Source organism: Paralichthys olivaceus, chromosome 1 (assembly GCF_024713975.1).
Source record: "Paralichthys olivaceus isolate ysfri-2021 chromosome 1, ASM2471397v2, whole genome shotgun sequence".
In the NCBI taxonomy this organism is placed as follows: domain Eukaryota; kingdom Metazoa; phylum Chordata; class Actinopteri; order Pleuronectiformes; family Paralichthyidae; genus Paralichthys; species Paralichthys olivaceus.
Genome location: NC_091093.1, coordinates 16,023,365 through 16,165,000, shown reverse-complemented (window position 1 = coordinate 16,165,000; position 141,636 = coordinate 16,023,365). Strand labels below are relative to the sequence as shown.

Below are 141,636 nucleotides of genomic sequence, written 5' to 3'. Positions count from 1 at the left end.
GACACACATGTACACACACACACAAACACACTCGCTCTCCCCCAACCCCCCCTTCCTGTGCCGACCTACTGGAGTCGGCTGTTGTTGTTGGCTGCCTGCCGCCTTCGGAAGAAGCGAGCCCTCAGCCTCTCCCTCCTTCCCCCTCCTTCCCTCTCTCTCTCTCTCTCTCTCTAACTGTTAGAGAGTTGCCAGGGAAATGTTGATGAAATGACATCTTCCGAGAGGTCCCTGGAAAAAGTAATGACCGCCCACCCATGTCCCTATCAAATAATCCCATTCCTTGTCCACAATCCCGCCTTCCTGTCCACTCACCACTCAATATCCAGCCTACCTCCCTCCCTCTTTCTCCGACCACCATCTCCCTCTATCACATTTCTGTCCATGCATGTGTTCATGAGTGGGTGTTCGTGCGTGCGTGTATTAGCAGCTAGATCACTTGTCCTTTGCCCCCAGAGAGGAGCCTTTATTCTCAAACCCTGGCAAATACATCTACACACATGCAGTCCCCAGCTGTCAAGACCCAGTGTTTTCTCAGATTCTGCCCTTTAACCCAAGTAATCGCGTGTGTGTGTGTGTGTGTGTGTGTGTGTGTGTGTGTGTGTGTGTGTGAGAGTGTTGTATTTGAGCCAGGTAGGAAAACCCCTCGTCTCCCGTTCATTTGGCTCCGGTGAACAGAGGTGATGTCTGATACATGAGGTGCCTGACACACACACAACTCGTGTAAAGAGTCTTAAAATCTCTGAACGCACACCCACCACGCGTTTTCCTCTCGTGGCTCGTCTGGACTCCTGGGGTGTGTTGGTCATGCAAAGGAGCGTTGTGAGTGCAGAGTGTGGGCCAGTAGTCAGAAGAGGAGGGAAAGTTCACAAGGGATGAAGGATGGAGGCAGACTGGGCTGCTGCGTTTGGGTCGGAGTCATCTTTACATTCAGCTCTTTGATTCACAGCTTTGTCTCTGATGCCAGAACTATTAAACCTAAATGAACATGGAATTTCCAGAGGATGACTTGGAAGACAGCAAGGAAAATAACTGGGTGTCTTTTTCACTCAGTGGAAGGAAGCACATCTTTATTGTGGAACCTTTTATGAACAAAAAAATTGCTTTAAATTGCCCAGATTTTGGTCATTTACAGGTTCGATATTTTTATTTGGTGATCTACTACGATAGGTTTACATGCTGTCATGTAAAATATAGATTCAAGAACTCAGTGCCTTCTTTCACTGGATATCAGAAAGGATCAGTTTTAGCTCTTAGTGGCCGTGAAGTGCAAAACACCACAACAAATTTAAATAGCAAATAGGGAAAGGATCAAATAGAAAACAATGACAGAATAGTATTCTTCTTACAGAAAAGGTAGATACTGCCTATCTTAAGCACTGTCCATCTTTTTAACAGGGAGGAAATGGTGACAATATATGGTTTGTGATGTGCCATCGTGTTTTCTTATTTGCCGTTGTGTCGTGTGATTTATCCTTTTGTTTGTTGATGTGTTCTTTTTTTCTGATTTGCACTTCAGGGCCACCATACACCGTCCAAACAGCTCAGACTGGGGTCCAAAAGTCCAAATAATCTTTTTCCTGACCACTATTCCTATACGTCACATCAAGGGAGGATATGAACATATTTGACATAATAGTTGAATCTTTATGTCACAGTAAAAACTGCATGCAGGCTGGAATATTAAATGTTACTTGGTGACATTGACACTGAATGCAGCAATGATTGCAAACAGGTTGTGGTGGTTTCAGGTACTTCAGGTGCAATGTTTTCTGTGTAGGTGACTTTGAAATTTACATCTACATGGACCTTTCTCAAAAAACAATCTGAGCCATTAAAGGAAAGGGAAAAGCCTGATATGGGCACTTTAATTTTTAATGTGATAAATGTCACAATGCTTTTTCCTTCTTTTTGTGTTACACATTCCCGAGATGACTGCATAGTTCTGTTACTTTGTATTTCTCTTTAAATGATAGAGATGATTTTCTATAAATGGCAGCGTGCAAGGTTACTTTGGTCTATCTCAGCAACCAGTGGGTGGATAATGAATCCTGATAACTTTGGTGATGCCATTATTTTTCCTCTAGCTCCATCTTGGGACTGAGATTTGTGTTTTTGAAATGTCTCAGCAGCTTTTGGACTCATGTTATATGGCACATACCTGAAATACCTGCAAAACAACTATTGATTTGTCATGTTGCTGTCTAGTCTTTTCCCCATTTCCTTAAGTTTTTCCCTTTTCTTATTTATTTAGTCATTTAGCAGACGCTCTTATCCAAAGCGACTTACAAGGAAGACATAACATTCAAGCTACATAGCAACAAAAATCTTAGTGTAACAATATATACTTCCCTACGTTTAAGGGCAGAGATTAGGTAATAATTTGCAGGAGATGGCGGTAGGGGAAAGGAAAGGAGAGACCAGTAGTGCTAGAAAGCAGAGGAGTGGTAGAAAGGGGAAGAGTGGTGTTAGGTTAGTGCTAGCTAGGGGAGAAGGTGTTCTCTGAGGAGTTCGGTCTTCAATAGCTTCTTGAAGACAGACAGGGACGCCCCTGCTCTGGTGGTTATTTTATTTTTTATTTTTTTCTCCTCTTTTTCTTTAAGTCTTACTATGTCAAGACTATGTGTCTCCTGAGAGCAAATCTGTTCCTCTCCCATCCTCTTCTCCTTTTCTCTATTCTCCAGATCTCCTCCTTGACAACCCCTTTCACAATCTCCCTTGCCGAGCCACGCTGGGCCGAGGGCCAAAGTGGTTCTCGAGAACAGAAGAGCTTCTTTTTGTTCTTTCTTTCTTTCTTTTTCTCTCTCAGGCAACACATTTCTGTTGCTTTGGAAATGCACCCTTCAGCAATTATAGGTGTTCTCTGTTCTCAAGGTGCTCTTTTTTAGTCAAGGATATTGATTAGACATTGTAGAAAAAGACGCTGTGACAGCACAGAAAGTTTTTTCAACCTTTGCTTTTGACAACAGCCAGTCACAGCATCATTACGGATTTAAACTTGCGTCTCAAAATATCCATCTCTCTCCTTTTTTCTGCCCTGGTCCTACACATATCTTCACACTTTAGCACTCTAGTCTCCTCCTGTGATATATACATGTGGTTGTTTAGTTTTAAATGTAATGACAAGTCAAATGCGGAGACGTCTCTCATTCACACCACTAGATGTCTCTCATTTTATGTAGCACAGTGTTCTGTGCTGGATCATGCTGTTACCAGGAGAGATCATCGATGTCTCCACCAGATCTCAGCAGATGAATCTAAATGGCTCATGATGGATAAAGTTTCTCTAGAGTCAGTGTTGAAATAGTGTTAGTGTAATGCAGTGATGTCGGCTCAGCCAAATCCAGTTTATAGGGTGTGTGTGTGTGTGTGTGTGTGTGTGTGTGTGTGTATGTGCAAGCAGTGTGATTTTTGGCGGATATGAATCATATGTGTGTTTGTGTCTGATAGTGCATCTATATCTGTATGCACAATGGAGTGTGTGTGTGTGTGTGTGTGTGTATGTGTGTGTATGTGCGTGAAATGGCTTACCCCCAGATGTGTGAAGCAGGTGGCCACATTATTCTCCCCTGAGCTAAACTGCAGGCGGCAGAGGCCACCTCACGACAGCTCGCTCACGTATTCTCATGTATCACCATTTACCTGATAACAGACGGAGAGCAGAATCAAGAAGCACAGCGGCCCCTGCAAATGCAATCAAGTTTCACCCTATACGTGCGTGTACGTCTGTGGGTTCTCATGCGTGTGAATGATTGAGCACATGTGTGTTTGTCATGATGCCTCACCTCAGCTCTCCCACAGCTTCCCGGCAGCTTCCCGACGATGAAAGCGAGTGAAACCCCAGACTAGTGGGGCTCCACAGCCAATTAGGATTGTTTATTTAGCCAGCCACGGCCGCCTCGCAGAACAGGAGCACACAGCCAGCCACACAGCCCTGCAGGGGAAACCTCTCCTCTCTCTCCCTCTCTTTTTCCACTCCTTTGGCTCCATCTCCCCTTTTGCCTCTCCACACACTTTGCCCCTCTTTGTCCAACTTCCATCACGCTCCATTCGGATGCAACCTTCCCAGGACTTCCCAGATAGGAAGTTTTTAGATAATAACAGTGATTAATTATTTGGAAATACTTTGCTTCGCTACATAGTTGTTGTTTAGGGATGCAATTGTTACTACTTGCATAATCAACCACTCACACAGAGAAACACTCACACAGACAAGTTATTTTCTCTCTCCAGCGCTTTGATATTCATCCTCCAGTAACATAATAGTCTCAGTGTGGTGAAGTCTGTCATACACTGTTGCATTTCCCAGCAGTCCAGCATCTGCATTCATCCAATCTTCCATTGTTGGGCTCAGATCATGACAGTGCTGTGGTTTCTCCCTGTCTGAGCTCCACTGATTTCTGACCAGTATAAATCCTCCGGCTTTTTGTCTCTTCTTCACTGGAGAAAACCAAACAGGATTTCTCGGGCATTTTGGCACTAACCAAGACAGGGCTTATACTCATAGGGGAAAAAACTAAACTTGCAAAAGAGGTCCCTACCCTGCAGACATGTACACTCACTTATCCCAGCGTCAACCATCATCCTCTCCGCGATCCATCACTGTGATCAAGGCTCTACATCTACTCCCACTTCCCTTCTTTTCCCTTGACCCCACAGCCCCTCTCCCTCCAAACATTGCATTTCTTCCCCCTTCCTCTTCTCATCAGCACAAGCTTCCCGTGATGTATTGGCTAACTGAGTGATTTCTGGGGGGTGGGGGGGGTGTGCACTGGAGTGTGTGCGTGTGTTGGTACAGGAAAGAGACGGGGTGAAGAGGAGACATGATATCCCAGTGAGATGTGTGTAACCTGTGTGGATGGCTTCACAGGGGGATGATGAGTCTGTATTGAATTAACTACTCCAATCACACCTCATATATTCTTTAACACACATATACACATTAACAGAGTGATTGGATTTGAGGCGGAGAGGTGTTCTGGAAAAAATCACCCACATACAGTTTTACATGCATGTGTAAACATGAGCGTGCACACGCGTACAGGGTGCCTGTGACTTGTGCCCTGAGTAAAGTGGAAATTGTAAAAGGATCTTTGTGTGCCTCTGCAAAAGCCTGCTGTGCCAGAGCTGCCAGATAGGTGAGCAGGTACCTGTTGACGCCGACTCACACACTCCGTAACCCAATCAGTGTGTCGGACAGGCACTGAAGGGCCAAATGGGCCGTCTGTCCCCGGCAGGCGACAAGCCAAGTTGACAGAGTTCACTCCAAGGTCACAGAGCAGATTAAAAAAAAACTCTTCAGGTAAACAGGTCAGCATACAAACAATAGAAACTAACCCAGACACGTTCGATGAATAGAATGACTCAATGAGTGAGTAAAATGAAGTTGTAGAGAGAGTAACCTGGTTCACTCAGAGCTGCTCAGTGCAGGAATAAAGGACTGTTCACTCACTCGCTCCACATGGTTGCCTGTGGTTTGGGCCTGTGGTGACCACAGCGTGCGTGTGTGTGTTCAACCCTTCCTGCACCATCACTCAACAACATGCACATACAGGACTGCAGAGTCCCAACGATCATGGAAACCAAACGCTGAATGACATCATTTTACAAGACCTAACAAAACTTCGATGAGTAAACGGCCAGCGATGAAAAATTAGTTAAAGACAGCATTGACTAATTTCTTTGCATTCCTTGTGTGGGTGTACTGTGTCCACCTGAACAGTCATCAGCCAGAAATACTTCTACGTCTGAACTATTAAGAAAATGCATAAACTGAGAAATCAAAATGTGCAATGCTTAAAACTGTGACATCGAAAGAATTATACTTCTAGAACAATTATGAGGGCACATGCCTTCAACAGTGCCCTCAAATTCAATCAAGCTGCACCAAATCACACACACTCACAGATATCATTTGCCTAAATATGCCACTTTAAAAATCTAGATCTGCGAATTATTCCTTGGAAAATTGGTGAAAAAAAAAGAATGCCCCTTTTGTTAAAGTAAGTGAAAAAGTGATATCACATTCTTCCAGGAATCTGATAATGAACAGATTAATGCTCTGAATTTGAGAAAGGTACAGAAAAATAATCTCTTTTTTTCTTTTTAAAGATGACATGAGCTTGAAGGGTCTCTTTTATCTTGATTGATTGCAGTGTTTCAATCTTTTAGTTCTATTCTCTGGTATTGGAGTTGGAATTTCAGGAACCATTAATGTGCAAGGAGTAACTGATATAATGCATTTACCATTTACATCCTAAGTAAAAAGGATCCAATACTTTTTACGGGGGGAAAAAAAGCATCCTTATTAAGTATGAGTGAAATCACAGCTCAGCTCTAAAATCATTTTGGAGTCATCAGGATATAATATTTCTCTTTTCGTCAGAGTCCTCAGGGGTCAGATGGAGCCCAAGAAAAAAAGGACTTTATTAGTTGCACTTACACCATTAAAAAGCCCAGCTAGTGTAAATTCAACCATTTCCAGTGAGTCTTGTTACCTGTCGGGTGAAACGCTCACGCACATAAAAGGCTCAGTGTAAAAGATACAGGTTTCCATCAACAGCATTTTAGATGCCCCATAAGGCCTCATCTCTGTTTCCTCTGGCCTGGCTGGATAGATTATATAGATGGTCATGCACAATCAATCTCCCCCATTCTCACCTCCCTCCCCCCTGTGGAAACGCCATCAAAAAGAAGCGAGAAAGCCACTGTCTGGACTGTGTTTGGTACATCGCAGTCTTTCTCTCCCAGTCTCTGTCTCCCTGGCTTACCGTCAGGTTGGCAGAGCCGTCGCTGGCCTGCAGACTGGCACGGCCATTGTTTTCATTTCCCTTCCATTAAACACAGCCTTGGGAGAGAAGAGAGGGAAAGCAGGAGAGAAGAGAGGAGAGGAGGGGTGGGGAACCATCTTGGGAGGATCTGTTGCTACTAGACAGCGTGTTTATCATAACAGCTGCTGTCCACAGGGGAAACTTGGCAGGTTGCATCAAAGACTCATTCACAGCCCACCTCAACCATCTGACACACATAACACAACCACGCACACAGGCGTACACATACTCCCTCGCAGGAGGAGGTGTTATCCTCCCATTCAACGTGCAAAAAAATATATCAAAAGACAAAAAATACCCATGAAAGGTTAATTCTCAGGTTAAAGGAAGTTATGTTGCAGCCTTTATTACCTCAGACGTTAGCTCTCGGCTGCAGAGTCTGTTTTTACGATTGTTCTGGTTTTGGTGTAAATAAATTAAAGTTCCATTTGAGTGGCGCCCCTTGTATATGCCAACACATTCTTCAGATTGAGAGCTGAGCTGGCCTTGCTTCAACACATCTCTCTCACAGACTCTCATTAATAGGCAGCAGTCCTCGCAATTCATCCCCTCAAGACAGAGAGCAGGAGCAAGACAGGGGGAGAGAGGGGGGAGGGTAGGGGGGAGCCAATGAGAGATTTTATACAGCAATTTAGCAGAATCCTCAAAGGCTCAGAGGATGAGGTTACATTTTATTTCCTTGTTAAGTTTCCCCCATGCGCTGTGGAGAGAATCAATTCATGGCACTCTGCTGCCACCGTGAGGCCGAGAACAGCAACCACCAACTACCTTTCCACAAATGAGATCTTAACAGTGCAGTAAAGAAGTCTGAATGGAAACGTTTGACTGTCAGTGAATTTGGTGAAAGAGTCCCACAAACTCATGGATACTCTTCTATAATTCATTCTGAATATCGGTTAAACAGAGACATCAGCTAAATTCATATATGATGTTGAATCAAGTTCCATGTCTGCAGGTACAGACTGTATGTGTGGTAAATGGACTGTATTGGACAATTTGTCTCAAAGGGATTAACAAGGTTCAGCATCCTCTGTCCTCAACTCTCAATGAGAGTCACAAAAAACTACCCAAAAGAATTAACAGGGGAAAGAAAAGGCAGAAACCTCAGAAATTAACTATATAGCACATTTCCTAGTGTTATCGAACACTCAAAACATTATTAACCACATTCACACAACACTACTATATGCTGCACCTCTTTTGGCAATTTGGCATCAGTGTCTTGCCCATGGACACTTTAGAATGCAGACTGGGGAAACCAGGGATTGAACCACCGACCCTTTTGGTTGGTGCACATGCCGCTCCATCTCATGAGTCACAGCCATCCCAATATGTAGTAAATGTATAACTGAACTACATAATGCAATTCACATATTAAAGCAGCCAATATCAGTTTTGCAAAGAAAAGGAAGATATGTCTCTTGCACACATGCATAGCACTTGTTCACATGTGCATTGTAATTTCAATGTAAGTACTTGAATTATTTATTTGTATTTGTGCTGAAATTCTATAGGAAACTAAACACAAAAACATCAGAGTCATTCAAACTCGACTAATATATTAATTAATATATAATTAAAAGTCAGCAGAAGATAAACGAAACAATTAAAAAAAAGATGTCTTCATTATTTTGATTTCCTAATGCAGCCATGTGATTTTAGACAAATAAAAACTTTCCCAATGAAGCTTTTCCGTTATCTCTTAAGTAGGTTTGATCAGAAGATACTATCATCACTGTTTGTACACAATGAAACATAAAGCTCACAACGTAATTGTTATGTTCATGAATAACAGAAGAATAATGTCATGATATCATAGTAATTATATTTATCATATGGAGGGAATCTCTATAAATTAAATGCAACTAATAGTTTTCATGTGTGGAGCTTTGAGCAGAATGGTGAATCAGGTGGAGAATAAGTGGAGGTTATCTTGCCTGCTGGTAAGTCACAGAGCTCATGATGTTTCTGTTTCTCTTGTATTTCATTGCATTTCACCTTCCCACAGAGACTACAGATAATGTTGTTGCTTGAGATGAATGGTTTGTGGCAATGGCCCCTGACAAACACATTTAAAATGAGGAGGTAGAGAGATGACATCTGTAATTCTCAGATGTCTTCACCCGACACTGAATCTGTAATGAATGAACCCATTTTCTGCAGGTGAGTTATTGAATATAACTGTTCTCAAGATGGGGCTTAGTTTTTGCAGGAATAACATGGAAGTTTCAGTTGCTCTGGGAGGAACATGGTGATTACTGTAAAATATTGGTTCTTATTACAGAACAGACATGATAATAAAATGTTCACATTGGAATATAAACACTTCCCTTTACTACCATGCATCAATGAAACTGGACTCTTTTCCTCACTGACCTGTGAATGTAGCTCCAAAATACCAACTCCTCATTAATTAAGAACAAACCGCTGATTTTAGCTTTGAGACAACTGTTTATACTTCAAATTACCAAATAATCATTTAATGAAGTATTTGGCTCCAGGAAAGAACAATGTCTTCACTCGATCAAAGAGCTCTTATTCCCTGATTTCTAAAAAAATATGTATTTGTCTTATGTGTGACAGCTGCTGCACCTTTAAGGTGATGTTTTCATTCTTACTTAATGTTAAAACACAGTTACTTTGCTTTAGCCCACTTTACTTTTCTAAATTTGAGTGCACGCAATTAGTTGAATTTAGCGAGGCAAAAAAAATGTGTTTATTACTTTCAAGATCAGTGATAATGAACACACACACTGTGTTCTATCTTTTTCTCATTTAATCTTCACAGAACAAAAATGACAAAATATCAATCTAGTCCATTGCTGTGTCCTGACAAGAAACTGCAACCTTTTAAAAGCTGGATTTATGGTGCAGCTGTCAAATCTGTCTGTGCTTTGAAACAATGGCAATGATCTTTCAGTTTATATATCTTATAAACTTCTCTGTAACAGAAACTGGTAATATACAATTTCAGCCAGGCAGCTTATAAAAATGACATGAGGTCAACATTTAGTTGTATTATTATTATTATTATTTCACTGTATAAAATGATTTCCTGATTTTATTACAAAGGCTCTGTGACCGTAGGATAGAGATATTGTTCTGTATCTGTCCGTCTGACTCTGTCTGTGCTGTGTGTGACTGAAATCTCTCCCTCTGGATCTCACCCCACTGTCCCTGAGGCTACGCAGCTGAAACAACAGAGCGGAGGACACTGAAAAGCCTCGCTCTATCCACTCACACACACTTGCACAGCTCTGCCAGAATCATAAGCCCTCCACTCATCTCCTGCCAAAACCTCTTCCTCGTGGCACGGAAGTGTCAGCTATGTTTGACAGCTTCTGTGATGAATTATCTGAGATTTTTTTTTAACTCTGATGCTTGAGTCAACATATGCACTGTTTTCTGGGAGCAGAAAAAGAGGGGTCAGGAACATGAGTGTGGTTAATCTGCTGGTATGACCATCTATTCACCTGGCACAAGAACGGGAAGATTGGGGTCTCACCTATGATGAAGACCAGTCGCCATGGCAACAGTCTTTGGAGAGATGGAGGCAAATGAGAAAAAGGGGGAGAAGGAGAGAGATTGGCACACCCAGTGAGAGAAGAGAGGCGTGCACTCAATCATGTCTACATGACTGTGTGAACTGTCTGCGATCATGTTTCTATGACATGCAGGAGCAAGAGAAGTCCACATGAGCTCAGTGCTGACAGTCTGAGTGTGACTGGCCCTCACGTCATTGTGACACACACACATTCACACTCTCAGTCTCTCACACACACACACACACACACAAACACACACACACACACACACACACACACACACACACACACACACACACACGTACGAAAACAGGAGCGAAGACACCAGATGGAGTGTGAGAGGGTGAGAGAGGGTGCAGTCCTTCAGACAGATGGAGGCAGTGATGCTTTCTGACGACTGGGCCCCACAGACAGGGCCAATCGCCTGTGCCTCCTCTGCTGCCAGGGAGCTCATATTCTGGGCTTTTTGTTCCCTTTAATGTGATAACCTGTGGAGCATCCAGACAGATGACACACATTCAGAGGCTTGTGAGCAGGAACACAGGGCTTCAGATCGGGCGAGAACAAAGCCTGATTAATTTACCTGACTGAGACTGAGGATTTACACCACTCAGTGTGTGTGTGTGTGTGTGTGTGTGTGTGAACTGCAGTTCATTAATCAAATTTATCAACCAAATTTTATTTGTGTAGCCCATATTCACATATCACAGTTTGGCTTAACAAGGTGCAACATCCTCTGTCATAATATTTGTGCATAAAACAATGTCTGATAGAGATGAAGAAACATTAATGACAAGAGAATTGAGGAGATGTTTTTAGTAATGGTACAATATGTGAGTGGACGTATTTTATGTTAAGCAGTCTTGTAATCATAGTCCACGATCAGATGACACCATGATCCACAATCCATCGCCATGATCCACCACCACTATCAGGATCCACCATCATGATCCATGATCATCTACCAACATGATCATGATCCACAATCTGTCATCACGATCTCTGATTCAGATTCCACCAACTTTATCCACAATATTAACATAGTAACATGAGTCATTGTCAACCCCCAAGTCTGAAGATGTCTCCCACAGCATCCCAATTTATCTCCCTAATCGTCCGTCACCCATCCCAACAGCACATCTAAGAAAGAATTCATACCTAACCTCTATGTCTTGCCACTGATGTCATACGCAAAGGAATTTGAGTTGGTGCCTCTCTGTCTGGGCATCTGAATTAGATAAATCCATGAGCGTTGATTCTACAATGTACTGCTAGTTGGCCCTTTATCTATAACCTGACCTTGGGTACTGCTTGGAGAGAAGGGAGTATGTGTGGGATGTGTCAGGCTGTAGTCTCTTCATGGTGAACAGATTAAATGTATGAGGATTGTCAAAATGTCTCTCATACAGAGGGAAAAGTCCAGTCAGTAACATGTTTTGATGAGACATTAATGTGATAAACAGGGATAAGAGGAAAGAGAAGCCCCATGTGTCACGTGTCCCACGATATTCTAGACCTGTAGCAGTATAACTAACAGCTGATCTTTTCCATTTAAAATATGCTCGTCCTCGAAGGCAGGAGGTCTGGGCAAAGTGACTCTTGTAAACCTTTCTGTTAAATCTGTGAAAGCATCATATTGAGTCTCGTTTGCATGTTTGCAAATAAATTATTAAAACTTGTAAATTGAAGTTAAGTAGCAGGACTCTTTCATTTTTAAGTTCGTCATATGCAGGTTCTACATGAGATGATCATCTCACTTTTAACACAGGAATAAGAATCACGTGTCGAGGTAAAACCTATTAAGAATGGGTTTGACCTGTAACCCCCTTTTTCTAAATGTCCTATTGACCTATTCACCACATGTGGAGTGCAGGGATATATCTCCGCCTTACAGTCTGGCATCAAGAAAATAAATCTAGAGCTGTCAAGATTCACTGTTTGTATTTTATAACAAAGCAAACATAATAAGGACATACCATGCAAAAAGTTTTATGTCTGCTGATGAGAAGGATTTGGATGAGGCTGAGGTCAATGATGGTCTCTACTGTGCCAGCCTTCATCGTCATGCTCTGCAAACGTATAGATGAGTGCCCACCCTCACCCCCTGAGGAGGGAGGAGGGCACATGCTTTCAAACAGAATAAAAAAAATACAATCAATAATATGAATATAAACAAACCAAAACGTGGCTCCTACATATTGTGTTAACATTTTTGCACAAGAGAGGGCAGCAGAGAGTGGGTTTCATACCTTATGAGTAGAAGTCCCCATATGCAGAGTCTCAGTGCACACATGCATGAAGTGCACCCGTGTTGGTTCATCACACAGACGCACTTTCTCCTACACGTGTGCACGTGCTGCCAAAAAAAAACATGTCCAGCACACGATAAGAGAGAAAGTCTTTGGTGGAGCAGTGGGATTCTTACCTCAGCTGTGAGAGAAAAAGAGTAAACTGTAGATATGGTCAAATTAAGACAATCTAATATGCAAAGATCAGAGTCACACATGACGAATCAGCCTTTTTCTCGGTGACACCTACAATAAGTAGACTATCTATATATAATGTGCCTTTTCTGCTATGAGTACTTCAAAAATAAATATTTTCACAGTTTTCATTTCAATACACAACATGATGCGTCTGTATAAGGAAATATTGTAAAACAACAATAGTGAGAAAAAAATATATTAACATAAACTTAATAACATAAATTGATTAAATGTACCTAAAATGTGTGAGACTCTTGTGTGTGGATGGATGTATCAGCTGATGAGCGCAGGGTCACTGTCTGAAGAAGGTTATGGCACCTCCAGTCACACATTCACTCCATGTGACTCGCCCCTGTCTGTAAGAGCAAGTCAGGGAGACACAAGAGAGTGTTCTGGGCCAGGAGCCAGACACACACAGTGTGTGATGGTGCAGCAACATCACTATTTCATGAGACCTGTTGGGAGCGCCCTGCACCCAAAGGCAACAGAGCCGGTGGAGATGTAATGACCAGGGTGAAATGATTGGCTTCAGGTTACCATAGGGCAGACGCACAGGGATAGGACGACCTAAATATACACACACACATGACCACACATTCATGTCTGATGCATCTCACATCTCCAGGACCCATCTGTGCAGGGCCGCTAACAAGCTAACAGGCTAACATATATTAGTCCTGACAGCAGTCACGTTTTGCTGAATCACTCACGCACGCGGCCCTGCTCCCAAACATCAGACAGGGTTTTTTTTGGAAGTGATGGGAGGGGTGGGAGTCAATGACACCACTTCCTGTGACAAAGTGCCCGTGGCACCTCTGGGAGGTTGACAATGGTGAGGAAGGAGCAATGGGGTTTCTTACTCACTCCAACTAGAAACAAGCAAACATCTCTGGGTGCTGTTGCAGACACATTACAGAGACACAGGCTGATGTGACCTTTCTTAGCACTCGCTCAGTGTGGTCTCTCTCTCTGTGGTACATCCTTTACTTACAAAGACACAAGCACACAGTGAAATGCTTTTATAGCAGGTCAACCACACGTCATGCTCGTCAAACCAGGACAGAGCTTAACCATCTTGGACAGTTTAATATTCTAAAAAGCTCAGGAAAAGCTCAGTCAAGGTTGTTTAATTCACTCACCTTGATTTATTACATCTCAGCCACACGTCTTGGCTCCTGTCTATTCATGGACTTTCTTTATTCCCTCTATTAATTTAACATCTACATCTCCTGCCCGATTCACTTTGTCTGGCCAAGTAAGCTGCTCCTTTGACTTTTATCCAACATCCAACCACCACCTTACTATGGTTTAGCCCTTTGGCTCTAAGGGAAATCTTAATACTGTTGGATAGAAGTGCATTTTGGATGATTGTGCACATTGCAAAAACCCCATAAAATGCACAAAATCACAATTCATAAAGAAGTTATATTCTGAGTGTTGTGGCTGGATTTCCTGAGCTCTACAGAGACTTCACCTCAACTTCATCCAACACATGTGGGACAAACCGGACCAACATCAGTCAACATCTCTGATGCTCTGGTGGCTGACCACAAAGGTTTTCATTCTCTAGTACTTTTGGCCATGTAGCCTTTACTATTTTCATAGATGCTTGACATGAAATGATCCCTGTTTATTCTACAGGTGGATACTTTCAATTCCATATACCACTGTGGGTACATGGGGCTGTATATGCACTTCGACCACAATGGCACCTCTTGTGGTCACCATGACACAGTTTCTTACCACACAGAACACTAGCTGTGTGGTACTGACGAGAAAGTCCTTCCAATAATACAAACTTCAATAAATGAGCTGTTGACGATGACAGACAGGCCGGTTTTAGATGATCTCCTCTCACCGATGTCCATTCAGAGCTTTTATGTAAGTGCCTGTGAAGCTGTGTCTCTCTGTTTGTCAGCAGGATGGTTTCTGATTCTGTTTATCCAGGTTTCGCTCAGACAGATATGATGCAAAGCTGATGAGAGAGAATGGAAACAGTCTCGATGAGTAGATTATTTATGAGTGAGCCCAGAGTTCTTCCCTGGTACAAGAAAAGTAATGTGTCTGCAGTGGTTTGAAAGCTTATCACTGTGGAGAATGAAAGCAAAACAAAGGGATGAAAAATGTAAATGGCTGTGCCTTTTGTTTTATTCAGAGTAGTGAGATGCAATGATTCCTGCTGTGCTCATATGAAACAGAACCTGGTCTTTTTCTATAAGGTCCTGCAGACCTGCAGGTCTATAGAAGACAGTCAGCAGCATACTAAACAGCCACTAATGGTGGAAAGGGCTGCTCAGCTCTTTGGATTCACTCTCTGGAATGGATCCACACACAATAGACAAGACTACAACTTCTCAGGGTACACTGAAATCAGACATAATCCATTTACTGCATTAGTTACTGAATAGCCTGCCCATTGTTTAGCATGACTGCTCATCTGAACATCTGCTCCAGGACTGAGCAAGAACTGAATGATGAAATATTATCAAAATACTCAGTTAATTGTAGTTAATCTGAACATTTTGAACCATTTGACATTTAACAGTAGGTGAAATTGAAATTATCATCCAACCATCCAGATGAAGTTGCTTTACCAACTAGTCGCAGCAACCATAGCAACATAAACATCCTTCCATCATCTACAGTTTGAAAGGTGACGTACACCATGGACTGGTCACCAGCGTATCGCAGGGCCAACTTATGTAGTCAAATAACCAATCACAACACCTACAGGCAATTTAGCATGTCTTGAAAACTTCAAAACTATGCTTAAATCCCTGACCTGTATCTTGTATGGAGAGGGAAATTATTACCTTTATCTCTTCAGATCGTTAAACTGAGTTCTTCTCTTACCTGACATCAGCTCACATTGTGATCAATGAGGGCATGGACGATGTTATACTGTTCATATATCTCATTTTACTTTAAATAAGTCAAAACACAATTTCTGTGATCTGCATATTATTTCCATAAAAGAACTGCAGTGCTTCGTCTAGTTTCTGAGGCTTGCTGCTCCATTATGTTGGCATGAAATGCCCAAATAAATTATGTCAGTCAAGTCAAGACACCATTACCGGACAGTTGTTTTTGTTGTTTGTATGAAGGCTTCGTGTTCAGTCATGAATGAGCTTGTCTGCTGAAGTTGTGATGCTTGTTTATTGCACCTGGTCATTATATCGTTAGGAAAGTATTTCCTATGATATCTCTCTGACCTAGTTCCTGTATCATGTCCAAATATGGTGTGTGAGGAAACAAGTTATCTTACTTCTCATGAAAAACTTTTTCAAGATAGTTACCCACTGAGTAATCTACAAACATACAAGCTTCCATTGTATGATTTATTTTGTCTGGGCTGTGTCTGCGTGTGTATGTGCATGTACTACTTGGATTGTTTATCAAAGTCTACATAACAAAATAGTGATGCATGTGGTTGAGCTTGTTTCGACAAGTATGATTGTCAGTGAGGTGCTAAAAGTTAGTCCATAGACAAAGATGGATGACATGACTGCTTCCCAAACGTGAAGCCAAAGCGTTTCGACACCTGGTGACTAGCTGTACTATAAGTCATAAACCCTGCCTGCTCCACATTAATGCATGGGACATGGACTAACCTACAGCCAAAGTACACATTTAAATACATTTTTCTCGAAGATGCTTTTGACTGGTCAATGATTGGTCAGGTGCATGTATAGGCGGGACCTCCCTCCATCATCTGATCACTACTGCACAGACTCTGGATCCAAATGTGCAAGAAACTGTAACAGCGTTCATGTGGGTATTTTATTAGCTACAATTCTGGATAGTGGGAGATTTTTTTTAGACATTTCACTAGAAAAATTCACAATTGAATTTAGGAGATTTCCAATGTTTAAGTTATGCACTATTACAGTACATGAAAGAAAATACTTTACACTTTATGTTCAAAGGAACAAATGAAAAAACTAAGCAAAGCTACTGTATGTTATAGTGCTGACAACTACAAAGGTTTTCACATAATGAATAAGAAAGAAAGAAAGATGCGAGAAGGAAACAGGTTACCAAAAGCAAAGTGTTTGACAATCATTACATCTGACTCCTGCCACACCTGATTTGAACCTCTTAGTGGGTGAGTGTATGTGAAGAGTAAACTGTATGTGTAAAATTTGATCACGGAGCAGGCGAGTTTTTTCAGTTTGGGAGGTGTTTGGGGGAAAACAACTTGATGGATGATTCCCCTTAGACGTGTAGAGAAAAATATTGCAAAACAAACAGCTGGGGTCAAAGCAATAAGGACACATTCGTTGTAAACTGTGTGAGCAGACACTTCAAAACAACAGAATGAATTTTCCATAGTTGTAAAAGATCATTTAGCCAATTAATAATTCAGGTCCGGTGCTCACTGAGACAAAGTTATGACTGTTTCCCTGCTCTGCAGCTCTGAGTCAGGATTACTCTCATGGCACAACTTTTCTCTGAATGCGTCACATAAATTATTTAATCTGAAATCATGAAACCTATTTGTGGGCATTGGCCCGGCCATGTTATGATAGCTGGAGGATGTGCTCTGGATGAGGTGGGAGAGGCAGCGCAGGTGGGATGGAAATGGCCGTGGATCTGCGGCTGCTGTCTAATAACGCCAGATGCCCCGAGGGCGAAAACCATCAGAACGTCATCATTGCATGAACACAGCACAGCACGGTTATGTAAGCAGCTGTTGTTCCACAGCATGACAATGATGCCTGATTACCATCACGTGGTGATTACACAGACAAGGGTGCAACACACTTCACTGGTGCTAAAAGTGAGCTTTGTTGTGAGGTGATTGGCTGATGTAGATATAAAATAAAACCCAGACAAGACAAATGTGCCACTCTTCAGTTCAATAAAACTGCATGTCTTCATTTTCTGCTTCACCACTTACTGACATTGGTTATTTTTAATCTGCCTTTATGTGTATTCTGGGCAATGATGCGATTTTCCACTGGCTCGTATCATGAATTAAATTGGAGTTTCACAGCAGGTTTTCATTGTCTGTAGCATATGGGTTCACAGTGACTGGCTGCAGGAAGCATTAAAGGGGAAGTTCACCCAAAACTGAAAATTCACTTATTATCTCCTCATCACTATGCCAATGGAGGGGTGGGTGGAATGTTTGAGACCACAAAAGCTGAAGGAGTTTGAGGGGTAAACAGCATTGCAGCCAAATCCAATAAAATTTTAGTAACTGGGACCACTTCTTCAAATGTATACAAACAATAGAAAAAAACATAAAATGCCTCCATACTGCTTCTGTGGTGTCATCCAAGTGTCTGTAAGTCAAATTTGACTTTATTATACTAAACAAAACAAGAAACGGCTTCAGTTGCACCATGTTTTTATTATGAATGTCCTCTGATATCCTCCTCAGGAGCTGCGTTCGATCACAGCAGAAATTTAGGCTAAAAGGTTGGTGTAAATTACCTCTTTTAGAGTCAGCCTTGAATGTTGGGGCTTATAGACACTTGGATGACACCACAGAAGCAGTATTTTTACGTTTAACGGTGATTTCAACCCTGAAAGTATTTTGTGGACTCAAACACTTCACCCACCCCTCTGCTGGCATAGTGGTGAGTAGATGATGTGTACATTTTCATTTTTGTGTGAACTATCCCTTTAAGCCAGCATGCTGAGCAGCTACTCACTGTCAGGGCGCCTCCAGCACGGCTGTGAGTAAGAAAAGTTAAACGCTGTTCAATCATCACTGCCTCAGGGGTTTACAGGAAGATTAAGCAGGATCGTGTTCCAAATCTGACACTGAGGTCCCCCCATAGACCAGACACACATGTGCAATATATACCTGTCACACACACACACACACAGGTTTAATTTAGACACACTTAATTCATTCTATTCTGGAGTAAAATTTACCTCCAGTAAGTGTTCTATTGCAGCACCATTATCATCCATTTAGTGGCTGATAATGGCATCTGTGAATGGTCTCTCGACAGTGTGGATTTATTTAGATTAAATGCCGCTTTGCTGCTGTAAATGAATTACCAATGCTATTCAGAGAGAAACTGCTATCATTGTTCGAAGTAAAAAAACAAACATCTGAGGTGTCAGACTATGAGCCAGAGCTACGCCACCAACAAATGAAGAATCTTAGAGTACACTTTGTACAAACACTGTTTGCATAACATGTTGGGGTCGTCCACTACCCAGAAGGTCAGCGGTTCAATCTTACATTCCAAAGTGTCCTTGGGAAGATACTGAACCTCAAATTGACCCTGATGTGATTGATGGATGGTATGAATGTGTGGTGTGTGTGTGGTCTATGCATATAGAAGCAGTGTATGAATGTGTGCAACTTGTACTGTAAAGTGGTCAATAGGACTGGAGAAGCACTATGTAAATGTTAAACGGTCTGTATTCATAGAGCACTTCTCTAGTCTTGATGACCACTCACAGCTCTTCACAGAAAAGTTTTGCCATTCATCCATTCACACAGTAATAAGTGTGTCTATGTGCAGCATTTAAACACCTCTCACACACTGCCTGCACTGCCATTGCCCAAGGACACTTTGGCATGCTGACTGCAGCCTAGGATCGAACCATCAACCTGAACAACCCGCTCTACCTCCTGATGCACGGCTGCCCTCTGTCTTTTGTTTCAAAGAGGCCAATCATACAATCTATTTTATCATTAGATCTGACATGATCTTCTATTGTGTGATCATTTCACCTCTGTCCAGCTCTTGCTGCCCCCTTTTCCTGCTTCAAGCTGCAGCCCCTCCCTCTCATAAACACAGGGGGCGTGGCATGAGACTGTTATCGATTCAAGGACATGACTGCAGCCGTGTCCACAATGGGCGATGACAGCGGCCCACTGCAGCGTGTCGCTTTATGAGCAGCAGCTCTTTCATAGTTAGATGCTCAGCTGACCTAGAAGTCAGACACCTTGAGAACCCAAACATGCGCAGCTCTGCAGTCACACTCCCATTTTATGTTAGAATAATAAGCTGTGCAAGTTTGCTGGAGGCTCAGAGATGAGATTTAGGAAAAGTAGCTGTGATGGCACTAATATGCAACAGATTATATTTAATAATCCCAATTTTTGCAGAGAGAAACTGAATAAAGACTAAATATTGTGTAGGGTGATTGTGAATTTAAAGGGCTCACAGTGTGTTTGGTTATCATCACAAATGCCTTTATTTACCGTTGTTATAACAAAAATATAGGTTACATTAAAAAGAAGACATAAGAATAAAGTTATGGTGAAACATTCAGTGCAAAATAAGAAACAGACATCTCATAGTACAGATTAAAACAAAAAAGTGCTGCATAGAATTGACAGAAAACAATAAACACTGACTGATGAAGCAAACCCAGAACGAAAACTGTGTCATGTGGTTATGAATTAGATAGAGGTGATTCCCCAGTGAGAGAAAAGAGCAGTAAAATATGACAAAGGATGGAGAACATCTTGGTTAGTAGCTATTCACAAGAGAAGCTTTCAGTACATCTTTCTTTTTCCCACTCAAAGTGCATTAGACGTGCTCTGACTTGAGTCTGCTCAGTATCAGCTACAATCATTAGTCGCTCGTGCCAAACGTTTCTCAAACGCCACATTGCATTTCCCCTTTTTGTTTAGATGTGTTCCTCAACTCACACACTCTGCAATCACCTAATTTCTTCACAAGCACTTAGCACCTTCCTCCTCTTTCACACTCGTCTATGGGAAACTCATAATTCGGTAAGGCCGTGTACACTTGTAGTTGCGCACATATGGTTTCCAATATCTCATTTCATTCAGATACACTGCTCACATTTTGGTTGCAAATTTCAGGGAAGATTCTGCAACATCTTAATAGTTTATATAAAACATTTTGAGAGAAAATATCACCGCGGACGATATTCCAATTCTAGATTTGATTGGTAAGTGTGCTTTTAGGAACTGATTAAATTTAGGCTCATACTCTCTCTTCCAGCTTCACAACATCGCCAGGTAAACTTTCATCACGCACATCTCTCGAGTCCACTTTTCAAAATGCTTCAAAATACACGCAACAAGAAACAGTTAACAGGAAGACATTCAATATGAAACATTAACACATTTACATACATATTTATAGATCAGTGAGCTCTGATAAATGGTGATGTATACTTAGTTTTAGGTGAGAATCTGAACCAGAAGCCCTTCGTTTTCTCGTGGGTCGGGATGCACCAATAACAACAACAGCAGGAAGGGAGACGGCAGGATAAACCTGAGCAACTGATATCTGACAGTTTTCACACTTTTAACCAGAGTTACATGTTATGGAAAACGCAGAGAGAATCATAGTCAGACAGTCGAAAAGAATAATCAGATATCAGCCAGATGTTAAAATGTAAGAATCAAAGTCTCCATCAGTAGCAGATGACTGGTATTGTTGCATCCTGCCCACATCAGTGGTCTCAGCCTGAGTAATTAATGCTTTCTGGTTTAACACTGCATGGATGCTTAAACATAGTTAATAAAGACCGAAGCAGACAATATGTAAATACCCACTGATTTTACAACGCAACACACAGTAAGCTCTGCTACAGCCAGATCTTTTTTTTTTCTTTAATCCAGCTCTGTGCATGGTGAAGCGAACCTGCAAATATCTACTGACAGCAGTCCATTTCTCATCTCAGCAAAACTACTCTCACAACATCAGGGAGCCCCCAGCGCCACAATGACTCAAATCATGTCAGAGTTTTAGATAAACTTTACTGATGGATTCTCAGTGGAACTCCTCCAAAAACTAAGTGGTTACAGGAATAGTCTTTTATCCACATCCCCATTAATAGGAGAGCCTCCCTCTGATGCCGTGTTGATGTAAACAAAGGCCAAAGTGATGTTCAGATTACAGTCAGAGCACAGGAATTAAAAGCACCCTGTTTTGCTTACTGGACTGAAGTCTCACACAAAAAAATACTGATATAATATTAAAAAAAATAATAACTGCCACCAATCAAACTTCTACAACAAGCTCATCTATGCGAACCCAGCCCAGCATGATTTGGATCAGGTTTGGAAGACTACTGTGGAACATCAATCAAGGCATGTGGCATGGGAATGAGTTGATCAGACTATAGTTTGCAATTTAATGATGGAAATATTTGCTAATGAGGCAGATCAAACCATTGTATTAATGTGTGAGCCACACTGTTCCTGCACATGGTGACTATCATGCACCTTTAGAGCAGGAAAAGCTGGTTTAAGTCACGCAACAGCTACTGTGTCTTCAGACAACTCTGCTCTGAATAAACACAATGCAACAGAGAACATAAGAAATTAATATGCGTCATATTTCAAATTTACATTAATGCCTTTCTGTTTGAATGCATCCGTTAGAAAATTATTACAGAGAAAATAACATCTGTTTCATAATGATCAACCTGAAGAAGAAGAAGAAAAGAAGTCCACAATAATCTGAGGTAAATTTGACCTTGGAAGGCTACTGAATGTATTTTCTCTGGGAGAGTAACAGCCACACTGAAGGGGTTCATTCAGATAAAAGTTCAGGACAGGAATGTTGAAGCCCATTTTAATTAACACAGCCTAGAATTGATGGAATATGCATGATGAAGTTATAATTTGGGAAATTGTTTATCCAGAGAAAACTTTTTTGTGAGTTTGTCTGTTCTTTGGACTTAGTTTAGGCCTACTTGACCACTATTTTTTGAAATTATTGAAAATCTCTTATAAATGCAGGGAAAGATTTAGAACTGCCGTTGAACAGGTGCATTTACAGTAAATGGATAAAAGGCAGGTTTGTGGGCTAATGACACTGGATTGGAAGCCGACAGGTCATATGGGCACTAACTAAGTCCCTGTGCCTATAGGCCTTATCTTAAATGTTTAATGCCGATCAATGCATTTCCTCTCTCAAGAAATCACTGGATAACATTAAATGCACAACTTCCCACAGCATGGCTTAAAATAAGGCATTTTAAAGGCATGAGAGTGGGAAATTATACATTAAATTGGAATAATACGCACATAACTCTTAAAACTTTCCCCTTTCCATTTCAAAAAACATGCAAAACAAAATGATAATTCTGGTACCACCGTGCCATCAAATAAATGTACAGCATCTCCTGAAATGAACAGTGATGCGCCAAGTCGGCATTGCCCGGCACGTTATCCGTGTCACGTGTTCCAACATTACATAACACGAGCATGCCCTCCCAAAGGGCACCATGCTGTACAGATCCCTGACATCAAGGCAAATGTTCTAACCAAAACACCGGCCACCTACCAAAGGCTTATCCATCTTAGGCCTCCGTTTGTCACCACAGCACTGCAAATATTTCAAATGTTGTGGTCAATTCTTGTCCGTGCGGATGAAAGAAGCGGACAGTGGCAGGGGGAGGTCATTTCAACAGGCTACAGTCATAATTAAGGTGGCCGGAGAGGTTTTACGCGGAGATTTACGCACGCAGTGTGCAACCGCAGCTCAGATAAAGTGAATCCATCCATTCTCCCATTCCCGAGGTGGGGACATCTTGAACCGGTGACGCCGCACTTTGTAATTGTTGCCATTATTATTGTCCCAGAACACCTGCCCGCCGACACAGTATTTAATCGCGAACTGCAGCGTGCCTCCGGTGTCGAGGTAGGTGGGCGTGACGATTTTGAAACGAAATTTATCGGTGTCCCCTTCGCTTGACTCGGGGACATAGGACGCCAAGCTGTCCATGAAAGAGATCCAGTTGTTGAGAGAATAGCGCAAAGAGACGCTCTTTTCGAAAGCCAGATTTAACACGCGCACAAACCCGGAGAGGCTGAACTCATCTGCCTCGACGGTCTCCAGCAGGACTTTCACGTCCCTCACTTTGTGCTCGAAGCCGGGCAGTGTGCCCGGGTTGGTGAACTGCAGCTCCATGAACACTGACTGCGCAGGAGCGCGAGGGAACTTTGTGTCCAAATGGCTGAGCTGCAGGGGTCCTTTGTGGAGTTTGGCCAGAATGCGCTCCGGCACCTCTGGTTCATCTGTATCATCGAAATGCTTTACTGAAATCAGCTCCAGACCCAGGGAGTCGGCGAAGCGGACTTTCTTCTGGCTGGTGGGACTCCTGGTGCGGGAGATCTCCAACTTCGCTCTCTCGGTGGGCGTAGGCAGCGACTTGCATCTCCGCCGCAGGTTGGGACTTTGCTGGGGCTTCAGGAAGATCTCTCTGCCCCGCGGTCTCTCGTCCACCACGGGGCTCTCGATGGGCTCACAGGTGCCGTTCATCATGTCATAATCCTCCCCATCATCGAGTCGCGGGTTCGCCGCCGCCAGGCTCCCGAACAGCCCTGCTATGCAGCTGTAGTTCCTCGGGAGGCAGTTCTTGGGGGGCAGCATGACCGGGGCAGGACGAGTGCAGTCCGCTTCCATAAAACGCAGCAGTCCCCGCACTGCAGAACCGAAGTAGTCGTGATGGGGGGGAAAGACCGGCGGGTGGAGAGATGGAGCCGTCAGGTGTCAGTGTCCCCCTCTCGGATAGGTGCTCCGGCTGCGTCACAGGCTGACACTCTGCAGCTCTGGACCAATAAACCAAGGTGATGCTGTTCATCAGCAAAGTGCCAGCTCCCTCTGCTGAGGTCCACTTGAAATGTCAGTGAGACAGGAACATATATAGTCTGACCAGGCAATCAAAGACTGACATGAAAACCTCTCCCTCTCTCCCCGCGCAGCAACCATCACTGGATCAAGTGTTGGACCCACGCAGCTCCCCCCCCGCTGAGCTGCACATGTGCGGAACAGTTTGAGGTCTGCTGTCGCTCTACGTGCAGAACAGAACGTTCCTCCGGTTAACTTCCCTCATACGTCACACTGTGGCGTCACAGTAACCCAACGCCCCCAGAAAACAACTAAAGACTTACTTTTAAATTTGATTTTAATTTAACTTTTTAATGTGACGTAATCCGGATTGTTGCGTATGTAACATGTAAACAGATGTAACAAACTGACAGCAGATCAGCACGTTCAGGCATGCTGCGTTCATGTGTTGTGAGAATAATCGGACATAAAATGCATATTAACGCCTCCTCCAGACGAAACAACTGTTCCCAAAATAATCTGGTTCACGAGTCGCCGAGTTGCTGACGTCATCACGTACAAACTAGTTAACATAATTAACTATCAACTCTAAATAGTAGAGCGTGAACTCTGCCCCATGATTGACAGCTGAGGCTGATCAATGGTTGATTAAGTGAGTGTATCGATGGGACCTCCCTCCATCCATCAATCACTTCTCGAGTCTGGATGGAGCCACTGCAGCAAATGTTCTGTCCATCCCACAGGTCCATACACATGTGGACACACTTCTTTATATTCAGTCTGTGGGACAAACTTACTGGAAAAATGAACACTTGAAAAAACAGCAGGGTGATAAGATCTACTTATAATGGCAGAACACATGTGACGTTCAATATCACAAGTGATAAAGTCACAGTATTTATAGTTGTACATCAGGTGGACATTTTAGGGCGGACAACACGTCTCCACCTCCTCCCACTATCCAGAAACGAAGCTTAAATACGCTGCATTTGAATGCTGCCATTTTGCATATTCGGAGCCATCCATTTGTTGAGCAGTCATGTGGTTCATCTTTTTTTAACAGTCTATAGTATGAGCGCAGCGACTTCACAACTCGCGAAAAGGGACCTCCCGAGGAGCACGCGAATGCAACATCTGCCCCTCCCCCTTTTGTTCACGTCACGCCGTTCCTCTACGGGTCGTCATGACGACAGCGTTGCGGCTAGTGTGTGAAGGCATCCAGCGCCACTGCGTGGGAAGAGCAGGGAGGATTTCCTCAATGACCGATGCTTCCCGAAGAAAGAATGGTGATACACACACGTGTGAAACAGCAGATCTCACAGTGTGTGGATTAAATGAGGAGCCTTCAGCACAGGAGGAGGAGGAGGAGGATGAAGATGAGCAGATTTACCGGACACCAGAGAGGACAAGAAGTAGAAGACCTGCTGACATCCTGCTCGATCTCAGTGAGGAGGCCTACCTGAAAGAACTGGAGCCACATCTGTTCTCTGGTGTGGAAGAAACTGTAAGTGAATATTTGTTTTTCTGGGTTATAGCTCAACTACCTGTAATGTTTCTACTTAGGGCTGAGCAATAAAACATTATCAATAATTATCGCAATACAGTTTTCAGCAATAGCAATATAACAAAGGTTCAATATATCTATTTAGTTCGTATGCATGGTGTAAGAACATTGAAGGGCTATCACATGAAGAGTTTTACTCAGGAGCAATAAGTCTTCAAACTTTTAAAAGATACAAATTTGAAATATATCATAATTTTCAATATTGATTTATATAACAAAAAATGATCATGATATATTTTTTATCGTCCAGTCCTACTTATATTTTATTTCCTTTTCTCTATTAATTATTTCATCCAATACCTTTTTGCTTTTATTCTTGTTAATTTGATTCTTTGTCTTTTATATTGAAACCATGTGAATGTGATGGCAACTAAGGTTTATGAAATGTAAACATTTAAATTGAGCTGATACATTCATTACTGTGAAACCTTCTGCCTGCTTTTACCTGATGATCTTGTACCAATTGTATATCATATATATAGATCTATAGCTAGATAGATCTAGCTATAGATCTATATATATATTGTTTCTTTGGAGTCAGTGAAGAAATTATTTTATCTGATCTCTGATCTATTTTCAGTATAAACATATCCAATCTGTTGTTCTCTTATTTAACAATATATATTGATTTTAAAACAGATCTGTGGTTGGGAGAGAGTTGCTCCACTGAGCTGCATTCTTCTGACTCAGAACAAACCCAGTGAACCGCAGCAAAAGACGGCTGACAACTCAACCACCATCTCTGCAGATCCAACACCCGATACTGCAGACAGCTCAGCCAGCATCGCTGTGCCTCCAGGACTTTATGACCAATCTTGGATTAACAAAGCTGTGGCAGCTCTGCAGCTAGATACCAAAAAATGGCCCTCTGGCAATGCCATGCAAAAAACTCCATCACATCACCTCCCAGAGATGATAGAGGAAGGAAGGACTCTTGAAAACACTTTGCAGCCTTGTGATGTGTCCTCAAAATGCCCTGTGTCAGAGAAAAGACATATTAAGCCTCAGAAACACAGCCACAAGCCCAACAGCATCATGGTTCCAATCAAGAATATCACATTCTTACCACCACTCAAGCCACCGCATCTGAATCCCAAGGTTGACGGCCAGCTCTGCAGGGGCAGGAAGGCTTCAGTGGGAGAGAACTTGCAGGAAAGATGTTTCATGTTGGATAAGAGAAGTGGGAGGAGAGGAAGAAGAGATGAGCCTGTTGCAAACGCTGAGCTTCCCAATCAGGCTGCAGACCTGACCTCCAAACACCAGGCATGTCACCATAATGCACTGTTGTCTTACGCAGGAAGTTTTTCAATTCCCAAAAGGTATCAGGTGCCCGTGTCCTCCAAACCTGACACAGTGCACCACGGGCGCTACTCGATGGGTAAGAGCCTCACACAGGTCTTCCACGGCAGCAGCGAAGCAGGTACCCAAACCCATCTGCAGCCCAGCTGACAGTTTTCTTAAAAAACGAGGTTGTGATGATGGTATTCAAATCTACCACAACTTTTAATATCTCAGGTTCTACAAAGTCAATTTTCATCCTCACTGCCTCTTGTAATGTCACATCACCTCAGATGGAAGAAGAAATTACAGTAATTGCAGAGATCATTTGGTTTTTATGTTCAGTCCAAAATAAACTGTTAGTGTATACTCACCATAACAATATGTTTTGTCACCTAGGACTTTATTTTCTTCCGACCAGTTCCCACAAGTGCTTCTTCAGCTGTTCTAGTTGCCTAGCAACAAGTGCCTCTTACAATCAAATGTAGCCTCTGTTGATATATGATGTTAACTGTGTGCAAACTCCTGCATCTGTTCAGTTCAGTCCTCAGTTTATCAGTCAGTGATCACTGGTGGTTGTTGTCAGGGTGAGAGCAGTATTATACCGAGATCCCTAAATCAACTGTCACATTGATCTCCACATACCTTTTAATTTACTACTTATATTGCGACAAGCTGAATACTTTATTATACTACCTCGTTTGTATTGCGCTGCTCTGTGAAATAAAATAAACCTACAGATAAAGTGATGAGAAGTGTTTTATAACAAGTTTATTTATTAGTTTCCTTTTTTGTTTCATTTGAGTTGTTTCTTTCTTCAACCTTTGAGCTGTATTAACTGACAACATAATGCATGTTTTCCAGCAGTTTATTAAGAACATCTTCAACAAAATGCTGCATAGCATCATTTTCATGTGCCAGAATCAATCTTTCTACACAAAACCATGGAGAACGATAAGGTATAAAACAGGTTTTACACATGCAAAGCAAAGTCTGAAAGGATTCTGACGTCTTCTCAGTGTCATTTACCGAAACAAATTCTTGTATAATTCTGAACTTAATACTCGGGTTAAGGCACCAACCAAACATAACGAAACAAAGAAACAAGGCCTACAGCTCCTTGTTCTTAAGCAGAACACAGTCCCTACGTGGTGCCTGTGCTTGGTGAGGTAACTCAGTGCAGCAACATCATGAAAAACATTACGTTTAGTTGCTTGGAGAATAGATAAAATAAAAATTAGATTCAGATACTGTTTCCAAATTGTTAAAGGAGGACACTAAGGATTTTCATAGAAGAAATTCAACAGGTCTCCTTTCAGTCAAAATCAGGAGGAGGATAAAAACAATAGCACTGTGCTAATCCTTGCTCTTATCCACAATGTGTCTGTACAGTGAAAACAACTGGATCACTTCAGCACAGAGCACTGCTACTGTATACACTTACACCCTGCAGCTAATAAATAAGTCAAAGACAGTAACACCCTAATTTTCCTCACTGACTTACTGCTCAGCTGCACAGACACAAACAAGTTTACAGATCATACTTCACAATCACATTTAAACTAAAAGTGTGCAACATCTGACGAGACGAGAACATTCAATTTAGAGTTGTGCCACATCTGCATGAGTAAAGGTATATTTCAGAGATGCCTTCTAACACATTAGATCATTGTTCAAGGCCTTAATAGGGACATGGAAGAGGTTTCCATCAGATACACAAGATGAGAATCAACATTTTACATTTGTGCTGCTGACCAATTTACATTAATTCTAAGTTTCTGCATCTTCTACTGGGAGCTTAAGGTAGCTAGCACCAAGCAAATGCTAACTAATGTTAGCTTGGAGCACAAGAGGTGGATGCTGGTGGATTCTTCATGTCGACGTGGCGAAAAGAGTGAGTGGGAGTTAAATTGTACTGGTGTAAACCATCTCTACTGTACCATATGTTCATTTAAATAGGTTGTGCAAATGTTTGGCAGTCAAGTAAACAGGGAAAAATGGTGGGAAAAATAAGCTTGCTAAGAAAGCTAGCTACATTATCCTGACAATGAGTCAGCAGCGCCATTTTCTTCATTGTTCTGCTGTGGCTAATAAATGTACAACCTGAGCAGATGAGAGGGGAGTCAGAAAGCTCACTTGTTAGTTACTTCCATTATATCAGTGTATTTGATTCATCATTTTATATCTTTAAATTGAGTTTTACTGTCTTCTGATTGCAGTCTGATGGATTATATAACATGCAGGGTCACAGTCACTTGCCTAAGGTGTGTGTGTGAGTGTGTGTGTGAGCAGATTTAGGTGAAGAATTAAGTCAAATTAAAATGGTGATTTAAGAATTATTCTACAAGAATAGGTTAACACATTATTTTAACTATTTGCCAGGGATAACAACTATCCAACACCATAGGTTCTTTTACAGCTTTTCAGATTTAATGGGGTGGGACTCTTAAGACAGCCCTGCTTTGGAGACCTGTCATACTTGAAGTATATAGTGTGTTGTATTGTGCTGGTGTAGAGCCTAGTAAATACCCTTTTAATACTTAAGTGATGCATTTAGCCATTTTCATTTAAAATTTAAACCATATATATATAAAAACCCATTATATGAAAACACAAATGAGATAAACTGAGATATACAGACACTGTGCAAGCCTTATGTGATATACCTGTACAGTTCAATTTTAACAAAGTATTGAAATCTAACGAGAAAATTGCAGTTGTTACGGTATTTACTATATTTTGTGCTTTAAATATCCCAGTTTTCATTGGTTTATCAGTATTGCTGTCCATGGCGTCATTGTTAGTTAACTGAATTCATATAAATAGTAAAGAGACATGAGAATAAAACTGGGTTCAAAAGTAGTAAGTCAGTAGCTGTTTGTTGTGTACAGCTTTGTTTGTCATTTGTCTAGTATTTGGACTGATACTTTTACACCATAAAAGTTCAGAACTCATAAATAATATTTTGAAGTTGGAGTAACAATAAGTCTATTTCAAATGTTCTTATTGATGTTAATGTATTTAACTGAGTGACAGCTGCTTCCAAACAGTGTATCATCAAAGGCTGCTGCGTCAATCGTTTAGTCTGAACAATCTGGCATCAAAGGAAACTGCATTTACTCATGAGTAGCAGTTTCTGTTGCCATTGAAAGTGCCTAAAAGAGCTGCCGCTGCCACGATTTGAGCTTTCCCTTACTGCATAAACCAGGAGAATAATGGTGACACACGAAGAAGCAGATCTCACAGTGTGTGGATTAAATGAGGAGCCTTCACCACAGGAGGAGGAGAAGGATGAAGATGAAGATGGGCAGATTTATCGGACACCAGAGAGGACAAGAAGTAGAAGACCTGCTGACATCCTGCTCGATCTCAGTGAGGAGGCCTACCTGAAAGAACTGGAGCCACATCTGTGCTCTGTTGTGCAAGAAACTGTAAGTGAATATTTGTTTTTCTGGGTTACTATAGCCCAACTACCTGTAATGTTTCTACTTAGGGCTGAGCAATAAAACATTATCAATAATTATCGCAATACAGTTTTCAGCAATAGCAATATAACAAAGGTTCAATATATTGATTTAGTTCGTATGCATGGTGTAAGAACATTGAAGGGCTATCACATGAAGAGTTTTACTCAGGAGCAGTAAGTGTTTAAACTTTTAAAAGATACAAATTTGAAATATATCATAATTTTCAATATTGATTTATATAACAAAAAATTATGATATAATTTTAATCGTCCAGTCCTACTTATATTTTATTTCTTTTGACTATTAATTATTTTATCCAATAAATGTTTTCTTTTTTTGGGGTTAATTTGATTCTTTGTCTTTTATATTGAAACCTTTGGCAACACATGTGAATGTGATGGCAACTAAGGTTTATGAAATGTAAACATTTAAATTGAGCTGATACATTCATTACTGTGAAACCTTCTGCCTGCTTTTACCTGATGATCTTGTACCAATTGTATATCATATATATAGATCTATAGCTAGATAGATCTAGCTATAGATCTATATATATATTGTTTCTTTGGAGTCAGTGAAGAAATTATTTTATCTGATCTCTGATCTATTTTCAGTATAAACATATCCAATCTGTTGTTCTCTTATTTAACAATATATATTGATTTTAAAACAGATCTGTGGTTGGGAGAGAGTTGCTCCACTGAGCTGCATTCTTCTGACTCAGAACAAACCCAGTGAACCGCAGCAAAAGACGGCTGACAACTCAACCACCATCTCTGCAGATCCAACACCCGATACTGCAGACAGCTCAGCCAGCATCGCAGAGCATTGCTGTGAGTGGCCTCCAGAACATTGTGACCAACAGGTGGAATCTTGGTATAGCAAAGCTGTGGCAGCTCTGCAGCTAGATACCAAAAAATGGCCTTCCTTCGATACCATGCAGAAAACTCCATCACATCACCTCCCAGAGATGATAGAGGAAGGAAGGACTCTTGAAAACACTTTGCAGCCTTGTGATCTGTCCTCAAAATGCACTGTGTCAGAGAAAAGACATATTAAGCCTCAGAAACACAGCCACAAGCCCAACAGCATCATGGTTCCAATCAAGAATATCACATTCTTACCACCACTCAAGCCACCGCATCTGAATCCCAAGGTTGACGGCCAGCTCTGCAGGGGCAGGAAGGCTTCAGTGGGAGAGAACTTGCAGGAAAGATGTTTCATGTTGGATAAGAGAAGTGGGAGGAGAGGAAGAAGAGAGGAGCCTGTTGCAAACACTGAGCTTCCCAATCAGGCTGCAGCCCTGACCTCCAAACACCAGACATCAGCATACCACACCCTTGTGAAAACGTACACTCCACTTTCCTTCCTCATTTGAGTTGTTTCTTTCTTCAACCTTTGAGCTGTATTAACTGACAACATAATGCATGTTTTCCAGCAGTTTATTAAGAACATCTGTAGTGTAGCTTCAGCAATTAATCAAGGCAACGTCAACTCTAAACAAACAGGCAAGAAAACTCAGATTGAGTTAAAACAAAGATGTATTTCTGCATGCAGTCCCCACAGAGAGAAAAATAAAGCACTGTAACAGACACTTGAGACCGACAAGGCTTCTACACATTGTTCTGTTTTGAGAAAGGCACCCCCCCTCCCCATGCCTCTAAACCAGCAGGGAGCAGCTATGCAGTGTTCAAGAACCACAAACTAGAATAACTAATCTCAATACGAGAAATGTTGAAGTTAAATAAGTCAAAGTAGTTATTACGTCAGGAAATTATCCTTGAATGTCAGGATATGGTGTAAAAAATATTACACACTTGGGCACAGTGTCATCTTCTGTACGTTGTTCAGTTTCTAAAAACGTATATAAACTGCAAAAGCGTTACCAGCCTGTCTATAAACATGGTGAGATGGCTTCAAACTAATTCTCTTCAACAAAATGCGGCATAGCATCATTTTCATGTGCCAGAATCAATCTTTCTACACAAAACCATGGAGAACGATAAGGTAAATTCCATTATTTCATGCAACCATGAGGAAAATACCATGACAACAGGTTTTACACATGCAAAGCAAAGTCTGAAAGGATTCTGACGTCTTCTCAGTGTCATTTACCGAAACATATTCTTGTATAATTCTGAACTTAATACTCGGGTTAAGGCACCAACCAAACATAACGAAACAAAGAAACAAGGCCTACAGCTCCTTGTTCTTAAGCAGAACACAGCCCCTACGTGGTGCCTGTGCTTGGTGAGGTAACTCAGTGCAGCAACATCATGAAAAACATTACGTTTAGTTGCTTGGAGAATAGATAAAATAAAAATTAGATTCAGATACTGTTTCCAAATTGTTAAAGGAGGACACTAAGGATTTTCATAGAAGAAATTCAACAGGTCTCCTTTCAGTCAAAATCAGGTGGAGGATAAAAACAATAGCACTGTGCTAATCCTTGCTCTTATCCACAATGTGTCTGTACAGTGAAAACAACTGGATCACTTCAGCACAGAGCACTGCTACTGTATACACTTACACCCTGCAGCTAATAAATAAGTCAAAGACAGTAACACCCTAATTTTCCTCACTGACTTACTGCTCAGCTGCACAGACACAAACAAGTTTACAGATCATACTTCACAATCACATTTAAACGAAAAGTGTGCAACATCTGACGAGACGAGAACATTCAATTTAGAGTTGTGCCACATCTGCATGAGTAAAGGTATATTTCAGAGATGCCTTCTAACACATTAGATCATTGTTCAAGGCCTTAATAGGGACATTGAAGAGGTTTCCATCAGATACACAAGATGAGAATCAACATTTTACGTTTGTGCTGCTGACCAACATACGTAAACTAAACTGTACAATATTGTATTTACTGTACAACAGATGGAAATGTGTTCATGCAGTTTATGCATATCTGAAAGCTGTGATACAGTTGCATCTTTTTCATAAGCCTTTTCTTGACAGCAAAAGATGGCATCCCTTTAAGTGCAGATCTAACATTGATGAAATGTTATTTTTAAACTACTAGAAGGACCCAACAGTGAAACCAGTCACAGAGGTTAAACACTGAAATATCAAAGTTAACTTGCATTTAAGACAAGACACATACAATATGTTACTTTATGTGCAAATAAATATGTAAACTGTCAGAGGAGCTGTTCAACCATGCCCACTGAGTGAATTAAAGTGCAGCGGAGCAGTCAGGGTCTATATCTGGGCAGGCTCTGGACATGACGCCCCTGTGGAATGATCCAAGATATTTCTACCGACTTCTTACGGCTAAGACTATTACCTGCCAGAGGACAGCAGAGACCGACTCCTCTAGCAGGAAGAAGCAAACACTAGAAGCCCGTTCAGCAAAAGCTTTAGGCAGCTTCACTATGAGGGCTTCAACTGTTGGGTTTCTCAGGGTGTTGAAAGAGAGCATAGAGCTCCCCACATGTCTGGGTTTCCACAGAGCTGAAGTGAGACTCCATATTCCAGGCCAGGTCTGCAGACAAGAAGTCATCCATGACAGTCTGTGTTTCATTGCTGGTCAGAAAGAGGTGTCCCAGGCCTTCTGCCTGACTGGTCACAGTCTGCGTCTCAGTGCTGTTGAGCAGCCTAGCATGGTCCCCCTGACTGACAGGGGTCTGAGCAGAGAGGCCAGCGGCAAATGAAGGGAGATCGGTCTGTGTTTCTGTATCTGAGGACTCTGTACTAATGGAAAAGCTTGAATGTCGCAGGATGCTGCTCAGGGGCATCTGGCTTCCGGCGTTGAGCAGGAAATTGAGGTCAGTCTGTGTCTGAGTATCAAATAGCTCCAGATTGCTGGCCTGGGTGCGACTTGGTCCCTCGCTTTGGTCCAATTCATCCATCAGGAGGAAGTCTGTCTGGGTCTGGATGTCCAGAGACTCCAGAGGCGTGTCACTGCCCAGTCCTCCCAGCTCACTTTCCTCTGTCTGTGTCTGAATATGCACAGCATTGAGGAACTCTTCAAAGTCAAAGTCTATACCATTGTGTTGCTCCTGAACTGAGCCCAGCCCTGAGCCACAGGTTGCAGAGGCCTCTGTGAGCACCTGGTGGCCGGACATGCTGTTAGATAGAATAGTCTCCAAGTCACTTAACAAGGTCATCGTTTGGGTCTGGTTGTCAGCCATGTTGTTTGAGTTGAGCTCGTCTGTCTGCACCCCAAAACACATACCACCTGCTGACTTTGTGTCCTCATACATACTGCTTCCTTCAGCGGTGAGGGTGTCATGTATGTCCAGAGCTGTCTGGGTGGAGACGCTCAGGGAGTCACTGCCAAATAGGTCATTGCACATGATAGCTTGGTCCTGCGGCCTCTCCTCTGATTGTGGCGTGGCGAAATGTGTCTGTGTTTGCCTGGTTTTGTGTGGGAGCACAGATGATGAGGAGGAGCACGGAATTGGGCTCGGACACTGGCCGTCTGTCTGAGCTCCTATAGTGGACGTGGCTTTGGCTTGGGAGGCAAATGTCTGGGTCTCAACACTGACTGGGAGGAGGACCTGGGCACTTACACTGATGTCTGTTTGGGAGCAAGACGACACCGAGGACTCACCCACAGAGCACAAGCCTATTCCCTCTCCTACAACCACTCCTGTGGGCATTTTCGACAAGTAGGATTTGTCTGTCTGAATGTTGGTAGAGGTGCTCCTTCCCCGTTGTCCTGCCAGGCTGCCAAGTGACTCCTCAGCGCCTGCAGAGTCCAGACTGACCTGGACTCCTGTGCTAACAGGCCCCAGGCTAGAACGGGAAGTCTGCATACTGTCCTTGAAACCAAGACTCTTAGTGTCAAGTTGGGGCACTACTGCTCCGGTGGTTTGCGGCAGGAGATGAAGGGTGCTGACAGAACCTTGACTGTCGACTGCCAGAACTACAGACCTCAGAGCACCACTTTCTGTGGATGGGAGGAGGACAGGCAGGTGGGCCAGCTGCATCACGGGAACACTGACCAATGCCATCTTGGGCTTTGGTAGAAGCAGCTTCTGGAGGCTCTTCCGAGGGTTAGAGTTCTGACTCACTGAGTCTGGGATGTGGATGGTCGTATGAGAGGGGGGAGTAGTCGCCGTCAGCTCCATAGTAGCGGGCATGATCTGACAGGTCGGCTCGTTGGTCTTAACCTTTTCAGAATCACTTAAATGTTTCTCCATTTTCCGCTTTTTTACTGGAGGAATTCTATAAGGGAACAGAACAGATCAAGAAAAACATAAGTGAAATCTACTCTCAGACAAACCTATCACAAAATTTCAGTGAGAAGCATATGTGTCCTTAGCAAATACGTGCCTGTGTTCTGTAGGAAGCTCGTGTCCTGTCCTGTAGATATGTGAGAGTAGAGCAGCCCTGCTGGCGTAGGGGCAGCCACATGAACACTGGTAGGTTCTGCCACAGTCCTCTATGTGCCTCTTCAGGTCCCACTCTGTGCTGTAGCCATTGTTACACTTGGTGCACTTGTGTTTCTTCTCTGCATGCATCTTCATAAAGTGCTGAAATCAAACAAAACAAAGAGCAAAGGATTTATATCACATTATTGCTTAAACTTTGTCTAACATACAACGAGCAGCCAAAACAGATACCAGTCTTTGGATTGATCAGTGTATGTTGTTTCTATTTTTAAGACAATAGAGCTTTTAAACAACAATACACAACAAACAACAGAATCCAAACACCTGAAAGAAAAATGACAGCTATCTGTTTGTCTGTTGATCTAAACATAATTATATCATTTGGACAAAATTGGGAAATGAGGGCAGTGTTCCCAAGTATTTTTAGCCATTGATGCTGCATAAGAAACACTGCTAATGGTCAATACAACACGCAAAGCATTTCTTTAATCTGGAATATTTTACATTTGTATATATTCAATATATTCAACAGTGTATGCTTTTGTCATTTTCTATATTTAGTATTTATATTTAATTTACTACCAGTAATACATAATTGATGTAAAATCATTTTGGAACAGTTTTGGTGCTGATTAATAAAGTAGGAGCTGTTTTACAGAATTGAGATGTCATCCTTTTACTGCACTGTTAGCATGCACACACAGGTTAATGGAGGGGAGGCTTACTTGTTTTACCAGGGAGAACTGGGAGAAGGGTCTGTTGGGCCCCCTGGGACAGCCCTCAATGGGACAGCAGTACAGCCTCTGAGAGCCCTTCATGTCCTTTCTGACCGTGGGATTGACAATACCATCCTGAGGGCAACAATGACAGTGAGGGATGAAGACAGAGGACAAAGAAGAGCAATAACTGCATTATTAATTTACAGAGTACAGCTTAAAGTGAGTGTTAAAGAAGAATTCAAGTTCTGATATCGCCACAGATACAAGAATCCAACAGAAAGAGCAGTAGTAATTTCCTTTGAAGCATTTTCAGACATTAACTCTGGAAAATGTCAATCATCTCCATTTGTTAATTCCAGTAAATGCATCACCGCGATGAGTTCTTCATGAATGAAAATGTTTCATAAGCCATTATCAAACTGTTCTAGTAATTGGTTCTGGATATTTTCTGAAGAATGCAGCAGCTCAGACAAGTTCAAAATAATAAGAATATTTCTGCAACATACATAAAAGGGGTGGTGCCTACGTAGAGCATGCAGAGGTGGAGATGACAAACATTCCGCAGTGGAAATCACGTTTATTTTATACAGCACATCGAGCCCGGCTTCCTCCCTTATTACCAAAAGCTCCCAAATTTCATCTTTCCAAGTTGACTTCTTCGCTGGTGTGTTCTGTGTTAGAAATGCACGCTCACCCGCTCGTCATCAATTCTCCTGCAGTATTCTCACATTTGCTGACATTTTCCGAGGCGTCTGTCAGGAATAGTAAAATGTAATCGAAACGTAAAATGTCCGGAGAAACTGACTCAGACATTAGACTTCTCGCATACAGCCCCTTTGGAAAATTTCAGGACAATGTTCCAGACTACAGTGAATGTCGAATGAGCAGCTTTAATGTCTTCTGTGCTTTGCATCAACACCATAAATGTTCTTTATATACATTTTTTTAAATCATAGTGCATCATTAGAACTACAAACATAAAAGTAATGGTTGTATGTTGCCTTTCTTTCTTAAGCCAGTGTGGGTAAATAAGTGTATTACAGATGTAACATTATTTAAGAGCACATTTCTGTGTGTACAGGGAGCTCTGCTTTAAATAACTAAATAATAAAATAAAGAATGAAATGAATGCACTTGGGATTCTACTGCTTCCTCTGTAACTCCTCCTCTCACTGACCCATGGTGTGACTTGCTACAACAGCTGTGAGCACATTTTTTTATACTAATAATGCTTTTTACAGTCAACAGCACCTACACTAAATGTACGTTGCACAACCATCATCACGCATGTAGACAAAAGCATCACGTTTCATAAGTCATTTCTGCTACAGCCTTCCAGTGCTCAAGGTCACCTCCATCTGCTGTAACACTGTAGGGGAGTCGAACAGCTGCAGCTTGTTTATCATAAGAGGTTTGCAAAAATACATATTCTGCAAACAACATGCTCTTGCAGCTACTTTTATTTGGTCGTGGGCTGTAAAAAGCTCAAGAGAGTCAAGAGTCACTTTTTTTGCTTCACCAAGGTCAGTCCACCGTCTTTTAAAAGGCCCTCACAGAGCGTATTCAATATTTCTGGGAGATTGTGACGTGTAGTGATTGATATGAGTTATAGTCTCTACACACTTTTTCCCTGTTGCTCTTAAGGGAAGGGATGCGGATAGAAAGACAGATAAAAGGACAAAACCGTCACATTAGTGTCATGAAAGGAGTCTGAGCTTGGTGAGTGCACAAGCTCAGATGATAAAATATATTGCTGCAGGGCAAAGATGCAGTAGACCTACAGTACGTGTGATATAAACAGATGTGGTGTTCCACATCAGGCCTCATTCTTGCAGTATGCACAGTGAGTAACTCCAGCATGTCATTATTTCTGAGAGAACTTTAGGAGAGCTGTGCATTAACAATAACATGCTCCATCTGCTGCTGAGGCCCGACATCTGAGTGCCTCCTTTTCTCCCTCTACATCCAAAGGCACAATCTGTGATGAAGTGTTGTTGCAGAATAAAAACTCCACAACCAAAGGATTTGAACTGTCTGTAATTCTTTAAGAGACAGATGTGTCTTCTGAATCATTATTGAACATGAATTAAATATTGGCTATTAAAAGTTTCCTGTTGCTTTCCTTGACTGAAAACTAAGACTTTTAGTTTAAAAGAAGAGCCTGGTCGTACCTCGAACAGTATGCTGAAACCACTGATTGAGCCTTTTAGACGCTGTTCTAAATGGACTTCTCCTAAGAGCTCATTCAAATTCTCACATTCACCTATTTTAAACAAAGAGCTTAGTCTGCTGCAGGACAAGAGGCAGCCTTTCCAAGTAAAGAACCTCATTCATTGGAGGGGGATACAGTGAAATACTGCGTCCCACAGAAAAAGCCCCGTCCGTCCACTGAGGATCCAGGAAATAGGGTCAGAGGTGAACGTTAGTCCAGATGATTGGATGGCCTCCATTTAAGATCAGGTAATCCTTTAAGCAAGCAGAGTATTTACAGGGAAACAGATTGCAGATAATTGGGAATTTCCTCTGTGGAGGATCGATAAAGGTTAATCTTATCTTACAGGATCTTATCTAAATACAATTTAACGGATTCCACGTGAGCCATTTAACTTAACAGTTTAATGACTTGAACCCAAGACCCAGATTTGGTGTGTGTGGTCGACTGCAAACATTGCAGAGCTTGTTTAGGAAGTTTTTATTAACTACTAATTACAACTAATTGACTCAATCAAATAATCAACAGTGGTACTTAAAGGCACAAGAGTCAAAATATATATAATCTCGATATACAGTATGCCTACTCACATATTCTACCATTAACTCCTCTATATCAGATGTCATTGCTGCTGCCTGCATCTCTTGCAGACATTTATTTACGTAGAAATACTTTAACATTAACACACTTCGCAATTATGTTGCTTCTTCTAATCAATGTAGTAAACACTGTTATTTAGTTGGTGTGTTCATCTACATGCGGCTTCTATTGCACTTGTATGTTCCTGGGAGAGGGATCCCTCACAGGTTTCTCTCTCTGTTCATAGTGTTTCTTGTAGTTTCTCCTCACTCCTGTTGAGCCTCATGACACAAACATATGAGAAATCAAACCGGACTGATTGATCGAGCCAGCAGAGAGGACGTAGGTCTGAGTGGAGACTGCAGCAGGCATCGATCATCACGTGTGGTCCAAATCAATAACTGATGACACGAGCAGCTAGCTGCAGCGTAGCTAGCTCGTCGCGGTGCTTCACGCACATTAGAGCCAGCGACGGGAACTTTTATTGTCACGTTAACTGTGACGTCGTGTTTACAACGCATCGCTACTCTAACGTACGACCTGCGTCCCCCCCGCCCCCCGCGGTGAGTTAGCATGTGAAGGCGGGGTTACCTTGACTCTGTGGGACTTGACGAGGTGCATGTTGAGCGCAGGTGAGTTGGGGAGGATCTTGCCACATCCCTTCACGGTGCAGAGGATGTTCGTCCTCACTTCTTTGGTCAGCTCCACGATGGTGGGTGTTATTATCTCCCGCGGCTCCTCGCGGCAGCTCGGGCTGTCAGCGGCAGCGGGAGCCGGGTGTCTGCTGTTGGTCCTGGCAGAGGCAGCCATGTTTGTGAGGTGACAGGCGGGAGCCCCGGCAGCGGCAGCGCTGGAGGTGCTGCAGCATTACGTCCCTCGGTTCCTCCTGAAGAGCTGCAGCTTAGCTTCCTGCAGGCTAAACAACGGCTGACGAGGCTGCGTCACATCCGGTCTCAGCAATGCGCTTCCGTGTTTCACAATAAAAGATTTGACACTTGTTTTCGCACGTGATTCTCTGGATCATTGACCCATGTGAGTGAGACGGTTTTTGCCAGATACAGCAGGGGTTCTCAAATGAAGCTCCGTGGCAACCTGTCAGGAGGTCAGTAAAAAGTTCCCACAAATGCCAATTACAATTATGATGTATGTGTATTCTGTGTGAGGAGGTTCAACAATACCATTTCAAAATGGGATAGTTCACCCATTCATTATCTAAAACACCACTGTGTCGATGGAGGGGGGGTTGACGTGTTTCTGGAGTTTCAGGGATAAACAACGTTGCAGCCAAGTCCAATAGAATGGAAGTAAATGGTGATCAATTCTTCAAACGTAAAAAAGACAGTGAGCACTAATGTGAAGTGGGCCCAGCAGCATTGACACAGGCCAAACAAACAGACACTACACTAGTAAGGGTATATTCAGACCTATATCAAGTACTGTAGATAGGGAATGTAAGGACTGTCAGAGTCTCAGAATTATACACTTCCCCATAACTGAAGATATGTTGAGGTCGCAGAGTCTTTCCCACAGCCAAGCTGAGTGCACTCAAATAAGTTGTGTGTTTGTAGATTCAGGAATCAGTTCCATGTTGCTCGTTTGTAGTTTTAATTCAGCGTACTAAATTATGTAGCATTCACACAACACAGACATTAAAAATCATGCATCCCGCCAAAATAGTTCTCTTCTTAAATTAAATTGAAAGTGTGATAGAAGAAGCGTTAAAAAAAGGTTAAGATAATTAAGACCTACCTAAATGTATTTAAGACCAAGTACTTCATATTTTAAAATATCTAAGACTTGTAAGGCCTAAAATTAAGATTATTGTAATTCAAACTGTTTTAGAACCTGCAACAATGCTGCTGTCTCAACATCATGAAATATTCAATGGATTAAAAAATAATTAAATCTAAGATGAAATGAAAGATAATTCAATGACAAGTATGTATTGCACAGTATTGATATATTTGCAGCAGCAAGTGCATAAAAACAGAGGGGAACAATAACTGATTCTAAAATCTACTGAGTAAAGAATCTTCAAGAGCCACATTGACAGGATCAAAGATGAAACAGTAAAAGCAAACCATGGAATGAGAAGTAAGAACAAGCGACCCTGTGAGTCCTTTAAATCAAGGGTCTGTCACCCATCAGTTCTGTGTTTGGTGCATTTGCGAGGAGGGACCGGGGCCATTATCAGTGATGACAAAATAATTCCTTCCTTTCAGAGGAATAGATGACAGCAGGGGGGTGACAGGGGTGGATGCAATGCCTGTAAAATATGAAAACTAAATTAGTTGAGCTGTCTCAAACAAAAAAAATTGCAAACAATTATTTCTGACTTTGTTGACATGATAGTTAATCACAGCTATTTGTCTTGACAATAACAAAGGCAGAGATTTACAAAAGCACTTTCTTGTCCAAATGGTTATTACACAAAATATCATACACAAAATCTGCCTCATATCAGGCTGGTATCATGGGTGAGAAGAACTGTGATTATGAGAAAAACAAATGCCACTAATGACGATTTGGAGACATTAAGGTGTACGTATCCCTCGTCTTTAACTGGGGATCTCACTCTTTACCTGTTGCTATTGGTTTCCACCTCTAATGGTGAAGGTGCATGAGTTCTCCAATGTTAGTTGAAAAGTAGGAAGATAGGTTCAGGTGCAAAGATGTAAAAAACAACACTGTTTTTTGGAAAATGAGGCCAAACAATGCACCAACCATGATATAAAGAGTGTATGTGCCCTCTTGTGGTCAACATATGTAATTGTAAGTAATATGAAGCTCTAAATTGTTTGCTCTATGTAAAGATAATTTAAGACATGGACGGTTTCAGATTAACAGATTTGTGGTACCTGAGGCTGCACAGTGTCTAAGTGACTCCAGGAGGTTGGGGCTTTCAAACTTGACGACACATTTGAAAGGCTCGTCCCGCTCTGTCATGGTCCTGTTGGTGTGGTCTTTGTATTTCGTCTCCAGCTGGGGACACGAACACGAATCATCATTCAGATGATCACAGCACAGAATGATGCTAAACTGTGATATTCAACTATTATTCTACCTCTCCTCAGGACCAAGTATTATAAAAACCAGTCTGATTTTAGGGTACCTTGTAAACTGCAGACTGTAATTGAGGCAACATCCCATCACCAAAGGCCTCACAGGCCATCCGATGTCTGTTTGCTCCAGATCCAGCTTGTTCTCTTTCTATGCGTGGGTCTATAAATACACATAAAGCCAAAAAATTGAATTTTTGGAACGATAATGCAGAATTTCACCAGAACTACACGTACACGTCAAAGCTAAACAAACAATATATGGGTGACATCATGCAAAAAAAATTAAAGTAGCTTCGGCCTGATTGAATGTTTTGATAAACATACTTGAGACGGTTTCATTCTTTTCTGCAAGAGGGCTGGGATAGTTAGTGGGAAACACCTGGAGACAAAGAAAGAACAAGTCAGAATCTACTCAAAAATAAAAAATAATACATAAAACATTATAGGCTTTTTCTAAATATTAACAACTGGCTTCCACAGTCAGGATTTAGGGTTATAGTTGTTTACAACAGTGGTGATTTGTTGTTCAAAATTCTTGGCATTTTTCATGCTCCATTAAAGGTCCAGTGTGTAAGATTTAGGTGAAAGGGATCTATTGGGCAGATATTTAATGTAGAATAATCCTCATGATGTTTTCACTAGTTCATTTCATCTAAATATTATGAATTGTAGTTTTCTTTACTCCAGAAAAGGTCCTTTATATTTAAATACTTTATATTTACATCGAGGGGACCCTCTCTACAGAGGCCGCCATGTTTTTTACATTAGTCCAGACTGGACAAACTAAACACCTTTTGAGTTGTTATGACAACTGAAGCTACCACAGGTTCTTTTTCATGTTTGGAAGGAGAGGGTGAGGTGAGGGGTGTTCAGCTGCAACATGCAACTTCAACACTAGATATCACACAATTCTACACACTGTAACTTTAAGTTGTGGTATTATAATGACAACCCTGACCATGTCCAAAATAGTATGGTTACAGCAAATCTCCACCCAAACCTCATTATCTACACCAGAGACTTAAAGTGAAAACACTGAATACGCAGCCACAAAAACACCGAAGAGCAAAGGTCAAACTAGAACCAGAAAATATAGAGAATACATTAATGATAAAGATAAATATCTCTCTCTAATGTGCGATGCTATTCAATCCACTTCATTGTGATTGTAAAATCTTTGTCATCAATGCTAGATTTAGGGATAAATCAAATAACCAATATTCTCCAAAGAGATTGAAGTGTAGCTTAAGTGTAAAAAGGATGAACATGGCAATTTAGAGTTTCCCTCTGTGGGTCATCAAGGTCAGTTCCTTTTCATTACACTATTACACAACATAAACACATAGCTTTACTTAAATCAGAATTTCCAGCGCATGGTTGCAGAGTTCAGTGACAAATCAAGATACTTAAACCCAGACACAAACATCAAAAATCAGAAGTGGAACAACACTCCACTTAGATTGAAGTTGTACAGTAACAATTTAGCTGATAAGAGAACCTGTGCCCTAAATGACACTCATACTAAGAAGGAGCTCATAATGTGAAGACTTCACTCAAGCCAGTCAGCATTTAAATAATCTCAACTCCCCTGATCTTCTGCCTCTTGTTCTGTTGTAATCACAACAAGCTTACCTGTTGATACTGCTTCATCAGCAAGTCCCTGATGGCATTGAGTTTCCGTCCACTGAGGTTAGCATCCTTAATAGCGTGATGTCTGGTGGACAGAACCAGGGCCTGCCAAGAACATCACTCACTTAGAGAATAGACAGACAGACAGACAGACAGCTGCCTGGCAACTGCAAAAAACAGGGTCAGGATTAAATATAAGACTCACCTGGGATAACAGGGGCTTTTGTTTTGAAGTTAGACTGGTCACAAAGACATAAGGGGTTTGAAGGTGGTGAACAACATATGTTGGTTTCAGGTGATTGGGCCGAGAGAAGCTGTCTCCCCATGCGATCCGAATCCAAACAGCTTCATCTGTGTGCTTCTTTATTTTGACAGACACCTTGAAGACAATGTCAAAAGATATCTTTCAATATTAAATGTTAAACACAGAGAAACATCACGTAATACTGCAACTGCATCAACAGTAGGATTTTGTAACCGAGGGGAGCAGGAATATCAGGCTTACATGTCTTACGAGCTCACAGAGGTGAGACTTAAACTGCTCCTTGAACTGTGAGAGCTCGACAGAGTGAGCATCTTCTGCAAAACAAGACACAAAGACAAAATTATTTACTTAATAACTTAACATTTAAGGTGCAGAAATGGGAATTCCTTTGTAAATTAGTGCTTCCATTCACAGTCAATGTTAGTGTGAATATCTCTCTTTAACCTGCACCTGGTCCAAATACCAAGCACCGGTCAGACCCTCGCAGCAACCAGACAAAACTGATTCAGCTTAATCACATTTCAAAACCAAACTCAATACCAATATGGGTTTGAATAACAAAATCATAATATTCCCTTTAGTTCCCTGAAAAATAAATAAATAAAGAGTTTTTCTAACACTACCATGTGCAAAAAATAGATACACATACTGTTAAATACCTGTAAAACCCACTGAGATTATTTAACTGATTGAAAAGTAAAATTGTTTTAACCAGCAGCTGCAGTGAGTGAAAAGCTGAAGAATCCAAGCTCTCTAATACACAATATAGGGCTGCTTTATAAACCCAAGAATTATATAAAGATAAAAACGATTCAGTCTATATTGATAATATTAGAGTTCTTTTTTTCTGTTGACGTTGAATAAGGGGTTTATCACTGAGTGAGGGTTGTGGTTTTTGTTCATTAGCAGATAAAGAAAACCTGGAAAACATTTCGAAATTCTGAGGTGGATCAATTATGTTCTACCTCCTCACTACTCACACAATGTGTAATAAGATATATATTGATTATATCCATTGCTGTTGATGGAAACTATACTGCAGTAATAGTTGATTTATCTTCCTGTACAACTTGCATATTTCGTCAAAAACCAACCTTCGGGGTCCACGAGCTGGAAGCCGTGCCACATCCCCTGGTTGGGGTTGTCAATGACATCTGAGAGACAGTGAAACCAAAGAGTTAGTGGGATGATGGCAGGACACGATTGTTTCTGAAAACCACATGAGATCAGTCCTTTTCATTTTGACTCACAAATCATCTCCAGCTCCGTGATGTGCTTCATTGTCCACTCGTTTTCCTGTGAACATGGAAGCAGTGAGTGTGAATGTGAGGAGAGCACCAGCAGATCAACACAGTGCTGGTGGTTGTGGAGGAACGTCTGTGTGCACAGGGTTTCTCTTGTATCTTATATGATAACATGTTAGTGACAGAGGCTCTGGTACCTCACACACAGACAGCAGCTTCTCCGTTAACGCCCATTTAGTCTGAGTATAATCCATGGAGCCCCGCTGCGCCACCGTCAGACGGCCCCACTTCTCCAGCGTGGTTCTTAACTGTGCAGTCGGAATCCGTCGAACGAGTCTCTGCAGGACGCGTCTGCTGGAGTCCTCCATTGTCCCTCTGGGGCTCGATCGCATCCACCCGCTGCACAGGCGGGTTCTACTGGGTTCGATCAAACTATCAGCTCCGTCCAACGAGCAGCTCGAGCCCGAACCAGTCCAAACAAATCCAAACAAACCGCCGAGGAAATAAACGAACCGACCAATCACAGACTGACAGGAAAGATTACGCGCTTCATCTAGCGCCCCCGCTGCGCCGGAGTGGTAGTGTTTCTATAGTACCGCCAATGATGCTGACGCGTTTGTAGAAGCATCAGGAGCCTCATGCCACTATGTATTTATAATGATAATAATAATACACACTATAATTATCATAACAAAACATGGTATCATATATAATAATAATAATACATATTATTATTATTATTATGATAATACTATTTTGAGATTCTATTGTTTTAATGTTTTTATTTCATTGTATCTATTTGCTGCTCCTGCTTAGTTTTTGGATTCTAGTGTTCTATTTCATTGCTAGTGAAACGCAGTACTTAGTTTGGTTTCCTCTCATGTACCTCATGTTTTGGAATAACAATAAATCTTCTTGAATCAAATTAAGAGTCAGATTAAAATATAGTTTATGTCGGAAGATGTTTCTTGGAGATATAGATCAGGAGGCTATTGAGGAATATGCGTTTAACACTGAGATGTTGGAAGTTGAAAAGTTGTAGAAAACAGGACAAAAGCTCTGCTAGACAAAATAATGTGTACCTATTGTGCCGCATGTATGTATATGAACATATGACTAGATATGGTTCAATAATTAAATCTAAACAAATGTAAATAATGCATTTAAACTTATACACATGTTCACCAAAGCTAAATCCACGATGTGTCTAAGATATTATATCAGATCTTTTATTAGCCTCATGAGTTAATATCACAAAACCATTTCTCATTATTACGATTTTAGAGTTGAGCCTAATTGTTAGCGAGCTTCACTAATCTAACTGAGTTAACTTTAGCAAACTTTGTTCAAAGGTCTGAATATCAACTTTACAAATGTGTGTCGCATGTTTTCACTGATCACACTGTTCCACTTCCTCCAAATCTGCACAGTTGTTGGATTTCATTCATGTTGTTCCTCTTACATTTGTTCACAGTCGTTATAATTGTTAAAATGAAAATGAATCAACTATAACAGCCAAACGTTTATCAGATCCGAAAGCAAAACCGGAAGTGCATCAAGGGGAACGTTCTTGCATCCTCTGTAAACTTCCGCCAGTAAAAGTCCCGCCCTTTGTAGTAGGAACGCTCGCCATTGGTGGATGAAGGAAAGACGCTGCCGCCGATTCGTTGTTGTCTCCTGTCACTCACATCACTGGCTGTTACGAAAGCGTGTAGAAGGAGTGTGTGAGGTCACAGGCTGAGTGTCCCGCTGCTGCTTTAATGATGTCAGCACAAGTTTGAGCTCAAACCACAGAGACGTGACTGCAAGACCGCGAAGAAGAAGAAGAAGCAGAAGAAGCAGAAGAAGAAGCAGAAGCAGCTCCTCGTAGGTCTCCGTGCTTCTTCGTGAGTTCATGCTGTTGACGTTAGCCGAGGCCTCCCGGTTAGCTAACGTGACATCTGACCGAGGTGACACCGCCTGTCTGCTGGTGAGTTCCATTAAAGACGCTGTCAGAGTCATGAGAGACACAACACATACATCAGACACAGTGTGTTTCAATCTAATGTCCAAACTCAGCTCGTTGTCAGGTGTCAGATCACCTCACAGGCGGCTCACCGTGGAGCAGAGAGCTGCTGGGTCAAAGTGGCTGCAGAGTATTCACTGTGCATGTTTCAGTCATTGTGTCACATGTGTTGTCCACCACCTCCTCTCTCTGTCCCTCAGTGTCCACAGGAGGAGTAAACGCCAGCATCACTATGACAGCTCAGGAAGGAGAGGGATGGGGAGGCATTAGTATCCTTTAGGAGACATGTCCTTGGCCTGAGGTTGACACCGTGTATTTAGAAGAAGTGAAACAATCAGTGATTCAATCGTTCAACATCATTCAACAGCAGTTTGGTTGCAATCGATTCATTGTTTAATCCTCTGAGATGTGTCCCTAAGTTTTTAGGTTAAAAACCAAAGGAGACTTTTTCTGTTAGACTGTGAGACTTCGGAACATCTTGCCCGAAGAGTTCAGGTGCTCAATCGCTCTCCCATTTTAAAACACTCCCGAAAACACATTTGGACAAAGCTGCTTTAAAGGTTCAGTGTGTAGAGTTTTGTGATATCTAGTGATGAAGTTGCATGTTGCAGCTGAACACCCCTCATCTCATCCTCTCCTTCCAAACATGAAAAAGAACCTGTGGTAGCTTCAGTTGTCATAAAAACTCAAAACGATTTAGTTTGTCCAGTCTGGACTAATGTAAAAAACATGGCGGCCTCCGTAGAGAGGTCCCCTCCTTTATTTTTAAATATATAGTATTTAAAAATAAAGGGCCTTTTCTGGTATAAAGAAAAATACACTAGTGAAAACATCATGAGGATTATTCTACATTGAATTTCTGCCAATAGTTCCCTCTCACCTAAATCTTACACACTGGACCTTTAAATTCTTGATTCTGATACTTTTAGTTTTTATTTATTTTATAGTGGTTATGATGATTAACTTTTGTCAGTGTGTTCTATTCATTTTTCTATATTTAATATCGGCTCTGTTGTTTGTATTCTCTGTCATGTTTTTTATCCAGTCTTTCATTGTTGTGCTCTGCTGTATGTACAGCACTTTGTAATTTTCGTCAGGCAGAACAAGAAGTTGAAGTTATAATGATAGCTGGAAATTAAAACTATTTTTTGGACGTTTAACAGAATAAATAATTGACTTGAATTGCCCTGAGTAGAGTTCATACCTGCATCAAGGCCAAATAGTCTCCTTGTTATTCAGGCAAACCCAGGTCCTCCCCCTGATACAGATCTGCACCAAATTTTAATGGGTTCTTCCCTGGCCCATGACGGCCGAGCTGAAAGAGATGGGTCTGACATGGGCAGAGGCCCCACATGTAGCCCAGGAAAGGCCTCGATGGAAGCAGGGACAAAAAGGATTGGGACAAAGGCAGTGGTTTTTGCGTAATCTAGCTTGAAGTCAAACAAACCAATGAACAAACAGTTGGGTTAAAACATAACCTCCCTGGCAGAGGTAATTAAAAGATTAAAAACATGAACAAATAGTAAATAACAACTATTATTTGCAGCCTCAGTTTGTAGAATTGATGTCCAGTATATTATTATGGGATAGAAAAGTGCACCATAGCGGTAAGCAAACTGCATATGATGCAGTTCAAGATGCACTGTCACTAAATCCCGTCTGTTATCATAATGCTCCTATAATTGTCAACGTGGTCCTCCTCAATCCCGGCTCCTCTTGTTTGTGGCTTTTCAGTTTCGCTGCCGTGGTTCAGTTAACCCTTAACTCAGAATGCACCCTGATCTGTCGCCTCACCTGCACACGGACGAGTGCAATGAACTAATAACTCGTCTGAGGCAGTGCCACACAGAGGTACAACGTTCTCTCAATTATTCTATTTCCGAGTGCTTCACATGCACAGAAAACGAAACCGAGTAAATCTTGTTTCCTTTTACCCTCAGCACAACTTCATGAAGTTTTTTGGCTCATGCAACGATGTGGACCGTGCTATGCGTCAGTGCCTGAAGAAAGAGGTCAGCCATTTTTTTTTGTTTTAGTGAATAAGAAGACTTACCAACAATATATATTTTTTAAATGTGAGTTATCTTTGTTTCCTTTCATTCAACAGAGACTGGATAAGCGGGAGCGCAGCAAGCAGCACGCACAGGAGATGAAAAAGAGGCTGAAAGAAGGGCCGAAGGAGTTTGTCTGAAGGACGTTTCGCTGCATCTTTGCCAACTGGCACTGCAAGTTTTCAGATATTGAGACATTGGATCAAGGGCATAACTGTAACGCTGCTGTTTGTTTGTGTGAAGGCAGGACAAGAGGGTTGTAACGCTGTCTTTAAAAATGAGTTGTATCAGCTTTGACAGGTCTAAGCATGAAGTGATCGTGCACATCAACGATTTCAAGATGTTGGTATAACTGTAAAATGTTGCTGTTATTGGTGTTGCTTTGTTTTTGTAAAAAGAAACATGAGTAAGAAGAAAGGATTCTAAAATGTTGGCATCATGTGTAAACCAGCAAACACCAACCTGGTTGAGATTTACAGCTTCTACATGAACCGTGTAATGAACTCTGCTAACTAAAGCTTGCAGTGCCACCAGGACATTTTAGGTCAACATCAAAACAACTAGTTCTTTGGAGTACAAATTGCTGATTTGGATCCTCATTTATTTCTGCTATGTTAGCACTACAATACCACTCCATCAAAGAGAAGAGTGGAGCTTGTGGCAGAACCCTTTCATCTATTATTTTAGTCCTCAGGACACCTCAGGAATATTCTGGTACCTGAAAACATTTCATGAAAACAAGCAGAATCCGTTTTCAGGATATAAAAGATCCATGTAACACCCAAACCAGAACGACCAGTGGGCTCCTCTCCATGTTGGTTAGATATACACACTGAAGATTTAGACAGTTGTTTGCATGTTTATGTGAAAGGGGAATCATATTGATTCATGAGAAGAAACATTCTTTTAAAATAAAGTAAAATGATTTGTCAAGAGCTTTGATTACATGTCATTTAGTGGATGTTTTTATCCAAAGCCCCTTACAATTAGTGCGTTAAACATCTACTGAACCCTAAATGAGCCATTTAGGGTTCAGTATCTTGCCCAAGGACACTTCGGAGGCAGATGGGAAAGACTGACGATCGAACCACCAATCTTCTGGTTGAAGGACAAACGCTCCACCCCTCAGCCGACCAGATATGTGATTTTGTGTGTCATTGAAAAAACAAACATTCTGTCTGTTCTGGTTTTTAAAAGCATTGAAATTAGTTTCCTTAAAAAAAAGGACGGCTATAGAAGGTGTACTTTATTGCAGCATGTTGGCTCCGTTCCTCCCACTATTCAGACATGAAGCTGAAATATCCAGAATACAAATGTTGCCATGTTGCACATTTGGAGTCTGTGCAGTGGAGATCAGTGGACGGCGCTCCACGTTGCGCTGGACCAATTGTATAGCTGTCAATCATGATGTCTCGCCCCATTATGTATAGCATCAAATAACTAATTAATACCGAACGTACCAGAAACATGAGCACTTGATCATACCTCATTGTGTTCAGAACTACATAAACTGACTGAAATCATCTTTGAGAAAAAGCATTTGATGTGTTTTATGACTTAATAGTTCAGCTCCCATCCACGAACATGGAGCAGGTGGTGACATAGACGCTTTGCTGTCACTTTTAGGGAGCTGTTACGTCGACCATCTTTATGCAGTCTATGAGGAGGATTCATTCTGGTGTTGGAAGTTAACATTTCAATCAGGAGAATCGTTACTTTGTGGAACTATGGATTCTCTACCATGTTATTTCACGGGTGTTCTGTGTCTGTTTTGAAAAACTGAAGATCGTATCAGGTCTGTAAGATCACAACAACACAGGAAAGGCCAAGCAGCCTTTGGTTCAACACATGAGCTGAGTTTAACAACAGGGAACGACGTGACCAGCAAATGATTCATGATGTCAACTGAAGCTCACAACATATCTGAATAACTTTGATTACTGCAGTATCAGGAGCGTCGCCCATGATCGTGAACTTTCACACTGCTATTATTTGAGGAAAGTAAAACAAAAACCACGTAGTGAAAGTACTGTTTCTTTATTGGAAGCAGCTCGCTCTACCCATCACAAAGTATGGATCAGTCTTTGACAGATATTTAAATTGCAAGGCACCCCAAAGACAAATGCATATATGAGTCAACATAAATGAATGTGGTTATTAAAGACAAAAAAGAAACCTGTCAACAATTGCATCATTTGTCACAAATAAGGACGCAAATAGGAATACAGGTAGTTTTAGTTTTTTTTGTTATATCTGATTTATGTTTTCACACAAACACATGCTGAGATGTAAATTTAGATAAATTGAAATTTAACAGTTGCATTTTTTCTCTCAGGTGTCAAAATGAAAAGAATTCATTATTTTACAAATTAAAATAAATAATGAATAAATATACATTTCACTGATCCTCAGTGGCCACATTACACAGGTCCTTGGCAGAGGATGTGAATTTAGGGGGAAAAATAACTTAAAAAATCACAAATTTGGTCAAATACCTGCAAAGTTGCTTGCGAGACAGTTTTCATTGTATGAACTGAATCAGTGAAGGTGATTATATATCTGGCAAGTTAGTATAGAAGGGTACAGATATATTTAGATTATTTAATAATTTAAAAAACAAAACTTTATCATCTGCAAACAATAAGTTCAAAATTATTGAACAACCTCGTCGTGCATTCTATACTGAAAAACAATCCTTTATACTTACAGAAGCTCAGTAAAACACAATATTAAACATTACATTATCTGACTTCAGTCTTTACAGCAAATTATTTAATGTCAAATGAAAATTTGAACATTCAAGTGAAAACAGTGTTTGGCTTTGAAATTAAATATTTATAAATTCTTTTCCTGTGCGATAGTTTAGATGAGCGTGATTTGGGGGGGGGGGGGTGCCTCCAGAGCAAAGGAAACCACATGGCACTGCACATCCACACTTATCTCAAATAAATACAAAAATAAACTGCAACATTTCTAACAATACTTACAATGCTGGTACAAAACATACCCTGACATACAAGGCATCCACACAGGCGACACATTCATATATGTACAGTATATTACATGCAATTTGTTCCACAAAACAGTCGACATATTATCTCTATATTCTTCTGTACTGCATGTGTACAACTGCAAAAATGAACAAATATCTTCTGATTTTTACAAAACATTTCACAGACCAACATCTTTTTTGGGGGGGTAAAACAAAATAGATCCTAACTATAGTTTACATTAAAATATAAAATTGATTCAAATCTCAACTCATCACATGCGGATACGAGGACAAAGTTCACTCCAGGTACACAACTGTTGCATTGTCACAATATTGATCACCGACGATTAGTGTAATCATGACGTGAGCACTAGACCACAGAGCAAGAACAACTCTTGAAAAATAACTTGTCAGGTGATGTCAACGTGAATTACAATGTCACATTTCACACACTCACCTTCTGCATTGAATACTGGAAGCCATGTTGTGTGTATGAACCACCACAGTTCCACATGCGATGCTGCTATATGGAGCTCAAACTAATGGGATTCAACTCACTGATAATCTTTGCATGTGTAATGCGCCACTAGTTCATTTAATCATCTCAAGTGATTTCATACTCAAACCAAAATGCCAATTAAAAGCGGACATTTTGTATCTGCAGTTGTAGCATCTACATGAGATGTCCAGTGTTCTCCAATTCCTCTTATTTTCCTGACTTGAACAGAAAAAAAATGCATTTCCCATGAAGGAAATTCCTGACCTCAATGAGATTTTATTTGTATAAATAAGTTATATTAAACTCACATTACATTACAAATGTGACCAGTATAGCTGCCTTCAGACATGCACTGAACTCCGCAGAACCTCCAGACATTCTCCGGAGGAGCTGTATGCGTGAACACAAATGTTCGGGTGAGAGGCTCCGGACTTTCACAGGAGATTCTCTGGCCGGCCCCTTGTAAAAAAGGAGCCCATGAGAAAACACAGCAGGAGTCAACACCAGTGAGTGGTAGTGGATGAACATGTGACAGACGCAAAAATGAAATAAAATATCTCCAGATGAAAATGCACTGCCATACATGTAGAAAAAAACAACTGAGAGAGTTAAAGGGCTGATGCCAGTGTTGATGTTCTGTAAACAGAAACACGCTGCAGCAGGATTGATGTGTTACATCCTGCCTTTGTCTGCTGCATCACCACTCACCTGAATCCTCTAGAGATTTCAGTGTTGTTGTGAACATGTCTAGGTGGAGAATCTCCTGCTGCGTTGTTCATGTGTGAAAGGTAACCTCCTGATAAAGTCCAGACCCAATTCTGCAGACTCACTCAGGAGTTCATGTCTGAAAACAGTTTGTGTGTCGTGAGTCTTGATTTTACATTCAAGGGAAGCACATTTTGTTATTATGAAGATTATAACAACAAAGTCACTGGAAAATGATGTTCTGTGTGAGAAAGACTTTTACAGTATAAACATTAAAATCGTGTGATGAAAAAAAAGTTTACTTGCAGTGAGAATAGCCACAAGACAGCTACTGAGTGGCATGAGACAGGATCATTTAATTTAAGTGCCCAACTTCAAGTGGCCTTGTAAACATCAGGCTCCAGCACGTGCTTATCAAGAACCAGGTTCTAACAGAAAGGCGTTCAGATGAGGTGGGATGAAGAGTGACCAGGTCTGCACGGGGAGCCGGCCATGAAGGAGGAGTTAAACTCAGGGTTTACTTCTGTGTGGATTCAAAAGTTGATATTTACTTATTTTCATACTTTGTTTATTGTGCCTGATGCACACTAGAGGATTATCATCCTGATTTTGCGTCCGAGCCCTCCCAACTATCGCAGGGGCCAATCAGAACTGATCCTGTGCTGTGAGTGGTTAACAGACTGTGGGTGTAGCTGAGAGAGCAGCTTCACCTGGACCAGAGTGTTAGCTGATTGATCCTCTGGTACAAAAGGCAGCAGCAGAGCTGGCTCAGAGAGACACGCAGACCTGAGACATGGATGCACATGTGAGACACTGCTGAGCTGCAAAGCGAGGTGCCAGCTGAAATAGTTGGCAAGTTTGAGTTTGTGGAGATTTCTTTTTGTTAAATTAGAAAATAAATCAAGGTTAAAATGCTGAAAAGTGAGAGATTCGTCTCTGGCTGCTGTGGTGAAACCCGATGGCATCCTCAACTGCCACACAGACATAATCTTTAGAAATAAAGATGTTTGATATTTATGAAAAATCGGGGAGACTTGTGTAGTATGAAAGGAAGAGCGATTGGGCGAGTGAGCAGACACCAGCGATAGCCAATGAGAGTGAGCCAGATGTTGCTTACTTGTGTTTAGATCAGAAATAATGTCTGCCAACAGCATAAATAAGACTTTTGTTTTCCATATCAGGTGGACAGTAGGAATGTTTGTTTTTATTCTGAAGTCTCATTCGATGATGTAGTTTCTTCCCAAGTCTCTGAAAATTGCCACTCAGAGATTATTTGTTGAGGTCCTGTGTCTCAATAAGTCTTGTCTAGTGTTTGCGGCCTCACGATTGAAATATCTTAAAAATAGGTTACATCTGTTATGTCTGTGTTTTTTCACGTTTTAAAAATCTGTTGATTGAGTGAGCAACGTGCATGATTATTTTCAATAATATGAAGTTTTCAGTCACAACTTTTTAGGGTTAAGGCAACAAAACTAGATGGTCATGTTCAAATAAACCTTTTGCACAACATTATCCACATGTCAGAAAGCCTTTCTGCCAGAAACCTCTCACCACTGCTGAAGCACTTCTTCTTGAAGTGGTCCAGCTGAGTCTAAAACTGGGTACATAATAGCCTTGTTGGCTCTGGACAGCTGGGTGCAAATATCATCCATCAAAAAAACAGAATACACATCAACTTTCTTTAAGCGGTCTGTGAATCTGAAATGAGTATGAATGAGTTTTCTAGTAGTTTTCTTTGTCCATGCAGAGCGGATGGAATGTGCATGTTAAGGAGCGAGAAACTGTCCTTATGCCAACTTTGGTTTTTACAATTGAAGTCAAAACAATAACCGAGTAAAAGAAAATCCTGAAACCTGTACTTATATACAGAGAGCAACTGTTATATCTGAAATAAATATATATTAATATATATTAACTTTAAATTAATCATGTGCTTTCAGACGTACACTGATTTAATTCATCCTGACGATTAAGTCTCACACAGGTGCAGAAACACTCTGTTCCTTCCTACATTTCAGCAAAGCACGTTTGGCCCTTTGCTCTTTGACTATTAAAGGAGAAACAAATGGATGGTTGTGGGTCCAATAAAAAGGTTGGATGATGTATTTTTTCTGTTGGTAGCAATGTAAGCAAACAGAACTCCAGTGTATCGCCTCGCCTTACTGATTGATGGGAACAAAGGACCTTCACGAAACTTTTCCTTCATTTTGAGATCTCATCCTGAATGTCCCTCTGTAGGTAGTGTCACATCCACCCTGACCATCTCTGGTTTCCTGGGTGGAGATGATTACTTCTCATACGCCTTGTTCTGCAGATAGCTGAAGAGGGCCTCGAGTCCTTTGGTTGAACACCACAGCTGCTTCAGCATCTGACACTCTTTCTCATTCACTTCCTCCAGGAGCGACATGAGGATACTCCTCATCAGGCATTTGGACTCTTCTAAAACCTTTCAAGCACACACAGAGTGGAGAGGGTCATTAGGTTACATTCAAACGAAAGCTTTGCCATCTGGGTTGTTCAGACCTGGTATTAACGCGCTTCCTGAGAGATCTGATCACAAGTGTTCAGCTCTGAGCTCGTCTGCTCCTGGTATTAAAATGTGTCCTGAATACTGTGACCACTTGTGATCAGATCTCACTTCACTGCTCTTTATGCAAATAAGAATGTACATCATTTCAGCGTTAACCACAGGATTGAATCTATAGTGAGAGCGGAGGTGCATGAAAACAAACACAAAATTCCGAGTGACAGGTACACAGTCACACATATGTGAAATGTAGCAGGACCTACCACTGCATTGCATGACGCCATTTCCTTCACACGCAGCATCACCTCTTGGTTAAATGTTGTTGGCCAAAAGACCTGTGACACGAGACCTCGACTGCACGCTTCTTGTGCGGTGAGTTTTCTTCCACAGAACAGCATCTCGTTGGCCTGCCGTCGGCGACAGACAGTATTTAAAATCATGCAACATATATGTTTGATTTAAACTCAGGGTAATCACGTGCATGTAAGAGGAATCAAGTGAAATTTGCAAGGAGCTTTGATATTGCTGGAACCCACCAAGGCTACACCCAGGATCTGGGGGAAGGTGTAAGAGGAGCATCCAGAGGGGGTGAGATGGAGCGCTGCACATGGAGTTTGGAACCAGGCCCTCTCACTGGCCCACACCACATCACACAGTGGCAGGATGGAAGCTCCTAAGCCGAGAGCCGGCCCGTTTATTGCCACCACAATGGGCTTCTTGAAATGGATGAATGCCAACACAAAGTCCCTGAAGAATCACAGAACAATCGTTACCAAATCTGTCAAGTCCAAAGGACAGTGATAAGAGAGTCTGTGTTTATGATGGAAAGATGTGTACTTACCGCACAGCATCTGCGATACGGCTGCTCTCTTTCCTGCGGTCAGTGGACAGACGCCCTATCAGGTAGGACAGCTCCAGACCACTGCAGAAAACTGTTCCCACGGAGCTGAGCAGTAATAGTTTACTGTCGTCTGCGGCTGCATTACCCAGAGCTCGACACAATTCCTTCATGATCTGGAGGGAAAAAGGAGGAGATGTGCATTGTGTTATGAAGTCACCTGACACATGAAAAAAGAGTCAGGCCTGACATGCACTCATCTACTGTCAGCTTTTTCTTGCACATATACAGACCTGAGAAAACAAAAACTGTACAGACGGGTTTACAGACTGTCACTGTCAGATGACATCTGCTCTGTTATGCTCTACCTTTGGTTCTCAGTGGATTTTCACAAAAACGCACTAGAATAATTTGCACCAAACTCGGAGGAGGGATGGGATGCAGGCCAGAGAGGCCAGATTTCAGTGGCGACTTTGGTTCTAACTAGTTAATGCTACATTCTAAGAGGCGGTGGAGTGCAGGTGATATGTTTACATGACGACTTGCTTATTTCCTTGACAGTGTGCCTGCCTGTGTTACCAGCAGCTACTCCTCCAGACGTGGAACAAATACGTGTTGTAAGAAAAGAATTTCCAAAGAAATACAATGCCTGATTTTATCTTTATTAATTCATGGGAAGTAATCTGAGGGATGTTAAAAACCCAGACACGCAAGTGCATTCACCCGAGTACTTGTACTGTAATACCTCAACAAATGGACTGTGAAAACACAAGTTAAAGCCTGAACGGTGCATCGTTCTGCATCAGCATACATGTGTTTGGACTAACCCTGTTAAGAAGTCATCTGGAAACCCCGACCCACATCCCATCTCGCCTCTGTGTGCACTCAATCTGCTGCTGCATTATAATCACATTATCACCTGACCCAAAATAACAATTTAACCTAGAGTGAGTTTACTTCTCTATGTCTCACCAAGCACATAAACTGTGTGTGTGTATGAGAGAGAGAGTGAGACAGAGAGCGAGAGAGAGACAGAGAGAGAGACAGAGAGAGAGAGAGAGACAGAGAGAGAGAGAGAGAGAGAGAGAGAGAGAACAGATGACTGTATTATTTTTGCAGCAAGGTGAATTATAATCCTGCTCAGACAGAGTACGTGGAGCAGAGACAGACAGATGTTGGTCCCACTCTGAGGCACAGGGAGGAAGAAGAGAGCAGTCACGCTGACATTCATGTGCAGTGAGCAGACGCCTCAAGGATATTTGTAGACAAATAAATGTGGTGGCCACAACAAAGACACCCACAACAGTATCCATCAGCGTTTTGAGAAATTGAGTAGATATGACAGACGAGTTTCAGTTCAGACTTAATTTATGGCATTTCTTCTGTTGCACGTCTGTCTAATAACTCCAGAAGTCTCTCTCTGTCTACCAGACTATCAAAGTCATATCTGGAGAAGCTTTCATCCTAATCACATTTGTCATGTGTATTTTTAAAGGTAAAAAAAAGAAGTAGACACAAGATACTTTCAATATTAAACTTCTGCGCTCTTAACGCTCTGTAGCATAGTCCATGATCAGCTGCCACCACGATCACGATCCAGCATCACGATCTCTGAATCGCCAATAGCAGTATAATACAAGAACAAGCACGTCAGGCCAGAAAGGTGACAGAATGAGTGCAGTTAATCGATTTGGGGACTTTCTCACTTGAAGTAAGTGTTTAAAATAGAGTGCGTAAATATTTTAATTAGATGTACAGGAATAGTTTTGAAGATTTTCCCTGCTAAAGCCATCGAGTAGACACATCTGCAGACTCTCTTGTTCCTGGAGCTTCAAAGACAGAGACAGAGAAGACGCTATCAGAGCTGTTTGATAAGTCTACGGCTTACAGGCTTACTGTCACACATGAAAGTACACGTACACATACGCAGTTTAGACCACTTGCCCACACCACAGTGAACGTGATGCTGTTTCAAATACAGAAACTGCCCTCTGTGGAGGATCTAAGACACATCATATAATCTGGGGGGAGAAAAATCCTACTTTCCACCAGGGGTTGTGATGCACACTATTATCTGTTTCTAAACTCACCATTACATTAACATACCTCTAAGGAATCAACAAAGAAAACTAAATTACCGCTGTTTGTCTGCATCCATTTTTTTCAAAACATATATGAACTCAGACGTAGATTTGAGATATCATGTTCAAGAGGCAAAACCATGTGACATGTGGTGACATTTGACCTTTGACCACCCACATTGAATCAGTTAATCCGTGAACACAAGTGAACATTTCTGCCAAATTTGAACATTCCATCAAGGCAAAACTAGGATTTTGTGATGCCACAGTGACTTTGACCTTTAACTTTTGACATTAGTTTAAGTGTCTACTCATAATAGATTCAAATTGAGAATTTTCCAAATAGACAATGATTTTTAGCAGGAGCTACTCTGGTCTATCACAACTTTATTGTGAGGTTTCAATCATAAATATAGACTTTAATGAGCTATCCAGTTTTACTGTGCAGGGGAACTATCAGTAGTGTCAGATGTGTTAACTGGGAAATCTAATCTGATGATTTTTGTGGATGATTCCAAAAACAGATTTGTCGTTTTGACAGATTAAAAACGAACTGCTTGTTCAACAAAGTGGCAATTCATAAATTACAAGTTCGCATATTCAAACAGAAGGTTACAAAATAGCACCACAGTGGATACGGAGGGTTCAAAAGTCATTAGGCAAGACAAACATTGAAAAGTGCAGTCAGGGGGAAAGTTTCGAGAGAAACAGAAGTTACTGAATAGATCCAGGGGAAATGTAAACGCAGCAGCTTGATGTTGATTAGAGAGTGGAAAACGAGCAGCCAATCACAGCCGCTCACATCGCTGCAGGCGGCCAATTCAAGAAGCAAATCATCGCAGTGCAATAAGCTGCAGCATCAGAGCAGAAAGCCATTTAACCAAAGCCAGTGCTGCAGATGCACATGTTCCAGCCTTAATTAACTCTTTCATTAATTTGAAATATTTCTCAGTTTAGTATCTTTACTAAGAATGATGGTTTGTGTATGACTGGATATTGTGACAGGTATAATATTGTTTAACATAAACATAAATGTGAGAAAACTGTGTTAAAATGTTTAAATTCCCGTCATCACAGTGTTATATCCCGATAGATTACAACGTAACATCTGTATTCAGGATGTACAGTTCGCTCTGCCATGGAGCGAGTTTGAGTGACATGAATTAGCAGGTGATCGACAAAGTGAGATGGAGAGAACACATCATAAAGTCAGTGAACACAGCTTGGCTCAGATAATATGCCCCAAATACCTGTAGAGAAAAGTCAGCTGGTTTGTTTATCATCAGGACTCATCAGAGTTGCTGCCAAAAATAGTGCGATCCTGTTGATAAAACTGGAAATTAACTGTTTGATAACAGTTTTGTGAATGGTTTATTACCTCCACCAAGGATGTCACATTTTTATCGGCCTTCGTTTGTTTGTAAGCAATATTACGCAAAACCTCCAGGATGGATTTTAATTTAATGAAACTTAAAAGGATAAAATGTTGTTGCGGATCAGATTAGGGGGCGATCCAGGATGTTTTTGCACTTTCTATAACATTGTGTGATAGGAAGACATTTTACAGAGATCTTTATGAAAAAAATCCAGCATGTGTAGAGTGCTATAATCTATGAGCAGATGAAATTTGGTGCAGATTCAGCAGATGATGCCAATTTTGTGAATCAAAATAATATTTTTTTATTAGGTTAGTGATTTTTATTTAGTTACTGTACAGTAACAAATATTCCTTTCAAATCAGAGAATGGGTAATTTCCCCGGGTTTAGTGTAAGCACTTTGCAGAACATTTCTGTGTGCATGCTGTATGTATCTAATGTCAATATGCAATATGGCCAATCAGCTTTGGTGGAGGTATGCGCCCTTTGTGTGACCTTTCAAATGTTTTTAATGCTTTATTCTTCTGTATTGGTGTGTTTAACCTTCTAAAAGTTTGGATTTTATAACAAATAAATTCAGTTTTGATACTGAACAATAAAGTATAGACATTTTATCACTGAGCGTACATTTCTTTCCATAGTTTACTCCTGCAGAGACTCTAGTGTTATTATTGCCCAGCAAGCAGTGAACATCATTGAAAATCTGGCCATCTCTTTATAAGAATATTTACATAATTTCCTCACTCGTTCAACTAGCATTGTGCTGTAATAACAACAGACGGCATTGTGCTGGATTGTATTCTGTATTGTATACTCATAATTGCCCTCCTTGTAGAAAACTTGTTTGGCAGGAGGCAGATTTTAGGAAACTGTGTTGGTCGTGTATTTTCTTATTTTCTTTTCTTTGTTGAGCATTCATATTCTTTTCCAGCAATGTCTTGTGTAGAATTCATGCAGGTAAACATATTCCCGTCTGCCAGCTGTTAAATAAAAACATTTTCTGAAGTTGAATCATGAAATACTCCCCTGGAGCAGTTTGTGAACTAATGTATAGCTCCAGGGCTTCTCTACAGTCGTTACTGAGAAACTGTTTCTCGTTTATATTTCCTCAACAGAGCTCCATGATGGGACATAATCAAGAAGTAACACAATTAAGTGAAGGTCTTAATAAAATGAACTAACTAGTAACTTGTATGCATGATCAGTGTCTACATTCTCGTTCTCACCTCTGGCGTCAGGGCGTTGTTGTCCGTCGTTTGGCTGGAGAGCAGGACATGCGTGAAGCCCTCCTCCTTCCTGACCACGATGTCTCGGAAGCGACAGTTGCTCTCGTTCTGTCGCACGTTGTACCTGAGCCGCTTGTCAAACACGTAGCCTTTCTCGTCAACCAGCTTCCGCTTTACTGAGCTGTGCAGATGCATCTTTCCGTTGGCAAGAGGGCAGCCTGACACAGAGGAGGGATAACACACAGCAGGTCAATCTGTCTTCTGTAAATATTACACACCTACTCACAGACCAGATAACCAAAGCAACTCAGTGACTGGATATGTTACTGTCAAAGCCTGTGTGTAAAATTTACAATTTACAATTTACAACATCGGTTGATATTTACTGTGACAGTCCACCAGGCAGAGCAACACAAGTAATCAGGTGTTTTGGGGAAAACAGTTAAACAATGACTGACATTTCATTTTACACCAAACTGTTGAATAATATTATATAAACCATATTATCTAACCCAGTGATTTGGATAATATGGTTAAACTGGTTAACTTTTTAAAAAGCTCCTTTGAAAAATGTCTGTCTACAGCTTTATCTGACTTGTGAAAATAATATATTTGCAGATCTGATGTGGAAAAGTGGGCAATCTGTCTTAAGTGTAGAGACTCAATGACTGTCAGCTGAGGAAAACTGTTGCTCCTCCTCAGAGAAAATGTCTTTATTGCCATAGTGTGGCCAGACTGAGTCTATTAACTGTTAACCTAACCTTACTTTTACTTTCTTTATATTTATTGTTTCACCAATATTACTACATACTGTTGTTATCATAGTTTTTAAGATAAAACATTTCTTCATTTGTGATGTTAAAGCTGCATAAAACTTATATACAGGCTATTTATATACAGAAACAAAAACTGTGACTTCTGGGCTCATTCAAAGAGCTTGTAGTTCTTATAATCATCTATAACTGAGAGGATAATTGAATGGAGTATGATGTAAATGAGTGTAGATACCTGACCTGAGCCAGTTGGGACCTGAGGGGTCAGGCCAGGCCAGGCTCAGACAAATGTTTTGAAATTATATTCAGGTTGGGTTCTATCACTTTTACATTGGCTGGATTATCTACCAACCCTAACCCTGTGATCACAGAAGCTTGGGTAGAGTTCAGAAAGAAACAACGGAACGCCTGTCAGGCAAATTTTCTCTCTGGCTCGGTCAGATTAGGACAGAAAATTGCAGCTGGGCTGCACTCTATCTACGTACTGTAGATAGACATGCTTGTAGTAATGTTATTCTTATTTAGAAATGATCAGCACTGCATTTGAATGCCTCACCAATTCTACACAAGCAGGGATTCTAATTTATTTGCATTTGTTAACAAATGTACCATGTTTGTTATGGCACTTCCTCCAAGGGTATTTTCTTTAAATGCAACCAAAACAATCAAAGCAGGATTCAATTAATCTCAACTTTACTTGATTTCATTGATATTTAAAGATTGAAACCAGACATGGACTTGAATTTCCCTGCATTGCAAATTTGGATATTACGAAAATTATGCACTTTCACTGAAAGATTGATTTGTGGGAGCAATAAAATATGTTTAGCACTAATATTACTTGAGGGGCTGTGACTCAGCGGTTACAATGGGTCTTCCACTAAAGGTTGTAGTATGAGCCCTGGCTCCTTATATGCCCAATTGCCTGATTTCCCCCCCCTGACTGACCCCTGATAGAAAGGTGCTGCATGAATTTGTCTGTAAATGGTTCAATATAACTTGTAGCGTGAAGCACTTTCAGAGGTCGTTGAGACTAGATAAGCACTATGTACAAATGGAGTCCATAAAAAAGCAGTACATTTTCAACAGTGTGAATGATGAGACTCTGGAGAAAAACTTTGTGATTTCTAGGTGATAAAAGTTGAAAAAATCACAAAAATCAGTTCAACTTGACCTTTGAGTCACCAGTACAAAGATGAATGAGACGTAAAGTGAGAAAAGGGCAGTTGTAACTTTTGGGGAATTATCAAAACAAATGATGGGAATTCTCGGCTGAAACTTTGAGTATCCACTCCAGCTCTCTCAAACCCAAAACTAAATAAATTGGTGTTAGTCCCAAACAGAAAACCAGTCGACAGCAACACCCTCTGCCACTGCAGCATGCTAATGGGTGGAGCTGTGGGTGCTGGATCAGGTGAGTGGGGTAGTCTTTCAAGGATTAGGAGATTAGGCTCCATTATAGCTGCCAAACCAATAGCCACCAGGTTAGCCTGCTAGCCTTTAGACTCTCCCATAGAGATGCGCTTTGCTCACAATCACTAATTACATTGTGGTGCTTTGAAAACAACTGATGGATTCCATATAGGTCTTCTACAGTGTTTGTCTATTTTTAGGATGATGTTCTTGTGCTGCATCAGATTGGCCACATCTAAAATTCCACCATCAATTAGTCTATCAATACAATGAATAACAAGGTGTTTGGAATGATAAACAGCAAAAACTAATAATCAATCAGTCCACAACAAGCATATAATGTACACAATACATAAATACCCACGAGAATGCATTCTGTATATTCTATGGTATGGGCATATTGCAGCAAAGGCTGCTGACACCCACAAAAGAGGACAAAATATTCCCTTGAGAGGTACTATAGACAGCTAGACTGGTGGCTCAATATTCATTCTACAGTTGATACAGTATATATGGGGAGTTATTCAAATATGGTAAAAAAAAAACAAAAAAAAAAAAAACATTCTGATGTTGGTTTTCAGTTAAATAAACTAGGATAGCTTAAAAAAATGTAATGATTAACTACAGTGGCAGAGGCCCTGGACTGTGACCCAAGAGAAAGAATCAAATGTGTTATCAGATGCTCCAGTAGTGAAGAACCACAGAAGAAGCTTTAAGAGCTATGTGTCAGCAGGTCTCAACAATATAAAAGTGTATCTGCTCTTTACAAGCAATACAGTCTATCATCTAACAGGAAATACTCATTGTATTATAAAAATACCATAAAATGGTATGCAATCTAAACTGAATCTGTTATGAATCTATTTGTGCGTAGCTGCCTGGTCAGTTAGGAACATTTCACTTTCTGTTTTATATGTAGGCATGTGGAAAGGTTCACACTCCAGGGTATTTTCCACTAGAACCAAACCGATACATCTGCATGGCTGATGTTAGCCATAAGCCATTTTTAGTTCATCATGGATTTATGACTGCTAATAAGTAACATGAGACTACAACACAAGAAACTATAGTGGACAATTTATAGAGAGCAAAAGTCCTAAAGTCACATCTGGACTACTCTCAAATTCTAACTCTATATAATCTCTCAATAAACATGTCTGTCCTTCATTATCCTTCATTTTCTGAGGGTCAAAATGAATTGAACAAATCAACAGTTATAAATGTAAGAATTATTTGTAATTATTTTATGAAAATGTTTTGCAGTCAATCACATCACCCTATACTGAGTTCCCAGAGATGCTTTGCCAGGCCTTTACTACAGCCACGTCAAGTTGCTTCACGTTTTCTGCGATTCATTTCTGACTTCAGTTTGTTTTCAGTAAAAGAAAAGCATGCTCAATTGGGTTGCGGTCAGGTGACTGACTGAATATTCTATTTATTTTCCTTATGCGGCTCTTGGGTTTATTTCACACTATGTTTTGGGTCATTATCCAGCTGCACTGTGAAATGCCATCCTATCAGTTTTGCAACATCTGCCTGAATCTGAGCAAATAGGGTAGCCCCATGCACTTAGGGAATTCATCCAGATACCTCTATCAGCAGACATAACAGCCCTTAACCCCAGTGACCCGGTTCCATTGGCATCCGTACATGCCCATTACATAACACTGATCCACTATATCTGATATACCCATACATAGATCTCTGTACTCTCCCCATCATTCTAGTACAGGATAGTCCTTGGTTACCTTGTTCCAGAACTGCAGCCTTCTCTGATATGAGATAATAAATGTTCTGTATTTTTTTTCATTAGGTGTCTCAGTTATGGACATGATATGATGAGGTACAGAGATGAAAATTATAAAAACAACTTTGTAACTCGCAAAGTTCTTAGAGACCAAACTGCAAGCAGTAAACACCAGGAACGTGGATTGTCATTTATCAAACCAAGGAAAGACATGCTCAGTGAGAGATTGTATTGAGTTACAGAAGCATGTGCAACAGAGGCAAGCCTGGATGTGACATCAGGACTAATAATATTTTTTAACCTAAATAAGTAACATTCACAAACGTTTTAAAAGGGGTGCTTTAAATATAGGAATCAAATAAACATGGATTATGGTCCATCCAGTGTGGTGGTGTACAAAGACAAAATTATGAAAATGGACCTGACTGAAAACCTACAACCTTTGGGATATTCATAAAGTTAAACAACTATCACGTTGTGGTTGAAGAAATTAAGCTCCCATGAAACCTTGCCAGCAAGGGTGTTTATATCATCGAAACATGGTCTTATAAAACCCAGCAACACACTAACTGCTGCTGCTGTCTAAACACCAAACATGTCTGAACCAAACATACCGAATAAATTCATAACAAACTGTTAAGCAAGGTTTCTTTCCAACGGTGAATTAGTAATTATTTGCATAATTACAAATGTCAGTGGAATTTTGAATGAGCTTTTCTTACTCCTGGAACAGAATACGAGTTTGAGTTTCCCTTTGGCTTTCTATTTTATAATCATATTTTATTAAATCACATTTCAATATGAATATTTCAAAAATCAAGTATAAGCTTAGCTGTGTTTTTCATTGCATTCAGTATCTCACCAGCTTACCTAGTTCAGTGGTGTACTGCTGTCCAGTAGTATCTGTGTCTCCTTGTTCTCCATCCACTTTGTCTGTGGGCAGTCTATGTGACCTTGCTGCTGTCCTGTACACGAGAGGCTCCAAGTCTCCATTCTGGAGTCCATTATGAGGAACCCTCCCTGGGGGAACAAAGTGAGCCCCCCTTGGTAGAGGAGCCTTGTAGGTCATGGCTTTGTCACCTAAAGTATGTTTCCCAGGTCCTACACTCATCTTCCTTTGCTTCAGAGAAGGCCCTGACCCTCCACTTCCGATCCCGAGAACAGGTCCTACTCCGACCCCCACAGCTGGGCCACCAGTCCTTTTCTTTTTTCGAGCATCTGACCGAGCTCTGTTTTCTGTAGCAGATGGGTGGCTGGTGATGAGGGGCTCTCCACGACTTTTTGGAGCTTTGGGCCGTTTGTGTGAATGCAGTCTCAAGCTGTTGAACTGGTCAATGAATTCCTCGCAGTGCAGTAAGTGGTGCTCGGGCTCCCATGTGTCCTCCTTACTTCCATAACCTTTCCACCTGATCAGGTACTCCCACTTACCCTTCTTGTTCCGCCTCTTGTCCACGATCCGCTCCACCTGAGGGCAGCACACACAGGGACAAGCAATTAGATAGTACCTTAATGACTAAAGATTTGAATATATAGATACAGTATTATTTCCTGCTCTACAAATAATGGTGTGGTAAGCACTATAATGTCTACAAATGATATCTTTAACCTTAAACAGTTGCATGCCTCCTCCAACAAAAGCAGATTCAGTCTTTATAGATTCAGTTACAAGCCTGTGATTCAGCGGCACCCAGTCAAAGTGAGGACAGTGAGGAAATGGACTCCTGAGGCCATGGAAACACTGCGTGGAGCGCTGGAGGCCACAGACTGGGATGCTCTGTATGAGCCACATGGTGAGGACATTGATGGCATGACTGACTGTGTCTCTGAGTACATTGGGTTCTGCATAGACAACACCATCCCCACTAAAGAGGTCCGCTGTTACCCAAATAACAAACCGTGGGTAACAAGCGACCTGAAGGCCCTTCTCAACGAGAAGAAGAGAGCCTTTAGATCACGGGACAGAGCAGAACTCAAACGGGTACAAAGGGAGCTAAAGCGCAGCATCAGGGAGAGCAAGGACAACTACAGAAGAAAACTGGAGCACAAACTGGAGGACAACAATAGCAGAGACGTCTGGAGTGGGATGAAGGAGATCACCGGCTTCCAGAGGAGAGGTGAGGGAGCAACGGGGGATGAACGACGTGCGAACGAGCTGAACACGTTCTTCAATAGGTTCAACAACAACCCCCCCACCCCCAGCGGACCCTCCACTGCCTCCACTGCCTCTACTGCTTCTCAGAGCAACAACCCCCCACCTCCCCCCACCACCCTCTGCCCCACACCACACCCGTCACCATCTCCCCCCACCCCTCCGCTGGCTTTCACCACAGACTTTTTCACACCTTCCACCCCCGGGACATCCTCACATCACCCACAGTCCCCCACCACCACCACCTCCTGCAACACACACCTCTTTGCATCACCCTCAAACCCACCACTGACATCCCCTACCCTCCAGTCTGGACTGCACATCACAGCCAGCCAGGTGAGGAGAGAGCTGGAGAGGCTCAAACACAGGAAAGCTGCTGGACCGGACCGCATCAGCCCTCGTGTGCTGAAGGCATGTTCCAGCCAGCTCTGTGGAGTCCTCCAGCACCTCTTCAACCTGAGCCTACACCTTCAGAGAGTGCCAGTGCTCTGGAAAACATCCTGCCTGGTCCCAGTGCCCAAAAAAGGACGCCCTGCTGCACTGGAGGACTACAGGCCGGTGGCACTGACCTCTCACATCATGAAGGTCATGGAGAGACTGGTATTGGCACACCTCAGACCACTGGTGTGCCCATCACAAGACCCCCTGCAGTTTGCATATCAGCCCCATGTTGGGGTTGATGATGCAATCATCTACCTGCTGCAGAAGGCCTACTCCTCTCTGGACAGACCCAACACCTCAGTCCGGATCATGTTTTTTGATTTCTCCAGCGCCTTCAACACCATCCAGCCCAGACTGCTGAAGGCCAAACTGGAGGGCACGCGGGTGAGTGCTCCCCTCATCACTTGGGTCGATGACTATCTGACGGGCAGACCACAGTTTGTGAGATTACAGAACTGTGTGTCTGATCGTCTGATCAGTAACATCGGGGCCCCCCAGGGAACTGTACTGTCCCCCTTCCTCTTCACCACATACACTGCTGATTTTAAGCACTGCACTGAGTCGTGTCATCTGCAGAAGTTCTCTGATGACACGGCCATTGTGGGGTGTGTTGAGGGCGGGGGGGAGGCTGAGTACAGGGACCTGGTCGACCGCTTTGTGAAGTGGTGTGGGGAGAACCGCCTGCAGCTCAACGTGGAGAAGACGAAGGAGATGGTGGTGGATTTCAGGAGGAACAAGCCCGTGCCCTCTCCTGTCTGCATCGGTGGGACGGATGTGGAGGTGGTACCTGCATACAAGTACCTGGGTATCACACTGGATAATAAACTGGACTGGTCCACTCACACAGAGGCCGTCTACAAGAAGGGCCTGAGCCGGCTTTACTTCCTGAGGAGGCTCGGGTCCTTCAATGTCTGCAACAAGATGCTGCAGATGTTCTATCAGTCTGTTGTGGCGAGCACCATTTTCTTTGCTGTGGTGTCCTGGGGTGCGGGCATCAAGGCAAAGGACGCCAACAGACTGAACAAAATCATCAGGAAAGCCGAGTCTGTGGTTGGCTCTAAGCTTGTCACCCTGGAGGAGGTGGTGGAGAACAGGATGCTGGCAAAACTGCTGGCAATCATGGACAATCCCTCTCACCCCCTCCACAAAACACTGGACAAGCTAAAGAGCAGCTTCAGCCACAGGCTCATCCAACCCCGCTGCTCTAAGGAGCGATACAGGAAATCGTTCCTCCCAACCGCAATAAGACTCTATAACTCATCTACCTCTGTCAGAGCCACCATCACAGAACTGCACTAATATACCTGTCACCTTTGCACCATGTACCCTGCACTACACTACGTGTGTTAATTTAAACCACTTTAATATTACAGACCTCTTTATACAATAATATTGTCTTTTGCACATCCAGTCCACGTATTCTTACACTGCCAGTATATCGTATAGTCAAGTACTTATAATTATACCCTACTATATATTATATATCATATCATATTATATCATACTCTGCATACTCTGCATATTCTCTGTATATTCTTCGGATTTACAAGTCTATATACACATATTTATACATGTGTACATGCTATTATTATATTATTATTATCACTACTACTACTACTATTATTATTATTATATATACTATTGCTGCCATTATTACTATATACTGCTATTATATTGGTATAATTACTGTCTATATAAATATATATTATGTTATATTGTATACTATATATATATATATAAATATATACTGTACTAATATTCTTATATACTGTCTAACAATAACATTACCATCATATCATTATTACTATTATCATCATATTGCCACTGCACTACTTGTCTGCCTATTCATCTTGTGTTTCTGTTTCTGTTCTTTTTACCTAAATGTTTTGTTTTGTTTTGTTTTGTTCTATTGCATTGTGTTTTGTTGTGTTCCGATACACAAGCTGCTATGACACCTTAATTTCCCTCCGGGGATGAATAAAGTACTCTATCTATCTATCTATCTAAATAATGGTGTGGTAAGCACTATAATGTCTACAAATGATATCTTTAACCTTAAACAGTTGCATGCCTCCTCCAACAAAAGCAGATTCAGTCTTTATACATTTTTTTTCCAGACTCATGAGTTCACTCCATCACTGGAGAAAACCCATTCCAGCCACTGGTAGTCACTATCTCATATTTTCAGTTACTAATGAAAGTTGATGATCATAGGTGGCAGTTGGAATGTAGATTGACCTGTAAATCAAAAGTTTAGCCTCGCAGGTCAGCTGCTGAAACTGCATCAATCCATCTGAAAAATTCCTCAGTTTTACTCACTCCAATGCAGGCAAATGTCTCCACTTGAGGCAGCAACTCAATCCCAACTCAAAGGGAGCATTCCACCCTTTTCAAGCTAAAAACACAGCCTCAAACTTTGCAGTGCTGACTTTCACTCCAGCAACTTCACACTTAACTGCAAACCATCTCGGTGGGGAAGGATTTCTCCCTCCGCTCCCAGTGGCCAGTCCCACAATGAGAGACAGGTCAGCTGTCGGTGATTTTGTGAGAGGGGCTGAAAGGTAGAGGTGGAGAGAGAGAGAGAAGGGCAAAGACGGGCTGAGCAAATCAATGTGCACAATGACTTAACGCCACTAAACCCTGCATTATGTTTTTGAGAGATGAGGAGACATTCCTTTCATTCAATGTGATACAGGCTATCATGTCTAGGTAATTACAGGGAAACATTGCTTGAGGTCTGTTGAAGCCTACAGAACCACGATGTCTGCAAAGAGCAGTAACACAACTCTGAACACATGCCCCCCCGGCTGCACCTTGAAATCCTGTCAGCGAAAATCAGCAACAAGATGAGTGACAAGGGATGACACTGACAGAGGCCAACAATACCCACTGGAAAGGTGTTTAAGACTTTCTGTCAAGAAAGCAAACACAACTCTCTCACTTTGGTTAAACCGCTGGATGGCTTGTTGTAATGGCTACAGTGCCCTATACTCACACAGTACCCCCACAAAATCCCATAAGAGATGTGGTCATTAGCCTTATCTAAATCGACACAACATATGCAGAATAGTTGAGAGAACTCTCAGGATCTCTTCACTAGCCTTGCAGAGATAAAGATTTGGTCCATAATTCATTACCCAAGTTTGATGCTTCAGGACACCCAATGACCAACCAAGCCAAAAAGGTCTCCTTCTTAATCTTGAAGGCCTTGATTGTTGTAGTCTCTGTTACACCTGTGCTCAGCCCTGAATGACAGGGCCCACACCCAATATCATCTACTGCACCACCACCTGTCTCCCCTGAACCAACGATGTTGGCCAGGATTGACCTAATCTGACTCAGAGCCAGAGGCTAGAAAACACAAAATCTATGTAAACCACATTAAATCACAATTACTAATTTAACAGACACTTTTATCCAACGTGACTTACAACTGAGGGACAAGACTATGCTTCAGTATAGTAGGTGACCTTGAAGTGAGTACTAAGTGCAAGATCTGTTCAGTATGACAATGTGTGGGAGATAAGATAAAGAAGTGTACCACGAAGGGCAAACTATTGAAAACATTTCACAAACCATTTGAATGCTATGGCTGGAACTTTTAGAAACTTGGGCTGACATTAGGGTTTTAGACATTAAGGTGGAGGAAGTAACTTGTTCATAAGACGTAATAAGACGTAATAGTGACCAATCCTCAGTGTTAATTGCTAAGTCTCGTTTTCTGGTCTTTAAGTTTTCATTCCCAAACCACATCTATGCGAAGGAACTAGCCTTAACTAACTTTCAGGCACAAGCTCCTCTTTATATCATGGCTGGTCTGAGTGAGCCTGATCAGACTAAGTATATTTTGAATGTTAAACATCAGGTTCATACTGCTCAGTGCTATAACAGTAACAGAAACACGCATGACTTGGCCTTATCACGTATGACACATGCATATAGTGTTGCCATCTGTCGATAAAGTCAAGCCTACTCTGTAGGTATATACTGCCTGTGGAGCAGAACCCCCATTGAGTACCATAAATACGGTTTCAGGTAGGACAAATCAAGATTTTCTATATTTTCTTTTTTTTCTAGATTCCATAAGGAGGCAGCTTGTTCATATGAAGGTACACAAGCATGACAATTCTCAACATAGAGCACTGTGCAGCACTTTTTAGGGAGTGAATTTGTGAATATTCACTTTAGTGGAAATTGGAGGACACCTGACATGTCCATCTGTTTATTGAACCAGAAATTGAGTTTCAACGGAGAGTTTAATGCAGCTGTGGAAATAACAGCTCATCATGCACTCGGATGTTCTGAGCACATCAACAAAGAATAAACAACCTTTGATGAGTGAGCTCTAATGGTATCACTGAAATGAGCAGGAGATTTGAATGCAAGCTGTACCCAACAATGTCGCAGATACATGCACCAAAAAGGAGAAGTAGAGTAGAGCAGGTAGATAGAGTTGTATTCAAAGACCAGAGGTGGAGTGACTCTTAGAGCTTAAAGGTTCAGTGTGTAGAATTTAGATTTGCATGTTACAACTGAACACCCCCCCCCCCCCCCCCCCTTTTCAAACATGAAAGAGAACCTGTCGTAGCCTTCAGGTGTCATAAAAACTGAAAAGTGTTTAGTTTGCTGAGTTTTGACTACTGTAAAAAACACGGTGGCCTCCATAGAGAGGACCCACTCCTGATGTAAATATAAAGTATTTAAATATTAAGGGTCCATTCTAGGGTAGAGAATACAAAAATTTAAACAATTTAGATGAAACACACTAGTGATCGCTAGGATTATTTTTTATTCACATTTTGCCAATAGATCCCTTTTACCTAAATCTTACACACTGAACCTTTAAGCATGGGCTGAAAGAGTGGAGGTGGGTATATCCTCCCTCATTTACTAAATTCCTTTTCAGCATCCTCCAAGAAGAGCTTAAAATGGTTTCTAAACCATAAAGACAGGTGTGTATGTACACCCTGTCATCACTGTTGGGTGTGGTCACTGGTGCAACAGAGCACGTCATACTGGGTCTACATTATCATCTATATTTTTAGCTTAGTGACCTCACATCTGAACTGTCCTATGAGCTGTCCTCGTCCATCTCGGGGGGTCAGAACCAGGATTTTGGCTACATCCACACAAATACCTTTTAGTTCTAAAACAGCATTTTAAAACAGTGGTGCAACCAGTCCCTGAGGAGTTGGCTCTCCTGTGCTAAACCACATCACTTTTCAATGACTGTTTAGTTTTATCATTAAAATCCTTCATCAAGGCTTTCGATTAAACAGGGCAGCTACAATGAAGGCCCATGGGAGTGTTTGATGGTCAAAGAAAGCAGATTTCACATGGACATTCTATTATATGTCAAATGTTGCAAAAAACCAATAAGAAAAGTAGCAAATGACTGCAGTGGTCAGTTGTTGTCAGTTGTTGTTTTCTCCATTACACTGTACATCTAACATTCTTACATAATTTGCTGGTGCTTATGATACTTTATTACATTTTACAAAGTTAGCAGACAGCCTGACCTTTATACACAAGTTTGTAAAAAAGATTTCCCATCTTCCTTTTTAGATGGTTTGATGTTGTGATATCTCACCATCTTATGTACTAAATATTGAATTCAGACAAGTAACTGCAGGTAAAATACTGAATTCATTCCCTCTTTCGATCAATGACAGAAAAGTACTGAATTTCAATGCCAAACCACAGTCTCAGTCTGTCTCACTTTATCTTTGAGGTCACTGCTTTCTCATTTCAAAGCCTCAAAGCCAAGATTACACATAACTCCCCAACGTCATCTTTCCAAGATACAAAGTCTTTGACTCGAGAGGTTTAAAGACGGCTAATGAACAAAACTCAGGATTCACAATGTCTTTTTAGAGACATTTGTAAGATGTCAAGACGCTCTTCTTAAAACCTGTGAGATTGGCCCAGTCTGTGTATAATGAGTGGTTCTGCTAGAGTCACTGCTTGTGCACTGCATTCTACATTTTATGGATCAAACACGCCTACTACTACACACTCAAACTCTGTCTCAACAGTCCAATGCATCAAATCCCAAGAGACAAAATGACCAACAGACATGACCTAACAAGACTGCCTCCACTTTTAGAACACTCTTTCAAACAAACCACTTCTACATTATATTATTAGCTAGTTTATTGACACTGGCACTCCCAACACTCATTAAAAATATTACACATCAATGATAAGAGATTAAGCCCTCCATATTTAAAATGTTTATTTTGATAATTTTTAAATAAAAGCTGTACAGCACCAGAGAAATTAGGTCGACCACAGGGCTGTTATCACATTAGTGTCGATCCCACAGACATAAGGATGGATGACATGACCACTGCAAAAGTGAAGCCAAAGCATCTTGATTTCCCCCTGGTGGTTGGTTGCAGTGCAGTTCATCTATCCCTCCTCCTGCATGTCAGTGGACGGGACATGGATCAAAATTAAAAAGTTTAACTACAACGAAAAACAATTTTTCTCAAAGAGGGTTTCTGTCATTTTATTCAAATGTTCATTCATTATTTTAGTTCAGATAGTTATTTGTAGCTATAAAAAGGGGCAGAATGTCATGTCATGATGTCATGATTGACATCTAGACTGACTCACAATTGGTCAAGCATGTGTATTGGCAAGACTATACTGCCTCATCTATGGTCAATCCAAAGACTCAGTTGGCTGTTGATTGGTCATGCCTGCCAACATGTTGCTACTAACAAAGAAATCATATCGAGTGAGTGATAATCCCAGAAAACCAATAACCTGTTCAACAAAGATCAACAGGTCCACACACAGGACAGCTGTGGTGTATGCTGACAGTGGATGAGTGTATGTGATTGAGCTGAGCTGTATATATGGGTGAGAGTTACTAGTAGTGTAAAGCACTTTAGTGAGTTCAAGTTAAAAGTAAAATAAAGAATTGAGTAAAACGCCATATAAATGCAGTCCATTTCCCATCCATCATCCATCCGTATCCAGAATGCTAATCCTTTGAGGGATGTTGGGGGATGGACCCAATCCCAGTTGAGACAGGGAGAGAGGTGGGGTGCACCCTGGACAGGTCTCCAGTTTATCTCAGAGCCGACATTCAGAGACAAACAACCATTCACTCTCATAGTCACACAAACAGTCAATTTACAGTCTCCAATGAACTGAACCCCAACTTGCATGTCTTTGGACTGTCCTTGTGAAAAATAATATTTCAACTTCCAGGCTGTCACATGAGACAAATTTCACCAGGAACAAGCAATGTTACGCATCTAGGATTTCACCTTTTAAACAAGTCCAAATTTACTCACTGTTACTTCACCGATGTAATATTACATTAACCCATTTTCCCCAGTCAGTACCGAACCATTTGATCGCAACATGAAACTATCAGGCTTTAGCTGAGAATGCTATCAATTGAATTTATTAAACTGCAACATGCTGGTAAAATCATCCTCCTGACATGTTTAAAAATAAAGAAAGAAACCACAGCCACAGCATGTGAACATATTCAGTCATTAAATCGGGATTTGTGTCACAGAGTTTGACCGTTGAAAAGAGTAATAATTGTAATAACATAATTCATATCCAGATATTATCATCAACACACTCTTAGATATGAATATTGGATATTTAGCCCAACTCTGAGAACTTATTTGTGTACTTCCTGCTTCACATATTCAACTAAGTGGCATATAACTGATGCTCATCATCTGCTGTTGGACAGTGCTGTGAGCTGATAGTGTTATCTACTTCAAACACTCATGGGACGAGTAGTAGTACGAGTATAGTTTAAAAAAGGGGGACAACTTGTCAAGTGAGACATGAAGTCAGCAGACCCTCATGTCAGTCACCACCATGAGGTGAAACATATGACACCATGTCAGCAGTAACACCGCCTGGTGACGGTGAGGGGCTGATGGAGGAACCTGGTCAATTCTGGCACCAGGTCCAGAGAGATGTTGCGCACACGAGGGCAACGTGACCTTCCTGTCACCCGTTTGGGCAACTTTTTATTTCCCAATAACAGAGCTCACCCTGACTTCTTTATTCACACAAATAAACCGGTGGCTCGTCTTCTACCTCCGAACTGTCGCAGCACGGCGAGGGGCTCCATATCTTTCACAAACATGCGCACCTTCTGCGACCATCACTCCGTCTGCGCCGTTCACCATGTCCGCCCGCTCCGCGCCGCTGTCACTTTACCACCACTTCCAACTCGGCGACACACTGAGAGGAGTTGAGCCCCGCGAAGCACTTCCCATCTCCCCGCCACAGCCCCCGCGAGCACCGACCTCAAAGTGTGCCAGGAGCGACAGAAAGTGCGAGCACGGATCCGAGCAGCCTCGTCTTCGCGAAGCTTGAGACGGGTTAGTTTCGCGTGTTAAAGGGCTTAGGACGCCGCGTTTCACATACGCTACGCCCTCCCCTTTACTTCCTAATTCCAGTGTTCGTCAATATTACGGCGCATTTCTCTCGCACCGGGTTTTTATCCTACCTCGTAAAGGTCTCCCGAAGCCATTCTGGGGTGCGGACTCCGGCGGCGCGGCGGTCTCTTGCCTCTGCCTTGTTGGCTCTTCTTTTTCTTTTCTTTTTTTTTTTGAGGACCCGACTCTCTCGGTGTTTCGGCTGAAGCCCCGGTGGACGGGAATTAGCGAGCAGCCCTTGTTATTCTGAGCAATCCGCAGCAGCAGATCAGCAGACAGTGTCAATCGAGCCCGGCGCGCTGCGATGGATCGTTCCACACTTAAAACAAACAACCATCGGGGCGGTGCTGTTTACTCAGACCCAAGTGCAGGACTGGAAACTAGTCCCCGGCTAAGAATGCACCGCCCGATGGTGTGTCTGCATGCGCCCTGCTCCTCTGTTGCAATCCAACTACTCAACGGGAGATGATATGCTGGTGTCACACACACACACACACACACACAGACACACACACACGCAAGCACACACACACGATGACATAGATCCTCTCCATGACCTCCTCTACCTGTCCACTTTGCTGTCGAGGGAAAGAGCTGAGCTAACCTTCAGCTAGATTGAACTGGAACTATTTTTGATTGATGAATGGACACTATGAAAACTATTGATCCTGAGCATAAACTCAAAATCCCTATAACTTTCAGAACAGGCTACTTTGATAATCATGGTCAATATTCATTCATTATTAATCAGTGTGTTGAGATTGAAGTTTATGATGATGATTTTAAATCATTTTCTCAATCACCCTATATTAAAAATGACCTCATCCAACACAGTTTGCCTTCTCATCACCACATTATTATCTGTAGTCCTCCGCTGTACGACATAGCTGTATAGTAAAGATTCATGTGGGCAGGAATAAGCTCACACTTGCTTAAATACTTTAATACTTTACATTTTTCATTAACCGGTATTCCATCATATCATGAAAAAAACCCTGATTTCATATATTGATACAAGTCTCGAGAAACACAGAGTTGAAACTCAGCTAATGGTTTTTCGGTTTTTCTAGAGTAAAGAATTGTGTGTCTATTTAATTTGTTATATTTTATTTATGTCAAACTTTCAAAACAGGCTACTTTGATAATTATTGCCAAAATGTATTACTTATTAATCAGTGTGTTGACATAGAAGTATATGATGATGATTTTAATACATTTTCTCAATCACCCTATAATAACAATGACTTCATCCAACAGTTTCCCCTCTCGTCACCACATTATTATCTGTAGTCCTCAGCTTTATGACATGGCTGTATAATAAAGATTCATGTGGCAAGTCATCATCGTGTGTCATCATAAATTAATGATTATTGGAATGCTGACAACATAAATAGATCATTATGAACATTTTGATTTTATACTTTTCATTCATTTGGTTCACAGTGATATCTAAAATATACATTTTTATATCATACACAATATAGAAATGACTTTAAAGGATTTAAATGGAAATATGCAATACTATAGTACTTGAACTTCCCATGGTCAATACTGTACATACACATCAAACTGTAATTATCTACCATTCATGTTGCACATATCATGTTTCATAGTGTTTTATATGTTTCTGGTAAAGACAGAGTGGAGAGCCATAATAATTTGGTAGTTTTTCTAAATCTTATATTTCTGCACACATGATCAATCACAGTTCTGACAAACTAAAGAATCCTTACACACATGCATCCACACATTTAACTTATATAGTCTGTAAAAGATTACAATTATAAAGAAATTATACAACAGAACACAACGTTACGAAAACTAATTCTGCCTGTTTCATGTTATACTGAGGCTGAGGTCTGGGGGAGAGGAGCTCAGTGCAGATGATGTGTAAGTGTTCTCCAGGCCAGATTTAGAGCATAACTGTTCCTGTGTGTGTGCTACAAAGTAAGAATATCCCACCATGCTGTTTGAGTACAAAGAGAGGCCACCATTGTAAAAACAAACGCTGAAGAAAACTTGAGCACATATTTCTTTGATGAAAACACAGAAGAGGTCATGCTGATAAAATAGCAGAGATGTAAAGTGCTGTCTTATTTTGCCCTTCAATTAATATTGAAGTCAGTAAAGTTTGGTAAGGGTTGTGGAAATACTTAACTGAATGTCTTTTAACATAATATTATTACTTTATATGGGCCTAAATAAGTTATTGACCCTATACAGGATTTAAAAAAGCATTCACAACAAGCATGATGTGGTTATAGGGAGAATAACAGCTCTTGTCTAAATAATTATAAAGCTTGAAATATTAGGTATTAACTCACACTTGCTTTAATAATTCCTGATATGCATCTAATTTTCTTTCGTTATTATTTAATCATATCACAAAAAAAAAACCTGATTCGAAATATTGATACGAGTCATCAGAAACATTGAGTGGGGACTCAGCTAATGGTTATTCTGTTTGTAGAGTAAAGAATTGTGTGTGTGTCTATTACATTTGCTATATTATATTTATGTCATACTTAGGTAGAGTGTGTAGAATTTAGTTATATCTAGTGTTGAAATTACATGTTGCAGCTGAATACCCCTCACCTCCCCTTCCAAAAGTGAAAAAGAACCTGTGGTAGCTTCAGTTGTCATAAAAACTCAAAAGGTGTTTAGTAGAGGACCCCCTTCATGTAAATATAAAGTATTTAAATATAAAGTATTTAAATATAAAGGGCCTTTTCTGGGGTAAAGAAAACTATAATTCATACAATTTAGATGAAACGACCTATTGAAAACATCATGAGGATTATTCTACATTAAATATCTGCCAATAGTTCCCTTTCACCTAAATCTTACACACTGGACCTTTAATGCTGTCTGTTTGCTATTTTTCAGTTTAAGCCCTTGAAAGTGCGGCTGTGTTTGCAAATAGGGGACATTGTATCCAATCCTGTTTGAAAGGTTTAGCTTTAGAGTGAAGGTGAATACAGGTTTACGTTCTGTTTAGAGTAAAGGTTGGGAGGTCATTCAGCTGTGATGGTTAAGGCAGTAGAGTTAGAGCTTTTGTATTGGTAGAGCTATTGTAGACTTTCCCTTGTGTTTTATTGAGCCGAGGAGGGAAATGTTCTTGAATGGGAGGAAAAAGGAACATTGGACTTTCCTTGATATAAAAACATTGACCAAATAAAAAAAAAAATACAATTGCAGGGATCATGCAGTTTCAGTAAATTTGACAATGGTATACAATATCAAGAACCTTTATTTTGTGTGGTGAACAAAAAGCAGCTTCAACTGTAAATATGTGGGAAGGATGAGGACGTGGCAAAGCAGGAAGTGTTGCCTTGATATATTTCAGTTAGCCAATTATGGACAGTTAAACTATTTATCATAAAAACTATGGGATGGTTCAAATTTTACGGCAAAGACCAAATGCTATATTTGGCAACATGTCTCTGTCTGACACCTGAAACTTCTGTTGGCAGCACTGTATGTCTCAAACGAGGCAGGTAAAGTACATGTGAGAGAAAATGGGAAATGAATAGTTTCTTTTCCGGTCATCACAGAGATCTGTCATTCATGTGGAGCCATTTGCTATTTTCTGTTATGACATGAGGGAGTGTGGCTTGTTCATCATTTGAGTTTGTTTGCTGATCATAAATTCATGAGTGCATGAGTCATATTTACTGCATTTGAGTTACTATCACTTGTTTGCTGGAAAACTCTTGACCACTAGCAGCACTATGGAGCAATCCTTTTATTGGGAGGTACCCTTTTGGATATAATAGTGGGAATACACAAAGATACACAAATACACAAGTACTGCAAATTAAATAACAGATAGAAACAATGAGACCCCTTCTGATCTGATGGGTACATATCAGTAGGGCAACATTGTTTCTCAGTACCTTTAAAACCATTAAAAATCACTTTAGATATTGTTTAGATGCAGAACACAACTTGGACAGGTTAAGAGATTGGTCATAATTTGATATTTGAATCAAACAAATGCTTTGTTAATGAAAACATCTTGATTTGGTTCAAAAGTTTTAAATAAGATCAAGCTTAAGAGATATTTGTAATGGCTACAATCATGAACACTTTTTTAAGATTGGGAAACAGTTGTGGTTATGGTTAAAAGATGCTAGTGTTGAAAGTTATTAGGAAACAGGAAATAAACAGTGGTCTCCATGGCACAATCCCACATTTTATTGACGCATCCAGTCAACTACTCACTTCTGGAGTGACGCAATTCACAGTCTTGCCAACAGTTTCTACTTAGTCCACATTTGAAAACATCCAAAAGCGCTGGTCATAAAAATAAAATTCATCCAACATGTGTCCCCACCAAATACGGAATGTCATTTTCATATGCTGCACTTCTTCTGGGTGCACCTGTCATTCAACTTGGTCAAAAATAAAAAATAAAACATTAGAAAGTATGACAGTCTGAATAAATTTACAAAATGTGCAGTGTCTGTACATGGTTGAGCAGTCAGGAACCAAAATGTGATGTGCTTACTAAATAAATAAAGGGGGGCACCAGCTGCTCTTTCCATCTCCCTTAACATTGCATGTCTCACTTCGCCATACTCTGACTATATCCTAAGACAGAAACATCCTCAGTGCATCTAAATGCTAATATTGATGTTTTCAAATGCTTCCTCCAAATAACTCTGTCCAGTAGCACGATGTCTTGGGGCTAAATCAATCCACATTGCGAGCTTTGTCCTCTTTGCCATCTGTCGTGTGCCACTCTGCTGCAGCTGGCATCTGGACTAAGGTACTGTATGATATTCTCTGTGCTCACGGTTAACCACAATTCATTTAAGGGTGTGTCCGCCCAGCTGTTTGCAGGTGATGTTGGTTTCATCATCAATCCCCGACCTGCATTCATATAAGGTCGATCACGGTGACAAATGTTACACTGCACATTTCCACTCAGAAACATGAGCTCACCCAGTTCCTTCCTCACCACGTCATCTGTGCATCTTATTGTGACTTCCACACTGCTGCATGGCGACTCCTCAACTTCCCTGCTATGGTTGCAGGTATCAACAATGGCAGAGGACACAAGCACAGACACACAAGACAGACTGGTACAGTAGGAAGCTTTCAATAAGAGTAAACAGGCTGTGGGATAGTCAAGCAGGTGCGTAAAGAGGCGAGCTGGCCGGAACAGAAAACAAGGAAACACTCAGAGAAGGTAGACCATGCACAGGGGAATATACACAGAGGAACTGGCAAGAAGCAGGTATAAGAAGTGAGACGTGTTAAGTGAGATGAGGTAACAGGGTTGGGTTGTGTGAGTGGGCGGGGAAGCAATTGAGGATAAAAAACAGGTGAGCAGACAGAAACGGCACAGAAAGTCCAGGGACATCTGGTGGGTGGAAGGAGAACGGCACGTCTGGAGAGAAAACACGACCTGGGAGACAAAAGCAGATCGTGGCAATTCCAACAGTTTTTCCATGTATGTCCACTTGCATGATTTTATCACAGGGAGATTAAACATACCTTAGCCCCCACGAAAATACACTTCATGCTGGTGTATTATATGTATGTCAATGTAGGATTTAGCCTACTGGTAAACTAGGTTTATCCTAAGGAATGGTTTGGAAGAGAATATCTTGTAACTTAACAGTGCTTTCCAATGGGTGTCAATCAAAACCATTTTGTAAGTCTGTTCTGTCAGTCACCCTGACAAGTTCAGCCTCCAGTCTAGCCGAAACAAGATTGCAGGTTATAAATAAAAATGGACATGGCCTGACAGTATTATATGTATAGAGAAAATAACACATAAATGTTCTGGTCGACAATTTCATATCTTTACTTTTTAGTTGTTATCATTGTGAATATATGAAAAGAATATCGTATGGAGACCTCTCAGCCACCACGAAACCAGTTCTGAGGATCTCCATTCATCTTAATAACAGTGCCCATTAGAGAAGAATGCAGGGGTTTGATCAGATTTTTCTAAAACAAGTTTATATCTTGTAATTACTTGATGGAAATCCAGAATCTATGAATATGCAAACAAGTTTTACTACTGGACATAACCATAGACTTATAAAAATGGATGACAAGGCGGCTCCCAAAAGTGAAACCAAAACATCTTGATTGCCCTCTGGTGGCCAGCTGCAGAGTGGGTCATAAACCCCACCATGTTAGCAAATGGGTCAAAAATAGAGGAACGCAGAAATATTTTTTCATTTCTTGTTGTTTTAGGTATAAGTTGTTGGTATAGAGATAAGAATTACTGAAAGGTGCTTGTGAGAGATTGATATACACGGTTTACAAGTGACTAATGTTTAATATTTAACAAGTTCACACAAGAACCTGGAGCTGATTGTAAAATTATGTTAATTGGTTTATAAATGATGACGTCAGCAACTCGACAACTGACTTTCTGAGTTGTTGTTCCGATCTGAGAAGGTGCAAAGTAGAATCTGTTGCAGTAACATAAAAACAAATAAAAACAGTCACAAAAGATGAATAAAATAATAAAAAACATGATCATTTTAGTATGATCGCATGAATAAAAGTAGAATTAGGTGAAATCAGGAAATGCAATACGATAAAACAACATTTTATGCTTTGAATCAAAGGAATCTACTGACTGAGCCACATTTCTTCAGGCAGGGTTTTCCAGAGCATCAAGGCTGTCTTAAGCTAATATTTCTTTGAACAGCCTGAAGGGACTTTAATCGTTTTATTTAATGTGATATCAGCGGATCAGAAAAAGCTCAAACAGTGATTTTGTTTGTTTAATAGACTTTTTCGTGGCAGCCATTTTGACAGATACCTCACCTGGCAGAAGCACAGGTGTCACGTGAAAGTGAACCAGGACCCCCTCCACTCTGTGAAGAAAGCATGAATGATTGAAGAGTGGATGGAAATGAAACCCACACAATGTTTCATATGTCACGTGTTTCTATGTCAATATGACCGAGTATCTCCTTGTTTTCTGGTTCTCACCGAAGTCATGAGCGCAGAGAAAATTGAGGATAGACCTGGAAACTAAGTGTAACCCCTCCGGTCAAGATGGTGGACACATGTTGCTGAGCTAACACAAATCACTGAGAAGAGGGAAAAAAGCCAATGAAGAAGCACAGCCACCTTCTTTACTCCGCAGAGCACAGTGAGACCTACGGGGGAACTCATTTCAGAGGCTGGAGACAACAGCACCAAGGCTGTGGAAGTAAAGTTAGCTTAATGCTAAAACTCGTGGCGCTAACGTGGATGCTAATGGCAGCGGCGCTGAAGGGGTAAACAGCAAGAGGAGCAATGCTAGCGCACCTTTCCAGGTATGGACACCTGGACCACACACTGCGGATGTCCTGGACTGTTTCACTGTGATGGAGGCGGTGTCTGCAGGGAGGGAGGGCGGCCAAGAAGAGCTAACACCTGGTTCCAGGTGAGGCAGCTTGTTTTCATACTTTTTATCGCTGGTTTATTTATCGGACAGGAGAAGTGAGTCCACTGCTGAAGCTTTGCTGCCTGCTGAAGGATTCATGAGCACATTGTGTTTAGTCCCACATCTGCTTTACAATATGTGTGGACTGTTCCACAGTACCTGGACACTCTGCTGGAGTGGACATTATTTCACATTTCCTACCATTTTATTAGGAGTTTTGTGAAAAATTAGTATTTTTAGTATTTAATTTGCAGTTTCACATGTGATGCCATCTGCAGGGCACCACAGCCCAATGCAATATCACCAAGCAAGATGGAAAGATGAATTCAATCGAAATAAGAGCCAAGGGTAAACAGTTGGTTGAGACAAAACACACTTGACAATATTCATTTTCAAACAAAGCACTATAACGAGCTAGTTTTAGTTGTCATACTGTTGATTGCAGGTTTATGTATTGGACAGGACAAGTGTTTCTGGTCTAAAAGCTGTGTGTCAGTTGTAAGTGATGATGCTGGTGAATCCAGGTTTGATTGAGGTTACACGATGATGGATTTGGGTGGAGGGAAGTGCTTTCTAAGTTCTTTCTTCCATCAGCTGTCTTGTGAGTGATTCACTTGTGTGCACAGAGGTAGTTGCTTTGTTTCTTTTGGTTGTAATTGCACAAGTTGAAACCTGTTTTAATGCATAGAGTTATTAAAGTACCAGGAAGTTATATTACATAGCAAAAGATATTTCTGCACTGAATATTTGTTAATTTTTGGGAAACCATGAGGTTAATGGGTTGCCACTGTCTCAGGTTTTAGGGGACTATACGACTCACAGATCTTGATCATCTTTCTTTCTTGTTGCCATCAGAGAAGCTTGACTTTGTTTATTCTCTCTGCAAAGTTCCATTAGACTGATGTGACTAGTATGTTTTTTAAATGGTATGGACTAATTTATTATTTCAATAACCTTGATGGAATAGACGGTGCAGAAAAGTAAAAATATTTGCTTGAGTTTGACATTTTATGAATTATCTGTGTATTTACTCATGTTCCTGCAGTACATCATAGTTCAACTTTAACATTTCAGGTATTTTCAACCCAATTTCCTTTGCACGACACTTTAATTTAGCAGAACCCACATATTCATTCATAAAATAATTTGATTTCTAAGTTTGTGAATATGTTTTTAAAAATTGGATCAGAAACACGATTCACTTTTTTCACATGAAAGAAAAAAAGCTAATTAGTAATGTGCCTTGTGGATGAAATTGCGGTCAGTGGCACGTTAATAAACCTTGAATCACTCCTTAAACAAGGCATGGGAACTATTTTGGATATTGGTATCTATGGATGTCTGGCAAAGCTGCAGGTCAGCAAAACTAAGTAACTTAAAATAAATACTGGTATTAATGTTTTGTAGTGTACACTCCGACTTACAAGTACCAGTCTCACTCATCTCTACTGATACAAAACACCCCCTTCAGACTACACAAACATGTTCCCCAGACAGAGAAAGCAACCTGTAACAAAAAATGTTCAAGGCTGGATGAATACTGCACCTAAAAAAAGGACCAGGAAGCCCTTGTTTCACTTTGTCAATTTCACCAAAATGTACAGTATCTCTTGAAATGATTATAGGTTGTGTTATACATGACTGTTTAATGGGATAGTTCACCCAAACAAGAAAAGTCACTCATTATCTACTCACTGTTATGCTGATAGAGGGGTGGGTGAAGTGTTTGAGTCCACAAAACACTTTTGGAGTTTTAGGGGTAAACAGCGTTGCAGTCAAATCTAATTCTTCAAATGTGTAAAAAAACAACAGAGAAGAAGAAACACAATGCCTCCACACGGCTCCTGTGGTGTCATCCAAGTGTCCGTAAGCCCCGACATTAAAATTCGACTGAAAACTGTGTCATTTACACCAAGGTTTTAGCTTTAATATCTGCTGTTATCCTCCTCCTAGTTACTGCTGCAGTTCTAACGAGTTCTTACGATACCCAACTTCTAATCAAAATCGAGTTTTAAACGTCCAAACTTTTTAACTCTATCACTTTAAACTTTTATTTACAAAATTAGTAAGAATGGTATAAAAAAGAACATTTTGTAGTCACTGAATGAAAACCCTCATTCTGGTTTACATGTCATAGCACACTTCGTCCTCTAGATGGTGGCCTAAGATTACATTGACGTATGGTCACAATTATGGTTAAGATTACAAAATAGTGGTGAACAAAAGAAAAATGCCAGAGCAAGGTATAGTTGTCTGACTACTGGATATGAACTTTAACTTCCAGCTAATAAACATGAAGTGTCATGTAAAGTCTCTCTCGGTTGATGTGCTTGCTTGTAGTCCTAGTCTGATTATTGACTAGGACTATTGTGTTGTGTGCAAATTATACATTTGAACTTTGTGCTGTGTTTGCTTGGACATTTACTGTGTAATAGTGAGGAGAGTTGCACAGATGAAATGAAGCTGCACTGTATTACAGTGACTTTTTTCAAGTTGTTTGCAAAGGTATTCTGTTTGGTTATTAGTGAGGAGGTCTTAGGTGTCTGAGGCCATAAGAAGCCCATATGCCAATAAGGAGACTAATCACATAATTGTTCAACATACAAAATATGCTTTTTAGCTGTCTGTCTGTGTCTGATCTAAAAGCTGCTATTACTTTCAAAGAATGATCAAATAGAGCAGCTATTAAATTAGTTTTGTATTTAGTCCTACAGCTGTATGTACCTTAACAATGGACTTTTCGTAATCAAAAGACAACTCTGTAATGTTATTTCACATTTCCCTTAATTTTCAGGAGATTTGTCTGAATTAATTTGGTTTTATCCCTTTGAACATTTGAAAATTTAAAGTATGTAATTTTCTGTTTCACAGGTGATACCATCTGCAGGGCAACACAGCCCAATGTAATATCACTAAGCAAGAGGGAGACATGAATGAAATCTAATTAACATGGTATGTTATTGAGGGATATGCTAAAGTTGCACAGATGTTTGATACAAAGTACAGATACTTGACAGGATTCATTTCAAAACCAAGCACTTCAACAAGCTATTTTAGAAATAAAATAGAAAAAAAACAACCAAACAACTGAAGAGATAAAAAAATCTGTTCCAGTAAATGTGAGGCGTCACAATAGGATGTAAGAAAGGACTTTGCTGTGTTTCTCACTAGATGGCGACGAAGTCTTATTATACACTGAAGCCATGAGGCTCTCAGACATGTTGCGTTGGAGAGATGGTCTGGTAACTCCAAATTGTAAATCCTCCTCTTGCTTCTTTGAAGTGGAAGGGGAAACTTGTATCTACTTGTCATTAACACACAAAGCCCTTCTTGTATTTACAGTTATGTCTGAGTCCACTTTCCTCTAAATTAGAGGTTGGTTACATATTAAACCGCCCAGACTTATTGTGAGTTCCTTTGACAATTACTTTTACTATTTCACAATTTTTTTTTCTTCACAAGAGTACAAGTTTCATTCATTTTAGTACATCACGAAAATTACAAGGGCGGGGGGGAGGCGATTATTATCATATTTTTTCTTGTACTATTCACGGTGTTCAACAATAATGGACATGGTTGTAATTCTCTGGGTCAGTAAATAGTAAGTGTTTAGTGGCTGTGGCGGGTCGGCCACTGACCAGTCAGATAGTAGTTTTTTAATTTTTTTAAAAATAATATGAGAAATATCTCTGATACCTTTTTTGAGAGGTGTCTTTCCGGACCGTGACATGTCAAACGATTATTACTCAAGTTTACTGACAGATTCAGACAAGTTTTGCCCATTGGGCAAAACTTGTCATAACTCAAAGAATCCTGTCATGATGTTTCGTCATCACCAGTTTCTCTGGAACACTACTAAGCAGTTTCACTACAGTAGACTTTCTACTTTCCCACAGACCTTTTTCACTCTGTCAAAACCACAAAATTAATTCTTTAATTAAAATGTGTTTGATAACACATTGTTCTGCAAGAGGGAAGATAACTTTAAAGTGTCCAGTAGAGGGCAGACAGGTGCTGTGCATTTCATTGAGTTTCACAGAGGTTAATCACATGCACAGATGTATGGTGTATTGTTTTCATGAGATTATCTCAGTTTTGCTCATCTATTAATTAGCCTATGTTTATGTATTTAGCTTCAAGATCAGTGTGCAGATGTTAATCCTTTAATTGTTAATAAATGGCATGAGGTGGTCTTAAGTCCAGTTATGGCCACTGTGTCTCCTTAAACAAGAATATTGTAGGAAATAGGAAATATTATAGTCGTCCAATCAACAAAATGATCCTGATTCCAATTAGTCTCCATTCTGCTGTGAGTTCAGCTCTGCCACATCTAGTTCACCTTTTCAGGTCCCTGTACTCCATAACGGTAAGGATTAATTATTCAGCTACAATTAGCATGATGTCAATAGTAATTGCCACCAGTGCAGTGCTCCTCTGACACTGAGGCAGCCTGTTGTGAGACTGACACTACGCCTCACTCATGTTAAAATTCCTCATTTCAATCAAATTACTGTATGTGTTTGAGCTCATGTGCACCCAGACACACCCAGACACACTCAGACACACTCAGACACACACTCAGACACACACACACACACACACACACACACACACACACGTACACACACACGTACACACACACGTACACACACACGTGCGCACCCAGACACACCCTTGCACCCACCCAGGGGCAGGCATGCATGACTGCACTCAAATAACTGACAATAATGCACACATACACACACATGCACCTTCAGTTATATTTGAGGAAAATAACTGTAGAACATAGATAATTGTTTCTAATTTTTCATTTAGCATTTTTTAATGATTATGAATAAACACACATTGACTGCATGCTGACGAGTGGTAACTCCTTCCCACTACAATCAGAAGATTGGGGAATTGCTCTGAAATATGTAACTGCTGACATAGATTTAAATTACAATCCAGGAAAAATTTGTTTTTTTATGGAACACTTAAAGGTCCAGTGTGTAAGATTTAGGTGAAAGGGAACTATTGGCAGAAATCTAATGTAGAATAATCCTCATGATGTTTTCAATAGTTCATTTCATCTAAATTGTATAAATTGTAGTTTTCTTTACCACAGAAAAGGCCCTTTATATTTAAATTCTTTATATTTACATTGAGGGGACCCTCTCTACGGAGGCCGCCATGTTTTTTACATTAGTCCAGACTGGACAAACTAAACACCTTTTGAGTTTTTATGAAAACTGAAGCTACCACAGGTTCTTTTTCATGTTTGGAAGGAGAGGGTGAGGTGAGGGATGTTCAGCTGCAACATGCAATTTCAACACTAGATATCACAGAATTCTACACACTGTACCTTTAAACAACCCTTTTGGAGGGTTTCATTGGATGGCGCTCTCTGACATGTTCAGATTTCTGTGCAGTGTGGCGAGTCGCACCAGTATTCAGTGATGTAAATCATTCAAACTATCGTTTAAACTATTGTTCAATTAAATCATCCTCACTAAACTTCAAGTTATATTAAAGTGATTGTTTTAACAACAAAGGTTGCATCCCTCATTTGGTTTATTTTGAAATTTGCATTGAACAATTTATTTTAACAAGGATATCTTTTATCAGTGTCTGTACCTTAACTGAAATATAGCATCACAGTGTTTCAGTGATTGCAGAACATGTTATATCTGACTGACAATTCTCACAAATGTGTCCTTCATTTTCTGTCAGAGTGCTAACAGTACAAACTGAACGAAGCTGCAACAATTGGTCTGTGTGAACATACTGTAGATATGAAGGGAAACCTGCCCTTGGAGTAAGAACTCAGTCAACAGTTGTCTGTAATATTGATGAAGCTGTTTACACTGCAGATATTATCAAGACAGAGAAACCAGTGTCAAGTATATTTTTTGTCGAATTATTCTTCGCAGTCTTTCACTCTTTTATGAAAAGATGAGGGACTTGTTTGATTAAATTAAGATGTGATAAGATAAGTTAGGGATTTCCGCTTTTCTCCCTTTGTCATCACTTGAATATCCATGTCCTCCTTTCTATTCGAAATCAGTGTTTTGTCTTTTGAAGTGTTGTTGAACTACATTGAATCAGAGAAGACATTTAAGGTCTTCATTCGTTTGTACAAAGGGAAAAAAGAGACTACTAAAAGGATGTTCATAGTTAGCGAGGAGTAAGGATAATTAAAAATAAAAGAGTTAGAATAGCGTTCTTATAATATACACTGTTGTACATGTTGTTCCCTGCCACTTTATATTTTTTATCCCCTTTTCGCATTTATCCCTTGTTTGATTATACCTTCACTCCTTCACAAGGATTACCACAAAGATATGGAGTAGCCAGCTAGGGGGTCTGTCATGTCCCTTCTAAAAACATATTGGTGGCCACTATTTCGTCATACAGGGATACTAATTATTGCATATTTTAATTTGTTTCCCCTCCAGATTATAATATATGAATAAATGTATGACTTTTTGTAAAGAAGAATTAGTCTTCTTGTTTTAGCAGAGACGGTCTATAAATAGCAATGAATATTTAAAACCCATTCCTGACTGATCAAAACTTTTGTGATTAGGAATCATTAGACATTATTTATTTTTGTATTAATAACTTCACATTTCCATTCCATTCCACAGTGATTTGTAATTACAATTTGCCTCTGTAAGAAGCCAGTCAGTTGATTTCCTCTACACTCCAGCTTCCTGTTGTGGCATCTTTCCTTTCCCTTCTTCTCTATTGAATTACCCCTCATTTACTTTATTAGACACAAAGCAGGAGAAAATTACTCAATGTGGGGATCAACACAACTGTGGATAAAATGTATAATGTGGAAAAACATATTGATCATATGATACTGCAGGTAGCATAGTTCCATCACATTTTTTATCTTTAAAACATGATTAGAGATGTTTGACATCAATTAAAATGGGATGCTTGACATAAGTTTAATTTTAAATTGTATAATTACAGTGTAAGCCTAAATCACAGCTACATTCTCCTCATATTATAGAGGCCTGTTATATTTATTGTTCCAGTGTATGTTTGCAATGCATCTTCGAGATGTCTCTGCTGTAAAAAGTGCAGTGTAAATAAAGATAATTAGCTAACTTATGAAGCTCATTAACATGTGTGGTGGAAATTTTGCTTCTTGAGTTGAACTGTTAATGTTTAATACATAATGTCCAGTTGCTGCTACCAGTGGTTTTACAAAGATGTCTGTCTAATGAGGTTGTTCCCCAGTCTGTGCAATCAATGCAGCTCTTAATGTGTTTCGTTATCAGTAATTGCAAATATTAGTCAAACACTGCATTCAAATAGAGCATGTTGGGATGGGACTGACACAGACGCATAAGCATTTCTCTATCATCATGTTCACACAAGTGGAGGCTACTGGTTGTGAAATCATAACGTGTTAATCAAAGCCTTCAAGAATTCAAAGTAACTGAAGTTGGCACACACACACACACACACACACACACACACACACACACACACACACACACACACACACACATATATATATTATTAGATAGTTTATTCAAACAATCGAACATCCTTATCAGTCTCTAGTTTGTGCAGCCACATTGAAAAAAGCATGATGCCAGGTTGAACAGAGAGGTCTAGAGAGGTTACTGGGACATTATAAATAAAGTGCGGATAATGCTGAATTCACAGTATCTTAACTTAGTTACACCTGTATTGGTTCAGGTCTCTGTCCGGCCAACAATACTCTATACGCTGTAATGTAGTGTGTGTTGAAGATTTGTGGGCCAAGCTTATGGTGTTTGCGTCAGGACTGGATGTTGAAACGGCTCACCATGGGGCCAGGAGTATTGATGGCGGTGATAAAGACATGTAATAATGTTGTAAAGTCAGAGAAGACAAGGAGCTGTTAGAGGAGATTGGCTCAACAGTGTAGCTAGTAATCAGTCAGCAGGGTGAAAAATGACAGGGCCAATGTAAGTGGACGGAAATGGGGAATAAAACATGGGCCTCATGAAGGCTGAACAGATCAGGGCAGTGAGGGAGGGGGAGTAGAGGTGACCTGCTCCGAGAGGGGGGCTGGCCTGTCGCATTTCCTGATTACAACCAATAGGTCACAATTTCATATGACAACACCAACTACTCTTTTGGGGCAGTGTCTGTATCATAGGGCTTGGAGGAGAGAGGGGAGGGTGGGGTTAATGTCTCATTGGGTTTGTAATACCTTCCTAACAGAGTAACCTCTATGATGAAGAATACTTTTGTGCCAGCATTTTTTCTTATCAGCAGTACAACTCCTCGTTTCCCGTTCTCATTTCAAGATGGTTAGAACACACATTGGATTTCCTGTTCCAAATGATTATTTAATGAATTATTGTTTAATTGGGATATTAATACAAGGGGTCATAATACAAGTTGATTTGATGGAATAAATGAATTTGCACAAATTTTGACCGACAGAGCTGCAGTGTGACAACATGGCCTCTAGATTGAGGCCAATAAACGTTTCCAGTTTACAGCAACACAAAAGTTCAAGAAAGTGGATGAATCAGTCTAACTGGTTCTAATGGACTATAAAAATGGGTCTTATAGTAATTGGCCACAGTGGGCTGTCTATGAATCAGCTTGAGCCTTGATGCTCGAGAGTAATATCATGGCTAAACATATTCAATCAAAACCATCAAGGCTGGCTTACTCCTTCTACATCTCGAACCAAAGTGACAATTACTGATCAATGGATATGAATGTGACCAGTTTCACAAGTAATTCCTAATGATTGGGGTGGTTGTAGTGGCAGGATTGTGTTGGATAGCAATCTAGGAATTCTAGGAATTCCCAGAGTGAAGATTTTTAACTTGAATGTTGAAAGAGGAGCTGCAGAAATAGAAATGCAAGGACAAGATCCTGCGTAAAATGGACCGGGACGTGACAGTATTTTAAAACAGTACATCGGTTCTTTAGTGTGCTTATCAACATGGTCAGCATTTACAGACACAACTCATAGAGGTATTAAAAATACTTTAATGCAATTGCTGAAATGTTGGCGTCATAGCTCAGGAAAATCTAAACTCAAACAAATGATACAGATTGTATGTAAGACTTGGTGTGGCGTCCTCTGAGGTTGTGTCCAACATGCATAAACACCTATAAATCAGATCTGATATACATCTAGAAAAAATATGTTCTTTAGATCATCAGAACAACCCAGAGAATGGGCATAAAGATTGACATTTACATTGTATGCAATACAAATTGTATATTGTGTGCTTCTTGAAAAGAAACTGACTTCTCTTTGAAGCCCTTGTCCAACTTTTATCATGTACCCCTTTTTATTCATTGTCCCTTGTACTTAATGTATTTTATTCTCGTTGAGTACTTTCAATTGTAATCTAGTTATATAATGAAGTCTTAGTTGTGAAATGCTCCTGAATTGAATTCAGGTTTTGAAACCACTCTATAGACTTTTCACCCCCCCTCCCCCCCACTTAAGTTTTATGCAGATAAGTCTGAAGGCTTTCCCCTCACAGAGCTGGGTGGATGCCCAGTATGCAGGAGTTTATCTGGCACACGTGTCCCTCCCTCCATATTTCACTTGTGGTTCTACTCTCTCTTTCTGATAGCTTTATCACTGCGGAGGGGTCAGATGCTGACACCAGCATAAGGGCCGCTTAAATCCCTCTAAACAACATCTATCATGAACCCTATAAAATAAACTTCATGGCGCCCTGGCCTTGTGCTTAGAAAAGCTTGTCTGTCATATGCTGGTTGACTCGAGGAAGCCTTTTTTTGATGATATGTACTAGATTCCGAAGAGGAAGGTTCTGATTTGGCTGCAGTCTTTATGAGTAATTTTAGATTGCGCACTCCATAGGAGATCTATCACTCATCAGGAGAGGCAGGTATAGGCTGTTGTGGAGGTGATATATGGCACTAGCCTAAAGTTCTTTTTATTGATCAGGAAGAAACTTGGCATGAGTAAAACCCCTTCTTAGAAAGCTAAAATGTCTTAGAAAGGCAGTAATGGTGGTTTTAAATTTTCAAATGCATGGTAGGGGGAAGGAAGAGGGACTATGTGAAAAAAGGAGTGAAGGTTGATGCTAATTAACTTCAATTTTTGCCCTAATATTATGACATGGTGACAGGTTGTTTAGTAAAACTGAAACAAATGGAATGTAGGAGCTTAAGCAGAGCTGGAAGATGGTATTATGGCCCTTAAATCATAACAATCCTGCAGGCTGTTCAGCACCCACTTGATTAATAGCTGGATGCTAACAGATTGCAGCAAATTGTTAGTTCTCCAAGGATAAAGCAAAGAAAAATGAACACGTAATAAAAAGAAAAAGCTTTCTGTAATGTGACTAATTTTCCTGTTTTGACAGTTGCAGTGTGTTAAACAAATGTTTCTTTTGCTTCAAATTTATCATTACTTTTTTGGACTGGTAAATAATTAAATTGTAGGTATCATAATAACTGTCTGTTTCTGTTTTCAGCTTCTGTGTAGAGCTTATTAATATTTGTGTTTTTGGCTTCCCGGAATAGCTTCTTTATAGGTTAAACACAGACATTAGCGGGATTCTTGTATCCTTGTGCACTGTTTGATTTAGAGGCGCTATTTTAAATTGTACCCTATTTGGCTTTAAAAGCGGTTTACTTACCAATCTGCAAGTTGATTATCAAACATCATTCCTTGCTTGTTAAGAGCCATCTCCAGGTTAGGAAAGCAATGCTGAGGCAGTGCTACTCAAAAGGCGTATAACCTATTGTCTTGTAAATGCAATTATGGTTGAAGCTCTCCCCACCCTCTAATTGTAATTTGCTGTAGGTATCCTTTCTTAAACAATTTCAGTTTCTAAGTGAATAACACATTTCAAATCAGGAGATTCAATTCTAGGTAAACATTTTTGTGACCAAATTTCAAAAGTAACAACTCTGACAGCTCAGCATCATGAACCTCTTTATTGCCTTGACTTATCGGAGGATATAGTCATCTCTGCGTGCAATTCTGAAGGCTTAAGCAAAATTGGTCTGGAGGAGCCAAAAAGGAGAACAATCAATGACCCAGAAAAGAGAAATTATTGTCCAAGTCCATCACTTAATTTCTTTAAAAGCCTATTGAAAAGTCAGAATCACTCAATGTGCATCCACTAAAGTTAACACTCTTGGTATACCATACAATTTAATTATTAGGACATGATTCATTCAGTGAGTGGTCACCCATTCGATGGGACCATTTATAGGCTGGTGTATTCATTATAGCTCCAGAATCCTCCTTTTGGTCAGTAATCACTGAACTGTACAAATGTAATTTAGATACTTGATTGAGAAGAGACTGTGCTAATTAAGAGTTTTTATAGAGTGCATAATCATTTTGGCTGTCTATTCATCAGGAACAATGTGATGATTAGCCCTTGTAGCAGTCTAAGTGCTGCTTATCTGCTGGAAAGAAAAGTAAAGTCTCATCTTAAAGGATCCTTTAGCCTTTATAAAATAGCTAATCAGGATTTGTAAGCCCATTTAAGTGTTCTTTTGCTGGCAAACCATGTATCAACTCATTAAAAACATGATGCACACAACACAAATGATTCATACACACAAAAACCATGGATTCACCATCTCCCAAAACAGTTGGTTGATAAAGAAGAATATATGTGCACACAATAGGTTTATGATTTCTTTTAGGCAAAGGTGGGATCCTGGAAACATATTATAGTGAATTGAATGTAGACCCTTAGGGACGGTTCAGCTCACTTGGCTCCAATACTGTGAAGTGAGTGATCGGCTATACTTAAAACTTAAAAGAAACAAAAAGAGAGATACACCTTCTAGAAGTGGAAGTGCGGCACAGATTGCTAGAGGTTTTTATTATAATTTATTTTTTGAAGTGAGAAATCAAATGGAAGTGCTGATTTGGGCTGTCAATGTGCAGTCTCAATGGGTGGGTTTTATTCCCTTGGTGAAAGAAAGGCAGTGGCTCTGCTGTCCTGCCTTTAGTGCAGACTTCGTTTCACTGCTGTTTGAGCTAAAACAGGCAAGGGCCTTGAATGAGATGAGTAGCTATATCTTCTAAAGTCAGAGGAGCACAATGGATTGGGTCGGGCCCTGCAGACCATCACTCAAATCTTGACATGAAAGTTAGAATGTAGAAAGTAGAATGTATTGTGGGAAAATGTGAGAATGCTGAGCAACAGGCAGGCAGTAGCATTTTAGATAAGATGCAGAGGTTTAGGTCAGCAGAAGTAAAAAAGAAAAAACTAGTCTGCAATCAAATTGAGTGCTTTAGGCATGGTTAGTAAAATTGGCCAAGATGCCAGAGTTTTTAAGAGATGATGGCATTTCAGCATTGATGACATTTTTGGCCAATTAATTGCCAAACCAATTATTCTCTGGTTGATCTCGGTGCACCGTGCTATGCGGGGACACCCATCACTGCAAATGCAATGTTTATATAAGACAGCTTTATTATGAGCATGTTAAAGTTGTTTGTTATGGAGTCATTACTGCACTGGGCTATATATAATGTATTCTATTTTAAATTACAAGTTAAAAAAAAGAGCAGCTTGTTAGTTCTCAGAAGAACAGTGCCTTTGACAACTTGGTAACTTTTTCTCTTTGTAATCAGTACAGTTTTTCTGTTGCACTGTCAACAGCAGTCTTTCTTTGAAAGTTTTACCAACCTTTCAATGATGCCAATTGAACACCTACTCAGAAATGTTTAAACAAGTAATCTACAGTGCAAGTGGAAGTGCTTGCTTCATGTCTGATGGTGTTGAATTATTTTTCATGTGGTTATTTATATTGACCCTTAAAAATCACTATGGTATAACCTCTATTTCAGAACTTTAAAACTTTATTTGGGATTTGCTTCACAAGTATGTTTTAATGCTGGGTTATATATAAAGTGCTTACTTTACCTATAAGGGCCTTCAGCTGGTGTGGTAACTACCAGACGTTTCAGAAATGTGCAACTTAAAATAGACATAAACTCTGACAATCACTCGCTGACTTAAACAAGGCCCTCAGGGATCAAGTGGTGGATTGAGCTGCTTTCCCTGCTCGTAAGCATAACAACAAGCAATAAAGTAACATTGTTTTTTTCATGAGCACTGCAACAATTTTTAAAATGTTCAACCGAAAGAGAACACCAGCGTTTTTACTCCCTAGGTGATTCAGTGTAGATTGAAATATCAGCAAGGCACATCAGTGGAGGAGTTCCCAGGTCCCACCATGAATCATTAGCCATCTAGGACACTAAAACCCTTTCATATTGCATTTCATAGGTAAATATTTAAAGAATCAACAGTGATATTACTTGGGACAATATAGCAAGTTGTTTTTTACTCTCTCAGTTTGTGATTTAATTTCACAGTAATGCCTCCACTTTGCATTGACCCAACACAAATTGTGTGCTAAAGCCAAGGTTTAGACTTTAACTTGTTCCATATGCAGGTGTTAGGGCATTCTGTTTTTAAGTGTTTGAGTAAAGGCAGACCTTTGCTTTACTTTAAGGATTTTCTTTGGAGACTACCTCCATATGTAAACCATAATGAACTGGGCATGAAAAATAAATTTGCAACACATAATTTAAAACCCTCTCCTTATGAGTATCCTGTACTTTGTAATGAATAACTGTTATTATAGTGTTCATGAATGTTTTCAGGATAAACATTTCATGTGTGTTGTATGGTGTTTTTTTTCTTGAGGGGACATATCTTTAATGCCACTAATCCCCACCGACACATTGTTGTCATGGACTGAGGTCAAGTTTTCCTGTGTAAAATTTTACTGAGTTAAAACATTAACCCAGACTTTGCTTACTGTTTTTTTGCAATTCGCTTTTCACTGTTATTGTATAGAATACAGTGTATTTGTGAAATTAAGATGGTAATACTTCCACCACCTAATTTCTAACCACTAATCAGACACCTGAGAAATAGGATTGTAAGAAGAGGATGGGACACCATTCCAGAAATATTGCAAAACTGAGACAGCCTAAGCAATTAAGTGCCTAAATACAGTATTAAAAACATTTCCGATTTCATATTGCTACCAATATTCTATTGCATTACAGGAGAGATAATAAGTGTTATGGGTAACACTTTATATTAGGGAACACATATCAACCATTAACTATTTGCTTATTAGCATGGATATTAGAGGCATATTGACTCTTTATTAGTCATTATAAAGCACTTATTAATGCCTTATTCTTAATGACCTTATTCTGCAACTACTCCATTAATTACCAGTTTTCCCTTAATAACCTTGTACATGAATTACAATCAAGTGCTTGGATATGTTAACTTTGTGTTCTCTAATATAAAGTGTTACCTTGTTATGTTATTTGTTTGCTTTATGAATGTGTTGGACTGGAATTTATACAAGGGATTGCCTGTTAATGCTCCTCAGAAGGGAAGTCCACCAAATTCATGACACCAGTTGGGGAAATCATAGAAAAAGGAGTGACTGAATAAAGACTGGAGTAAAGGAGAGTGTCTTGGCACCAGGGCTCTGATTCTATTTACAGCTTTTAACAGAAATCTGATTAACAGAGGCATTTTAAGCAGAGTGACCTGGAGGAGGAGTGAGGAATGGGGGAGAGGAACAGAAGCTTTTATTAAATCAGCAATCGATGCCGGTACTCCTCAGAGACCAGTGCACAGAAATAAAATGAAATAAAGGACCCATTTCCCATGTTTATCTGGACTGTTTGCATTTGAAATGCACTGTGGATGCAACATTGCTTTGTAGGAGGGAGTTTTTCTTTCTTTGACCCTGATCTTGGATGCCCACGTGGTTATTTCACACCATGGTAGCGACAACATTGTATAAATTACAAGATAAGTCTATTTTCCATTCATAAGCAGGAATCATTGTATGGATGAATGAAGCTGATCTGGGTGGTCAAAAGCCAGTTTACTTCTAAAAAAAGAATAATTCAAATGCTCAGAGATCACAACAAGCCATTTATAAGTGGAAATTATGAAACGATTTTCTCTGAAATGAACCCAAGGCAATGGCCGGAGGGGCGGCTGAGAGGCCTGACTCTCCCTCGAAGATAGAGCCATTCAGCCCTGCGTTATGGTCCCAATAGACATGGCTATTGCATTGCATGATCAGCCTACCACCAATTGCAGCTGCACAAAAACAAGAAAACGGATCAATCTCAAGGATAAGAGATTATATGATCTCTCAAAAACACAAACACATACAGTTGAACTGATATTACAAGGTACAGCTATTTTAAGGACATAATTGTAGTTGAGCAGAGATCATTAAAGGATAGTTAGGGGTTATTGGTTTGGACTCAGTCTTCTGGCATAATGGACAGATACACTTGAGTATCGTGAAGTTCCATGGTGTAATTTACCTGCTTCAGCACTTTAGTGTACATAAGTGGAGGAGGAAGAGTGGTAATGATAACAATGCTGATTAAACAATACACATGTGGGTCCAAAATTACCAAACCTCTGAGGCTGCAGATCTGAGAGGTGTGTCTAATCCATCAAAATGAGACAATTTTGTCTGTTTCAAAATGTCCCATTGTGCTGGTTTCTAGGTTTTCCCCAAATTCTCTTTTCAGTAAGATACAGTGGTAATGGTAAAGAAGGGAGGCAATTATAGTACACAACACTATCATTCATTTAATTTAACACATCATGCATAATTACTTGTGTTTTAAAACCACTTTGGAAAAGAAGAGAAACTTCACAGACTGTAGGGAAGTACAGTATCTTTATCCCCATGTGTAACAGACAGATTGCCCCTGGAGTGGGTAAGTCTGGTGAAAACTATTTGTCTCCCACGTGCTGTGTGTATTTGTGTGTGTTTGTGTGTGAATCTGCCACATGGGAACCTTGCCAGCGAAACACAGTAACAGCAGGAATCACTCTTTCAGTTCTGACAAGGATTCAGCTGTTGGTTCCACACATGACGAATGGAGAAAAGAAATAACTTAAACACTGCAAGGTGGAGGCATGGAGATGGCACTAGTTATTAGTGCTAGCCAAAAATAGACACGTTTTCAAATTGTATTTGTCCTTGGTCAAACTGAAACCTAAGGATTTTCCTGGGTGGGAGTAGTGATTGGATAATGGTGTGATGGCCAGGTCATTGAGAGGTGTTTGGTCATACTTTCAGTTACATCAATGTTCTCTCAAATGGTAATGCCCTTTACAAACCTCAACAAACAGGCATAGCTTTTGAAGTTTGTTTAGTTCAACATAACCCAAAGTGCAATGAAAGTCAAATGGCAACTCTCAAGTGGTGTCCAACTATATTAATTTGTCCTCTTGGCCAGCTGGAGAAGTCATTTTTGGCTTACTTCAGCCATACTGCTCGTCCTGATTCATGCATCTGATTTGCTTTGTGTGGGCTGGTAGCGCTGCCGCGGATGAATGGTTAAAGTGAGAGGAGGCCCCTAGAAGAGTGACAAGTCGAGTGGCTGCTACACTGATAAATAGCTTTGGTTTTATTTAGCTTCATCTGTTTAAGAGAGCCTCAGCCCTCTATCCTTTCAGCTTAAGTGTCCCAGAGAGATTCTTATCCCTGGGCAGGTGGGCTCGGTACACCACTCTCCACTTTGGGTAAGCACCTCTCTTTTAGCCACACGCCTAATGATCCTAGTCAGCATCTGGCACAGGTGGCCTCAGTAATTATTTATACTCAAAGAGGAATTGACTTCAAGACATTGTTTCCTTTGTGTCCTTTTATTTTTACTAATTTTCTTACTTTCACTTTTTGCGCCCTACATTTATGTAATAGTTACTCCTAACTTCCCCTCTATCTAAGGACCTTTTTCCTAACCCCTGCATTTCCTTCCCACTGTCTAGGTATCTAACCTTGAACCTTGAGTTTTGCCAGCCACATTAAATGAATTTAAGGTTAAGACAGAAGATACTTCTATGTCATGAGTTTCTTTTACAATTCAAGTACTGTTCCTCTTGTTTGGATGAGTCTGCAGGTGCAGCTTTGGCCTGTGCTGAGACCTCCATAAACTCTCGTGGAGCATTAAAGCAGCAGATGTGCTCCTGAGGGAGAGCAAGCATTAGCAAGGCAGCTCGGAACTATGCCAGGAAAACAGTTGAAAGGAATGCACATATAAAAAGAAGTATCAGTAGAATTCCTGCGTGGTACCTTCTTCAAATAATCACAATTTGACCTGTCCTGAGGAAAGGAGGAGGAAGGAAGGAAGGATGGATAGGGATGCGACAGAATATATATATATATATATATATATAAGTTGTCTGCGATGAAACAACTTGAACAGAGTGATAGACATGTTAATGAGTGCTGGGGTTGGACTCTGGCAGTTGGGGTTGAAATTTGTAAACCAGTTTAATATGAAGCGCATTGATATACCCACACCCAAACAAACATAATCTTATTACATTGTCATTTTGCTTATTAATGATGCAATACAATTGAATTCTGTGAAGCTTTTGTCAAACATAGCTGATTTAGGCTACTTTTAATTTGCCAGAACATATATCAGTTTGTGCAATCAGTAAATGCTTTAAATTACTTAAAACCAAACAGGTTTTCTTTTCACTACATCAAAACAGGAAATCAACTCCAGGGTCCATTAATTTGGCCCCATATCGCTTGTCAGGAAATAGGCTTCAAGATTCCTAAGAGAGTGGTTCTTACTCACAGTTTATACGGAGCTGTGGGAGATAATGGTAATAGCATCTGTAAATTAGGTTTATAGGATACTCCCACAGCACCTGATACCCTATATTTTTGGCCAATTAGCACAAATACAATGTGCAATAACAGCAGTACTAAGATGAAGTCTCACTGTGATGCTATTATCATATCTATTTACCCAACAACTAACCCAAATGTCACCAGTCATCATCCCTGCTCTTACTCTTGTCACGGTACATTTCATTCCTTACATCAGACAGCCAGGCAATGTATGATTATAGCGCAGCTGCCATGTGTCTTTACACGGGAAATAATCACTCCAGCTGTTTGTATGGCTCCAAATCTTGCTTCATGTTTTTTTAGAGTTGTATAAACAATTACTGCTTCGTCAGCATGTAGTTGTTTCCTTAATTTTACCTACTGAGCAAAAAGGAGGCCCTAAAAATCTCCAGTCATTTTATTTAGTTGGTGGTTTGTAACTTTCCTTGATTTATATTATGATATGTATTTTTATTGGAGAAAAAAAAGTAATTATCGCAATAACATATTTGGCATATTGCCCAGCCCTAACACTCAACTCTAACTCAAGTTAAAGTCCTTAAGCGCCTTATTAATGAGTCTTCTTGAAGAAGTTTGGGCCCTTTAGACTCAATTTTAAGTTCTCGTTGTCATTCATGACTGTAATTCTGCCCCAACCCTCTTCAATTTACCCCTTATCTTTCCCTCCACCTACTTTGGTATGCGTAAAGAATGCAAATTGGCCACTTAGTAACCACATCAATTACCCACCTGGCCTCTTATCAGACTCACTGTGTTGTTTGCAAAACACTGTTACGGTCCTGTGGTGATGAAGGCGGACAGTCGTTGGTGAAGTCCGTGTTATGGTTCGCTCTGGAACCAATTAGTACTCGATGCCCGCTGTCCTCCGAGACCAGTAAAATAGAGCAAATGCCGAGGCTTAAAACAATAATGGGCAACCACGCCACACCTTTATAATATGTTTATGTAAGTATATTATTAAACAAGTATCATCATGAACACCAGTAGACTTAATCATAAAGTCAACTCACGTTTACCAGTATAACAGTACTTTTAACAGTATTTATTCCGAATGCATACAATGGGGCGCATGTAGAAAACAGTTAACAAAAGAAACTTACAGAAATGGAATAAAGGAGGTTACAGAACAGAAGCCATATTTCAAATGTATTTTTAGAGAGAAATCTTCGAGCTACTTCTTCCCCTGTGTCCTGTGCTCTTGATACAGTGACGTCAGCAAATGAGAGTCTTTTTCCGGCCCTCCTCTATTTTCAGAAGGAAGATTGGCCTGGTATGATCCGGTTATGCACAAAGATAGGCCTGGGTACAGGTCCTGTAACTCAGAATGGCAGAGCCATGAGATAAAAAACTATAAAAGGAGGAAGAGGAGAAGCAGATGGAATTGAAACTGATCTGTCTCTCATTGTGTCCTCTTGTCTTTGTCAGATAACCCAGGAAACATCTTAGACTTGTCTGCAGCTTTTAGAAGCTTGATTTAGATGCACTCTGCTCCACAAGCTTGCTTGATGAAAATAAAGAATTATGGTAGAAACAGGAACTAGTGTGCAAAGTATGAGGGAGCCATGTGTCTGCACCTCTGTGTGCATGTCAAGTAATCTGCTGCAGAAGCTATTTCTATCTTATGAAACAGACATAGCTTTGGTTAGCTCTCAAGAGGTTTCATGTAACCTTCATGCAATGTGCACAAAAGTATTTCTAGTGTGCGTTGTGCAACTGTCAGTGTATAAGTGTAATTACTGGCTGATGACCCTTAAAAACCCCGTTCAAACCTTTAGTAACATGGCAATTATAAGATCCAGTCCCACCCCCTGCAGGGCACCATCACAGCACTGGCAGCTCCTTCAGCGACAGAGAGGTATCACAGGTCGTTCCTTCAGCAGTGAGACTGTACCGCTCTGCTCCCAGTAGACCTACACACACCCATTATGGGCCGAACTTTAACTCTGGTTTAACTCTCTTAAATGTGTAATATTTATAGCAGTTCATGTGCAATCCATTCACTGTACATATCCTCACACTGTACATACTATTTCTTGTTTTAACACTGTATTAACATATATTAGTTATATACCATTCATATTTTTCTATATTTTTTGTGTTCCCTCACATTTAAGTACTGCATGTCACTACTTACTGATGACTATTTTGACGCTGTAATATAGTAAATTTCCCCTTTGTGAGACCAATATAGGATTATCTTATCTTACAGGATCGGTTGTTGCCTCAAAATCTTTGGATGACAGTCACAAATCTAGCGGTCAGAAATGATTTTATCTTATTTGTGATAATAATAATAAAAAAAAAGAGATTATCTTTCAATCCCCTATCTGATTATTCAGATTTAGTTTTTGAGCAATTCTAACAGGGAACGAAATGGCCTCTGACTACAGTGAGCAAAGGAGGAGGCTGGTTCAGGAGTCCATTGCATATAGAGAAGAAGAAGGCATTCATACATTAGTAAGCCAGTTATCATTTCTCCTCTCTTTATGTGTAATTGGAAATGGAAGAGCAATTGGCTGGTGCTATAGTTGGAAGAAAAGAAGATCCTCTTGAATTCCCTATCAAAGGCCTGTGCTGGTTTGTTCAACTTCTCCTATAAAAGTGCTTTACTTCCCATCTTTAGGTTAACGTCATCAGGACAAGTGGAGAGAGGAATGGTTGATTCAAAATCACTTGGGTGAATACAGCCAAGATATTTCCCAGCCAGCAAATGATGCCTAATACACACAGCTCTGGCAATTCAGTATTTTTTCTTCTTTCTTCTTGTTTAAAAAAACTGTGAAAACTGTTGACCTGCTACTGTACGTTTCTCCCTTCCTTCTAACAACTTAGTTAGCTGCACCTGTACATTGGAAGACGTACTCTATTCAGCCTCTCTTTTTCTTTTCCGCTTATGCTTCAAATAAAATGCTGTTTCAAAGACCGTGCCATATGTGTATTTTCCACACTTTGGAATATGTAATATATTTAGTTTGGTGGTAATCACTCACACACTGGGACAACAGAGACAAAGTACTGACTGAGAGAACGGAGCGAGGAGAGTCGCTGATGTTTTAAAACATGTATGGATGATTAATTACCTGGAGCTGCTGGAGGAAAATACTGGTTTTAAAGAACACAGAGAGCCTGCTACAAAACGAGTGCGTTTCCTCTCCTCCATTGGAATAATTGAAATTTGATTAAAAGGGAAACCAGAACCTTCTTTTGCCTGGTAAGCAGAATATCCACAAAAGTATCATTTTCCCCTTCAATATGGGTACATGTCCGTCAGAGTCTGTACAGGGTCATTTGCCAAAGGACAAGAAGCAAAGTCATTATCGCCCTTCCCTTTACCTGTAACCTCCAACAAATGCATATTACATTGAGTGAGGTGCAGTCAATCAATTGTGGCTGTACAATTGCAATCTATCAACAAGGCTGTCAGGTTGAGCAGATCCCCAGGCTGGAGTTGGTAATGATGAGTTCAAACACCTGAAACAGGTCTTTCAAGTCCCTTGTACTTTGAGTGTGAGAGAGAGCGCGAGAAATAGGAGAGAGAGAGAGAGAGAGGAAAACGGAAAGGGTGGTGAGAGATGAAATAAGATGAGGGCAGTAAAGCCCTTTTAGTTTGCCTTTTTCCCCCATCACCCAAAGCATTGACAAAGGTCTTTGCCTTTGCATTTCTGTAATGAAAGAAAGGTCTGAGCAGCTGCTGACCAGCCGATAAACCACATATTTTTGTAGTGTTAGTGATTCATCGTCAGACCTGTTCTTCCCTCTATTGTTGTGTCCTCTTGTTTGAGAAGTGCTGTGGAACAAATAACAATATTTCATCCACTGAACACGAGTCATCTTCAATGCAGAGAACACAAACTGGTCTCACACTAGTTTCCTTCTAGCTGACCTCTCTTGAACTTTCTAAAATGTAATTTTTACGTTTCATAAGATTGAACATTGGATAATTTGCTGTCATTTCATGCTAATGCCTTGTCGAATTAAAATGTTTTTGTGTTTGGCATTGATGCTTTTCCATTAGTGTTGATACTTATAAGGGCGAGGGATCTTAAACTCTTTGAGGCAGAGCTCCTGCTCTGATATGTACTGTGGATATGGACTTACAGGATGTGTTTTTGGGGCGGAGGTGGAATTTTCTGACTTTGGAATAACAACAACCCACCTAACGCTGGCATGTCTTAAAATAATTCCACTCTGGTTGTAAATCTTTATTTCCTGTCAGACACTCCACTACAGACCCTACGTTTGAAACCAGACTCCATAAATTATTTTTTGTAATGGCCCAAACTGCACAGGATAGCAATGCTAAAAAAACAAAACAATGTCTGGCCCGGGCGATTGGTGGAGGTAAGGCTTCAGGAAATGGTTTGCTTGGGGTTCTGAGTGCTTCCAGGTTGACATTCCCTGTGATTGATCAGTGTGTCTTGGAATGTCCAAGTGGTGATTTGAAGTTTAGCTCCAGTTTCAAATGGATTAATAGGCACAAGTGGGCCCAACTGTAACCATGTGCACATGGATTTAATCATTGGCGCTCCATGCATGGTATCAAATCACTCGACCCCACCTATGGATTAAAGGGGCGTGCGTAAACCACAGGCTGGCTAATGGTTGTCCGTCTTTTCACCAAGGACTTGAAAAGATATTTTAAATTAAAATGTTGGCAAAGCTGTTTGCTCTTGTATTACATTATTACTACTATTTTAATATTACTTGCTATCTTATATTCCCTTGAAACCTTGAAAATGACAAAATGTAATAGTCACTACTCTTTGCTTCACAAAGGATTACAATCAAGAAAATTAGCAAAATCCTCCACCAAACAGAAGACAATATAATTGGTATGATGTGTTGTATTAACTAAATCTACAGCTTATCTTAACTTCGCAAACAAAAATCTATGATTTATATGTGCCAGTGTTAATTGAGAAGTGAGATATATTGTATTGTATCTTGTATGTTTTACCCGATTATGGATGTTTCTACTGCGTTTCAGTTGCTGTTTCAGAATTGTCACACCCCTTGAGGCAATAATTATTGAAATATATTTTCATCTTCAAAACAATTTCATCAAAACTGAAAAATCAGTTGGTGTTTTCCTAGAACAAAATATTTAGCAATATTATAGTTCACCTGTGTAATTATGAGCTGTGGGTAAAATTGATAGCAAAAGTTTAAACATCTTAATCTAACAAACACAGTGATTCCAAATGGAGTTTGAATAGACATTACATTAAAGATTGAGAGGCTGAACAAGTTATTGAGTTCATGTAAAAAAAGGTATAGATTCCTACTATGCCATAGGCTGTGTGGGATAAACTGCCTCAGGCAAAGTCATCATTGTGTGTGTTGGTGTGTATGAGTGTATGGAGAGTGTGTGTTGCCTGTAATATCATGGGGAAGGTGTTTTAAAGACTTTATGAGCTACTGTATTACCATACATATTTACTGTTCCAGACTGAAGGAGATGCTCTGCTATAAGCATCAGGAAAAAAACTCCACATATCACCCAGTTTACAAGTTAATCCACATTTTATTATGTCTGCTGAGCCGGCGAGGGGTAGATTAAAAACAACATGTTTTTGAGCAGGTTCCTGAATCAACTATATTAAAGGGGAGATTAGTTTGCCTTAGGGATTAAGTATAGACTCACCACATTATCATCTGTAGATTTAAATGTGTGCATGGCTCCCAAACTTGGTTGTATCTCTTCCTGTAGAGACCTGGTTGGTGAGAACATCTCTTGCACACATTGAATTTACTTGACAAAGTGGCAGTTGGGCCCTCTGGTGGGAACAATGTGTCTCTATGTACTGTTTGTTGTTTAAACAGTCACTGTGTAGCACCTCTGCTATAACAGTCCACACATTTTCATTGGTGTGACAGCTGCTCCAGGAGCTCTGCCCAAAGGTTCATCAACCGCACATCAATCAGACCCGCTCTTTTCAACAGACTGTCTCCTTGAGAATAGGAAAGAAATATTAGGTATTCTAGCCTAAGTCTAAGGACTTTTCAACTACTGATTTTGTCCACCAGGAGAAATGGATATTAAATCTTCCACAATTACAAAATGTCTGGACTGCTTCCCCTCAAGCATGTGCAGACGGAAACCCACACAAGCACACTCTTAACATGCACATTTCCACCCCACTCTCCCAAACCAACCCTAAACAAACCTGCTCTAACACCTCTCTGGGGGACTTGTTGGTTGGCAGCTTATGGACCACACACAGGCAAACACAGACGCACATCTACAGACTCACACGAACGCAAATGCACACACAAGCAAATCCACACACTCTAATTTAATATCCATAACAACATAACCTTGAAGGATAAAATGCAGGACTCATTTAAATGCTAATTTGTTTGTTAACATAACATCAAGATTCCACGCGGGACAGGTTACGGAACTAGGCTGTCACTTGATATGTATATTTTATTCTACTTTGTTATTTTTATTGGAACTTTGATTATGATAATACAAAACACTAAATAAAACATTAATATAAACAGGAAGGACTTGAGCAACATCTTTTATGTATTCAGGTGCTTATTACCAGGCGGGAAATAAGGATGGCATGAGAGAAAGACAAAGCTGAGGGGGTTGAGGAATCTGTGGATCTGTCAATATTGAGACTGATGGACCAAATCATTTTTATTTGTTTGGTTCTTCATCTGCACACACTTTAACCTCTGAGTCTATAAACAGACACACAACCCCTCTGCTGTATAAGCATGGAAAATTAGGCAAACACTGACCGAGCTGTGATGATTGAGGCATTTCATCTATTTGATATAAAGTAGCTCGATACAATGTTTCTTAAAACTGAACACTTGTTTTTGAACCTGCTCAGTCAATACGTGATTGATATTGATAATGTATTCATCATCACTTGATAGTAATCACTCTATAGTTTGTATACCCTGAAAATTGGACACACATGGAAGTGGGAGAGGCAATACACATTGTCGATGATGCTTTTTTTTTCTTTTAGCTTTCTGCTGCAGTTTGTGGCTGTAACATGAAAGAATGAGAAACATGCAAACAAGACATAAGACTGTTGGCTTGCAAACATGGGTGTAAATTAATTTAAAAATAACAAAACAATCATACTTGCCAATGTGTAATGGGAAGAAATCCAGAATTTATTCAACAGAATTTACTAACAAATATTTTCAGTGATTTGCAATCTCACATTTCCATATTTGAATGTAGATTCTGGCATAAAGTCTGAAACATAGAATTTATTTTTGTGGTGATCACTCTCACAACCAGAAAAAAGTCATTGTCATTGTTTTATTTCACTGACTGTTAAAACAGTTCACCTCACAGTGGCTGTTGTGGCTAGATTGTTTTTGTGTCCACAAAATGTAAAGCTAAAAATAATGGGAAATCCTTTTTTATGAAATTGTCATAGATTGCCAAGTGTTTCCTGCCCTGTTGAAGATCTGAGAGCTGTGCGACTTAGTCTGTGTCTGCTTCATTTCATGTTTTTAGCCTCTCCTATAGAAACAAAGACAACCTCTCAACTCTTGAGCATCAAATCACTGGAGCACCTGTGACTGGTGCATGTGTGTACAGTCATTTATACTCTACCAAAGCAAAATGTGATATCTGAGTTTGGATAGAATGATGACAATAGATATTACTTTCACCAGGAATTGGGTGTTGTCAGTTGGGACAAAATTGGTGTAGATAAAATGTCCTGTAAAGAACAAAACTATAATGAAAAAGTCTTTTTTTTTCTTTTACAAAATTGCCAATCTACTTTATCGTCTCAAAATTAAGCCAGTGTATCACTTCCTTTCATGGTTGAAGCTTAACTGTGAGTTATGGGGTGTCTGATGCATTGGTGGCAGAAATGATCAATTGGGGTACTGTGCTTGTGTGTGTGTGTGTTTGTGTTGTTTGTGTGTTTGCCGGTGAGAGCTTATCCAGTATTTGTTTCCGTCTGTCTGTCTGAAATGCTGCAGTGACACAAAGCCCATCAGTGTGCTCTCATAAGAGATGGATGGCCTTGGAACTCCACTCCTTCCTCTGGCAGCGACGGTACCACTGTTGTGAGTGAGGCATGTGGGAGGGACACTGGACATGGGGGGGGGGTCTGGCAAGGCATGACTCCTCATTACCAGTCTCTGCCTCTGGATCTGTTTATTTGTCTCAGTCTCTCTCTAAGGGCACTGCACTGGTGAGGGCAATGTGTGCTAGTGATCTGGCAAACGTGCGGCTGTGTGATTTTATATCACTTACCACAGCTTGTCAAAGAGACATCACTTCTGAGAGCGTTTAAATAGCGCACCCAGCCGTGAAAAATATTGAGGCTCGTTTGCGCTCTCCGTCTCTGGAAGGGGATACGGCAACAGTGCAGGCCTGTGTTACTTGGCCTGTGGTTGACATTTTGTGTTTTTTTTGGGCATTTAAGTGAGCGTGTGTGTTTGTGCTTAAATGCATGTTAGTGTCTATGTGGACATATATGTATGTGCGCAGGATTATTATTGTGTGTATGTGTGTGGTCTAAGTAAGAGGTACTGGCCCACCCTTGCGCTTCTGTGTCTGGATGAGTTTCACACCGCACACATAAACGCACACGTACTCCAAAGACGCAGTACGCTCTCTCCCTCTATTTTCATTTCTGACTGAATGGGCCCACGTCAGGAGTGTGCACAGGCTGAGGGAGACCTTTCTGTCTCTGATGATCTATAGAGTTAGTGGTTTGGACGAGCTTCCTCTTGATGTGAGCCCCACTTCAACTCCACTCGCAATACGTCAATGTCGGCTGTAATACACCGAACCATATGTTGGCTCATGGGTCTCTTACACTGTAGCAAAGACTTCGCCTTGTCACAGTGGCAGAACATTTTCATCATTATACATTAGGAGGATCCCCCTGTGTCATCACATACAATGGGAGTACAGGGGGATTTTCACACGTGGTGATTTGTCCCTGTTGCCATATCCTGTGGCTGAGGTTTTAAGTTGTTGGCAAGTAAGACTATGAATCATGTGACTACCTGAGAGGACAGTGATGCAGTGAAGATCTTTTCTATTCTATAGACAAGCTCTTTGGCTCTACAGCACCTTGTCTTTGAAATCTGAACATATTTCTCAAATTTGAATGTTGGATCTAAGATTATTCCTAATAAGTTGAAATCATGTGTCTTTTTATATGCAGATTTTTGTGAGATCAGATTTTTGATTGTGAACACACTTTTCCCCTCAAATTTAGGACCTGATCCCAATACAGAGTAACAGCTGCAACTTTCTCAGCTTTTTTTTCTTTGACTAGCAATGACCATGATCGAGACCAGTGATCTTAACTGTTGCTTAAGTTCCAAAGACAGGACTTAAGAGTTTGACTCATCAGCAATGGATTCTCATAATTAACTGCTTAATCGTTGATGAATAATACTAGTTAGAAAGTAATAAACTGTATCCATATAATTTTAATCAGATGCACTTCTCAAGGTTGGCCACTGTAGCGAGGTACTACCTGAATCCCTGAAACATCAGAACCAACTCAGCAGGTCTTCTCTGCCTCAGGTCTCACCATTAAGTGACTGTGCAGCCGACCAACACCACAGCATGTCGACGTTTTGCTATTTGTGAACATGCATGCAAAACATGACATGAGAGGGCAGGTCTTAAAGCTAAGTCAATCAGTAATCAAATATTGAAATTTATAAAATATAATATTACGATTTTTTTAGGTGCTTAACAAAACGTGTGTGAGATTTAAGTGAAAGAGATTTTTGGCAGAACTTGAATATAAAATAATCCAAGTAATGATGTTTTCACTTGTGTGTAATCCTCTAAATTGTATGAATTGTTGTTTTCTTTACCATAGAATGGGCCCTTTTAATGTACAAACTGTATATTTACATAGAGGCCACCACTTTTACTGTTGTCCAAACTGGACAAACTAAAACCTTTTGAGTTTCATGACAACTGAAGTTCACCACAGGTTCTCTTTCATGTTTGGAAGGGGAGGGTGAGATGAGGAGTATTCAGCTGCAACATGCAACTTTACCTCTAGATGTCACTAGATTCTACACACTGACCCTTTAAACTAAGAATTATTAACCAAGGTTATGTGAATCTGTTCTTACCATCCTACTTTTTTTCACAAGACCTCTTACTTTTAATCAAAGTTGTTTTGAGTCAAGAAACAAATGATGATCCCAGCAATTGTAATTTTAAATTAGACTTTTCTAGATGACCTTTGCTGACCCAACACATTTACGTAACAAGGTGGATCTGTGTCCGTGAAGTCTGTAAATATTCAGACTTTGGTGTGATTGGTCTGGTTGCTTATTTAAATATGCCTGAGTGGTGGGCAAAGATCAAGGCTGGGAGTAAGGACATGAAATGGCAGGAATAGTTCATTCTGTCAATGTTTTTAGGCTTTCAAGTCTGTATGGACAGTCACACCCAAAGTTAGTGTTGGAATATCTTGGCAGACCCACATTCATGCATCTGTGTTAAACACACAATCGTGCACATACATGTATACAGATGTTTTCAATGAGGCGGACAGGCAGGATTATAATGGTAAGTGGCAGAAATGGGGTTAGGTTCCCCTTAGCAGCGTGGTGGGCGACGGATTTAGAAGTGTGTGTGTGTGTGTGTGTGTGTGTGTGTGTGTGTGGGTATGCCAGATTGAGAGTGTGTTTGAGATTTGGTTGTTTTCACAGTAGTGTGGGTGGAAGGACCCACCCTGAGTCACGAACAGAGGGCCGATTGTGCAGCAGACAGAGTGGGCTGGATGGACTTAGCTAGCTCGGGGGAGAAGGCAAGACAAACTGTTTCTCCTAAAGCCACACAGTGACAGGTGGCAGAGAGACTCATGTCACATTATATCCCTCCCTACCTCTGAAACTGAAACCATCAAAGATAAAATCTTACAGAAATAAACACAGATGTTAATATCTTTATTTCAACATGTCGGTGCCTGCTTTGATTATTGATTCTAAAAGGAATATCATGTTTGAAAGTTTGGTCCTGAAAATCCAAAAACTACCCCAGTCTTGTGGTTCTGTGATCTAAACGGCCATCTTTCATTGGCTATGCTCAAAATCACACCTCTCCCTCCTCATCTCTCAGGTCTGAAGTGTAATTTCCCAGCTCTAAATCCAGAAGTGCTACCGTGGGACGCATTGGGTAGATTACGAGGTTAAGGCTTCATTTTGTCCCTGAGCTGTGAAGAAAACGAAAAGCAACAAACTTGAGTGTGACCTGTGCTGGTTTGTGGTTCCAGGGAGAGCCCAGAGCAGCCCCTCAGGCCCTGAGGTGTCTCAACCACCTCCACTCACTTCTCTCACAGCCTCAAATTGTTATTGAGCTGGGGGCCTGGAGGGGCTGGCTGGAAATATTGTTTAATGTTTTTGAACAGAAAAAGGTACAGTACAGCTGCACAGGGCCAAAAGCCACAACCCTGATCATACAAGGTAACGAATGCAATTCATAGTGTGTGTGTGTGTGTGTGTGTGTGTGTGTGTGTGTGTGTGTGTGTGTGTGTGTGTGTGTGTGTGCCACTGAGCTAAACTGCAAAACCAAACATTGATCAACAGTTATTTCCTTTCGACTCTATTCAAAGGAACCCTTTTCCTATGTAGCTGTTTAACAGAGTACATACGCTTTCAAGTCAGATTAAGTGAACCTATTATAACTTTGGTTTCATTGAAAAATACTTTTCAGAGTTTGTGGTCAGTAGGCTGATCAAAGTTCTCCTGTGCGTATCGGAAACGGATATGCTGACAACATCAAAAGGGAAGAACACAGGGTGGTTTCTTTAGTATATCTGAGACGAGCTGTGAAAATGTTGCCACTGGCGCCATGCAATCTCTGTTAGAAAAATCAAAAGAAGATTTTTGATAAAGAGGATATTTCAAGTAGGAATCCATTTTCCTTTTTCATGTGGTAGTGTTTTTGTCATAAGCGTTGTTATCACAAACAGTGCTGCTAAGTCCAACATAAAAAAATTAATTTGGTACCAAAAATCAAATGGATCAGAAAAAGTAGAATTGCTAGAAATAAAAATATGAATACTATGGATCAATCAATCCATTAGCAGAATTTTTTCAAACCATATAAAACCGTATAAACTGCATTTAGATATTAGTGGGAGACTTAATTAACCAGGATGCTGACCAATATAACTGATTGAAAGATGTTAATTCTGCATGGTTTAGTTTCTCTTGTCAGGGCAGGACTCCAGAGCTTAGAGGCCTTTAGAGGGAATCTTTTCTCCCATTATGATGGCAGCAGCCAGCACATTACTACCTCAAGATGTCGGCCTGTGTACACTGCGGGAGGAATAAATCACAAATCTTTAAACCCTGCAGCAGACAGCCAGAATAAAAACATGACATGTTTTTATGAGGAGCCCAGCTGCTTTGTCTGTAAAATATACCAGTCTTCTCTGATTTATTCTAGCTATAGTGTAAGTAAATCAAAGCATTAGTTATAGTAAATGTCTCTAAAGCTTAAAAACAAATGAATTCTGGCAATATTCTTTAAACAATGGAGAGCTAAGATTGGCTGGCCTTGCCAACATGATTCTCAAACATTAAGTGACAGTGTGACAAACATGACCTTTACAGTTCTGACTCCACATACTCATGCCTATTATTGTCTTCAATGCAGTTATTCAGCGCTTTTATTACTGAATATTTTGCATAAGGAATCATATTTTAGTCATTCTGGCTAATATACATTTTATTTAGTGGTTAACCTACAGTTGTACATTATCTGTTGATTTGACATGGACCTAACCTTAACTAAAATAAAGGTCCTCTTGACAACTCAAAGCAGACTGTTTCATCCTTTAACCCATCTGTGTTTGTTTCTTCTATAGTGATCAAATCTACCCGGCCATGACCTCATTAACCTTACCCTTACTTAACTTTGTTACTTTCATCTTTTCTCCATTTGGCATTGTTCAGTTTGACGCATTGCAATGGACAAATGAACCAGATGATTCAGAGGAATCATGGGTCATAAATGAGACTCAAAATAATTTCCTCCTCTAAGCAGTGTCCTGTATAGAGTTAAGCAAAAACTGTTACTGACAGCAGGACATTACACACCAATTCCCCTGGTCTCCCCCTAGCATTCCCCTGCATTCATAAATATCCCCTCGCCTGCTTCCCCTAATTACTTAGCATGAGTATGGCTGTTTCCACTTCCCTCTCACACATAATAGAAACTGCTTTTTAATATCCAGGCATCATAAAATGTCATGCTGACTTAACAGACATGAGGAGCAGAAGGAGCAATAACAGAAGGGGAGGCGAGGAGGAGGGGGCAGGGATGGGCAGTAGATGTTTAAAATTCAGGACAGTTCATGAATTTTTATTTTACTTTTTTACTTTCTTTCTTACTTGCCTCCTTGCATCATTCATACTTCTGTTTTTCTTTTTCGTCTGCAATTTGCGACTTCATTCATTCCTTTGACTTTCAGCACTGAAATGTTGAAACAGATGGAAAAACCAGTAATCTTCCTTTCCCCAGCTGCGTAAAAACAATTTACGAAAGGCAGCTACCACTAACTTATGCGTATTCTCGATTTGTTTACTTTAAGTACTTTTGATTCTCACTATCAATGGACCACTAAACAGATTTCAGATTAGTTGACTTTATAGTCAGCTTAGCTTTTATAGCTTGTCATTACTCAGACATCTGAAGCATTTCAACAGGACCATTAGTCAACCTGTAGCCAACACCGCCCACTGGGACAACAGAGATGAATGACCTGCCAGTTTCCACTGCATTTTTCACCATTCTTTGGAAAGACAGCGATGGCTTTCAGGAGTGAGAAAATTCAAGTTGTACTCCATGTTAGCACCTTGTTTGGACTGACACGATATGAAGTCAGAATTTCAAGGAACACCTGCTTGCTCTCTGCTCTGATTTTCATTCAGTCTGTCACTTTGCAGGTGTTCAGCCCTTGTGCAGCATGGATAGCATAATTGGGACACTGTCATGGCTGTTAAATTTCACGTTCTTAAAGATAAAGTATAATAATTTTCCACTATTCCCGTTGGCTAGGCCCAGCCCCCTGCCTACTTCTCTGGGTTTTCATTAATTTTTCACTGGGCAGTGTGTGATGGATAGGTTGTATTTATTCACTGCTGGGCGTCTGCTATGTGAATATGACTCATTTTGGGGCATTACGTATTCATGGCTTGGGATAGGCTGTATACAGGAAGTTATAATTAATGTGTCACAGTAGGAGGTGTTGGTAGACGGCAGGTTTGTTGGAAGGCGTTGTGGAGCATAATGTGATTTACAATACAAACAACTGGGGGAATGTTTGTCTGCTTTCCAAATAAGTGAAAGGCAGTTCTTCCTCTTCACTACACACTCATAGGTCTTTCAGCAGAATAAGTCCCGCAGGACATGATTGGCACCGGAGACACACTCTAGGCTTGAATATCAATAATATGATTCTTTATGCAAGTAGCAGGAGAGGTGTTATCTCCGGCTAATTTTTTCAGTTACTGATCATCACTGGCATAGATCAATGGAATCAACTCAAAGCAGCAGTTTCACACTTGTACAAGTTCCTTCTCTTGATAGATATATTCTGGTGTCCCACAAACAGCAGACAGACCAGACAGAGGCCTCGAGCTCAGGGAGAATTGATGTTGTTTATATCTTCATCTGGTAAGGGGATGGCTTTACTTTGATTAGCTTTATGCTTTTCCTGCAAAACTCAGTGCATAGTGACGGAGTCAAATTATATGTCCAATATTGTCTAATCATAGATTTGATTTTATCTTTCAAACATTACATTTTATTAATGTTTTTTGTTTTAATAAATGTTTTATAATTTACTGAGGTTTCTGTACCTATTACCTATACATTTACATCTTTGTTAATTCCTTGTATATAAAATAGCTGGGTCTGTAGCTAATGATTATTTAAATGATGATGCTTTAATTAATTGATCAATCATTTAGCCTATAATATTGTCTTTATGTTGCCTGTTTTGTCTCAACAAAATTCAGTCAAAGGGTGTAAGAGTTTTTACTAGTCATTAGTTATTAAAAGTGTTGCCAGTTCATATGTATTATTTTCTATCAATTGTATTACCATCATTGAGCTTGAGTTGTGTTTTTTGTAAGTAAATAGTTTTTATTGAAAATATTGCAATCAGTGTCACATATTCAGTGTTGTTCAGTACCAGTCACCATCCTGCCCAGAGGAGCTGACATTGCTCATACTGATAAAAGTCAAAAGTTACATTAAGAAGTAGGTTTACTTAATTGGAGATACTAGATAAACACCTACTCTATATATTGGAAAACAGGCCTATCAACATCCCTGTGACATTGCTGGTGAACACAGGTTAACCCATGAGTGCATATCACTGAGAGCTACTGCAGAATACAAATATTTTAAGGGTGTGGGTCTGGGTGTGTTACCTAACACCTGTGTTTATGCTAGTACCGTAAATGTGTGTTTGTGGTATGTTTGCAGGTTTCTTTTATTTTTATTTGAGTTGGCTCTTTGTTTATACTGCTAATTCCTTCCTCTTGATAATGTGTGCAGTCCATCCCTCCTCTCTCGGCACACAGTGCTCCTATCTTCACCTGGTTCTGTTGAGGGCCAAGGTCGTAGCCAACCTTAACCACGCACTGTTTGTTAGTGTTTGTGGCTCCAACTATTTCCAGGTGCACAACCTGATTTCTCTGCTGGGTAGGTGGTCCTCAGGAGTCACGGGACAGTTTATCTCGTAGCAATAGTTCAATGGAGGCAAGGTCTGTGTGGATGTACATGTATGTGCACGTATTGGAGTAATTTCTTTTCTAATGCAAAGTGACAGACTTGTGGTTGTTCTATCTTTTTTATTCACTCGCTCTTTAGCACTGCTGTAAAGGGCTCTTTCACTCTTTGTGCCAGTTTGTATAAATATGTCTGCTGCCTTATATTTGTAGATGTCAGCAGATCTAGAGCCCTCCACTGAGCCTTGTAACCTTGTGGGAAGAAGCAGGTTTCAGGCCAAGGCAAATATGGGTGAACCAGTGTGAGACCAGGGCTAATGGTAAATGGCAACATGCTTAACAGTTAAAAGCAGCAACTGGCAGTTAAAGATGATTATTTAATAACTTGGAAAAGGTTATGCAATAAGAACACCCAGATTGAAGAATTATTTAACATTTATATGGATTGTAAAATTGAAAAAAGAGGACAAAGGTCATTTGGTCACCAGACATCTATTGTTGAACTTCAGCCGAGACTTGAGGAATGTTCCAGAAACTCATAAAATAAACTCACTGCTGTTTGAAGTCACAACCCAGCACTCAGCCATGGGCCAGGAGGAATTAGTCCTGATCCACAGTTTAGGAAACTTGTAGTCCTTCACAAGTCTTGACCCTCTATTCATGCTTTCTTTTGAGTATTTGAAAGTGGTAAAGGTACCCCACTTATCTCTCTCTCACTCCTTCTCCCTCCCTTTTGCTCCGCTATGTCTTTATCCTTTTCGCGCCAACATATTTTCACTGACCATAATCCTATTAGAGGTATTTATGTCATTTATTGTTGGTCAAGATTAGATTTGGAGAGGAATAATAAGAACGGGTTGAGATTCTGAATGGGCTCTCTGTCCCTCTTGTTAGCTTTAACCAGATTTGTTTTTGTATTATGTTATATAATCATATCTGTTTCCATATCGTGCAGTAGTTTTGCTAAAGCTGCTAACGAAACATTGGTTTTAATCGGCTCTGGTACAGGTGGTGGTTATTTGACATAGATTTCGAGGCTTAGTTGCAGTTTGTTTTTAGTTTTTTGGCAGAGGCTGCACCATATGTGAACCTCAATTTGATAACTAGTACAATATTACATTAGGTATGAGTGAAACTCATTTTTAAGCAGTCTGGGCCCACAGTTGTGAACATTGCTTTGGAAATACCTTCCCTTTGTGGTTCATAGGGAGGGTTTGTTCACGTTGAAGACCTACAGTGAAATTGTGGAATCAGTGATGCTGGTCTTATTTGCTTTCTCTTCCTTGCTTCAGTGCATTTGATGGAAATGAGCATAAACAAATGGTAAATATGTAATAAAATGTGTGCTGCACTACATGAGCTGTGGTGTTAGTCATGACTATGGTCTTACAAGCAAGGAAGTGAGATGATTTATTTTGTTGTCACCTGATGTTCACATCTCAATCATATTTATGTTAATGCATCATTATTTAGATTCCTTCTGATCTTAATATTTTGAGTCATTATTTCCTGTAATGCATTCCTACACTGTGACCTGGATTTACGAGGGAGGTATCAATGTAGGTATGTGCATGTTTTCCTGTCTACATCACAAATCTGAAGTGGAGGTGAAATATTGAGAAAACTTTTAATTTCAAAAACCATAAATTCTAAGGAATTTAGTGTCTCCTCCTTTCTTTTAAATGCAAAACAGCTTGTTATTTTGGGAGATTGTTGAATCTAGGCTGCCTGATGAATTTAAAAGACTTGGCTGTGCCCTTTTAGGTTATATATTTGAAGATTTCTGTAGTGTTTATGGTGTGTGAAATGCACTCTTGGAAAGTGTCCAGTTTGCCTAGGCAGCACGCATGTTTTAATTTAATTCCAACACATTTCAGAGGCTCCTCAAAACTCAGCCTTAAATGTAATGTGAAAGCCAGATGCTGTATTAAGGTTGTGCTGTGTTGGTTTGAGTTATAGGCAAACACAGATAGACTTGGTTATTGCTCAAGTCAAACACAATCAAAGCGACTTTAAACAAAATATGGGCTGGACTTTAATGAAATGCTGAGTTGCTGAATGCCATAGATGTTGTGATAATTATCTACAGTTCTGTGGTTCACTTGCTTATTTTAAGCTGTCAGGCACTTTCAAGTAGCCTCTTTCCCCCTCAAGACGTGCTTCTTCTCCTGCTCTTTGCAACTACTCTATTTACTGCTTTTATATGCTATACAAATACATGTGCATTCATGCTCTTTCCACCGACACCTACAGACATACACCTTCACCAACACAAAACAGGGATTTTGATGGCTCGATCGCTAATTCATTTCATTTTAAGATTTAGATTTAAAAATTATCCAAGATAATGTCATAAGTCAAACATGTCCTGAACTATTTGAGCCCAAGTGTACCTTCACAGAGCTCTGAATATACATTACATTTAGGCTTCTGTTTTAAGGCCACTTGGGATCAAATGACCTTGTATCAGGATTTTGGGCGGAAACACAATACCTGCAGTATTTACAGTGGATTCTTTATTGTGTACATATAAACATGAAGTATTTCAGGTACATGTTGCAACAGCTGCCAGAGTTGGCTTGACAGGATCAGCACAAGCTCATTGGTGAATAATTAACATCCGGTATAATGCCCGTCATCATCCTGTACTGTCCACAAACAAGAATTTAACTGATAATGAGGGATCGTTACAGAGTTTGTCCATGACATGATACCTTAGGTTGTTTAGATTGTGTCTTTTGACCCTTCGCATGTTGGACAAGGTCACTGTTTTTTATTAAAAAAGGTCTTTAATTAAATTTCGCATTACGTGATTTTTGCAGTACACTGAACACTGAGTGACCAAAAGCAGAAGACAAAAAATTAAATTAATGCTTTTTTTGAAGAACATCAGTTGACTAACAGGTCCCCGACTTCCAGGGGGGGAAATGCTCAACTTTAATGTAAAACACATCATTGATAATCAATGGACAACTAATTAGGTACCTGCCTGTTTGGCCACAACTCAGGATGCCTTGGGAGCTATTAACTCATCCAGCTGCTTGCCCAAGTCTATTGTTATAAGATGGTGTTCAGTCTGCCATCCTGAACACTTCTGCCATGCCGAGCACTAGTGCTCAGACTGTTCGCTTGCGGTCTCTCTTTCTCTGTTCACCACCCACATTGGCTAAAATGTTTCCTGAGCAATGGTCTTAGCTTTGGGGCCTTGTGGTCCCACAGCAGACCACAGCATAGTAAATAGCACTAGCCACCACAGCCTGGTAGAAGACAACCAGCATCTTGCTGCATATATTTAAAGATATGAGCTTCCTCAGTGGGTAAGAGGCTGCCTATCCACAGGTTGTAGTCCTCTAGTGCAAGCTGCTCGCATCCAATCGAAAACAGTTAAATAATGGTGGTAACAGATCATTTTGCACTGGTCTATGGTTATGCACCATATGCCACTTGTAAAAGTACCCTTTACAACAGGCCTGCAGTATATATATACTTTTAGTTCAGTGTAATGCTAAATATTCCCTGGTTACATACACTCACATTAGACTAATAGCAGCCTCTGTTTTCGCCTTGATTCACAAAAATAAGGCTCTTCACCTTGAGCCAAGCAATACTTATTAGTAGCCATAGATTCTCCTTGTAGTTCAGATTGATTCTTTTGCATGAGAAAGTGGCTTTTCCCTTCTCACATTGCAGAGGTCAATCAATCTATCAATCAGGTTGTATAGGTAGTCACATCAGAAAATGTACACATCAGTAAAATAGTACAACCATTACAAGTTAAATTCACTTTGTGGCTGGATACATCTAATCAGGTTACATTTAGGTTACTAAGAACATATAATACTGATATTGGCACCTGAATTTGGTCCAATCCAATTAGTGTTTCTTGATTCCACCTGATAAGTGCTGCCCAATAATGTCTGCATGACTCTGCTGCAAATCCAACTGGGAAAAGGTCCCATGCTGTTGACGATTAGCATCGTTTTTCCTTTAAGTTACATCAAAGCTAAAGAGAGAGACAATGATCAGTCTTTCTAAATCTGTTGTGCAGTTTGATTATGTGCAGATCTTCTGCTTTGATGCCCTGTTCAGAAACTACAAGCTGCTTTGTGTGATATTTTCTGTTTAATGTTGTATCATGATACCAGTTTGTACATTGAGAAAATCACCCATACATTAACTAGTAACACTTTGCTTGGTACACCTTGCTTGGCAGTTCAATGGATCTCCCTCGGTTTTTGCTTGCACTAAAATACCAAGCAGTGCACCAGAGATCATCAGGAAAATATAACTCTAATTGTGTAATTGTGTTCTTTGTCCCAGAATTTGCCCTTCGATGAAAATATAGCCCGTATGTACAAGTGCAAAGTCATTTTGGACAGAATATTTTCCACTGTGTTTCACGTTTCATCCTGATTGTCCATCTGGCCGTTGACGATAGCCCTTTTTTTGACTACCTCATCTCTGTCATACTAACTAAAACAACTAACCTCAGACAAAATGTCACAAGCACAGTAAAAATATCTGCTCCTGCATGAGTGATCCTTATTTTCTTGGCATTTTTACCTCTATTGTATAAAAAAATCAGTCAGGAAACGAGGGGGGAGAGATGGGGTATGAAATGCAGCAGGGGTCCATAGTCAGAATAGAATCATGGATACTGTGGTTATGTGGCATACACTATCATTGTGTAGCTGCCAAAGAGCCCCATGCTCCCTCTGTTTTCTTTGTTTAAAGAAACAGATCTATGTTAGTTTCACCATTCACAGATATCCTAACTATGCTAAACCTCATGTTAAATCCCTTGCTCCTCTTTTCCTAAGTCATCCTAAATCATCTATAGTAGTTAAACTCACTATCATTAATCACAGGCTTTGAGTTCTTCTGTTTCTAACTGGACAGACTGCTGGGAGAAATACTGTACTTGTATTTATCTCTGGCTGGAGCACAGCACACTACAGACCTGATGTGGATGATGCAGGCGGCAGGATTAATTGGGCCCAGTTACAGAGGATCAGCATGTTTGGGGCTCTTCACATGGTGTTACTCCATATGGCAGCACAGAAGTCACACACAACATGATTAATGGTTCAGGTAAAAATATTTCATGTTGTGGCAGTCATAATTGAAATACTTACAAATAACGTGTTTTTATTCTTACACAGAAATACTTAATCACAAGTTCACTTTTTGAATTGTACTTGCATCAAACAAATGCAAATCCAAAAATTGTATACAGTTTTGATAAGTAAGACTTTACTGGTGATATCCCCAGTTAAGCAGATATGCAAAACATTAATTTACAAGTGAGAGGTCTAAGCTACCTTGCAACATTGTCAAGGCCAACTCAATTCAATTTGCTCCAAAAAAAAGGTAGCCTTGACATGAAGGTAGCTCCTCACACACTCGCCCCTATTTTTAGTTCAGAAAACAAAATTTGGCCTCATTAGTTTTGATATTTATCATATTTTTATTTTACATGACTTGGCCAAAAAGTGTGTTTCCCAGCAAAAGAGGCTGCAAATTGCCCCTGGTCTTATTTGCCTCAGTGGGCCTGTGGAGGCGTTAGTGTTGTGGTCAGCACTCCTCACACTCTTTGAATTGCAAATCACCTCCGTAACTCAAAAGTAATGCAGCGGGGAACGTCACCTCCTGTCATTTTTCTGCATTTGGGTGCATTGGGGCACCATTGTAGAGGACGTGCAGTTATTGTTTCTGTCTCTGGTGTGACTCTTCCTTATTGTGGGAATGACTAGGGCCTGCTCTCCCAACCTCCACCTCTCTAATGTTCCTGAAGGCTCCCTTAGCTGTAATATTGCCCGTCTGCAAGCATTACAGCATTGTGCAGAGGGGATTCTCCCTGATTAAAGGAAAAACAACCATACAACCGATGCTTGGGCCTGATTCACAGCAACAACAATGAAACTTCAGTTAGCGCTGCATGTGCACTAAAAGTTCAGTCGTATTTCTTTTCAGTTTGACTGTGTGTTGTTCAAATAATCATGTGTTCAGTGTGTAAACAAAACAGGCATCAAGGTGAGGTGAAGATGCAGTTTTGTAATTTGTTTAGAAAGTACTATTTATATGAAATATTGAGGGATAGATATTGATATTATCAGAGAAAAGATATAAAACTAAAAGTAAAAACAACACGTACATTAGTATTCTACTTGTTTTTTTTTATTTTCTAGCTGGATACATTGTAAGGTACAGACAACATTTCTGAATTTAGAAATGTAAAGTCTCTAATTATTGTAGAAATCAAAAACCTTGATCAATGTGCAATAAAGGAACTCTGCAATTCAGTACATGTATCAGTCTGTTCTTTCTGTACCAGTTCCAGCTAGAGTGTCACCTTTGAACTCTATATGGATGTGTAAGCCACAAATGGATTACCAGCTTTTATTATCACCCCCTGCTCCACTGGTGATGTGATTATAGGTGTGTGTGTGTGTGTGTGTGTGTGTGTGTAAAAAATAATATACATTGCGTATGTTTTTCTTCCAGATAAAAATCTTACAGTATCTTTATAATCTACTGAAACACAGGCCATAAAATACACAGATAAAATACTTACATCTTCAATCAGTGTGTGTTTTAAGTAGTCAGCCCTTGCTCTTTTTCTGCCCCTCAGTGAGTGAACACCATCTCCACTTTTAATTCTCAGGTTTGTCTGATGCATGTTACAAAGGACACAATCTGAACTGCTATTTCTTAATTAGTGACACTGCTGATTGTGTGGCTGGCTGCGAGGCGGAGGGAGAAAACCCACCAAGGGGTCAATACGGGGCCCCTCTCTCTTTGCCAGGCTAATTAATTCACCATGTCTTTCCTCTCATTGCCTACAGCCCATAATGACTTTAGCACTGTGAAGCTCCATGGATTTGAAATAGAAAGTATTCTCTCACCATTCTGCACCATTCACCTTCTACATTTCAAAACACCTTATTTTTTCTTCTTTTGCCAAATGAAATAACCAGAGATAAGACGAGCACCTGCATTCATACGGGCTATATTTTTTGGTACAGGATATGGTTCAAAATAAGGGGTGTCTTTGCACTTTGAATGCAGTCTAATCCATTTATAATTACACACTGAGGAAGTGAAATGGTGTTTTGACTGTTTGAATGCGTAATCCCCTTCATGTGCATAAACATGAGCACATTTCATCAACGAGGTTGGACTAAGACTTGTGGATAATTACCTGGGGCAAGGAGTATTTCCATAGACCTGCCCTGCCCCCTGCTTTTCTCTGTAAATAATGCATACAAAGTTGAAATCAGAGAGGCCTAGTCAATGTCAAATTACCTTCAAAGGCTGGCGTAAAATTGGGCAGTTCATCCATGTAGACAGGAAATGAACCAATGTTTCTATTGTGAAAGAATAAGAGCATAGATTCCATATCTCTAAACGACAACCTCAATGAAAGCTGTCAGATAGGATTTATTTTATCTCTAATGATATTGCACGCTTATTTAACAAGTTCTATTAAACAGAGGGGAGAGTCAACCCTTGGTTTTTCTCATCAGCATCGACTGAGGGACTTCCACTCAGCTCAGGGATCACAGTATCGCTTATTATTTTCCCCTGCCTACACATAAACCCTCACGCCTTGATAACCGTATCTCACAGTCTAGATCACAGTGTTGTGTAGGAAACAGGTTCGAGAGCTCAGTTCTTGTATTGCATTCAACCCTTGAATTTAATATTAGAAATGAACTGTCTTCTCTCAAGAGCCACTTGACGCCTTGTGTCAGAAAATGTTGATTCTGATTACTTTTAATATCTTATTTATCTTGCATAATTTAGGGAAATTGGATCAATGCAATTCCATAATTATACACCTAATGTGCACTGGTAATGTATTATTACCCTCTACAGTCAAATAATATAAGTCCTTGTTGGCGCATTTTCACACACATTGCTTACCTGTGTGTGCCTGTGCTGATTTTCATTAACTATCATAGTGGTCGTACTCATTTTGTCAATAATACATTTCTGCTGACTATTGAAATTATAATTGTCATTAAACTTTTCCTCAGTCCCATTTTGCTCTAGACAAGGGAAAAATAACACGCTTATATCTTTTCAACTTTGTTGGAAATATATATATATATATTTTATGTTTACAAAGTTGAAACATTTCAGGTAAACATCTTTGCTGAATTGCATAATGAGGCTGACAATTGTTTGTGATTTAAAAGCTTACCTTGCAGATGCATTCCAAGATAACATTATTAGCACTACCATTTGACTATCCTTGGAGAAGACAGGTGGTCTGTGAAACTGCAAACATATGCTTTATTTGCAAATGTAAAGAAAGTTTTTATTAAATGTTTTTATAATAAAACAAAGACTGTATCTGCTGTGTTTTAAAAATGCTTTTGTTGTTAGCAGCATACAATGGAAAATTGGCTGGAAATTTTTGTGTTAGATGGAGTTCATTAAGACTAATGGAGTGCAAGTTACTGTAGATTGATGACAGTTAGGATGAGATTTGATACTGTAAGGAATATTTGAAGTTTCAAATTCTCCATGTAATCAAGACATGCAGTGAGCAGAAAACTTCCAGTCTTGGTCCATGCATAATAAGCTCAATAAGCTCTCTCATAAATCACTCTAATTGAAAGGAGTCCTCCCAGGTCGCTCCTTATAAGACACCTCACACACATCGACTGGGTGAACAATCCCTGCTGCTCCAGTTGAACTCCAGATGAACTGGAGCCAAAAACCACCTCTGGATGAATGTAACGGAAACGACACGGCAAGAAGATGAGGTTGCACGTGTCACATGCTCCAAAATTCAAATTTGCAAGCGCTTGATCTCAGGGTACCGCAACTCACTGGACTAACTACGTTATTGTGGGTGTGATGGAAGAGATATTAAGTTATCCAGAAATGTGCATGTATTCACCAAATATTAAGACATCTAGCCTTGGGTATCAATATGAAATTATTGAGCCTGTAGTGTTATTTTTCTGTTTGGAGTTTATGCTGTTTATTTTTAGAGTGAAAACTGAGTGAAAAGGTGGAGCTAGTACCAATCAAATCACACAAGGATGAAACGGTGAGTTGGTTGATTGATTTGTCCATCAACAGAAGATTAATTTTTGACAACCAATTAACTGTTATACATTTATTAAAGATCCCCCCCAGGTGTGAATCACTGTGCTTGAAATGTGTGGGGTGTTCTTTCCACAAAAAATTGCCCCCATTTAAAAGTGAATTCTCTGTGAATGTGTTCTGGAGGCCTCAGGTTTTCATATCACACTTGTATAACACACTTGCACCTTGGACCACATATGGCTCTAAACTAATTGGGATGTTTCAAAATCATACTTTTATGTACGCACCTTAAAATAAACCCTGTACACCACTCTACACAGTATATGCCAATCAGCAAAACACATTTTTGAGTGGTGGACAACTAACAGTATAAAACCCTGTTGATTAATTCCCCTTTTAATGTGAAAATTGGCTTGTTTTTGAATATTTCATCAAGTACATGTCTTAGCATTTCCTATGATGCATTACTGCCACATTGAAGAAAAAATACAGGGAGAATAAAGTCCTAATTGAGAAGACAGTCGTAATATTACAAGAATAAAGTTGTAATTTAATAAAAAATCTTAATGAAATAAGCAACAAGAAGAAACTGTGTTTGCCAAAGTTCCACTCCTTCTGGATCTAAAATCTTGATGACAAATAAAATGACTTTATTCTCCTAATATTACTTTATTCTCAATCTTCTCTAAGTGGCCATAATACTACTTTTTTTTTTACTGGAAATAAAATGTACTATCTAAAATCATTTTGTACTCTAGTAACATCTGACAGGTTCTTTTGTAGTCTAACAATAGATGTGTCAATAGAATAAATAATTGTTAGTTGTGGCCCGAAACCACAGTATGTTATCTAGGGGTCCACGCTGACCTTAATTATACAGGGTATACAGCTAGCCCATCAGGTGGCAGGGGGTTTTGATCACATAATGGTAGCTTTCCCTGGAGCCTTAGGGAGAGGTGAGAGACCTCAGCATTAAGTCACTACATTAAATCTGTCTCACGCCAGTCCCATTAAAGACTATTCTATTACCATTAAGCAGGTCATGGTGTCTCTCCTTGCTCGTTTGTGTGGAGAAGAGTGGGTCTTAGCTCGGATGCTTTTACTTTGATTGAGCTCTGTGGTGTAGCTTGACACGAGACAAGGTGAAAGCAAGTATTTGTCCAAATGGTCAATAATTACCTCTGATACTTGTATATTTACTTCTCTCGTTCCTCATTGTTGCCAGTTTCCAGTGCATATTAAGCTTTTCATACGGTCTTTATCATTGTCAATACTTCAAAGCTTGCCAGGACAGACAGTATTATACATTTTCTGGATAGTGAGAGAAAATACTCTCTCAAACTGGCTAGAAAAAACTACTAGAGGTGCAACACTTGCAGCCCTATCAAAAAACGAATTTGATTAAATTCAATCACACCATCATATATGAATTATCTCTGCAACCAAGTTGTACAGTTGAAGTTAAATGCCACCATTTTTATTGGTCAGCACAATGACCACAAAAACAGCCATGCTGACCCCTGGTCCACACTGAGTCACTGTGCTTCTGTGACCCATGACCTTGTGTGTACTGCTGAAGCTGCTGTGGTGAGAGTGAGACACCTGTGAGGGTGTCCTCATCCTGGGAATGCTCGGAGATTTATTACCTATTGATACTCACCCTGGCTGAACACACCCCCAAAGACACCAACAGTACATTGTTGACTCATGAGTTGCACAGCCTCGAGCCCATGAATCATTTTCTTAAAAAGAATATTTCCCCCTTTCCCCACTCTCTTTTTCTGTGATTTCACATCCTCTGTCAAATAGATAAAGTACTCTCTGTGCAGCCAAATAAAGAAACAGTGTTTTTCCCTGCCATCATGCGTTTCTCTTGTTTGGAGAGAAAGAGAGTGAAATGACGGTGGATATTCTTTTACCTCTGCTTGTAACCTTGCCCTTCCAGTCTTCTTTCAGTATTCAGTCAGTGCACTTTGGATTCTCTCACTCTGACATGGGTTTTCAAAAGCCCTGTATTATTTTTAATATCTGTCTTTTTTTTTCTATCACCCTTATTTTGTTTTTAATCCTCCTGTGTTTCCTGTTAGCTCATCCCTCAATGTTGTGTTTGAGGAAATAGAAAGGAAATTGGCTATATTCATTGATCTGACTTATTTGCTGTTAGATTCAGTTTTTCTTTCACAGCTCAAAGACCAAATGGAGTAATGGCATCTCTAGACATCCCTCATAGTGATTCAAGACTGCCTCCTCCTCTTGGTGTTGCATACACTGTATGTGTGTTTGCTATAGATACATTGCAAAGGTATGATGACAGACGTAATAAAAATAAACTTCCCTGTTGGGGCTCACTTCTTCATTCATCAACCCATCTGAGTGAGGCCTCTAGGCTGGTTCAGCCTGGGAAACTCCATTTGTCACCTGCTAAATGCTGCCATTGCGCATGGAGTCGCCACCGCCTGTGTCCTTTACAGAGAGTAGATGTAGGTTTTATTTATGTCTTTGGGAAAATACACAGAGAAAAATGTGGAGAGTAAGAGTTTCATCTGTTGCTGAAACAATTAGTTGATTAATAAGCTGAAACGGCAGAATATGAATTACACTGCTTTTCTGTGTGTGATATGGTTGTGAATGAAATATTTACGTATTGGACTTTTGGTTAAGCAAATTCACAACCAAGAATTTACATATCTCTTATTTTTTATGGCATAAAATAATAACATGGTTATGGAAGAAAGTTGGTAAATTAAAATTGAACTGTCATCTGATTCATAGGTATTTTTATAGGTACAATTAATCACACATGTAATCAAGGAGATGATCATTTAATTGTCCATGAAATATTAAATAAACTTTCATGTGTTATAGACATGTATCCCCCATCTGAGTTTTATTTAAACACTGTTTGTTCATCCCTTTTGCTCAATCCCTTGCCTCACATTTACTTTCACATATCACACCATTGTGTATGCAGAGTATTGGCCATGGTATTACTTCACGATAATGCTCTTAGGAATAGGGAAGTAGAGATTAGTACAATCACAGTCACGTTGTCTGGATCTAAGTATAATAAAAGAGCAGCATAGTTTTTTTCCCCAAATGAAAAAAGAGGAAAACAAAAACCTTCCAAGGCATTATAATTGTCAGAGCAAGAAATAAAAGGCACTCTGACATTTTTTCAACTGTGGAGTCATACATTATTTATCTGAAGAGTTTATCGCAGATACTGAAGCCGAGCAGAGCAGCCATTTTACATCCCGGTCCCTTCCCTGTGTTTTATGATAAATGTTCTCAAAGTGCTCTGCATTTTACCCAGAGTGCACATAAACTACAGGCTAGCTAAAGCCATAACTCTCCTACACCCACTCTCACGATTACAAGCACCACTCCAGATTCTTATTTTACAATCCCAAAACGTCCTCATAGTTCGACTCAGTCTTCTGCCTTTAAAAAAAGAACTCAAACCATAACTGAATTATTAACCTTATCAGGGTAATAATACCCCTGACATTATACGTCTTTCAACCATCAAGTGATACAGATTAATAATAAATTAATATGACAACCAATTAGTTACACTTTGCATAATTTTCTAACATTAGAAATGTATAAGAACCATAGAATGCTCATTCCCTGCCTCCTATCTCACAAATATAGTGCATGATAAAGATTATCCCGCAGTATAAACTTTATAGAGTTTAGACATGCCCCTCCTTCCCTTTGCAGCCGCCTATGTTAAATCCTATTAGAGAATCTAATGTGCAGAGCTTTTTCAGACACTTACTATAGATTGCCGCATGAGCTGCTTTTATTCATCTATACAACATAATGAGGAGCTTCAAGTGTCCGAAACATCTACAAAGCCACTTTGAAGTATTTGGCTCACGTTCAGAGAGTCTGTCCACTTTGTTTTTCTCAGGCCAGAGGTTACAATGAAAGATCTCAGGAAAAAATAACATTATTTTTATTAGTGATTTGTCGAATGGTCATAGTTACGTGTACACACACACACACACACACACACAAACACACAAACACAAACACAAACACACACACACCAATAAATCAATCAGGTTTAAAAAACATATATATATTTAATATATTTAAAATACTACCATCAGTTATTGGTCACAGTGGACATTGTACATTGCCACTGTGGCCAATATGAGAGGTTTAATTCTGAGAGAGGCCAAGGGTCTGCTCTCACTATTATCATGTAGGGATGTAGGTTCAGAGTTCATCCGACCTGCAGCTGCAAAATGATCACATCAAGCTGGTGTCTAGAGGACAATTGACTCTTCCATAAACCTGCACTAAAACCAATTAAGACCAAACCTTGAATAATTATCCCTCATTGCCTACTTCCATGGGTATAAGATAAAAAGGCACAAACAAAAGATAGTACATTTTCATAATAACAGGATTGTCTGCTGAGGTTTTTTGTAATGTGTATGTATCCATTTTGTCTGATCTGAGCAGGCATGGCTAACATTCATTTTTTTGTTTTCAGTAAGTATGGTCATATCTTTTATAAAAGACCGTGGAAGGAATGATTAGCTTCATGGATAAGCTAATTGAAAATCAGCTTGGTTAGGTGAAGGTGATTATACAGAATATAATGTATTAGCCTTTAAAGGTGCTACTTCTGAAAACTGTGCAAATCCATGTGTCAATCAATCAATCAATCAATCAATTAATCAATCAATATGGGCTTCATTTCATTTGTATATTCACAAATCCCAATTAGTCTCATAGGGCTTAACATCCTCTGTTAATAACCCTCAACAAGAGTAGGGGAAAACTACCCCAAAAGGGGGGCGGCTGTAGAAACCTCAGAGAGAGCCACATGTGAGGGATCCCTCTCCCAGGATGGACAGAAGTGCAACAGATGCTGTGTGTAACTGAACACATCAGCAAATAACAGCTTTTACAGCATTGATGAGAAGAAACAGTTTGTAATATAATGTGTGTTTGATAATTGAAATCTCCAGCTTATCATGTATACTTGAATTTACATTGAGCAAAATGACTTTTTGAAGTGTGTAGCCTGACCCTAACCTAGAGGCTGTAAGATTCACAGTATATTACACTATGTATTTATGCTGTATTGTGTTTGAGTGATATGGAGTAAGAAACTCGAGCTGGCTGTCACGTGTGGCTTGTTCTGTCAAGGCATGTTTGCACAGCTGGAAGCAATGTTTGCCCACAGGATGGTCGGCCGAGAGTGTTTCTCATCTGCATATGTGTTTGACAGGGGACTTTGAAGGGGCTGTTTTGAAAGAAATGTGTGGGAAATTTTAATGGGGGATGAAAGAGCAATTTCTGTCCAAACATTGGATCATACGAAGAATGCACCTCCTTTCCCTTGTACGTCACTCTTGAGCTGTGCACTAGGCGAGAAAAAAGCAGACATGTTTTAAGAAGGGCTTGATGATTTTCTCAAGGGGTACATGTGGTACTAAGTTAAAAAAAATGTACTGCCATATTGAAGATCATGGTTCAAAAATATGTGAATAAATATAAATCTAGAAGCTTTAAGAATTTTCCTGACATGAACAAACTACAGGTCTGAGATACCACAGTTGACAAAGACATGTTCCACTACAAAGATTTGATTAGTTGTAACCAAGGAAACATTCATTTGTTTACTTGGGGTTTTACAGTGGTATTATAGAGTGACGTTTCTATCCTTGCATATTATCTAGGTACAGACAGCATTGTGCCATTCAGACAACACAAACTTACAACAGACAGGTTTAATTTTGACCTTCCATCAAGTTACCACAATTAACTTGTCGTATTGGTTTGTCATGGTAGTCGAGTTTACATACGTTACACAGTGTTACACATGATTACATAACTTGCCCACACCTGTTTGGGAAATTATTGCACGTCCATCAAATAAACTCCACTTTGCAAAACTCTTTATCTAAAAATACCAAATTTGATGCTTTGATTTGAACATTAATGTCTGCTCTGGGTTGCAGCAGAGCAGAGTCACATCACAGAGTTACAGTAATATCACGTGACGAGTTGGGAGGTGTCTGGCCAGAAAGAGGATTTGGTGGCAAAAGTGAAAAGCCAATATTTCTGATTTAAAACCTCAATGCCAAGAAGGAAGCAGATACCATTACTGAGGCAATCTGCAAACTTTCTCCCAATAAGTTGTAGCATCATCAATTATTAAAGATATTTGAGATGACATTTTTTTGTACAATATTCTATACATGGTTTGATCTGTTGCACAATGTTTTTCACTGAAGCGGTTAGGAAAATATCCACACAGTTTCATCCCTACCACCAGCAATGTTTGATATTTTCACCAGCAGATTCAAAAAAAATGTTCAGAGGACGATTCTAGGGAGCAGAGAATTAAACCTGAACTTGTGGATTAGTTTCTCCTTAGGTTCAATTGGTTCAGTGAAAATATTTGTATTTCAGGTTCCTTTCACTGTAAGTGGCCACCAAGACTTTCCATGAATGCAGATACACTGTAATTTTTAGGGATTAGTGGCAGAGCTGAATTCAGACAAGGATATCTTGGCAACAAGTTTTGCTTTACGACTGCTGTGCAGCTGATGAAAAAGCAGTTGGAAGTGAAATTCAAACGAGCCCTAGCACAATAGGAAAAACACAGGCATCTGGTCACCTTCACAGCACCGACTTCGTCACTGGACATTCTCTGACTTAGCTTGAATGGACAGAGACATATGGGCAGAGCTTGCGGACATGCTAATGATAGATGTCGGTTGTGCTGACGTCACATGGTCACACGCCTGGAATTCTCCTACCGTCATTTCGTGGTGGTTTGTGGATGACTAGTTAACATCATGAGGGGAACCAGAGGCTTCTGGTCTTCCTGGCAAGGGTCTTGGTGTATTCTAATATCTGCCTTAGTTTATCCACTGAACCTCTGGGAACACCTCAGCTGTACTGGCCCCAGGGTTACCCTCAGGCACCCCTATACCAGAGCCAAATCTCTGGCTCTCATTTTTAGACAAAACACAATGTTCTGTGTTGACATCTTAATCCTTCTGTTAAGATTTACCCAAATCTCCTACCCTCAACTCCACCACCTCCATGTTTACTCTCACTGCTGGTCTGGTTTTCTTTCTGTAGCTGTTCCTGGTGGTCACACTTTCATATTAAGTTTGTTTCGTTTAGAGTTTCACATTCTCTTCTGACATTAGGAACTCAGCCTGCCTTGCTCGTGGAAGTCACCCTTTTTGCCAAGAGCAGCGGAGCACTTACAATCTAATGTGCTGTTTTTTTGTTTTAGGAAGACAGATTGAGGGAAGGATGTGGGGGGGAAGAAAAGTGATGAGCAAATGAGGGATTTAGGGAGAGTAAGAGCTGAGGTTGTTTTTACCTCCTGCCCTGACTTTGTGGTCTATGGAGAGCTGGGTAGGCTTGTCTGGACAAATATACCATTATGCTTTACCATCTGTCCCTTTAGAGATGTACATTCAACCCGAATGTAAAGGGAAGCATTTTAATTGGTACTTGGATGATACATCACATGGGACCCACATAGATTATGCATAGTGACCAATACTTAAATGCCAAACACCAGGTCCTTTTTAGATGGGCCATATGTGACCTTTCTTAGGGCACAGATGATCCAAAGAGGTTGGCCCTCTAACCCTGCAGACCTTTAGGACCCTCTTCTACGCTGGCTCGCTGGGAGGTCAGAAAACGCAACCTGCAGGCAATTGATTCATTCTCAGGAGTTCTAAAAAAATATGATTGATTATTAGGATTTTAATGAGCATGTGAGAAATTTCCAGCATATGTTTGTGACACTTTGTGCCTGTTTAATTAACACTGCATAGCAGATGATGGTCATAATGAACATCTGAGGCTCACATTGTACCTTCAGAGAGAAAAAAACCAAAACGGTTCACACCCAATAATACTCTCAGTGTTTCTGCTCTCACACCAAAATATCCTTGTTGTGTGTCTCCTGTGTCTATCCATGCCCTCTCTATATGCCCTCTCTTGGGGCCTGAGGGAGCCTTTTGGTATGCCCCCTGTCTCTTGGCAAGGTTGTATTTCTTCATTAGGCCCTCTGGGGGCTGCCAGAGTCCCATAGGATGTCAGAGTACATTAATTCTCATCAGGACACGGGTCCTCTCAGGTGTGAATGGCAGCCAGCAGCTGTCGACAGGGCTCTCTCAATCCTACCGCAACTCATATATCACCCGCTGCATGTGCACACATACACGCACACACATACACATACATAGCAGAGTATGTAAAATGGAAAGCCATATGCACATGCAAGTATGATGTTGAAAGAATCATCACACACAGAGGACGATTTACACTGAAATCACTGGTATATGAACATATCTCAATTTAAGACCTGACCCACGATAATTACAAAAGCAGCCATATATCTTAAAGTCTTTAGGGGGACAGAATGCGGTCTCTGCTTAATTTTCCATGTGAGTAAATTTGCTGGGTGCTTTTGAAGAGCCTTTATGATTGCCTCATAGACTCTCCACACAGCGCCCTAACCACCACAGGGATAGATCACATAATCTCTACTCTCTCTTTCTCTCACGGTGTCTCTTCCTCTGTTTTTCTTTTTCATCGCCTGACATAGCCTTGCATGTGTTTTACCAAGATATTTTCTCAAGTAATTACATAAAGTAATTCCTCCCAGTGCGGTTGTTATGGCTCCCAGCAGGCTTGTATACAAATTACTCATATTTGTTCTGTGGTCAAAGCCCTGTGCTGTCCCACAAGACTATGGGTTTACATTATGAAGGCCTGCCTATTAAAGCCATTTGTTAAGGTCTTCACTCCTGGGAGACTCCATAGGACACCAAATTAAAGTGGTTAGCCTTAGAAGTGAGCTGTTAATTACTTCAGTTTGTTATAGAAAGCTTCACACATTGGATTCTGACTTGACAGCCAAACCTTAATCCTCATGTAAACCCAGACAGTGCTCCAAAGCAGTGGAAATAGCTTCCTCTGCTCATGGCTGTGCATGCATGTTAAAAGATGTGATGGGGTAAATCTAGGGGGCTTTAAAGCTTGTCCTGGATGATTCCTCTTTCCTATTATTATTTTGTCATCCTGTGATTATTTTGTCATCATGGGGCCACCATATTTTCCAATGTCTATGGTTTTCCATGACTTAGTTATCTGTACTCTTAATTACTGACTCAGTGATGCTGTATGGCTGTGGGCTGCTGCTCCCTCTAACTTCCAAGCATTTTCCTTTGGTGTCTTAGCACCCTTTATTCAGTAATTGTCTCTAATTACGGAATAGCAGAGAGGGAATGGAGAGTTATATATTAAACACACAAGTGGAGGTAAAACCATGTAGAAAATCCACATGAAATGTCTTGTCCTCTTATCGCCCTCATGTCCCATCTCTTATGGAGCCGGGTTGAGCTCAAACTCTTTGCTCTTCTTTACCCTGTGTGCCTTCCCAACTCCTGACAGAGACTTTGTTTTTCCAGTGGTCTGAAGAGGGGTAAAAGGAGAACACTGTATTTGTAGAAGTGTGCCCTCTTAGCCATGGGGTGTTCTCCTTTGGTTTGTGTTTCTAAAGTTTAAAAGGAGTAACAGTATCCAGAGCGAAGACATCATTTTTATTCCAGTGCCTAACTAAATCGTCAGTGAGTAAATAACATAAACCTCCGGGCTGATACCTGACAGGTCTCTGAAAAAATAAGCTACAGAATTTGATTTAAAAAAAACAGGGAAAGACAGTTCTTTCTATTGTCTGAGGCGGTTTCACCTTTTAAGTGTGTGGGCCCTTTGATTACACAAATGACTAAGTGAGTCAATCAGATCAATGAAATAATTAAAGGGTCTGTCGTATGACAAATATTAATGTTAAAATCACCAAGTATCAAAACTACATTATTTGAATCAAGACAAAGCAAATAGTTCCTCTGATTAAGAAGCCTTGTAGCTCACAGGATGGGTAATTGCCAAAAGAGACATTTCCACAATTTCCTGTATGACTGCAACCTGCAACCCTCGATTTTTGCATAACTTTGTTTTCTGTAACACTGTATAATCAGTAAAATATTATTAACAGGAATTTATAGCAGGATCACTGGTATTGCACTGAACAGTTATATCTGAGTATAGTATATTGTATTGTATACTGGGTATATTGGAGATATCGTCCACCCGTTGTTTGAAGCATCTGTGCCACCAAAAGGAAGAGGTCCTTTATGCCTACCTGCTTCTAGGTTTTGAACACTGTGCTGTAGCAGGATGACAGAGGGATGAAAGCATAAAGACACAGTAGGAGGGAGGACACTGGTCTCATTCATCGAAACAGCCCTGGTTTGGGCAGCTTGTAATTCCCCTGAAGCTCTTGTGTTGACGGTGGCTTGGCAAAGCTTTCATTCCCTAGACAGAGAGAGGGAAAAGATGGTTTAGGGAGGAGAGCAGGAACGAATGAGGAGCACTGGCTCACTCAAGGTCACTCTTCAAATCAAGCAAACCATCCTGGAAGCCAAGTGTGGGTGTACTGGCTCAGAGCACCCAATCACTCTAGGGCACAGCTAGAACACCCCATCACTCTCTCCACTGCACCCACCAGGGGAGCTGGGCTTTGGGTTACAAATGAGCAATTACTATGGTCTGAGTTACGCTCTTTTCACCCCCTTTCATTTAACTTTGTTTATCTTGTATCCCACACTTTGCTTTAAGAGTGAGCTGCCTTTCCCAGCCAAAAACAATCACTGTTATAGTCAGTCATAACACAAAGGAAAACTGGAGAACCTTTGAGCAGTTGCTTCTGTTGTGAACATACTTTTTATCATAGTATGTGTTAAGTATGTTTTGTTCCTCTTTTACTTGTCTGGCACACAAAAAACAGTGTCTTTCTTGTCCATTTCATTTTCTGAGGCATGGTATGAGGGTTTCAACACTGTGGGGCCACACCTTAGCCTTCATCATTCCCAGCTGTCAGTGAACCTGCACTGGGCCGTCCAGACACCTAATACATTTCATCCGTGCATTGGAGCTTGGCATTCTGCTTTTAGACTCGAAAACAGGAAAACCAAAGTGGTCAAATTAGGCATATACATGCCCACACTTTAAATAGTCGTGTAATTATTTGAGCATGTGGCCCCTTGGTAATATTTCAAGTGAACCGTTCCTACTCACACATATTTAGTTGCAAGTATTTAAACATTTTGATGGAGATATTCTTAATTTTTTACATGGGCACATTGAACTGATAATAGTTGCATTATACAGTTAGTTGTGAGGTGTTGTCTCACCTTTAGTTTATTTTAAGGGCTGATTACTTAAATCTAATTGGATCATTCACACAGTGAGTGTGAATGAGGAATTGAGTTTTGAAAAGTCTCTTAGTGCAGAAGTTGTATGATCCTCACCTCCTTCTTGTTACTTTAGTGCAGTGTCAGTAATGCTTTGGACAATGGCCCAGACACCCATGCAATGTGACAGGGTAGTCCCATTAAGGTTTCCTAATCAAGTCTCCTCTTCTCCTCCTTTTCTATCCCTCTTTTTTCTGCCTTCACAGAGAACCAGTGTTTTGGCAGAGAGCTCTGTGCTAAGGATTCAAGGCCCTGTTTGTGTTGGATGTGGGCCAATAGCCTCTTCTATCTGCCTTCCTTTCCCATATGGGATGGTTGCTGCAAAGCAGCTAAATGCAGGGGCACTCATTACCTCGCCTCAAAGAAACTTCTCTGTCTTTCCATCACTTCATCATCAACTCTATGGGATTAGTATATAGATTTTATAGAAAAGCAAGAAAATTAAATGATAGGAGTCATAAATGAATAATATTTAACTCATACTCATCATATTTACACATTCAAAAGGAGCATATTGATTGAAACTATTACTGGTCTGAACATTTGTATTGTTTTGTTAATTTTTTTCACCTTTCCACAGTTTTACATTTTGCAAAAGGATTGCAGTTTTAAGTTTAGCGATATCTTCGATCTTGAACATTATGAATTCACAAAGTCGATGACTAACCAATCATCACCAAGGTTAAAGATATATGAGCAGCTGGTTAGTGTCATTATCTTCGTCTGTAGTTTGTGCCCTGGTCCTGACTCAGAGCTGCAGCCTGTGGTGGAGGGCCTGCTGCTGCATGGTTATCTCATAACCATAGGCACTGAAGCTTGAACACCAGCCACTTCCAACGCTCTTAAAGAACTCATTAAGTGGGCCTCATATTTTTTCAGCTGCCAGGTGCCTGCCGGCAGCTCTGGACTGGGATGAAGAGACCAGTGTGTCCACACCAGGAAGGGGTGGAAACTACAAGGTTACTACAAGGAAACTACACGGTTGGGGGGGAGAGCAGTGTTTGAGGAAATAGTCCTGTCAAGAACTTGCCACAAGCTACTGAAAGAGTGTATAAAATAATTTAAATGTCCAGTACATATATTTAGCTTATGTGTACACGTAGTTTCTTTTGATTATCCATACAGTTCTGGGAAAGGTATTAAGGGTAAATCAGCAATTACAAGCACTTGTGTCATTTTCTCAGTGTAAAGCATCTCCTGCTCTAGAAGCAAGTGAAGCAACTCATTGAACTGCACAACACAAATTAACAGACAAGGGTTAGGTTGATATGAGAAACTAAATAAATTGAAGGTGTACATAGGAAAGCGTTTTTTTTGTATGTTGCCTCTACGATACATCGGTTACCTGTGAGCAAGGGGGTGTACTCTGCCTCTTGCCCAATGTCAGCTGGGGTTTGCTCTTGCCCCACTGCGGCCCTTAAAGTATAAACAGTATGAACAGATGATGTTTTATTTTGAGATTCATTCATTTAAAGAAAGTGAAACTTGTAACTTGGCATAATCGTAGCAAGCACATTTATAGTTACTTATTTGTACCATCTAATACAAGCCTAGTGTTTTGCTGTGATGAAACAAAAATAAAATAAAGTGTGATTGTTAAAAGATGTAGGACTGGTCCTACACATTACAAGTGTTCTGTCTAAGGGAACCCTTTTAGACTGTTGAGATATAGCTGTAGCATGGAGTACCCCACCTGATTCAGTGCCGCCCCACATTTTAACCAGGCATCCCAGGCGGAGTGCAATTGATTTTGGCAGTGGATGGAATAAAGATTGATTGAATCAGAATGGAAAGGACCTCGCTGGAGGATCGACCATGCAGTAACCCTTGAGCTGTGGATGCCTTTGCCAAGAAAGTACTCACAGTTATTCTAGCGTAAGGGGCAATGCGATTAAAGCCCATAGCTTCCACACACTGAACACTTGGGATGGAGAATGTGTCCTATGGATAAATTACACATGTGACCACTAGACTGTGGTTTTACTGTTAATTAGGCGATTGTCTAATATCTACCTCACTGTGGTCTGGTATGATGAGGGAATGGAAAGAGGCACAGAGAGACAAGATGTATTGAACTGAATCTAAATTAATAACAGACACTGAGGAAATACTCAATTTACGTACGTGGTCTGGTCTGTTCTCTCTCAGCGGCATCTTTTTAATATAAACGTACTCTCATCAAATCAATGTTAAATAGTTTTTTTAGTTTTTATTATTGGTGTCCTGAAGCAGTGAGGTTGGCTAAAAGAGGGAAAGGCTACTTATCCAATATACAGCCAACCTCTGTTTGAATGCTGTTGAGAAGGAGCTAGGGTTTTGTATTTGGTTTCATTCTAATATACTTCAAACTGTAGCTCAAGGGAATTCAATGGTTAACAAGTGTGCTCATTAAAAGTTTGAAACAATTACACTATGGGTCAAATGTTTTGGAGCACCTCAGTTTTTCCAGATGTCATTTAAATTTGCGTAATTCAATATTTGAGTGTTTCTGGGTTTCTGAACAGTCTTTCTACCTTTGTTCGTAGTATTTCCTGCAGCACAGTATTGTCCTTATATTCCATCAGGGTGTGTAGTTACAGATTATTCCAACTCTACCTTTGCATTGACAAAGGGTTTAGAAGTCATTGACTCAAGTTTGGATACCTGTAGGAATTGTTTTCTTTTACTTTAGAGGCTTCATTTACTTTTATTACTATAAATTAACCATTTTCATAATCCCAGAAAAGTCTTTTCTTCTGGGATTTCAGTTGGGTTGTCTTCACAAACTTTATATCAACATAATAATCATAAACTGTCATTCATCTATTTGCCAGGTGCAAGATGTGTCTTTACAAGCTCATATTGATGGCATGCTCTCCTCTCTACCCGTTTACCTCGTCTAGCACCTGTCAGAGAGCAGCTCCACCAGAGACGATCAAAGAGCAGCGCATGGCATGTTTGATGTGTACTCAAACATTATGTGCTGTGAAAACATCCCAATGCTCTGCTAATGTTAAGACTGACTGTGTCTCTGGCACTGGTTCCTCTCCACTCTTGTGCCTGCAAGCTTGCGTTTATCCCTGTTTTATACTAATTCATGCTCACACATACTGAACTGATGCTGTGAACAGATGAGCATGCCTAGAGCTATTAAACAGATCCATCTGTTGCATATACACTGCAAGTTGCCTGCTTTATGTTTGTGACATACACAAGCCTATCATTCATTTATATTTATCCTAGCTATATCGGTTTATATTTTTTGTCAATAAAAAGGCAATATAGGAAAAACTGACGAGCTATGAGAAAGTGAGCGTTATGAGCAGTACAGTTAAAGGTCCAGTGTGTAAGATTTAGGTGTAAGGGAACTATTGGCAGAAATTTAATGTTGAATAATGAAGTTTTCACTAGTTTGTTTCATCTAAATTGTATGAATTGTAGTTTTCTTTACCCCAGAAAAGGCCCTTTA

General features: G+C 40.3%; 6 protein-coding genes across 10 annotated transcripts; 2 read left to right on the top strand and 4 right to left on the bottom strand.

The window, feature by feature from the left end:
* Positions 1 to 20,001: 20,001 nt before the first annotated feature.
* LOC109636810 (protein phosphatase 1 regulatory subunit 3E) lies at positions 20,002 to 24,608 on the bottom strand. Its single transcript, XM_069523034.1, has one exon. The coding sequence runs from the start codon at positions 24,222 to 24,224 to the stop codon at positions 23,301 to 23,303; it is 924 nt and encodes a 307-aa protein (XP_069379135.1). The 5' UTR covers positions 24,225 to 24,608; the 3' UTR covers positions 20,002 to 23,300.
* LOC138407382 (uncharacterized) lies at positions 24,524 to 28,000 on the top strand. The gene is made up of 2 exons (XM_069523029.1): positions 24,524 to 25,893; positions 26,593 to 28,000. Exons 1-2 carry the CDS (start codon positions 25,573 to 25,575, stop codon positions 27,400 to 27,402), a joined length of 1,131 nt encoding a protein of 376 aa, XP_069379130.1. The 5' UTR covers positions 24,524 to 25,572; the 3' UTR covers positions 27,403 to 28,000.
* Positions 28,001 to 32,124: 4,124 nt separating this feature from the next.
* On the bottom strand, positions 32,125 to 40,551 carry atmin (ATM interactor). Its single transcript, XM_020098735.2, has 4 exons — positions 40,151 to 40,551; positions 36,775 to 36,900; positions 35,991 to 36,190; positions 32,125 to 35,882 (listed from the first exon to the last, which is right to left on the bottom strand). Exons 1-4 carry the CDS (start codon positions 40,367 to 40,369, stop codon positions 34,094 to 34,096), a joined length of 2,334 nt encoding a protein of 777 aa, XP_019954294.2. The 5' UTR covers positions 40,370 to 40,551; the 3' UTR covers positions 32,125 to 34,093.
* A 7-nt stretch (positions 40,552 to 40,558) lies between these two features.
* cmc2 (C-x(9)-C motif containing 2) lies at positions 40,559 to 50,750 on the top strand. Of its 4 annotated transcripts, XM_020098740.2 has the most exons (5): positions 47,403 to 47,728; positions 47,965 to 48,033; positions 49,545 to 49,615; positions 49,705 to 49,776; positions 49,872 to 50,750. In XM_020098740.2, the coding sequence occupies exons 2-5, from the start codon at positions 47,997 to 47,999 to the stop codon at positions 49,953 to 49,955; spliced, it is 264 nt and encodes an 87-aa protein (XP_019954299.1). In that variant the 5' UTR covers positions 47,403 to 47,728; positions 47,965 to 47,996; the 3' UTR covers positions 49,956 to 50,750. The 4 variants fall into 4 exon arrangements, with proteins under 4 accessions (XP_019954301.1, XP_019954299.1, XP_019954300.1 ...); XM_020098742.2 differs by lacking the exons at positions 47,403 to 47,728; positions 47,965 to 48,033 and adding an exon at positions 40,559 to 40,661 and having other exon boundaries at positions 49,499 to 49,615; XM_020098741.2 differs by lacking the exon at positions 47,965 to 48,033 and having other exon boundaries at positions 49,499 to 49,615.
* cenpn (centromere protein N) lies at positions 41,148 to 46,282 on the bottom strand. The gene is made up of 10 exons (XM_020098738.2): positions 45,957 to 46,282; positions 45,766 to 45,811; positions 45,610 to 45,669; positions 44,756 to 44,829; positions 44,456 to 44,629; positions 44,254 to 44,355; positions 42,946 to 43,000; positions 42,672 to 42,781; positions 42,418 to 42,541; positions 41,148 to 41,825 (listed from the first exon to the last, which is right to left on the bottom strand). Exons 1-10 carry the CDS (start codon positions 46,149 to 46,151, stop codon positions 41,704 to 41,706), a joined length of 1,062 nt encoding a protein of 353 aa, XP_019954297.2. The 5' UTR covers positions 46,152 to 46,282; the 3' UTR covers positions 41,148 to 41,703.
* Positions 50,751 to 51,836: 1,086 nt separating the features above from the next.
* LOC109636808 (chromodomain Y like 2) lies at positions 51,837 to 77,476 on the bottom strand. 2 transcript variants are annotated; one of them, XM_020098736.2, is made up of 7 exons: positions 77,078 to 77,476; positions 66,864 to 67,458; positions 62,061 to 62,278; positions 57,380 to 57,552; positions 57,075 to 57,285; positions 56,802 to 56,945; positions 51,837 to 56,457 (listed from the first exon to the last, which is right to left on the bottom strand). In XM_020098736.2, exons 1-7 carry the CDS (start codon positions 77,099 to 77,101, stop codon positions 56,299 to 56,301), a joined length of 1,524 nt encoding a protein of 507 aa, XP_019954295.2. In that variant the 5' UTR covers positions 77,102 to 77,476; the 3' UTR covers positions 51,837 to 56,298. The 2 variants fall into 2 exon arrangements, with proteins under 2 accessions (XP_019954295.2, XP_069379125.1); XM_069523024.1 differs by lacking the exon at positions 77,078 to 77,476 and adding an exon at positions 76,718 to 76,935.
* Positions 77,477 to 141,636: the final 64,160 nt, after the last annotated feature.

What these genes read in the sequence shown, in the direction of transcription:
- atmin (XM_020098735.2), bottom strand. Translation starts at nt 40,369, where the DNA reads ATGGCTGCCTCTGCCAGGACCAACAGCAGACACCCGGCTCCCGCTGCC. An exon ending in TCAAGTCCCACAGAGTCAAG is followed by an intron (nt 36,901 to 40,150) that starts GTAACCCCGCCT and finishes TGTTGCCCTCAG; the next exon opens with GATGGTATTGTCAATCCCAC. An exon ending in GAGCTTCCTACAGAACACAG is followed by an intron (nt 35,883 to 35,990) that starts GCACGTATTTGC and finishes GTTCCCTTATAG; the next exon opens with AATTCCTCCAGTAAAAAAGC.
- LOC138407382 (XM_069523029.1), top strand. Translation starts at nt 25,573, where the DNA reads ATGACGACAGCGTTGCGGCTAGTGTGTGAAGGCATCCAGCGCCACTGC. An exon ending in TCTCTGGTGTGGAAGAAACT is followed by an intron (nt 25,894 to 26,592) that starts GTAAGTGAATAT and finishes ATTTTAAAACAG; the next exon opens with ATCTGTGGTTGGGAGAGAGT.
- LOC109636808 (XM_020098736.2), bottom strand. Translation starts at nt 77,101, where the DNA reads ATGGCTTCGGGAGACCTTTACGAG. An exon ending in CGTATCGCAGATGCTGTGCG is followed by an intron (nt 57,286 to 57,379) that starts GTAAGTACACAT and finishes GTGATTCTTCAG; the next exon opens with GGACTTTGTGTTGGCATTCA. An exon ending in TGGCGTCATGCAATGCAGTG is followed by an intron (nt 56,458 to 56,801) that starts GTAGGTCCTGCT and finishes TGTGCTTGAAAG; the next exon opens with GTTTTAGAAGAGTCCAAATG.
- cenpn (XM_020098738.2), bottom strand. Translation starts at nt 46,151, where the DNA reads ATGCGATCGAGCCCCAGAGGGACAATGGAGGACTCCAGCAGACGCGTC. An exon ending in CACGGAGCTGGAGATGATTT is followed by an intron (nt 45,670 to 45,765) that starts GTGAGTCAAAAT and finishes ACTGTCTCTCAG; the next exon opens with ATGTCATTGACAACCCCAAC. An exon ending in TCTGTGAGCTCGTAAGACAT is followed by an intron (nt 44,630 to 44,755) that starts GTAAGCCTGATA and finishes ATTGTCTTCAAG; the next exon opens with GTGTCTGTCAAAATAAAGAA.
- LOC109636810 (XM_069523034.1), bottom strand. Translation starts at nt 24,224, where the DNA reads ATGGAAGCGGACTGCACTCGTCCTGCCCCGGTCATGCTGCCCCCCAAG.
- cmc2 (XM_020098740.2), top strand. Translation starts at nt 47,997, where the DNA reads ATGACAGCTCAGGAAGGAGAGGGATGGGGAGGCATTA. An exon ending in AGAGGGATGGGGAGGCATTA is followed by an intron (nt 48,034 to 49,544) that starts GTATCCTTTAGG and finishes GAATGCACCCTG; the next exon opens with ATCTGTCGCCTCACCTGCAC. An exon ending in TGAGGCAGTGCCACACAGAG is followed by an intron (nt 49,616 to 49,704) that starts GTACAACGTTCT and finishes TTTTACCCTCAG; the next exon opens with CACAACTTCATGAAGTTTTT.